Source organism: Pecten maximus, chromosome 17 (assembly GCF_902652985.1).
Source record: "Pecten maximus chromosome 17, xPecMax1.1, whole genome shotgun sequence".
Classification (NCBI taxonomy): domain Eukaryota; kingdom Metazoa; phylum Mollusca; class Bivalvia; order Pectinida; family Pectinidae; genus Pecten; species Pecten maximus.
The window spans coordinates 1,587,224-1,708,349 of NC_047031.1; the positions used below are offsets into that span (position 1 = coordinate 1,587,224).

Genomic DNA, 121,126 nt, shown 5'->3' on the forward strand with positions numbered 1-121,126 from the left:
TTCACACATGAAACTACCAATAGAATTAATAAACTATTTATATAGCTTAAACCAAATAAACATACTTAATTAAAATAATGTTTTCTGAAAATTACTCAGGATACATTTGAAGTTGATCATATTAAATTTTTTGTTAATTTGTAGCTGTAATAATTCAGTATACATTTCCAAATATTTACATTTTCACTTCGCTCCGCCTCAATGAACATAGTAAACTCAGATCACTTCATTTCCCGTTGAAGATTTTGGGTCGCGTGCTCCTGTTCTGAGAGACGAATCACTTTCTTGCCGGCGTGTGAATACATTCACTGAGTTTACAATGGCGATCGAGTTCTGTACCGCCTCAGACTTGAATGCACTTTCACTTTGTGAATTGTGTAACATTGTTATAAACGTATATGAACACAAGTGGAATAGCCGCTTTATGTGCTAATAAAAATGGCAGTATAATGCAGACAGTTTAGAAAACAGGATCTGACAGAACACTGACACTCTCGATAGCACCGAGCTCATGACCTACGTAGCGCAGTAGGTATAACGTTAGCTGTATCTCGAATGCCATGCTTAATACCATTTCAGTGGTCACAGAAAGTAAACCTCAATTTAAACACTATTTAACAACACAAAACAGACTGGTAGCAGAAGTATGCTATATCGAGAACAGGGACACATTATTGTCGTAATTTGACTCAATCTAAACATATGGAGGACACAAGTTTCCGGCCGTCGAATACCGCCAATTTTCAAATCAATGTTTCTTCACTTACTTTTATCAGAATTTACATCCCAAAACGCCAGTGCGACAATGAAATCCAATATTTCAAGAACACCATGTACATCACCAGCTAACCTGCGACTAAAATCCACAGTGTTACACTTTTTCTCGAGCTCTGAATATCCCGGCCTCTGCATCCCATCATTATTTTTAACAGAGTCCCTGTGTCTCGAGTGACCAAATCACACACATACTATACTGTCAACACTGCACTTTACATTCGTATTTATATGGGTATTGCTAAGTTTTTATTATACAATATCATAAATATTTGTTAAAAATAAATATTTTACCTTGAAAATATCGTATTTATGTGTATCAACATCGGAATAATCAAAACGTGTATGGCACTATATTTTGTGTTGCCTTGGCGACGAGAATATTTTGACTGTCTGCTGTTCCACTACTGTGCACACATGTACGATAAGTATAACAATGTTACAAAGTGACGCACTTACGTCACACTGGTGCGACCGAATTTTTCAATCTGGTGGCGAAGTTTTAAATTTGGTTAACGTAAATATAAGGATTGATTGTCAATTTTGTTGCTTGCATGGACTGATGAAGGGAAGTGAACCTCGTGCAAATGGTACATGAACTGCTTCGCAGTTCACTTCATTTGCACGAGGTTCACTTCCCTTCATCAGTCCATGCAAGCAACAAAATTGACAATCAATCCTTAAGTGTTGTTCATATGAAGTATGATTCGGAAAGATAAGTAATTTTAGTCTTGAGTTTCAAAACATTAGCAGGCTTTAAATATTATATATTATAATGTATCTGCCTTTAATTAAATGTTTTATTACTGAAGTTTAACTTCGTTACTATATTAAAGGTGTGGTAGATAGATTGTACCAAAGTGAGATCAGACACATATAAAATATATAGAAGATGTGTCATCTGTTTTATCTACACCACATTATACATTACATATTCCACCTTATAAGCATGCCTACAGTGTTAAATCTACATGCCAGTTCCGAGCCCTGTGCCCATAGAAGTTTGATATAGATGGGACTCACAGAATTTCTGGAAATACTAAAATTTAATGTTGTGGTTCTCATTATTTTTAGCAATACATTAAAAAGGACTCATGAGAATAATTTGTAGATAAGCATATCCAAACATCTTCAGGAAAAAGAGGATGGGGTGTGCTAAAAGTCCCTTACAGGGGGGGGGGGGGGGGGGGGGGGGGGGGGGGGGGGGGGGGCTTACCTCACTGATCTTCCAATACAATGTTACAATCAATGTGTCTCTTAACCAATCGAAAATCTTCAGACTGTTTTCACAACATCAACTTCATGATATGTCAATTTATGAAAAAAGTTTATTTGTTCCCATCCAAATTTCACATCCATGCATATTTTACTCTGTAAACTTTAAAATGGTTTTATCAAACTCACCCCATTGCATATTCTGGGCCTAAGTTTTGGGGCCATTAATGGACCCCATTCCCATTGCATTGAAATTTATATAATTTAAGCCAATTAAAACAAATTCCAAAAATTTGCAGTTTACTCCAGAATTTCCCCTCCCCCATTTTTACGAAATTTCCTCCCAAAATGAGACAATAAGTTCCCATCTCAAATCAGTGAGAAAAAAACCCTGAGAGATTGTGTTTATCAGGTCAAATCCGGTATTGAACTTTATAATAAATCTCTGTATGTAAATATGAGTCATGTGTCCTAACAACAGATCTACGGTATTAGTACACAGTCTGTGACACTGTAGCTTCAGTCTAGAATATTTTCTAGTTTTTTTATAAACTATATAGTTTGGTCAAAGGGTTTATATATATATTACACTGTGAACAGACAGGTACAGTGTCAGTTAGATTCTACAGGACGTCCACTGATCCAGTAGACAAGTACAGTGAGATTATGTTTTTGATTCCCCAAAATGAGATAAGGTTTGAAGGGACAAGTCTACTTTACTATGTGTAGACCCTTCAGGTTTCTGAAATAATAGTCAATTGACTTCTGAAAATGCATAAAATCAAGGGTCAATTGGATGCTCCGATGTCGGTTGTGGGGTGAAGCTGGCGGATCTAAATTCCATGTTATAATAGCTGGTGACTTTCTCATTAAACATTAAGTATATATTACTCAGTTTACATACCGTATTTGACCTAATAAGGGCGCCTGCCCTAATAAGGGCGCCCCTACCTTTTTTCAAGGAAATACATCTTTGACTGAGTGTCAAAATGGTGTTCAAAAGTAATAATTCATGTGAAATATTTTGCTACTTTATGTGTTCAATTTTCTTCAGCAAATTAAGTAACTGGAACACATGTTTTCGCCACATTTTGTGTATTCCTACAGGCTACAGTACTCCTATAACATTGTTGGAGTACAGGCTACAGATGACATGTCAGTGCAAAGAGCACCCAAAACTAAACACACATACAAATAATAACTTACCATCTTTATTTGAAGATAAAGTAAAGACTTCATTCTTGTTGATAAATAACTTTTGTTCAGAACAGAAAGCTAGTAAAATACATTGTAAATCAATTATTAGGTCAAAGAAAACGATGTCTGATGTGATCTGGGAAATCACCTGTTTCTATAAATAGAACACAAAAGAGTTCCATTTGAACATAAATGGTGGAACACACGTTCTCTGGTCTAAAGATCAGCTGGCATGGTTTACAAGTTTACAGGAGTATTCAAGTCATGTTTAAGATAATATATGATTATGAATAGATATCTTCATCTGGAATATTTTTATGACTGAATATTTTACCGTTTCCACAACCTTGGGTATTCTGCTATAAGGTATAGTCTGTTTCATAAAACTTCAGAATAACTAATCTTAATAAGGGCGCCCCCACTGTCAATTACCCGCGCCCTGCGCCCTTATTAGGTCAAATACGGTACGTGAGGTCAGAGGTCGCTATATTAATCAGTTGGAGTAAAGTGTCTGTCAAATGATACTGTCATTTACCGTATTCAAAGACCAATATTTAGCCAGAATTTCAAAAATAAATAAGATATCTAAAATATTACACAATAGTAAAACTAAATACCGCCAAGGGCACGTGTCATAAAGTTGTCTTCCTTCGTCATTTGTGTTACTATGTTACAATGTGTAATTATTGATACTGCTACATTTAAATATGAAATCTTGCTTGTGTTCATTTAATCTCAGAACTTTTGGTATATTTTGTTTAACGTCCTATTAACAGCCAGGGTCATTTAAGGACGTGCCAGGTTTTGGAGGTGGAGGAAAGCCGGAGTACCCGGAGAAAAACCACCGGCCTACAGTAGTACCAGGCAACTGCCCCTCGTAGGTTTCAAGATCGCAACCCAGAGGTGAAGGGCTAGTGATAAAGTGTTGTGACACCTTAATCACTCGGCCACCACGGCCACATATCTCAGAACAATGCTTTTACATGCTGTATTATGTCGTGTTGTGAATTTTATCAATACCAGAACATCGTCCATCTTACATCAAACATACATGTAAATAGACACAGAACACATACATATACAACATCTGTGACATACATGTAAATAGACACAGAACACATACATATACAACATCTGTGACATACATGTAAATAGACACAGAACACATACATATACAACATCTGTGACATACATGTAAATAGACACAGAACACATACATATACAACATCTCTCCTTTTAAGAAGAATGAGACATTGAACTTATTATAAATCATTATGATTTTAATTCAACATACTGATATGGAGCCTAGTTCATATAAAAGTTTTAATCTATGATATGAGAGAATAACATCATAAATCACGAAATCATTCAGGAACCTGTACCCCTCCTTGATCAAGGTAATAAAAGCATCATATATTTATTTCCACTTTATAGACGGTGCTAGAATGATCGAAGATGTTGGGGAGGTAACTGAAATATATAGTTTGTTCTTGCACGACAAAAACATTTAACAGTACATAATTATGGATTTCTCTCCCTTTAGACAATTTCATGGTTAATATAGGCCTATAATAGAAAATGAAAATATATATCAAGTAGGGAGTGTTTTTAGTGGGAAAAACGATTTTAGACCTACGTAATACCAATGGATCATTACAATGAGAATGGCACCAACGTAGATGATGATAATGATATGATGATGATGAGTTGGAAGCCTTGAAAGATACCTTTGTTACAATTTTACAAATTGAAATAGATTATACTATTCAACTTTTTCCTCAACTGATCACTATTAATCATGTGCTTCCTTACAGAATATAGGTCACAAGAATAGAAACGTTGAAGGTGGTGAAACTTATGCCATATATATTATTGACAAACAACTTGTTTACACAGTTTTCATTTTTAATGCATTTCTGGATCTTCAGTAAAAATTGACAATAAAAAACGAAAACTGTTAAAACAAAAGCTGTTTATGTATCCTCACAAAATTGAAACAGTCCTGACATAATGAGGCGTTCTGACCACCGTTGACTAATATGCTACCTCACCTGTAGCTAGCTATATAGACGCTTAGTAAATTAAAAAGTCTGGATATCGGGTATACGGTAGCCGCGTCCTGTCCCAACATCTAGGTCAACCGTGGATATAACTCAAAATTATATGTGTCTCATAGTTAATAATTAATGAATTTATACAAAGAAGTCTCAACAAGGTTTCGACTGCCGAAATAAATAAAGAGAAAGGGTCCAGTTCTGGTGTTAGGGACAGGGAGACTTGGGGGTGCTAGCAACGTTAACGTTAACGCCCATCGTTGCTACGCGAGAGCGAGCGTGCAGTTGTTTCACAAGCTAGAACATGCAAACACCGAAGTTATATTACGAAATACGTCGAATCTTATTGACATATTGTGTAACAAGTCTTTTCAAACTCTGAGATACTTACGGTTCGGTTAAAAATGGACATGAATTGATGATATCTTGAACAAACTTCGATCCTTCCTTCCAGTACAATGTCGGGGCCGTTGGTAAACTGCTCCAATGTAGCAAGCGGAAAATGGAATATAGGAGTAATATTCCAAGGAATGACCATATTTCCATCATCTTGGAAGCTTTGTATGGATTCTCTCACACACCAACGAGCCAATTCCTACCCGGGGTAGCGAGAAACTCACATCTTAACATCAGGCAGCTGCCTCGAATACGAACCTATCTGATAGCATGACTAGCTATTAGTTCAGAGGTCAAACGTTACTAAAATAGACAAATCGGGAACGGGTTGGGCGGACTTTGGAATCTCGTTGTGTTAGAGTTATTTCCCTTTTGTAGTGGAAATCTTAAAAGGCAGTTAATTTCCACATTATTATTTTTTTTAAATAAACTGTCAATAGCCAGGGTAAATATTCACAGAATATAATCAAATTTTGCAACTTCCATTTACTTCGTTTTATTTATCGAATGACTGTCGGTGCATGTTGCAACAGCTATGTTCTAATTTTAGAAATGACAACCTGATGTGGACTTTGATCGCTATTAGTAATTGACTCGGGCTGAATGTATGGATGTTTATTAGCAACATAAATATTTAAATTTTAAAAAGACATGCTGATGGATAATTTAGAAGTTTGTAGGATTTTGAATAAAAACAGATCTTGTTCTGAAAAGCAATGTAGGTTATTTAACATATCAAAGAGGAATTCTCTGGTACAAAATAAGTATGAAAGCTCTCAATTTTTTCAAATTTGGATCAAGAAACAAAAATACATCTGGTTGATAAATAATGAAGATGGGGATATTTTAAAGTTGTTGTCCAATTTCATTATGTCAAATTTAAAATAATACAAACTATTACTATACCCATTGTGTAATGATTTTGTAATAGCTAATGTACGTGTGTAGGTGACTTCCAAGTCATAGGTTACAACATGAGCGTGTTACAAGCAATTTTGATTGTGTTTGTAATTTATATTAGTATAAATGTGTGTCCATTCATCTGTCTTTTGGCCACTCTACCTCTGTGTGATTGTATTTCCTATATTGCTCCATGTGGACGGGAATTCGTTAAATAAAGTATTGTATTGTATTGTATTGTATTGTATTGTTGGTATTTGCACTAAGCATCCATATAATCGGACTTATTACCTGTCACGGAAGACGATTATTATTTATGTCCGAACCTGTATTTCGACCACTTGGAAGAAGAGTCTTAAGTGCGACTTAAAGTGTCATCGGCCCTAAATAAAGTATTTTACTTTTATTATTATTATTTGTTTATATATATATATATGAATATAAAATATGTTAAAAACAAAAGCAGCCATGAGATTATTGTCGGGTGGATACCTCGAATATTGGGACGATGAAATACCTAACTCAAGTATATGTAGTCTATATGTCGGGGGGGGGGGGGGGGGGGGGGGGGGGGGGGGGGGGGGGGGGGTATAGTATTTGCAGGCCAAGATGTCATTTACCGTATTCAAAGACCAATATTTAGCCGGAATTTCAAAAATAAATAAGATATCGAAAATGTTACACAACAGTAGAATTAAATACCGTCCAGGGCACGAGTCATAAAGTTGTCTTCCTTCGTCATTTGTGTCACTATGTTACAATGTCTAATTATTGGCACAATGTATCATATGCACTTTGTGTTGTTGATCCGAAGGTAAATATTTATACTATGTGTACAAATATATAAATTTGCATTCATGTTCATATACATTAATCCGGGTATAAATATCAGGGCAAGAACCATAAATAGAGAATACATGGTCAGTGTCTTAAAATATAAGCTGTATTTTGGCGAGGGTAAAGAAAGACAAAAGTGGCGAGCCTTGGCGATCCACTTTTGTCTTTCTGTCCCGAGCCAAAAATACAGCTTATATTTTAAGACACTGACCATGTAATCTATTTATCCTACAACAGTCATCAAAATCATCACCAAAAGTAATCATTTTAAAGTGAAACGGTGTCAAAAATGACAGAAATATGTTCGCCTTTTAAACGTAGTTTCATTTTGAAGTAGGTCAGTCGAACTGACGCACGTGCTAAGATTCCAAAATACAGCTGTTTTCCGTCACTGCCGTATACAGCAAAAATATATATGGTGGGTGTATTCCGACAATGCGGTGGCATGTATGTAGATATGTGTATATTTGTGTATATTTGTATGTATGTAAATATGTATTTGTATAAATGTATATGTATATTTGTATGTATGTAGATATGTGTATATTTGTGTATTTTTGTATGTATGTAGATATGTATTTGTATATATGTATATGTATATTATGTATGTAGGCCCGGTCAGGGCACGAGTCAAAAAGTTGTCTTCCTTCGTCATTTGTGTTGCTAAGTTATATACTTGTATGTATGTAAATATGTATGTATGTATATTTGGAACATATCACAGTTTGGTATGAAAATTAATTCGCATCGTGCTGTATTGCTTTTAATTAGTATACCACGAGGTAGAATTAATATAATTAATTAATTTCTAACTGGGTCCTTTAGTTTACACTGGAACACTGTAGTAAGCGTATGTATCTTTTGATATTATAAGATGGTGCTGATTTCTGTAATCAATATCATGTGTTATCACGTGTACGGATAGACAGTTTGGGGAACTCCTATACCCACGAGGCCTGCTTGATTTATGTCACCACATCTCTATGGATAGTAATATCACTAATACTTACATTTAGAGCTGGGTATGAAATACACCTATGATGGTGTGAAGTCATAGTTTTGATTATTTTGAGCATTGAATAAAACATATTGTTTAAATCTAAGCCATAGCAGTGGGTTGGGCCGATCTCGCACTGATCTATCACAGTTACCCCCCTTTGTTCAATAGTCGGATAGTATTGCGGTAGTCGAGAATGGGCCAATCTAAACCGACCTATTGTCTATTACGTCACTAAAATCAAGATCAAGTTTTAATCGGGACATAGGGACCAGTAGAAGAAAGACTATTTGGATTGTCACATTGTCTACAGGTATCTCTCGGTGAGAGTAGCCAGATTGATTATAATTCACACCACTGCCTCCGCTAGGGATCGAACCCGGGACCTCTGGCTTACTAGTCATACGCTCAACCGATCGAGCTAAAGAGAAGATCTATCTAGCCGAGCGGTATATTGCGGTTAGTATTATTACCAGCATCAAACTATGATAAATGCATAAAAAAAAACTTTACTATTAAAAGTTTACACTATTGTATTAATAAACCATTCATTTGTGAACAATCCAATGTCAGGTAGATAGAGTCAACTTCATAGCCCGAGTTCCCTCTGGCCCTGACAGTATGTCCAGACATGGTTTCAGGGCCAGAGGAAACTCGGGCTAAAGTCCACTGTGTCTATGTCGCGCTTATACAATCGGTACCTCTGCCTCTACGGCAGGTAACATATACCTGTCAGGTCATTATCTGAGCGGGTCCTGACATCTTGGTTTTTTAACGACCTGCTGCCATCAAAGTCGCTGTCCATGGAAGTGTGACGTGACATTTGTAGCGGAACTGGACCGGGTCGATCGTCGGCGACCAGGTAGCTCAATCGGTAGAGCATCCGGCTAGTATTCGGAGGTCCCGGGTTCGAACCTCGGTCTGGCCGTGCATTTTCCCACTCCTACTACACATATACAGCTTCCCTAGCTATATCTCTCTCGTGAGATAGAAAGATTCCGGATACATATTGTACGTTTTAAGTCGAATGCCCAGATGATGGAAATGGAAAGTTAGTTTGATGAAGGTCTGGCTTTGGACAGATGGCTGGGTTTTGGTGCTGAAGTGATAAAGGTGCGGAAAGTTTCGGTTTGGCTTGCCCGGAAGTTGATACGGTGGTGGTGGTGTTGGTGGTGATGGTGGTGGCGGCGGACTCGGGTAAATTGGATCATTGTCTCGTATTCAGGGGCCTTCGATGAAATGAAGTTTAGGTCGTCAAAATTAAACTTACTGGAAAATATTATTTTTGTCGGGTAGGAAAAGTTATCTTTATATTAATACGGCAGTTTAACCCTCAAGATAAATCAACGTTCTTCGAGTATTAAGTCCTGAAAATTCTTAATTTGACACGAAGTATCACTAATTACCGCAAAGACATTGGATATTTGTCGACAATACGCCTTTTTCCTGTACATTACTTTTCGGTGTTAATCTCATTAATGGTAATTTCATTAATGGTAGACATAAACACTCATATAATCATCGTTCGGACATAGACTTCATCAATAGAAATTGTGCATGTTCTTGATGTCCGAACGACGGAAAGTCCCTTTAGAGAGATTTCCTTTATCAAAAAATGGCCTCGATACCAAAATAACAGTCACTGTCCCCCACCGGAGCTCGAACCCGCCTTCGCTCTCTTCCCCCACCCCCACCGGGACCCTATCCGCTCTACACCCCCACCCCCACATCCACGTGCGGTACGCTGAGCGATGTCGGAGCGTGTTATTGCTGTATCGATTAGTCAGTGGTCAAGAAAAATGGCCATATCGTCAATCAGCTGTCAGTATTTTATTGTCTCGTAAGTCACTGTCCTGACTTGACCATTCGACCTGTGTCCTGAACGTGATGGTCAACTTATGACCCGCAGTATAAGGTGAGGTCCGAGTAATCCGTGAGAAACGCGTGGATATGAGACATTATTGCTAAAGATGTATGCATCTTAAAAACAGGTCTAGATACAATCTTCTTCTTTTTCTTCTTCTAAATGGTTAGTTATTCTGTCATAAATTACATTAACTTTAGCGTTGTCCTGTTGGAGGAATTACAGAGGCGTGAGAAGGGATAACTACAGTGAGTTTTCATTATCATTTTTAAGTGCAGATAATATGAAAATGATAAAAAGATTTGGGTGATTTAAATAATAGTGTGCGAGGACTTTAAGGGCTACGTAGGGGATATGTGACTCGAAGTCCCCAATTGTAGTGCATTGTACTTTTCTTAGATGGGTTAAGCCGACATTCGGTAAAAATGACAACTAATATGAAGTACTGGAAGTTCTAACCCGGAACAGACTTGAATACGTGTCCTCGTGGGAGATTTTTGTAACCGATTTCTTGGCTTGTCGTAGGAGTTATGTCCCTTTGATCATGTAATATCGGTCACAAAACAAAGGCTACCGGGTCATCTTTCGAAACTTATCGGGCGTTTCCGTCACTCTAAGTACACAGGAAAAGTACAATGTTTTTTTTTATTTCTGATTGGAAGCTGTCATAGACACACCCAGAGAAATGTCATTATTAAAATCTCAGATAATGAAAACATAAATGAAATAAAATGAATTGATTAATTACATAATAAATAAATAAATACAACATGTAAACGAAATAAATAAATAGATAAATAAATAAATAGATAAATAAATAGATAAATAAATAAATAAATAAATAAATAAATAAATAGATAAATAAATAGCTAAATAAATAAATAGATACATAAATAAATAAATATTTATTAACATATTTAGAAATGGGTCCTTGAAGTTTGTCTGGGTTCCGTGAAGTGACGCGTTGACTAACACGGAAGGCTTACCGGTGAAGCGGTAAAATTTGCCGCTCTTTCCACCCAAGTTCAAGTTCAAGTTCTTAATTTCCTTGAGCCTTACGGCTCATCGGTTCAACAAATATATACATGTACAGAAATGATACAATACAAAACCACACACTCGCATACACACACACAACCGGACTAACACATACATTGTACAACAGGTAGAGTGTAGAAGGACATTTTTTTTTTTTTATACTAATACAAAATCTGTTCTTTGTTTATTACTGTATTTAATATATTTTGCTAAATTTGAAAGATCTTTTTTGTTAACTGTTTCTAGAACAACCACAGCCATGTGATGACGTAGATTTAGGTTTCCCTATATGTACCCGACTGTAAGGCCTGGAATGAGAGCTATTTAACTCGCTGACCTGGTCGGATTTAGGATAATCCGTAAACTCTACCAAATGTCGATGACCATTTTAGAAGCTTAGTTTAAATCGGAATTATTTTGTGACGTCATTGGACCGAGACCACAATTAGCTTCGCTATATGTTTCATTGTAACATTAAAATTCATAATAAATTCCCAAAATCTCATATGCAACTTTCCATCTCACCTTTTGAACCATTTTGAAAGATACATGTATACTTTTTTTTCGAATTATCGTTTCATTTAAAATGTAAAATGAATTTATGAAATTACATGTCATTGCACCATAATATGATATTATGTTGGTCACTCTCCTTTTTACTTGTATAATTTATTAATTGATATGTTATCACATGTTGTCATTTTCACCTATGGGCCGAAAGGCCTACGGAATAAAATAAACTGAACTGAACTGAACTTTCCATCTCACCTGCCCAAGACCAACATCTGAGAAGCAAAATATAAAAGTTTCAACCCAGCATGTTGGGCATTTTCTGGAGATAGCTGTCAAAATGTGTCACCAACGTGGATTATATACATCCGGGTCAGGGGTAGAGGTCAAATCAGGACTCATCACACAGGGTCCTGGAGCACATAATAAATGATCAATATTATTATTTTACATAAGAAAACAGAAATCAAGTTCAAAGAGGCATTTGATTTGTTTTCCTGGGCCGCGGTGGCCGAGTGTCCCGACACTTTACCACTAGCCCTCCACCTCTGGGTTGCGAGTTCGAAACCTACGTGGGGCAGTTGCCAGGTACTGACTGTAGGCCGGTGGTTTTTCTCCGGGTACTCCGGCTTTCCTCCACCTCCAAAACCTGACACGTCCTTAAATGACCCTGGCTGTTAATAGGACGTTAAACAAAAACAAACCAATTCCTGAAATACATACATTTTTGAGGGGACTTCATTCGTGGGGCCTGAACCCGGAAGTACTTAATTGTGGTCTCAGTCCATTAACGCTCTAATTGATTTAGCCTGGAGTACTCATATCTGATGTGGAAACTTTTGAAGTTTTATTTGTCTCTCCTTACACTTGTGGTCTTAATCTAATCATAAATTCTCTCTCTCTCTCTCTCTCTCTCTCTCTCTCTCTCTCTCTCTCTCTCTCTCTCTCTCTCTCTCTCTCTCTCTCTCTCTCTCTCTTGTCATATTAAAAGCGCGCCTTAGTATCTAACATGAATATCTGATGTGAAAACTTTAGAATGTTTATATTATATTTTTCTCTAAATCAGTTACAGTTATAGAAAGCTGACTTGAACGAAAGTGTCTGAACGATGATCGCCGGTCTCTCCTACAACTTGTGGTCAATATCAAGTCCTTTATTCTTCAATCTTTCTTTCTGTGTTTAATTTTCATCCTTGATTGGCTTCGAAAATATAACAATATCAAGACTGCCCAAGACAAGGACGAAAACGGACGTTTATAACACTGTGCCGACTAAAAGGGGCGATCAACTCCAGTAAATAACCAGTTTGAGAGACCGAAACATCCTTCAGATTTAAACTTGGCGAGTTTATCCAACATACCATCACAAAACGGAGTCAGTATTCAACAAGTGTAGAATGTTATACGGCATTTTAATTTTTGAAATTTGTTCGATCGTGCAGGCTTCCGAATTTTAGAAGAAAGAAACATTTTTTTTTAATTATCTGTTCAGATTCAGTTATGATATTCGATTTGGGGTAATCCATTCATCTTCAACTTGGTCTATTGCAGTGATTTTGTGAATGAATATTTCCGAATTTAACTAGGGGACTGACAACATGGTCGAGCGAAAATATCCAACAAATTTGATCTGTTGATACAGTAAATCCTTGATTTTCTCTCAGATATGTATATAATTAACGATGAGATTGTAAACATATATACAAAGTTCAGGGTTATTGTTTAAATCTAGCATTTAAGATGAAATAATAGATTAAATAAATAAATCTTAATTGATTAGGGTTAAACAGCCTTATTAAGAACATTCCTCTTTGACTTTAAAGATATTTTATTTACACATATTTGCAAATAGGATTTGGCACAAGTTATTACAACTTATGAAGCCATTTCCTTACAATAGTTACATAGACAACAGATGATATTACAGACTGATCAACTGCAGTACGAAAGAGATATAGGCCTACATAACATTAGGCACTCACACAAAATAATATAACAAAGTCAATAAAATTTTCAAACATGTTAAATATTGTTAAAATCTTGTTAAAAAAAGAACATTCCTCAAAAACAAATACAAACAAAAAACAAACAAACCAAAAAAAATAAACAAGATAATTCCAACAAATGAAAATGACAAGAAAAAAAAATCATCAACAACATCCAGATAAATACGTAAGTAATCCCTTTTTGAGAAGATTTGGTAAGGGATATTATATATAAGCCGTCTTGTCTACTATAGCCTTGGCGATGTATTAACTATAGAACATGACGGTCAGATTTAGTGCGGTCATGCCACCGTAAACTGTACCTAACCCGACCATGGGCTGCCTCTGTACACACCTGGCAGGTCAAGTCCGTCATGGCCGGACATTCACTTTAACGACAAGGTCACCCCGGGAAAGGTCAGCGGTAGTGAATGTATAACAGGAAAACATGACATATCGAGATACGCTAAACTGATGTTGGTTCGAATGGAAGCGCGTGAGGAACTGGAGAACTCGGACAAAATCCGAGTGGTCTGACAGATGACCCCAATATACATACATGTAGCATGTTTCCGCCTAGGTTCGACTGTAAGCGCACCGCCGGGAATCGAACCCGTGACTCCGGCGTGACATACCCGCAGTTCTGAACGTTGATTTCAACATATTTTATTGTTTAGACACAATTGGATTGGGCATAAGATTTTAACAACTTTTAAAAGTCCTCTCCATAAATATATATCACAAAGATTGTGATAGCGTCACAGTATACTTATAATGATTATAGAGAAAGAAAGGCAAAGACAACGACAGGAAGAAAGACAGATCTAGAGAGTAAGAGTAAGATGAATGTTGCTACATTAGGATATACTACAAATGAGGGTTCATAAACGATGTACACAATATATATCTTTAGATACACTTAATTAAAACTAATTAAAAACTAATACGTGGCACATTCTAGCTACACATCCTATACACATCACTCTTATCCATTGTCCACAAAAACACATTCCTTAAATCCTTCATCGGGTCACTCCAGGACTTTATAGGTTCCTAATACACATATCATGTATTAGAGGTTTATTATACACTGTAAATGATATACGTAATATATGAACCAACCACAATATTTATATCAACAAATTGTAGTCTTTAAAAGTGACATAGATAGAATAGGGCAAACACATATAGATGTACACAAACATGGTGTCAGAGGGCTGACCGAGTGACTTTTATGTTTGCGCATTTCCGAAAGTCTTGTGACATCTTGAATATTGCATATTATCGTGTACTTAAATGTTTTAATTTGAGATGTCATAATATAAACTATTACGCGGATAATTACATGAATATATACATTATTGAACCAACACGACCTATTTCTAGGTCGTTGACTTTATAATCACCTGTTATCGACACTTTGTAAGCTGAATACGTAATGACACACACGTATTTATGTTAATTTTACTCCCATGTCTTAACTTTGCTTAGATTTTCAAGAGACCTGTGGTCCAATATCGAGAAATCACATCGGAAATCCATTCGAAACTTTCTGTCGTATGTTCGGGAAAACGCCGAAGGTATTTCCCGAAGATATGGCGGAAATACCCGAATGCTTTTCCGATTGGGTTTCGAGAAATACAGGTTTCTGTAGATTATTGTGCAGTTTTACGGTCGACACCTGATCTCATCGTGATGTTTTGTTTTCATTTCCTGATTCAACAGGAATTTTGCCTCAGATACAATCTGCGCATGTCATTGCATGATTAGTCACGTGATTACTGTGGTCGGCAGTCTGATGCTAACAAAATGGCCGCGGATACCGTCGGAGAGGACGTTATTCTTCGCTATCAAGGTCGTCATTGGTAGCATTTTCTGTATCACAAACCTCAGATAAAACGAGTTCTTTAGTCATGCTTTGTCACGTCTCGTGAAAGCAACACAATGGTACTATCTTTCCAGCGTCGGAGACGGCGTCACATTTCTTTTCTCGAGTCAAGCATAAATAGTGAACATCTCAAAACACCTTTTATTCACGGGTGACTTGAAATACGCCAAGGGTTACGATCAAAACGACGTCTTCGTATATAGTTGGAAAGCGAGGTGTGTATCTGATCGCGAAAAGTTAGAGTTCCGGGGAAATTGCTGCGCCACTAGGTGTGTCCGGAAAGTTTATCCGGATCCAGATTCTTTTGTAAACGTTTTGTTATTCTCCTCGTGTTTCCGGTTTAGCCATAGTAAAGTTTTTTGCGTTACAACATAACGTGTTTTGTGGTTCTGTCACTCACTGGCGTGGTGGCAGCGTTTGTGAACTCGCGTTTGGACAACAATAACGTAAGTGGCAGTAACAGTTACACGTTGTGAAGTATACATATTTGATCATGGCGCACAGGGCCCCGAAGCAATGGAGCCTCACAAAAACTGAAACTGTCAATTCATTCGAGAACTGGAAACAAAACCTCGTATATACACTTTCACTTGACCCTAATTTTGCTCCATTTCTAATTGATGGCGCACATTGGGAAAGGAAAACGAGAGCCGCACCACATAGGGGCTTTGTAAACGACGGCGAAGATGTTGCCGAGGCTATACGTAAGACACGCGAACAAAAGGTAACCATCTTAGAACTTATGTTAGGACAAATAGCAAATTATGCCCCCATAATTGCCAGAAACACCATCGTTAAAAACTCTACCTCAATTGCATTTATCTGGCAACAAATCAGATTACATTATGGATTTCAGTCGACAGGGGCTCACTTCATTGACTTTTGTTCTATCAAACTTGAACCCACTGAAAGACCTGAAGATCTGTATCAAAGATTGATGGCATTTACAGAGGACAACCTGTTACGCACTGATTCCGGTATCAAGCATCACGGTGAACAAATAGTTGAAGATGAGGAAATGACTTCCTCTTTAGAGAATTTTGTGGTTTTAACGTGGTTAAGGCTCAATTATAGTGATCTCCCTAAATTAGTGAAGCAAAGGTATGGGACAGAGCTACGATCAAGAACTCTCGCATCCATCAAGCCTGAAATTTCTCAAGCCCTCGACTCATTACGCGAGGAGCTCTAAACTACTGAAGACACTAGAGCGATGCGTACCGCAGCATCATATCCATCAAAACGATCCTCCGCACCTCCAAAAACAGTACAGTTTAGAAAACCATGGAAATCATGCCCACTGTGCAAAGCAGAAGGAAGGGACAGTAACCATTTTTTAAGTAAATCTAGCTTCCTTCCAACACAAGACCAGAAATTTTTCGCACGTGCACGACAAATCATTGGCACTTGTGAGGATGATAGTTCAGACCATAATTCTGAGAGTGAAGAGGCTCTGCCTCCAGTCATAAACAGGGTCAGAGTTCAACAGTCTCCATATTTGGATATGTTTTGTTCCCATACTGTAGTACGACTAACAATTGATAGCGGTGCGACTGCAAACATGATGCGCGCGTCGTGTGCATCCAGTTTAGGCTTACGAGTGACTAGCACATCGCAGTCTGCGAACCAAGCCGACGGATCGTCTCCATTGAAAATACTTGGCGAAACACGAGCAACATTCTCTCTTGATGGACTCCACTTGTATTTCGAGGGACTTATTGTTGAAAACCTTGATTCGGATGTCCTTGCTGGAATCCCGTTTATGGAAGCCAATGATATTCTTGTCCGACCTGCAAAACGACTAATCATGGTTGGTGGTAGCTCAAGGTATTCCTATAACTCACCCCCATCATCGATGGATAGACATGCAGTTCGACGTGTACTGCGCGCACCATCGCGATCAACTATCTTGCCTGGTGAGTACATAGAAATTGATCTCACTGACCAGTTTCATCCCAGTAATGAGACAATTGCACTTGAGCCCCCTGAGGCGGGCAAGGATAATGACACTGTCTGGCCCCAACCGACCATAGTGTCAATCGTATCTGGCAAAATCCGTATTCTGAATCTCACAAAGTTGCCTCAACAAGTGAAGAAAAATGAGCATTTCTGCATTGCGAGAACCACAACCTCTCCTGACCTCGCCCAAGAGCTTGATGTAAGTGCAACACCTACATGTAAGCACAGAATTTCGACTATGACTCAACACTCGGAGCTAGTCAAACTAGATCCAGATAACATCTTACCGCACAATATGAAGGCCAAATTTAACAAGGTGCTTTTGGAGTTCGATGATGTGTTTAATCCGACATTCAAAGGCTACAATGGTGCTGTTGGACCGTTCCAGGCACATGTCAACATGGGGCCCGTCCAACCACCCCATCGGAAAGGCAGAGTTCCTCAATATTCGCGAAACCAACTCGTAGAACTGCAAGACAAATTTGACGAGCTTGAGGGTATGGGTGTTTTCAGACGACCCGAGGACATAAACATTGCCGTTAAATATGTTAACCCATCCTTTCTGATTAAGGAAACCACAAGGAGGTTATCGTTTAGTCACTGCGTTCGCCGATGTTGGTCGCTACGCCAAACCGCAACCATCTCTCATGTCCGACGTGGATTCGACACTACGACAGATCGCGCAATGGAAGTACGTTATTACCACTGATCTTACAAAGGCATTTTACCAGATACCCATGTCCCGAGACTCTATGAAATACTGTGGCGTAGTAACACCATTTAAGGGTGTCCGTGTGTATGCAAGGTGTGCTATGGGCATGCCAGGCTCGGAAACAGCTTTGGAGGAACTTACATGCCGTGTACTGGGTGACTTGGTGGAGAAAGGTTGTGTTGCCAAAGTCGCTGACGACCTGTACTGCGGTGGTAACACATTGGAAGAATTGTTGACCAACTGGATAGATGTTCTTGTAGAACTCAGACAGAGCGGATTGAATCTTTCCGCGTCAAAAACTGTCATTGCCCCAAAGCAAACTTCAATTTTAGGATGGTGCCTAGGGACTATTCGCGCAAGTCCTCACCGCATATCCACTTTATCCACATGCTCTAGGCCTTCTAGGGTATCAGGTCTCAGATCTTTCATCGGGGCTTACAAAGTTATGGCAAGAGTGCTGAAGGATTGTTCCAAACTGATGTCTCCTATGGATGATGCTGTTGCGGGCCGCGAATCCAAAGACAATATCTCTTGGTCCGATGAACTTATCAATGCTTTCACAGCTGCACAGAAAGCGCTTTCATCAAACCGCACAATCACCTTACCTCGTTCTAACGACCAGCTATGGATTGTAACCGATGGTGCCGTTCGGAATCCCGGTCTAGGTGCCACACATTATGTCACACGCGATGGAAAAACCGAACTTAGCGGTTTCTTCAGTGCCAAACTGAGAAAGAATCAGGCACGATGGCTTCCATGTGAGATTGAAGCACTCTCCATAGCAGCCGCCATTAAACACTTTTCGCCATATATCATTCAATCTGCACACAACACTTGTGTTCTCACAGACAGCAAACCTTGTGTGCAAGCATTCGAAAAGCTCTGCCGTGGCGAGTTTTCTGCTAGCTCACGTGTAACCACATTTCTGTCAACTGCAAGCCGATTCAAGGTCACCATCCGACATGTAGCTGGCTCTGCTAATCTACCTGCAGATTTCTCAAGTCGTAATGCTCTTCCATGTGAGAAACCCACATGTCAGATCTGCACCTTCGTGAATATTTCAACAGACTCCGTTGTGCGCAGTGTTTCGACCAACGACATCATTGAAGGGTCTGCGTCCATGCCATTTATCAGTCGGTCAGCATGGCACAACCTCCAGTCAGACTGTAGTGACTTGCACCGCACGTGTGCCCACCTCAAGCAAGGCACACGTCCCTCAAAAAAGCTAACGAACGTGCGAGATGTCAAACGTTACTTGAATGTTGCTTCAGTTTCACGAGACGGGCTTCTTGTCGTCAAACGAAATATTCCGTTTTCAAGGGCTAGTGAGAATATCATCGTACCACGACAAGTTCTTGATGGGTTACTTATGGCACTGCACATACGACTTGGCCACCCTACAGGTCACCAACTTAAGTCTGTCGTGAGCAGATACTTTTACGCACTTGACATGGATGCCGCTATCTATCGTACAAGTGACAGTTGCCATCAATGCATATCACTAAAAAAATCGCCAAAGTTCGTAGCAACACAAACTTCATCAGATGCCCCAGCATCAGTCGGCAGTCAATTTGCAGCCGACATTATCAAACGTGAACGCCAACTCATCCTTCTCGTACGCGAATGTGTTACATCATACACTTCAACCATGCTCATTGAAGACGAACGTCGAGACACTCTACGGGATGGTATTCTGTGTTTGTGTGTTCCGCTGTGCCCATTGGATGGCCCTTTCGCAGTTATACGCACCGATGCTGCACCTGGACTCAAGTCCCTTGTTGGGGACGAGCTTCTAAAGAATCATCGCATCAGTATCGAGATCGGTAACGCGAAAAACATCAACAAAAACCCAGTGGCCGAAAGAGCGATACAGGAACTAGAGGACCCTTCTTGCCGTATGGTGTCTCCTTTGCAGCTCTCTCTAGCTACTGCGCGTGTCAACACGCGCATCCGAAGTCGTGGCCTTTCATCCAGAGAAATGTGGTTTCATCGCGATCAATTCCTAAACCAACAAATTCCCTTGGACGATGAAGCTCTTGCATTGAATCAGAAATTAGCCAGAGAGTCAAATCACACGTTTAGTGAGAGATGTAAAGCCCCTTCTGGCTTACGTCCGAAGTGTCCAACAATCTGCGTCGGCGACCTCGTCTACCTTCACTTCGACAAAAACAAACACAGAGCACGCGACAGGTATCTTGTCGTTAAAGTTGAAGGAGATTGGTGCAACATTCAGAAGTTCGTTGGCAACCAACTAAAAGCCTCCTCTTATCGTGTAAAACTCACTGAATGTTACAAAGTGCCCGATACTTACCCTAAGGACTCTATCCACGCTTGTCCAGGTGATGCCAGATTCACTGATGACGAAGAAGGAGAATCGCAACTCCTGTGCCCCCACCAAAAGTGCCTGATATTCCTACAGCTATATCAGTACCACTTGATAATACTCCACCCGAACATGAACTTGATCCCAATATTGACAGTAATGACTTACATACTACCAGTGCACCTGACTCTCCTGTTGATAACACGGACTCATCCGCTACCCATAGTACCACAGAAAATTTACCCGTCGCTCATCAGCCTACATTGAGCTCTCGACCACTGCGCGAACACAAACTCCCGACACGTTTCGAGGACTATGTTATGGATTCATAAAAATGATTCTTTATTTAATATGCTGGGTCAAGTAACCCTTTCTAGTCTTAATTCCATCACCGTGTAAAAACTCAAGTATTTCTTGTTTTAATTCAGTCATGATTATGCTTTTAAGTTAAGTTATAATTGTCTTTACTCCAGTTCTAGTCAATTGTTTTCCAAACACCTCAACATTGTGACACTTCTGCTACCTCAGTGACTTTTCATATGTGACAATATATATTACAAAAAGAGGAAAAGTGGTAACGCCACTAGGTGTGTCCGGAAAGTTTATCCGGATCCGGATTCTTTTGTAAACGTTTTGTTATTCTCCTCGTGTTTCCGGTTTAGCCATAGTAAAGTTTTGTGCGTTACAACATAACGTGTTTTGTGGTTCTGTCATTCACTGGCGCTGGACTTGAAAGGCGCGATTCGTACAAAAACGCCGGATTAACGCGCTGTTCCCGTATTGCTGGTGTCGGGAGTGTAGACAGAATGGAAGCATTAGAGGACGACTCTATTTCTGTAATTTTGATGAACTGTGAATAATTCTGGAAGTTTTAGAAAATATTTAAGTACTTGATTAGTTAAGTGGATTTCCTATGGTTGAAAAAGGAATATTTCTTATTTTATCTCAGCTTTGCTCGGAGATTTTCGTAAGATCAACTTCACCGGGTTCAATCGTACTGACCGGGCGCCAGTGCTTACACCTGGGCGTCGATGAATTTTATACCCGGGCAACGATAATTGCTATAGAAAATGAACGCCGAAGACGGGATCGGAAGAACGGTTGAGATATTTTTTCTCTTTTTTTTAAGTGATAATGCAGTCCTTCAACGAAAATGACCCGACCACGGAACATTATGATAAATGGGCTGTAACTTGCAACAATAACGGACTGGAAAAAACACTTCTCATTTTTTGCTAATTCGCCCACAGTGTAGGCGGGTATGACCAAATTATGCCCCAATCCACGATTTATGCAACATATACAGCAAAATCCGCGATCGAAATGGCTGTAAATCTCACAGTTTATCGGAATTATGTATTTTGACATTATCAAGTCTTATTGGATTGATTGGTAATAGTTTAATAGGAAAATTAAATATTTCGTATTTTACACCTGTGGCAACGAAGACGCTCTGGAGCTTTACACCCGGGCGCCGCAATTTGCTGAGGTGGTGGTGATGTAAAAATTACCAGAGTTTGTATATACAAATCAATCAATCAATATTTCATTATTGTGTCACGCATCATTAAGTTCACAAACAATCAGTCAAATATCCTATAAACGATACAATAATCTGTATGTAACATCGACACCATGTGTCAGGTTAAAGTGGAGAGCAATATTCCGATCATCTCATGACATCGTGAATATTGCATACATTGTGTACTTAAAATTTTTAATTTAATAATTCATAATCACCTGTTATTGTTACTTTGTAAGCTGAATACGTTATGACACACACGTATTTATGTTAATTTTACTCCCATGTCTAAATTTTCTGTCGTATGTTCGGAAAACGCATTTGGTTAATTTTCATGTTAATTTTCATTTTAATTTTTCCGTAGATATGGCGGAAAAGCCTGAATGCTTTTCCGTTTGGGTTTCGAGAAATGCAGATTTATGTAGATAATTCCTAAGTTTAACGGTCTACATCGTATTTTTTTTTACGATCACAACTTTCTCTACAGATACTCCAGGGGTTACGATCACAACTCTCTACAGATACTCCAGGGGTTACGATCACAACTCTCTACAGATACTCCAGGGGTTACGATCACAACTCTCTACAGATACTCCAGGGGTTACGATCACAACTCTCTCTACAGATACTCCAGGGGTTACGGTCACAACTCTCTCTACAGATACTCCCAGGGGTTACGATCACAACTCTCTCTACAGATACTCCAGGGGTTACGGTCACAACTCTCTACAGATACTCCAGGGGTTACGGTCACAACTCTCTCTACAGATACTCCAGGGGTTACGATCACAACTCTCTACAGATACTCCAGGGGTTACGATCACAACTCTCTACAGATACTCCAGGGGTTACGATCACAACTCTCTACAGATACTCCAGGGGTTACGATCACAACTCTCTACAGATACTCCAGGGGTTACGATCACAACTCTCTACAGATACTCCAGGGGTTACGATCACAACTCTCTATAGATACTCCAGGGGTTACGGTCACAACTCTCTACAGATACTCCAGGGGTTACGATCACAACTCTCTACAGATACTCCAGGGGTTACGGTCACAACTCTCTCTACAGATACTCCAGGGGTTACGATCACAACTCTCTCTACAGATACTCCAGGGGTTACGGTCACAACTCTCTACATATACTCCAGGGGTTACGGTCACAACTCTCTCTACAGATACTCCAGGGGTTACGATCACAACTCTCTACAGATACTCCAGGGGTTACGATCACAACTCTCTCTACAGATACTCCAGGGGTTACGGCCACAACTCTCTACAGATACTCCAGGGGTTACGGTCACAACTCTCTATACAGATACTCCAGGGGTTACGGTCACAACTCTCTCTACAGATACTCCAGGGGTTACGATCACAACTCTCTACAGATACTCCAGGGGTTACGATCACAACTCTCTACAGATACTCCAGGGGTTACGATCACAACTCTCTACAGATACTCCAGGGGTTACGGTCACAACTCTCTACAGATACTCCAGGGGTTACGGTCACAACTCTCTACAGATACTCCAGGGGTTACGGTCACAACTCTCTACAGATACTCCAGGGGTTACGGTCACAACTCTCTACAGATACTCCAGGGGTTACGATCACAACTCTCTACAGATACTCCAGGGGTTACGATCACAACTCTCTACAGATACTCCAGGGGTTACGGTCACAACTCTCTACAGATACTCCAGGGGTTACGGTCACAACTCTCTCTACAGATACTCCAGGGGTTACGATCACAACTCTCTACAGATACTCCAGGGGTTACGATCACAACTCTCTACAGATACTCCAGGGGTTACGATCACAACTCTCTACAGATACTCCAGGGGTTACGATCACAACTCTCTACAGATACTCCAGGGGTTACGGTCACAACTCTCTACAGATACTCCAGGGGTTACGATCACAACTCTCTATACAGATACTCCAGGGGTTACGGTCACAACTCTCTCTACAGATACTCCAGGGGTTACGGTCACAACTCTCTCTACAGATACTCCAGGGGTTACGATCACAACTCTCTCTACAGATACTCCAGGGGTTACGGTCACAACTCTCTACAGATACTCCAGGGGTTACGGTCACAACTCTCTATACAGATACTCCAGGGGTTACGATCACAACTCTCTACAGATACTCCAGGGGTTACGGTCACAACTCTCTACAGATACTCCAGGGGTTACGATCACAACTCTCTCTACAGATACTCCAGGGGTTACGGTCACAACTCTCTCTACAGATACTCCAGGGGTTACGATCACAACTCTCTACAGATACTCCAGGGGTTACGGTCACAACTCTCTCTACAGATACTCCAGGGGTTACGATCACAACTCTCTACAGATACTCCAGGGGTTACGGTCACAACTCTCTCTACAGATACTCCAGGGGTTACGGTCACAACTCTCTACAGATACTCCAGGGGTTACGATCACAACTCTCTACAGATACTCCAGGGGTTACGGTCACAACTCTCTCTACAGATACTCCAGGGGTTACGGTCACAACTCTCTCTACAGATACTCCAGGGGTTACGATCACAACTCTCTATACAGATACTCCAGGGGTTACGGTCACAACTCTCTATACAGATACTCCAGGGGTTACGATCACAACTCTCTACAGATACTCCAGGGGTTACGGTCACAACTCTCTCTACAGATACTCCAGGGGTTACGATCACAACTCTCTACAGATACTCCAGGGGTTACGATCACAACTCTCTACAGATACTCCAGGGGTTACGGTCACAACTCTCTCTACAGATACTCCAGGGGTTACGGTCACAACTCTCTACAGATACTCCAGGGGTTACGATCACAACTCTCTATACAGATACTCCAGGGGTTACGATCACAACTCTCTACAGATACTCCAGGGGTTACGGTCACAACTCTCTACAGATACTCCAGGGGTTACGATCACAACTCTCTACAGATACTCCAGGGGTTACGATCACAACTCTCTACAGATACTCCAGGGGTTACGATCACAACTCTCTCTACAGATACTCCAGGGGTTACGGTCACAACTCTCTACAGATACTCCAGGGGTTACGGTCACAACTCTCTCTACAGATACTCCAGGGGTTACGGTCACAACTCTCTACAGATACTCCAGGGGTTACGGTCACAACTCTCTACAGATACTCCAGGGGTTACGATCACAACTCTCTCTACAGATACTCCAGGGGTTACGGTCACAACTCTCTACAGATACTCCAGGGGTTACGGTCACAACTCTCTCTACAGATACTCCAGGGGTTACGATCACAACTCTCTACAGATACTCCAGGGGTTACGGTCACAACTCTCTACAGATACTCCAGGGGTTACGGTCACAACTCTCTACAGATACTCCAGGGGTTACGATCACAACTCTCTACAGATACTCCAGGGGTTACGGTCACAACTCTCTACAGATACTCCAGGGGTTACGATCACAACTCTCTCTACAGATACTCCAGGGGTTACGGTCACAACTCTCTCTACAGATACTCCAGGGGTTACGGTCACAACTCTCTCTACAGATACTCCAGGGGTTACGATCACAACTCTCTACAGATACTCCAGGGGTTACGGTCACAACTCTCTCTACAGATACTCCAGGGGTTACGATCACAACTCTCTCTACAGATACTCCAGGGGTTACGATCACAACTCTCTCTACAGATACTCCAGGGGTTACGATCACAACTCTCTCTACAGATACTCCAGGGGTTACGGTCACAACTCTCTCTACAGATACTCCAGGGGTTACGATCACAACTCTCTACAGATACTCCAGGGTTACGATCACAACTCTCTACAGATACTCCAGGGGTTACGATCACAACTCTCTACAGATACTCCAGGGGTTACGATCACAACTCTCTCTACAGATACTCCAGGGGTTACGGTCACAACTCTCTACAGATACTCCAGGGGTTACGGTCACAACTCTCTACAGATACTCCAGGGGTTACGATCACAACTCTCTACAGATACTCCAGGGGTTACGATCACAACTCTCTACAGATACTCCAGGGGTTACGATCACAACTCTCTACAGATACTCCAGGGGTTACGGTCACAACTCTCTCTACAGATACTCCAGGGGTTACGGTCACAACTCTCTCTACAGATACTCCAGGGGTTACGGTCACAACTCTCTCTACAGATACTCCAGGGGTTACGATCACAACTCTCTACAGATACTCCAGGGGTTACGGTCACAACTCTCTACAGATACTCCAGGGGTTACGGTCACAACTCTCTACAGATACTCCAGGGGTTACGGTCACAACTCTCTACAGATACTCCAGGGGTTACGGTCACAACTCTCTCTACAGATACTCCAGGGGTTACGATCACAACTCTCTACAGATACTCCAGGGGTTACGGTCACAACTCTCTACAGATACTCCAGGGGTTACGATCACAACTCTCTACAGATACTCCAGGGGTTACGATCACAACTCTCTACAGATACTCCAGGGGTTACGGTCACAACTCTCTACAGATACTCCAGGGGTTACGGTCACAACTCTCTACAGATACTCCAGGGGTTACGATCACAACTCTCTACAGATACTCCAGGGGTTACGGTCACAACTCTCTCTACAGATACTCCAGGGGTTACGGTCACAACTCTCTCTACAGATACTCCAGGGGTTACGATCACAACTCTCTATACAGATACTCCAGGGGTTACGGTCACAACTCTCTATACAGATACTCCAGGGGTTACGATCACAACTCTCTATACAGATACTCCAGGGGTTACGGTCACAACTCTCTCTACAGATACTCCAGGGGTTACGATCACAACTCTCTACAGATACTCCAGGGGTTACGATCACAACTCTCTACAGATACTCCAGGGGTTACGGTCACAACTCTCTCTACAGATACTCCAGGGGTTACGGTCACAACTCTCTATACAGATACTCCAGGGGTTACGGTCACAACTCTCTACAGATACTCCAGGGGTTACGGTCACAACTCTCTACAGATACTCCAGGGGTTACGATCACAACTCTCTACAGATACTCCAGGGGTTACGGTCACAACTCTCTACAGATACTCCAGGGGTTACGATCACAACTCTCTCTACAGATACTCCAGGGGTTACGATCACAACTCTCTACAGATACTCCAGGGGTTACGGTCACAACTCTCTACAGATACTCCAGGGGTTACGGTCACAACTCTCTCTACAGATACTCCAGGGGTTACGGTCACAACTCTCTACAGATACTCCAGGGGTTACGGTCACAACTCTCTACAGATACTCCAGGGGTTACGATCACAACTCTCTCTACAGATACTCCAGGGGTTACGATCACAACTCTCTACAGATACTCCAGGGGTTACGGTCACAACTCTCTCTACAGATACTCCAGGGGTTACGATCACAACTCTCTACAGATACTCCAGGGGTTACGATCACAACTCTCTACAGATACTCCAGGGGTTACGGTCACAACTCTCTCTACAGATACTCCAGGGGTTACGGTCACAACTCTCTACAGATACTCCAGGGGTTACGGTCACAACTCTCTACAGATACTCCAGGGGTTACGATCACAACTCTCTACAGATACTCCAGGGGTTACGATCACAACTCTCTCTACAGATACTCCAGGGGTTACGGTCACAACTCTCTCTACAGATACTCCAGGGGTTACGATCACAACTCTCTCTACAGATACTCCAGGGGTTACGATCACAACTCTCTACAGATACTCCAGGGGTTACGGTCACAACTCTCTACAGATACTCCAGGGGTTACGATCACAACTCTCTCTACAGATACTCCAGGGGTTACGATCACAACTCTCTCTACAGATACTCCAGGGGTTACGATCACAACTCTCTACAGATACTCCAGGGGTTACGATCACAACTCTCTACAGATACTCCAGGGGTTACGATCACAACTCCTCTACAGATACTCCAGGGGTTACGATCACAACTCTCTACAGATACTCCAGGGGTTACGATCACAACTCTCTACAGATACTCCAGGGGTTACGATCACAACTCTCTCTACAGATACTCCAGGGGTTACGGTCACAACTCTCTCTACAGATACTCCAGGGGTTACGATCACAACTCTCTACAGATACTCCAGGGGTTACGGTCACAACTCTCTACAGATACTCCAGGGGTTACGATCACAACTCTCTCTACAGATACTCCAGGGGTTACGATCACAACTCTCTACAGATACTCCAGGGGTTACGGTCACAACTCTCTCTACAGATACTCCAGGGGTTACGGTCACAACTCTCTCTACAGATACTCCAGGGGTTACGGTCACAACTCTCTACAGATACTCCAGGGGTTACGATCACAACTCTCTACAGATACTCCAGGGGTTACGGTCACAACTCTCTCTACAGATACTCCAGGGGTTACGGTCACAACTCTCTACAGATACTCCAGGGGTTACGGTCACAACTCTCTCTACAGATACTCCAGGGGTTACGGTCACAACTCTCTACAGATACTCCAGGGGTTACGGTCACAACTCTCTCTACAGATACTCCAGGGGTTACGATCACAACTCTCTACAGATACTCCAGGGGTTACGGTCACAACTCTCTACAGATACTCCAGGGGTTACGGTCACAACTCTCTACAGATACTCCAGGGGTTACGATCACAACTCTCTACAGATACTCCAGGGGTTACGGTCACAACTCTCTACAGATACTCCAGGGGTTACGGTCACAACTCTCTACAGATACTCCAGGGGTTACGGTCACAACTCTCTCTACAGATACTCCAGGGGTTACGGTCACAACTCTCTACAGATACTCCAGGGGTTACGGTCACAACTCTCTCTACAGATACTCCAGGGGTTACGATCACAACTCTCTACAGATACTCCAGGGGTTACGATCACAACTCTCTCTACAGATACTCCAGGGGTTACGATCACAACTCTCTACAGATACTCCAGGGGTTACGGTCACAACTCTCTACAGATACTCCAGGGGTTACGATCACAACTCTCTACAGATACTCCAGGGGTTACGGTCACAACTCTCTCTACAGATACTCCAGGGGTTACGATCACAACTCTCTACAGATACTCCAGGGGTTACGATCACAACTCTCTCTACAGATACTCCAGGGGTTACGATCACAACTCTCTACAGATACTCCAGGGGTTACGGTCACAACTCTCTACAGATACTCCAGGGGTTACGGTCACAACTCTCTCTACAGATACTCCAGGGGTTACGATCACAACTCTCTACAGATACTCCAGGGGTTACGGTCACAACTCTCTACAGATACTCCAGGGGTTACGGTCACAACTCTCTCTACAGATACTCCAGGGGTTACGGTCACAACTCTCTCTACAGATACTCCAGGGGTTACGATCACAACTCTCTACAGATACTCCAGGGGTTACGATCACAACTCTCTCTACAGATACTCCAGGGGTTACGATCACAACTCTCTACAGATACTCCAGGGGTTACGATCACAACTCTCTACAGATACTCCAGGGGTTACGATCACAACTCTCTACAGATACTCCAGGGGTTACGATCACAACTCTCTACAGATACTCCAGGGGTTACGGTCACAACTCTCTACAGATACTCCAGGGGTTACGATCACAACTCTCTACAGATACTCCAGGGGTTACGGATCACAACTCTCTCTACAGATACTCCAGGGGTTACGATCACAACTCTCTACAGATACTCCAGGGGTTACGATCACAACTCTCTACAGATACTCCAGGGGTTACGGTCACAACTCTCTACAGATACTCCAGGGGTTACGGTCACAACTCTCTACAGATACTCCAGGGGTTACGATCACAACTCTCTACAGATACTCCAGGGGTTACGGTCACAACTCTCTCTACAGATACTCCAGGGGTTACGGTCACAACTCTCTACAGATACTCCAGGGGTTACGATCACAACTCTCTACAGATACTCCAGGGGTTACGGTCACAACTCTCTACAGATACTCCAGGGGTTACGGTCACAACTCTCTCTACAGATACTCCAGGGGTTACGATCACAACTCTCTCTACAGATACTCCAGGGGTTACGATCACAACTCTCTACAGATACTCCAGGGGTTACGATCACAACTCTCTCTACAGATACTCCAGGGGTTACGGTCACAACTCTCTACAGATACTCCAGGGGTTACGATCACAACTCTCTCTACAGATACTCCAGGGGTTACGATCACAACTCTCTACAGATACTCCAGGGGTTACGATCACAACTCTCTACAGATACTCCAGGGGTTACGGTCACAACTCTCTACAGATACTCCAGGGGTTACGATCACAACTCTCTACAGATACTCCAGGGGTTACGATCACAACTCTCTACAGATACTCCAGGGGTTACGATCACAACTCTCTACAGATACTCCAGGGGTTACGATCACAACTCTCTACAGATACTCCAGGGGTTACGGTCACAACTCTCTACAGATACTCCAGGGGTTACGATCACAACTCTCTACAGATACTCCAGGGGTTACGATCACAACTCTCTACAGATACTCCAGGGGTTACGATCACAACTCTCTACAGATACTCCAGGGGTTACGATCACAACTCTCTACAGATACTCCAGGGGTTACGATCACAACTCTCTACAGATACTCCAGGGGTTACGGTCACAACTCTCTACAGATACTCCAGGGGTTACGGTCACAACTCTCTCTACAGATACTCCAGGGGTTACGGTCACAACTCTCTCTACAGATACTCCAGGGGTTACGGTCACAACTCTCTCTACAGATACTCCAGGGGTTACGATCACAACTCTCTACAGATACTCCAGGGGTTACGGTCACAACTCTCTCTACAGATACTCCAGGGGTTACGATCACAACTCTCTCTACAGATACTCCAGGGGTTACGGTCACAACTCTCTACAGATACTCCAGGGGTTACGGTCACAACTCTCTACAGATACTCCAGGGGTTACGGTCACAACTCTCTACAGATACTCCAGGGGTTACGATCACAACTCTCTCTACAGATACTCCAGGGGTTACGGTCACAACTCTCTCTACAGATACTCCAGGGGTTACGATCACAACTCTCTCTACAGATACTCCAGGGGTTACGATCACAACTCTCTACAGATACTCCAGGGGTTACGGATCACAACTCTCTACAGATACTCCAGGGGTTACGGTCACAACTCTCTACAGATACTCCAGGGGTTACGATCACAACTCTCTACAGATACTCCAGGGGTTACGATCACAACTCTCTACAGATACTCCAGGGGTTACGGTCACAACTCTCTACAGATACTCCAGGGGTTACGATCACAACTCTCTACAGATACTCCAGGGGTTACGATCACAACTCTCTCTACAGATACTCCAGGGGTTACGGTCACAACTCTCTACAGATACTCCAGGGGTTACGGTCACAACTCTCTACAGATACTCCAGGGGTTACGGTCACAACTCTCTCTACAGATACTCCAGGGGTTACGATCACAACTCTCTACAGATACTCCAGGGGTTACGATCACAACTCTCTACAGATACTCCAGGGGTTACGATCACAACTCTCTACAGATACTCCAGGGGTTACGATCACAACTCTCTACAGATACTCCAGGGGTTACGGTCACAACTCTCTCTACAGATACTCCAGGGGTTACGGTCACAACTCTCTACAGATACTCCAGGGGTTACGGTCACAACTCTCTACAGATACTCCAGGGGTTACGGTCACAACTCTCTCTACAGATACTCCAGGGGTTACGGTCACAACTCTCTACAGATACTCCAGGGGTTACGATCACAACTCTCTACAGATACTCCAGGGGTTACGGTCACAACTCTCTACAGATACTCCAGGGGTTACGATCACAACTCTCTACAGATACTCCAGGGGTTACGATCACAACTCTCTACAGATACTCCAGGGGTTACGATCACAACTCTCTACAGATACTCCAGGGGTTACGATCACAACTCTCTCTACAGATACTCCAGGGGTTACGATCACAACTCTCTACAGATACTCCAGGGGTTACGATCACAACTCTCTCTACAGATACTCCAGGGGTTACGATCACAACTCTCTACAGATACTCCAGGGGTTACGATCACAACTCTCTCTACAGATACTCCAGGGGTTACGGTCACAACTCTCTACAGATACTCCAGGGGTTACGATCACAACTCTCTACAGATACTCCAGGGGTTACGATCACAACTCTCTACAGATACTCCAGGGGTTACGATCACAACTCTCTCTACAGATACTCCAGGGGTTACGATCACAACTCTCTCTACAGATACTCCAGGGGTTACGATCACAACTCTCTAACAGATACTCCAGGGGTTACGATCACAACTCTCTACAGATACTCCAGGGGTTACGGTCACAACTCTCTACAGATACTCCAGGGGTTACGGTCACAACTCTCTCTACAGATACTCCAGGGGTTACGGTCACAACTCTCTCTACAGATACTCCAGGGGTTACGGTCACAACTCTCTACAGATACTCCAGGGGTTACGATCACAACTCTCTACAGATACTCCAGGGGTTACGGTCACAACTCTCTACAGATACTCCAGGGGTTACGGTCACAACTCTCTCTACAGATACTCCAGGGGTTACGATCACAACTCTCTACAGATACTCCAGGGGTTACGATCACAACTCTCTACAGATACTCCAGGGGTTACGGTCACAACTCTCTCTACAGATACTCCAGGGGTTACGGTCACAACTCTCTCTACAGATACTCCAGGGGTTACGATCACAACTCTCTACAGATACTCCAGGGGTTACGATCACAACTCTCTACAGATACTCCAGGGGTTACGGTCACAACTCTCTCTACAGATACTCCAGGGGTTACGATCACAACTCTCTCTACAGATACTCCAGGGGTTACGATCACAACTCTCTCTACAGATACTCCAGGGGTTACGGTCACAACTCTCTACAGATACTCCAGGGGTTACGATCACAACTCTCTCTACAGATACTCCAGGGGTTACGGTCACAACTCTCTACAGATACTCCAGGGGTTACGGTCACAACTCTCTCTACAGATACTCCAGGGGTTATAATCATAACATTTGGAATGTCCTATTAGGAAGAATAGACGGATTTTTCTCGGTTATGTGAATAAAACCCGTAGTTTTGAGTTATTGATAGCAGATCGTAATTACTCTTCCAATTCAAAAGAAAATCTGATACTAGATCGTACGTGTATCCTCAATTCTCGATGAGAGTGGTATTTTGGTTGAAAAAAACAAAGCAGAACAGACGAAATGTATATTTCCGATTATTTCTCAATACACGATATATTACTCACAGTTTTTAAAGTTCGGGTTGTTTAATGTAGATAATAGTAGATATATCATTGTGTTTTAAAGAATCACGTACAAGTAAAGAAAACTTTACTTCTCTTTTATAAAAATCGCTCATATATTGTAAATGATATGTAGCATGAGAAAAGAAATGCAGCGACCAGACCGGAACTCTAGTCCGGAACCTCCGAAATCTGGACGGACGCTCTACCTTTTGAACTTCCTGGTTCCTGTCCAGTTCCGCTACATATGTCTTTATTCGGCCCAAGAGATTAAAGGTTGCAGATCAGAGGTCGGTTGTTCGATCTGAAGCTGCGAGCACAGAATAGCATACGATGTCAAAATGCAATACACCCAAAAGTGTTGAAAGACCTTCAAGTCTAATGCAAACCTGTAAGTATTATTTTCAACAAATCACTGGAATCTGGTAAAGTACCATTAGTGTGGAAAGAAGCTAACATCCCGGCAATATTTAAAAATGGATCGAAAACAGAACCTGGAAACTACCGACCTGTAAGTCTCACAAGCATCGTAGGTAAAACAATGGAAAGGATAATATGACATGAAACTGTTAAGCATATGGATATAAATGTCATGCATAGTTATAGGCAATTTGGGTTCATGTCAAAACGGTCAACGGCGCTCCAACTTGTTAAGGTTCTAGAGGATTGACGTGATCTACATGGACGTCATGAAGGCCTTCGACAAGGTCCCACATGGACGTCATGAAGGCCTTCGACAAGGTCCCACATGGACGTCATGAAGGCCTTCGACAAGGTCCCACATGGACGTCATGAAGGCCTTCGACAAGGTCCCACATGGACGTCATGAAGGCCTTCGATAAGGTCCCACATGGACGACTAATAGGAAAAGTTGGAAGCTACGGTATTAGCGAACGGGTCAAATCATGGATAGAAAGCTTTTTAATTAACAGAAAACAACGGGTAGTGGTTAATGAAGCAGTATCAGATGAACACCAAGTAACCAGTGGAATACCACAAGGAAGTGTTTTAGTCCCAGTAGTGTTTGTTATTTATATAAATGGTTTACCAGAACACACAACATCCACAACATTCTTATTTACGGACGATATTAAGATAAACAGGAATATCAAATGTGAAAATGAAAACGTCACAATAAATGTCAAAGTCCAAAATTTCTGTTATCAAGATAAACATAAACAGAAGTGTCTTCAGTATTAACAAATATATTTCTCGAGCGTGGTAAATATTTAAATATTTTTCACGAGTGCGCAGCATTAAGTAAATTACATTGAGTCAGCCTTTTATTCTCTCTATTGCCGTTTGCAATATATTGGCCAAATCAGAAGAACCTAGTAGAATCTAAGATATTAACCGTGGGCTTTGCCCTCGGTTAATATTTGATTCTAACAGGTCGTGGTTGATATAACTCCATACTGACCTCACCAAAAGTCCATATTACGTTATACTGTGTATCGTAATAAAATATTTGAGAAAATGCATTACTTGGGTCAGTGACGTAAGATAGGTTAGATGGTGTATGAACACGATTTGTATATTTAAATGTGTGTTATTTACATTAAACTTACTTCCTTTGAATGTGGCATTCTCCTTTAATTCTCACACGACTGCAGACATAACACGAAAAATACACTCAATGTAGTGACGTCAGGCAAAACGACGTCATTTATTATATTAGTATATTATCGAAGTTGGTCATAAAAAACTGAGGTATGTCTTACTGAGAAAGGTAGACGTTACTACTATATATATACATTTATCGGTTAACTGATAGTCCAATAGTTTTACTATGGTTATTGTAATGTCGGTCACAGAATCATAGTCTTTGTGTTGCTGAAAGCTTTAGCTTGTTTGGTGACACTTGATTTTCATTTTTTGTCGAGAAATGGTTACAACGATCTAAGAACCTCGTTAAGCACCTTTACCAAGTGGAATTGTTAACTTTCAATTTTGTTCGGTAAGGTTCTATAAGCAATGAACAGTGGTTTTAATGTTGTTATAGGCGATATGGCAGCAAGATGTATGGTGGGCAAATGGCATGGGAACCCGTTAGTTCAATACTTTTATTTACATTGCCTAACTATTTTCGTCAACTTTGAAAAAAAAACACCACAAAAAAATCCCGCCTTTTTTAATGTCACATGACCCACTTGGTGTTATCGGCGTATGGTGGCAACTGCCTCTTAGCATTGTGTCAATGGGGAAATGTGGAGCAAATGTAAATATATAGTGGTAATACAGGGTCCCAATGAATATACATTATATGATTGTATTATATTTACAAGTACACGTAAGTCATTCAATATTTCATTAAGGCGTCACGTATCATTAGTTCAGTCAAATGACCTATAAACGGTACAATTATCTGTTTGTAACATCTACAACATGTGTTAGGTGAAACTGGAGACCTATATATGCATATCAACATACCATAAAGGAGTATTTCATGTACAAATGGTAAAATGGCAGAATGTTTCATTCGACGTTAGAGATCAATATTGCGATACCGCATCTGTCTCATCATTAATGAAGCACATTATCTCGCAATAGATAAAACGTTTAATGATGATGATGATTGGACGAGTTTACGATGATTGGACGAGTTTACGATGATTGGACGAGTTTACTATAATTGGACGAGTTTATGATGATTGGACGAGTTTACTATAATTGGACGAGTTTATGATGATTGGACGAGTATACGATGATTGGACGAGTTTAAAATGATTGGACGAGTTTACGATGATTGGACGAGTTTACGATTTTACGATGATTGGACGAGTTTACGATGATTGGACGAGTTTACGATGATTGGACGAGATTAAGATGATTGGACGAGTTAACGATGATTGGACGAGATTAAGATGATTGGACGAGTTAACGATGATTGGGCGAGTTTATGATGATTGGACGAGTATATGATGATCGAACGAGTTTATGATGATTGGACGAGTTGACGATGAATGGAAAAATTGATCTATGATGACGACGACGACGACGACGACGACGATCTAAAAATCCGAAATATTGTTTCAGTTGAAGTAAGTTCAGGTAATCAAAATAAATAAAAATGTTCACATATTTCGTTCTTTTAACCGATAAGGCTTATGACGTTTGGACGAGTTTATGGTAATTGGACGAGTTTACAATGATTGGACGAGTTTATGGTGATTAGACGAGTTTCGATTATTGGAAGAGAGTTTACAATGATTTGACGAATTGATGATGATTGGGTGAGTTTATGATGATCGGACGAGTTTACGACGATTGGACGAGGTTTCGATGATTGAACGAGTTTACGATGATTGGACGAGTTTGCGATGATTGGACGAGTTGATGATGATTGGGTGAGTTTATGATGATCGGACGAGTTTACGATGATTGGACGAGTTTACGATGATTGGACGAGTTTATCATGATTGGACGAGTTTACGATGATTGGACGAGTTTACGATGATTGGACGAGTTTACGATGATTGGACGAGTTTACGATGATTGGACGAGTTTACGATGATTGGACGAGAGTTTACAATGAGTGGACGAGTTTATGATGATTGGACGAGTTTACGATGATTGGACGAGTTAACGATGATTGGACGAGTGTACGATGATTGGACGAGTTTACGATTATTGGAAGAGTTTATGTGATCGGACGAGTTTACGATGATTGGACGAGTTGACGATGAATGGAAAAAATGATCTATGATGACGACGACGACGACGCCGAAGACGATCTAAAAATCCGAAATATTGTTTCAGTTGAAGTAAGTTCAGGTTATCAAAATGAATAAAAATGTTTACATATTTCGTTCTTTTAACCGATAAGGCTTATGACGTTTGGACGAGTTTATGGTATTTGGACGAGTTTACAATGATTGGACGAGTTTACAATGATTGGACGAGTTTATGATGATTGAACGAGTTGATGGTAATTGGATGAGTGTACGATGATTGGACCAGTTTATAGTGATCGGACGAGTTCATGGTGATTGGAAGAGTTGATGCTGATTGGACGAGTTAACGATTATTGGACGAGTTTACAATGATTGGACGAGTTAACGATGATTGGACGAGTTTATGGTGATTAGACGAGTTTCGATTATTGGACGAGTTTACAATGATTTGACGAATTGATGATGATTGGGTGAGTTTACAATGATAGGACGAGTTTATGATGATTGTACGAGTTTATGATGATTGGACGAGTTTACGATGATTGGACGAGTTTACGATGATTGGAAGAATTTACGATGATTGGACGAGTTTAAGATGATTGGACGAGTTTATGGTGATTGGACGAGTTAACGATGATTGGACAAGTTCACGATTATTGAACGAGTTGATGATGATTGGACGAGTTTATGTGATCGGACGAGTTTACGATGATTGGACGAGTTGACGATGATTGCACGAGTTGACGATGAATGGAAAAAATGATCTATGAAGACGACGACGACGACGACGATCTAAAAATCCGAAATATTGTTTCAGTTGAAGTAAGTTCAGGTAATCAAAATAAATAAAAATGTTCACATATTTCGTTCTTTTAACCGATAAGGCTTATGACGTTTGGACGAGTTTATGGTAATTGGACGAGTTTACAATGATTGGACGAGTTTATGGTGATTAGACGAGTTTCGATTATTGGACGAGAGTTTACAATGATTTGACGAATTGATGATGATTGGGTGAGTTTATGATGATCGGACGAGTTTACGACGATTGGACGAGTTTTCGATGATTGGACGAGTTTACGATGATTGGACGAGTTGATGATGATTGGGTGAGTTAATGATGATCGGACGAGTTTACGATGATTGGACGAGTTTACGATGATTGGACGAGTTTATGATGATTGGACGAGTTTACGATGATTGGACGAGTTAACGATGATTGGACGAGAGTTTACAATGAGTGGACGAGTTTATGATGATTGGACGAGTTTACGATGATTGGACGAGTTAACGATGATTGGAAGAGTTTATGTGATCGGACGAGTTTACAATGATTGGACGAGTTTACAATGATTGGACGAGTTTATGATGATTGAACGAGTTGATGGTAATTGGATGAGTGTACGATGATTGGACCAGTTTATAGTGATCGGACGAGTTCATGGTGATTGGAAGAGTTGATGCTGATTGGACGAGTTTACGATTATTGGACGGGAGTTTACAATGATTGGACGAGTATATGATGATCAAACGAGTTTATAATGATTGGACGAGTTTATAATGATTGGACGAGTTTACGATGATTGGACGAGTTAACGATGATTGGACGAGTTGATGATGATTGGACGAGTTAACGAAGATTGGACGAGTTTACGATGATTGGACGAGTTGATGATGATTGGACGAGTTTACGAAGATTGGACGAGTTTTGATTATTGGACAAGAGTTTACGATGATTGGACGAGTTTATGATGATTGGACGAGTTTATGATGATTGAACGAGTTGATGGTAATTGGATGAGTGTACGATGATTGGACCAGTTTATAGTGATCAGACGAGTTCATGGTGATTGGAAGAGTTGATGCTGATTGGACGAGTTTACGATTATTGGACGGGAGTTTACAATGATTGGACGAGTATATGATGATCAAACGAGTTTATAATGATTGGACGAGTTTATAATGATTGGACGAGTTTACGATGATTGGACGAGTTAACGATGATTGGACGAGTTGATGATGATTGGACGAGTTTATGATGATTAGACGAGTTTACGATGATTGGACGAGTTTACGATGATTGGACGTGCTTATGACGTTTGGACGAGTTTATGATGATTGGACGAGTTTATGATGATTGGACGAGTTTATGATGATTGGACGAGTATATGATGATCGGACGAGTTTACGATGATTGGTCGAGTTGACGATGAATGGAAAAAATGATCTATGAAGACGACGACGACGACGACGATCTAAAAATCCGAAATATTGTTTCAGTTGAAGTAAGTTCAGGTTATCAAAATAAATAAAAATGTTCACATATTTCGTTCTTTTAACCGATAAGGCTTATGACGTTTGGACGAGTTTATGGTAATTGGACGAGTTTACAATGATTGGACGAGTTTATGGTGATTAGACGAGTTTCGATTATTGGACGAGAGTTTACAATGATTTGACGAATTGATGATGATTGGGTGAGTTTATGATGATCGGACGAGTTTACGACGATTGGACGAGTTTTCGATGATTGGACGAGTTTACGATGATTGGACGAGTTTGCGATGATTGGACGAGTTGATGATGATTGGGTGAGTTAATGATGATCGGACGAGTTTACGATGATTGGACGAGTTTACGATGATTGGACGAGTTTACGATGATTGGACGAGTTTACGATGATTGGACGAGAGTTTACAATGAGTGGACGAGTTTATGATGATTGGACGAGTTTACGATGATTGGACGAGTTAACGATGATTGGACGAGTGTACGATGATTGGACGAGTTCACGATTATTGGAAGAGTTGACGATGAATGGAAAAAATGATCTATGATGACGACGACGACGAAGACGATCTAAAAATCCGAAATATTGTTTCAGTTGAAGTAAGTTCAGGTTATCAAAATAAATAAAAATGTTTACATATTTCGTTCTTTTAACCGATAAGGCTTATGACGTTTGGACGAGTTTATGGTAATTGGACGAGTTTACAATGATTGGACGAGTTTACAATGATTGGACGAGTTAACGATGATTGGACGAGTTTATGGTGATTAGACGAGTTTCGATTATTGGACGAGTTTACAATGATTGGACGAGTTCACGATGATTGGACGAGTTCACGATGATTGGACGAGTTTATGATGATTAGACGAGTTTACGATGATTGGACGTGCTTATGACGTTTGGACGAGTTTATGATGATTGGACGAGTTTATGATGATTGGACGAGTTTATGATGATTGGACGAGTTTATGATGATTGAACGAGTTGATGGTAATTGGATGAGTTTACGATGATTGGACCAGTTTATAGTGATCAGACGAGTTCATGGTGATTGGAAGAGTTGATGCTGATTGGACGAGTTTACGATGATTGGACGAGTATATGATGATCAAACGAGTTTATAATGATTGGACGAGTTTATAATGATTGGACGAGTTTACGATGATTGGACGAGTTAACGATGATTGGACGGGAGTTTACAATGATTGGACGAGTATATGATGATCAAACGAGTTTATAATGATTGGACGAGTTTACGATGATTGGACGAGTTAACGATGATTGGACGAGTTGATGATGATTGGACGAGTTTACGAAGATTGGACGAGTCTACGATGATTGGACGAGTTGATGATGATTGGACGAGTTTACGAAGATTGGACGAGTTTTGATTATTGGACGAGAGTTTACGATGATTGGACGAGTTTACGATGATTGGACGAGTTAACGATGATTGGACAAGTTGATGGTGATTGGACGAGTTTATGATGATTGGACGAGTTTACGATGATTGGACGAGTTTACAATGATTGGACGAGTTAACGATGATTGGACGAGTTTATGGTGATTAGACGAGTTTCGATTATTGGACGAGTTTACAATGATTGGACGAGTTCACGATGATTGGACGAGTTCACGATGATTGGACGAGTTTATGATGATTGGACGAGTTAATGATGTTTGAACGAGTTGATGGTAATTGGATGAGTGTACGATGATTGGACCAGTTTATAGTGATCAGACGAGTTCATGGTGATTGGAAGAGTTGATGCTGATTGGACGAGTTTACGATTATTGGACGGGAGTTTACAATGATTGGACGAGTATATGATGATCAAACGAGTTTATAATGATTGGACGAGTTTATAATGATTGGACGAGTTTACGATGATTGGACGAGTTAACGATGATTGGACGAGTTGATGATGATTGGACGAGTTTTCGAAGATTGGACGAGTTTACGATGATTGGACGAGTTGATGATGATTGGACGAGTTTACGAAGATTGGACGAGTTTTGATTATTGGACGAGAGTTTACGATGATTGGACGAGTTTACGATGATTGGACGAGTTAACGATGATTGGACGAGTTGATGGTGATTGGACGAGTTTATGATGATTGGACGAGTTTACGATGATTGGACGAGTTGATGATGATTGGACGAGTTCATGATGATTGGACGAGTTTATGATGATTTGGTTTGTTTGGTTTGTTTTTGTTTAACGTCCTATTAACAACCCGGGTCTTTTAAGGACGTGCCAGATTTTGGAGGTAGAGGAAAGCCAGAGTACCCGGAGAAAAACCATCGGCCTACGGTCAGTACCTGGCAACTGCCCTACGTAGGTTTCGACCTCGCAACCTAGTGATGGAGGGCTAGTGTTAAAGTGTAGGGAAACCTTAACCACTCGGCCACCGCGGCCCCTTATGATGTTTGGACGAGTTCATGGTGATTGGACGAGTTGATGATGATTGGACGAGTTTACGATTATTGGACGAGTTTAAGATGATTGGACGAGTTTATGGTGATTGGATGAGTTGATGGTGATTGGACGAGTTTACGAAGATTGGACGAGTTTACGGTGATTGGACGAGTTAACGATGATTGGACGAGTTTATAGTGATTGGACGAGTTTACGATTATTGGACGAGTTTACGATGATTGGACGAGTTTATTGTGATTGGATGAAAGTTTACAATGATTGGACGAGTTGATGGTGATTGGACGAGTTTACGATGATTGGACGAGTTGATGATGATTGGACGAGTTTACGATTATTGAACGAGTTTACGATGATTGGACGAGAGTTTACAATGAGTGGACGAGTTTATGATGATTGGACGAGTTAATGGTGATTGGACGAGTTGATGATGATTGGACGAGTTTACGATTATTGGACGAGTTTACGATGATTGGACGAGTTTACGATGATTGGACGAGTTAACGATGATTGGACGAGTGTACGATGATTGGACGAGTTTACGATTATTGGAAGAGTTTATGTGATTGGACGAGTTTACGATGATTGGACGAGTTGACGATGAATGGAAAAAATGATCTATGATGACGACGACGACGACGACGAAGACGATCTAAAAATCCGAAATATTGTTTCAGTTGAAGTAAGTTCAGGTTATCAAAATAAATAAAAATGTTTACATATTTCGTTCTTTTAACCGATAAGGCTTATGACGTTTGGACGAGTTTATGGTAATTGGACGAGTTTACAATGATTGGACGAGTTTACAATGATTGGACGAGTTAACGATGATTGGACGAGTTTATGGTGATTAGACGAGTTTCGATTATTGGACGAGTTTACAATGATTGGACGAGTTCACGATGATTGGACGAGTTCACGATGATTGGACGAGTTTATGATGATTAGACGAGTTTACGATGATTGGACGTGCTTATGACGTTTGGACGAGTTTATGATGATTGGACGAGTTTATGATGATTGGACGAGTTTATGATGATTGGACGAGTTTATGATGATTGAACGAGTTGATGGTAATTGGATGAGTGTACGATGATTGGACCAGTTTATAGTGATCGGACGAGTTCATGGTGATTGGAAGAGTTGATGCTGATTGGACGAGTTTACGATTATTGGACGGGAGTTTACAATGATTGGACGAGTATATGATGATCAAACGAGTTTATAATGATTGGACGAGTTTATAATGATTGGACGAGTTTACGATGATTGGACGAGTTAACGATGATTGGACGAGTTGATGATGATTGGACGAGTTTACGAAGATTGGACGAGTTTACGATGATTGGACGAGTTGATGATGATTGGACGAGTTTACGAAGATTGGACGAGTTTTGATTATTGGACGAGAGTTTACGATGATTGGACGAGTTTACGATGATTGGACGAGTTTACGATGATTGGACGAGTTGATGGTGATTGGACGAGTTTATGATGATTGGACGAGTTTATGATGATTGGACGAGTTAACGATGATTGGACGAGTTGATGATGATTGGACGAGTTTATGATGATTTGGTTTGTTTGGGTTTTTTTTTTTAACGTCCTATTAACAACCCGGGTCTTTTAAGGACGTGCCAAATTTTGGAGGTAGAGGAAAGCCAGAGTACCCGGAGAAAAACCACCGGCCTACGGTCAGTACCTGGCAACTGCCCCACGTAGGTTTCGACCTCGCAACCTAGTGATGGAGGGCTAGTGTTAAAGTGTAGGGAAACCTTAACCACTCGGCCACCGCGGCCCCTTATGATGTTTGGACGAGTTCATGGTGATTGGACGAGTTGATGATGATTGGACGAGTTTACGATTATTGGACGAGTTTAAGATGATTGGACGAGTTTATGGTGATTGGATGAGTTTATGGTGATTGGACGAGTTTACGAAGATTGGACGAGTTTACGGTGATTGGACGAGTTAACGATGATTGGACGAGTTTATAGTGATTGGACGAGTTTACGATTATTGGACGAGTTTACGATGATTGGACGAGTTTATGGTGATTGGATGAGAGTTTACGATGATTGGACGAGTTGATGATGATTGGACGAGTTAATGGTGATTGGACGAGTTGATGATGATTGGACGAGTTTACGATTATTGGACGAGTTTACGATGATAGGACGAGAGTTTACAATGAGTGGACGAGTTTATGATGATTGGACGAGTTTATGGACATTGGACGAGTTTACGATGATTGTACAAGTTCACGATTATTGAACGAGTTGATGATGATGGACGAGTTTATGTGATCGGACGAGTTTACGATAATTGGACGAGTTGAAGATGAATGGAAAAATTGATCTATGATGACGACGACGACGACGACGACGACGATCTAAAAATCCGAAATATTGTTTCAGTTGAAGTAAGTTCAGGTTATCAAAATAACTAAAAATGTTCACATATTTCGTTCTTTTAACCGATAAGGTCTGAGGCTCATTGCATATTGAACCACACTTTTAACTACAAATGTTTTGAGACATAAATATGTCCTCAGGTCCGTGGCGTGAGCACTTGCTCTGATTATGCCCATAGCCATTTGCATATTTCAATTAGAGACTGTCATACTAATGAACTGGCTTCCATTTTATTTTTACAAAACGTGGGGTGTCAGTTTTACAGTACATAACGTACATGTGGTGGGGGTGGGGTTTCAGTTTTACAGTACAGAACGTACATGTGGTGGGGGTGGGGTGTGTCAGTTTTACAGTACATAACGTACATGTGGTGGGGAGGGGTGTGTCAGTTTTACAGTACATAACGTACATGTGGTGGGGAGGGGTGTGTCAGTTTTACAGTACAGAACGTACATGTGGTGGGGGTGGGGTGTGTCAGTTTTACAGTACATAACGTACATGTGGTGGGGTGGGGTGGGGTGTGTCAGTTTTACAGTACATAACGTACATGTGGTGGGGGTGGGGTGTGTCAGTTTTACAGTACATAGCGTACATGTGGTGGTGTGGGGTGTGTCAGTTTTACAGTACAGAACGTACATGTGGTGGGGGTGGGGTGTGTCAGTTTTACAGTACATAACGTACATGTGGTGGGGGTGGGGTGTGTCAGTTTTACAGTACATAACCTACATGTGGTGGGGTGGGGTGTATCAGTTTTACAGTACATAACGTACATGTGGTGGGGGTGGGGTGTGTCAGTTTTACAGTACATAACGTACATGTGGTGGGGGTGGGGTGGGGTGTGTCAGTTTTACAGTACATAACGTACATGTGGTGGGGTTGGGGTGTATCAGTTTTACAGTACATAGCGTACATGTGGTGGGGGTGGGGTGTGTCAGTTTTACAGTACATAGCGTACATGTGGTGGTGTGGGGTGTGTCAGTTTTACGGTACATAACGTACATGTGGTGGGGTGGGGTGGGGTGTATCAGTTTTACAGTACATAACGTACATGTGGTGGGGGTGGGGTGTGTCAGTTTTTCAGTACATAACGTACATGTGGTGGGGGTGTGGTGTATCAGTTTTACAGTACATAACGTACATGTGGTGGTGGTGGGATGTGTCAGTTATACAGTACATAACGTACATGTGGTGGGGGTGGGGTGTGTCAGTTTTACAGTACATAACGTACATGTGGTGGGGTGGGGTGGGGTGTATCAGTTTTACAGTACATAACGTACATGTGGTGGGGGTGGGGTGTATCAGTTTTACAGTACATAACGTACATGTGGTGGGGGTGGGGTGTGTCAGTTTTACAGTACATAACGTACATGTGGTGGGGTGGGGTGGGGTGTATCAGTTTTACGGTACATAACGTACATGTGGTGGGGGTGGGGTGTATCAGTTTTACAGTACATAACGTACATGTGGTGGGGTGGGGTGTATCAGTTTTACGGTACATAACTTACCAAACGTTTTAACAAATCCCATTTCGCCCTAGTGATTTGTCTTCTGTTACCTGATTTTCATAATGCATGAAAACGCCTACACAGGTAAAAATTGATCGTTAAATAGATGTTTTATCCGGACTAAATATACACATTTCTGACTTAATTTGTCCTGATATTCACATTTGGTTTATTTCGGGCAAATAGTACTGCGATAAAATATGAGGTTGTCATCACACAAGTTATATATAGAACAGGCAGCTGATACAATATCAGCTGTGGCCTACATATATTTTACTGCATATATATGACGATATATAAACTCTGTGGCCTATATATATGTTATCGTATATAAACTCTGTGGCCTATATATATGTTATCGTATATAAACTCTGTGGCCCATATATATGTTATCGTATATAAACTCTGTGGCCTACATATATGTTATCGTATATAAACTCTGTGGCCTACATATATGTTATCGCATATAAACTCTGTGGCCCATATATATGTTATCGTATATAAACTCTGTGGCCTATATATATGTTATCGTATATAAACTCTGTGGCCCATATATATGTTATCGTATATAAACTCTGTGGCCTATATATATGTTATCGTATATAAACTCTGTGGCCTATATATATAATATCGTATATAAACTCTGTGGCCCATATATATGTTATCGTATATAAACTCTGTGGCCTATATATATGTTATCGTATATAAACTCTGTGGCCTATATATATGTTATCGTATATAAACTCTGTGGCCTACATATATGTTATCGTATATAAACTCTGTGGCCCATATATATGTTATCGTATATAAACTCTGTGGCCTATATATATGTTATCGTATATAAACTCTGTGGCCTATATATATGTTATCGTATATAAACTCTGTGGCCTACATAATTTTACTGTATATAAACTCTGTGGCCTATATATATAATATCGTATATAAACTCTGTGGCCTATATATATGTTATCGTATATAAACTCTGTGGCCTACATATATATTATCGTATATAAACCACGTGACCTATATATATATTATCGTATATAAACTATGTGGCCTACATATATATTATAACATATAATTCTGTGGTCTACATATATATTATCGTATATAAACCACGTGACCTATATATATATTATCGTATATAAACTATATGGCCTACATATATATTATAACATATAATTATGTGGTCTACATATATATTATCGTATATAAACCACGTGACCTACATATAAATATTATCGTATATAATCTTTTTGGCTTATATATATATTATCGTATATAAACTATATGGCCTACATATATATTATAACATATAATTATGTGGTCTACATATATATTATCGTATATAAACCACGTGACCTATATATATATATTATCGTATATAAACCACGTGACCTACATATAAATATTATCGCATATAAACTTTTTGGCTTATATATATATTATCGTATATAAACTATATGGCCTACATATATATTATAACATATAATTCTGTGGTCTACATATATATTATCGTATATAAACCACGTGACCTATATATATATTATCGTATATAAACCACGTGACCTACATATAAATATTATCGCATATAAACTTTTTGGCTTATATATATATTATCGTATATAAACTATATGGCCTACATATATATTATAACATATAATTCTGTGGTCTACATATATACTATCGTATATAAACCACGTGACCTATATATATATTATCATATATAAACTATGTGGCCTATATATATATATATTATCGTATATAAACCACGTGACCTATATATATATTATCGTAATTAAACTATGTGGCCTATATATATATATATATATATATTATCGTTTATCAGGGGATTGGAGTAAGTTGTGGTATGATGGTGAGGGGGAGTGGAGTAAGTTGTGGTATGATGGTGAGGGGGAGTGGAGTAAGTTGTGGTATGATGGTGAGGGGGAGTGGAGTAAGTTGTGGTATGATGGTGAGGGGGAGTGGAGTAAGTTGTGGTATGATGGTGAGGGGGAGTGGAGTAAGTTGTGGTATGATGGTGAGGGGGAGTGGAGTAAGTTGTGGTATGATGGTGAGGGGGAGTGGAGTAAGTTGTGGTATGATGGTGAGGGGGAGTGGAGTAAGTTGTGGTATGATGGTGACGGGGAGTGGAGTAAGTTGTGGTATGATGGTGACGGGGAGTGGAGTAAGTTGTGGTATGATGTTGAGGGGGAGTGGAGTAAGTTGTGGTATGATGGTGAGGGGGGAGTGGAGTAAGTTGTGGTATGATGGGAGGGGAGTGGAGTAAGTTGTGGTATGATGGTGAGGGGGAGTGGAGTAAGTTGTGGTATGATGGTGAGGGGGATTGGAGTAAGTTAGGTATGATGGTGAGGGGGAGTGGAGTAAGTTGTGGTATGATGGTGAGGGGGAGTGGAGTAAGTTGTGGTATGATGGTGAGGGGGAGTGGAGTAAGTTGTGGTATGATGGTGAGGGGGATTGGAGTAAGTTGTGGTATGATGGTGAGGGGGAGTGGAGTAAGTTGTGGTATGATGGTGAGGGGGAGTGGAGTAAGTTGTGGTATGATGGTGAGGGGGAGTGGAGTAAGTTGTGGTATGATGGTGAGGGGGAGTGGAGTAAGTTGTGGTATGATGGGGAGGGGGATTGGAGTAAGTTGTGGTATGATGGAGAGGGGGAGTGGAGTAAGTTGTGGTATGATGGTGAGGGGGAGTGGAGTAAGTTGTGGTATGATGGTGAGGGGGAGTGGAGTAAGTTGTGGTATGATGGTGAGGGGGAGTGGAGTAAGTTGTGGTATGATGGTGAGGGGGATTGGAGTAAGTTGTGGATATGATGGTGAGGGGGAGTGGAGTAAGTTGTGGTATGATGGTGAGGGGGAGTGGAGTAAGTTGTGGTATGATGGTGAGGGGGAGTGGAGTAAGTTGTGGTATGATGGTGAGGGGGAGTGGAGTAAGTTGTGGTATGATGGTGAGGGGGAGTGGAGTAAGTTAGGTATTTTCTCCTGTCTTAATGTTGTGTTGCTTATTGTTCTGAAATTTCGATTTATCAGAATTGCGAATGTTTCAATTAATTTTGTTTTTGTTTGTTTGTTTATTTTTTAAAGTTCACCACAGGGTGTTGACACGTTCCTATGAATGAAAAATTAACTCTCGAACCCCGAGATGATCATTTTTTTTTTTAATTTTCTGTCATAGGTCACAGGAACGTGTCAAGATCCTGTGAATATTACCTATATACACCTCTAGGTATACAAGTGTCTAAGTAACACGTGTATTGCTTTTTGTTGTTGTGGTTGTTTATTTGTTTACTGTACTGTTGCACCTAATGCACAACTGATATTGTTTTGCTTGAAGCAAAGAATGGACTAGTTGAACTTGCTGTAGGGGTAAACAAAGTAACTGTATATGGTACTGTTAAAATACACATCACTAAGTTAACTTCAGAAAAGTAATATCTACATATCACAGGGGCTTGTCAGAATTCCCAGTCAATGGTCCATATATATAATGGAGTAAGAAAAAGGTTTGCGTCCACGTGGAGTTGGCAAATAAAGGTGGAAAATCCAACTCACAACTAGTTTTCGCCTTTTCCCGGGCTCCTCAGGTAAGGTTTATTTTCAAATGTTTATTTTGTTTAACGTCCTATTAACAGCCAGGGTCATTTAAGGACGTGCCAGGTTTTGGAGGTGGAGGAAAGCCGGAGTACCCGGAGAAAAACCACCGGCCTACGGTCAGTACCTGGCAACTGCCCCACGTAGGTTTCGAACTCGCAACCCAGATGTGGAGGGCTAGATCCAGTGATAAAGTGTCGGGACTTTTTAACCACTCGGTCACCGCGGCCCCACCAAGGACAACACAATCACGTCATAAATAATAATGCACATACATAAATGGGATGTGGGTTGGAAATTCGTTTCGAGTCCCTGTGATACATCGATAAAAAGCTAACATGGTATAACCCACATTATCTGTACCGCTTCATAAAGTGTTAGTTACACTTTCGAAGATTGGAAGGAAGTTATAAAATGAAAAACAAAACAAAACAACAACAACAACAACAACAAAAACACAAAAAAACCCAAAAAAACAAAAACAAAAAAAAACCCAACAAAATTGTACGCGTCCAAATATTTGATAATATGAGTTTTTAGAGCTAATGAATAATTACAATATCGATATGTATATTAGTTTATGAATAGTTGTTTGAGCGACACTATAATAACATAATGATTGATTTAATTGATTAGATTGATTGATTGATTTAATTGGTTGACTAGATTGATATATTGACTAATTGATTTAACTACATTTGAACACATTTATGTTGAGAGCTACATACATATATACAAGTAGCTTTTGATTTACATATTATTTATCGATATGAAGTATAATTATCCAAAACTCTTAAAGAGGGAGACAATAAATCATGTGTAACGTATGTGTGTAAATGCTGTGTCACCAATAAGAAAACCTTGATAAAAATAGACGACACGTTTACTAAGAATAAAGAACGAAAACAAACAATGAAAAGGAAAATTGAGTATCAACAAATACATAACAACACATTTTCAGTATCAATAATTTGGCACACACAAAAATCGACAATTTTTTTTTTTTTTTTTTGTAAAATCAAAACGTTTGATGTGTTGGTACGTAGAGAGATCCACATTCCTAGTCCAAATTGTACAGAATAAATTAAAATCTTAAGGGCATTCTAATAATGTCAATGCTTCACAGAATAAAAGTACACGCTAACTTAGGCGAATACAGTTATATATACACTGTCATATCTACATGAAAACCACACACTAACCTCACAACACAAAGACAAAAATGGACAACACCAAACAAATACCGGAACACACTGTATTATATTGGATTGTACCGTATTGTATTGTATTGTATCATATTGTATTGTATTTATGACGTATTGTATCATATTGTGTTGTATTGTATCATATTGTATTTTATTGGACTGTACCGTATTGCATTGTGTTGTATTGTATTGTATTTTATTTATTGTGTTGTATTGTATTGTATTTATGACGTATTTTATCATATTGTGTTGTATTGTATCATATTGTATTGTATTGGATTGTACCGTATTGTATCGTATTGATGACGTATTGTATCATATTGTATTTTATTGTATTGTGTTGTATTGCCGATTATTAGTTATGTATCATTATGTCAGAACCATTTAAAATATGTTCCACTTTATCTATCGATTGGTTGACCTACTTGTTAGAGGATAGACCTTGGACTTGTTATCTGTCACGCTAATTACATTGTTAATTACCAGGTATTTCCAGTATGACGTCACTACGTCTTATCAGCACGCGCCACCCTGGGTAGTTAACGGTATGGTCACAGCAGGTGCTCAACAACGGGGGTCGGCCTCCAAGTACACAACTCACAGAAGTGCCCGGGGTGGGGGGTCGCGGTTGAATGGATGGATGGATTTTTTTCCTCCCCCCCCCCCCTTTTTTTTTTGATGGATGGATGGATCACGGGGCACGTTACAATAATAATGTATACATGAAATGATTAAAAATGTGTGTGGGTCAGTTTAAACATACATTTTTAATCATTTCATGTATACATTATTATTGTAACGTGCCCCTGTGGATGGATGGATGGATGGATGGATGGATGGATGGACGAACAGACGAACGAATGAATTAATGGATGGATGAATTATAGATAGTTCGAGAATACAATTAAAACAAAGACGTCGTTGATAACTAGTTATTTTACCGAGACCTTTAAACATTGTTATAAAGTTTTATTACAATGTTTATAAACACTCATTCTCACCAAAAAAGTGTTCCCCCGTAACGCTGTCCACCTTAGTTACTTTATACAACTAAAACATACATTGTTTAAATTAAATTCTACAATGTTTAGGAAAACACTCATTCTCTGATAAAGGTATTTATTTCATACCATAAATAATTAGTATTCTCATATATTTAAATTTCATGTTTACGGGTGGTATGTTCAATCGGTCGACAACCATTCACAAAAAAAAAACAAACAAATAAGCATATTAAAAGAACTCACAATCATGAATGTGTGTTTGTCTATCACACCGAATCTTATCATTATCTAATCAGTGCAGGAAAATCCAATTATCGACTGTAAGGGTGGTCTTAAGCTACCCGAGATAGATAACCCGTCCGTCGTCAGCCGAGATAATTGTACTTAGTCAACATGTTATCTGATCGTGGTATATACGATAAATTATAATCTATATATGCAAGCTATAAATTATGCTTAACAGTTTCGCTCATTTATACACATACGCGTTTAAGCATTCCTGTTGACACCGTCCGCTAGCTTTATCAAAGTCACTAGAACACTGCAGAAATATTTCTGTTAAAAAATGTGTGAATGAATGGATTGTATTTACACACAAGTTCACGATCCACTGTCAACATAGAGTCGAATATAATGTCTGTTATGATATGGATATCTCCTTCCTGTTTGTAAACAAATTTATCTGTCGATATGACCTGTGGTCAAGTAAATATCACCTTATCAATATTAGAGTCCGGGTTTTTTGCTGACATTTTCGCGGGAATAAGCACCCCACTTTGACCTCGTGTTTGCCAGAGCCATTCCATTTATTGTACAACCGCCCTAGAAAACCCCGACCTCCATCTTGCGATAATTTAACAGTGGCGCATGCTCAATACAAAAGAAGTCGACAATGATAACAAAAAAATATTCTCTTTCTTCTGGTTCCGTTTTTACTCGTGTTGACACCGTGATTATTTAGAGGGATGACCATTCTGTTTCTGGAGATATTCGTTGGACCGCCATGCTAACCCGCTCGAATGATCAGCTCTAGTTTACGAGAATGTATCACGGTTCAACGACCACATTCATTCTACGAGAAACATTAATACATTAGGATTTGGAACAGTTTACCGTGGATATTTCCTCATGTTTCTTTATATATGGCGGCCCTACTTTTATATTTTGTCGCTGTGTGTACGATAATTGTGCTGGATTTGCCCGTTCAAGGTAAGTGCCCATATTTCTTTTCTGGAGAGTAGGTTTGCTGTGGACGTGACCTATGTTACAAAAACAACATGTCGGTCGAGGATTCCAAGTAGGATAACCTTTTGTGCTGGTCCCGTTGACCACCGCCTTCTACTCCCGATCTGACAACCTTTTTACCATTCTGATATCAATATTATGTCTTTTGACGTTTCAATATAGTATTGTAGGCTGTATAACCGACCGGGCGGCGTTTGTTTTGATTTTTTTACCCTGCTCATAAGACCTGTGTATTGTACTCGGCAGGCGAAAAAAATGAGAGCAATTTTGTAGGTTACGTACCGATACTATCAGCATTGTCTTGATTGAGTTTATAATTCTTTGATGATTTGGTGTTTGTCGTATCGAATGGTAACATTTTGATCAAATGTAAACAATCCCTTGTGTTTATTTTAGCATGAGAAATCTAGCGATCGACACGTGTGTTTAGGCCCGACCGTGTGTCATTAGAAGTAGACCACGGGAAATGACCAACCAACATGTTAAACTACTTGATCTTCAATTTATATAAGATCAGAAAGGTTAAATAAAACAAATACAGAGTATTTAGATACTGTCGAATTTAATCAGGAAGGGATAAAGACTGTTGTAAGACGCTAGTTCTATTGTGTTTTGTTGAGGAAGATTTTTCTGGGTCAGATCTTCACGGGCAAGGTTAGAAGCAGTACCCTCGAATGACCCGCTTAGCACGGGAAGCCATTTTGGAAAAAAAACTGAAAATCGCCAGTAGTTATGCTTACATATGATCAGTAAGATGTCGTATTATAGGACAACATGGTGGTTATGTATTTAGGTAGTAGAACGAATTTCAACGTTTGTGTGTATTTTTTTTGAGTGAAGAGGTTCATAATGTGTCTTGTAAGGATACCGATAATACATTTGTTGTCGAGGTGAACCGAATACCAGGTCAAGTCTATATGTCTAAACACATACTTTAAACCACTTTGTAGCAGATGTTTTGGGGAAGCAGATTTTGGTGGTAATTAAGGAATTTGTAGGAACATAGTGTAAATATATTGATTTTTTCTGGATGATGTCTATTTTTAGCTTAGAAAATTCTACAAACTCTGGGAGTGTGCAAAAAAATCAATTTTATCCCTTATATTCACGGTTACAAGCAAAGATGAACATTGCTGCTTGTTTCGACAATGTTGAATGCTCGTTCTTCAGCCGAGGACACAAAGACATTGCTGTTTTGTGTTCGCGAGGAAGAATTACGTCGAAATTATAAATATAACGCAAGTGTACTCCAATAACAACACAAGTGAAATAGCTTTGTGTCAATGTATGGGGCCAATATGGATAATTTATAATCATATAAAATGTTCACGAATTTCAATATTAAAACCTCACCTGATTTATTTACCAAATACATGTATATATATATATATGTTTTTATGCTATTTCTCCTTGATGATAAGTAAAGTATTTGTTTCAGTATGAAATATTAAGATATTCTTAAAGCGACTATGACTGTAAAATTCACTGCTGGAAAATGTTATTAGGTGTAATATTCAAAATAGATATTTCCTATAATTAAAACTTTCCCTAACTTACGAAATTTAAATGTGCCCACAACAACGTTTTGTTAGTACCTAATTAACCGGACCAAAACAATAACATTACTATTCATTGTCATACAAGAATTCATCTGTTACCGTTGATGGTAAGCAGAACAGTGTAGCAGTCATTGATCACAAATGTCAATCAAAGTAAACAATGTCTTTAAAAGTTTGTTTATTGCTGTTTAAAGCTCAGATATTGTATTTCTCTGACATATTTCACTTTTATAAGAAATCAATGTTTGATAAGTACAAAATCTACAGATGAAGTCGCTTTATTCATTAATATAGCTGATACAGAAACATGAATAAATGTGGTTATTTCAGGAGATGATGAAATATGTGGTTTCTTCCTGTAACGCACTGTTATCTATATTGAATTGGTACTAATGCTATTTTAGCTTCTTGGAATCACATGAAATTGCTGCATATATATATATATATCTGTTTTCGTAAAGCTGTCGGCTATTATTTCGATACATTTCAAGTTCACATACATGCTTTCCCCTTTTGCCCCAATTAGCCCCAACTTCTTTCCAACTACTACCACTTTACCTGTAAGCCCCATCCCCTCTCTCCTCCCCCTAATTACCAGTATCTTACAACATCCTTCACCTTCCTCTCAGCTCCGACCTCTTACCAACCCCGACCTCTTACCGACCCCGACCTCTTACCAACCCCGACCTCTTACCAACACCGACCTCATACCAACCCCGACCTCATACCAACCCCGACCTCTTACCAACCCCGACTTCTTACCAACCCCGACCTCATACCAACCCCGACCTCTTACCAACCCCGACCTCATACCAACCCCGACCTCATACCAACCCCGACCTCTTACCAACCCCTCCGACCTTTTACCAACCCCGACCCTCTTACCAACCCCTCCGACCTCTTACCAACCCCGACCCGGAACAGACCCACACCCGAGAGGAGGTCCCCACCCCCCGCCCCCCGAACCAGACCCCAACCCGGAGCGAGGACCTAACCCCCGCCCACGACCAGACCTCCAATCCCGAAAGAGGACCAATACCCCCGCCCCCGAACCAGACCCCAACCACGAGTAGATGACCAACCCCCGGCCCCTACCAGACCCCAACCCGAGATAGGACCCACCCCCGCCCCGACCGGAACCCCAACCCACGAGAGAGGACCAACCCCCGCCCCCGACCAGACCCAACGCCGAGAGAGCGACCAACCCCCGCCCCGACCTAGACCTCCAACCCGTCAGCGAGGACCAACCCCCGTCCCCGACCAGACCCCCAGCCGAGATATGATCCAACCCCCGCCCCGACCAGACCCAAGCCCCGATGAGATGGAACCCAACCCCCCGCCCCGACCAGACTCTCCCAACCCGTAGAGAGGACAACCCCGCCACGACCAGACCGCAACCCGAGAGAGGACCAACCCCCGCCCCCGACCCAACCCGAGAGAGGACCAACCCCCGCCCCCGACCCCAACCCGAGAGAGGACCAACCCACGCCCCGACCATACCCCAACCCGAGAGAGGACCAACCCCCGCCCCGACCAGACCCCAACCCGAGAGAGGACCAACCCCGCCCGACCAGACCCCAACCCGAGAGAGGACCAACCCCCGCCCGACCAGACCCAACCCGAGAGAGGACCAACCCCCGCCCGACCAGACCCCAACCCGAGAGAGGACCAACCCCCGCCCCCGACCAGACCCCAACCGAGAGAGGACCAAACCCCCGCCCCAGACCAGACCCCAACCCGAGAGAGGACCAACCCCCCCCCGACCAGACCCAACCCGATAGAGATGACAACCCCCGCCCCGACCAGACCCCAACCCGAAGAGGACCAACCCCGCCCGACCAGACGCAACCCGATAGAGGACCAACCCCCCCGACCAGACCCCAACCAGAGAGAGGACCAACCCCCGCCCCCGACCAGACCCCAACCCGAGAGAGGACCAACCCCCGGCCCGACCAGACCCCAACCCGAGAGAGGACCAACCCCCGCCCCGACCAGACCGCAACCCGAGAGAGACCAACCCCCCGCCCGACCAGACCCCAACCCGAGAGAGGACCAACCCCCGCCCGACCAGACCGCAACCCGAGAGAGCACCAACCCCCGCCCCGACCAGACCCCAACCCGAGAGAGGACCAACCCCCGGCCCGACCAGACCCCAACCCGAGAGAGGACAACCCCCTCCCCTACCATACCCCAACCCTATATATTACCAACCCCCTCCCCTACCATACCCCAACCCTATATATTACCAACCCCCTCCCCCTACCATACCCCCCCCTACCATACCCCCCCTACCATACCTCCCTACCATACCCCCAACCTTGTTATAATGAACCCTCTTAAGCTTCTGCTACATTATCATCGACCAAATTAATAATAATGAAACAAATACCATGAATTTGATAATTTCTTGAGCTGAGACAAATGCCATGAATTTCATTCAGACAAATGTCATGTGGATTTGATGAATTTCTAGAGATGGGAAGAATGCAATGAATTTGTTGAATTTCTCAAGCCGACACAAAAACTAAGAATTTGTTAGATTTCTGGAGTGATACAAATACCATGAATGTGGTGAATTTTTTGAGTGGAGACAAATGTCATGTTGATTTAATGAATCTCTAGAAATGAGACAATTATATAATTAACATACTTTTAATTTGATTAATCAGGAATTTCATCTTCTCAACACTGGTTGAATACAATCATTGACAATTCATCGAGATACACAGTGACAAATAAATCATTTGAATTTGGAAAACAGATTGCTAAGAATACAACATGCTATGTCTGAATTAATATTGCTAGGGAAATATATATACCAGATGCGTTTTGAGAGTGTTGATAAATACCGGATATCGATCAACACCTGACTTCCATATTTAGTTGTATAAGTATGTCAGCAAGAATAAAAAAAAAAAAAAATTGAATAAATGAATAATGATCAAAAAAGGTATTTGACCTAAATAGATCAAATAATTTGAATATCAATAAAAATGAATTCAAATTGATATTTTCGAGGAGAGTATGTGAAATGTTCTATATATATGTAGATGATCATTTGCTATATCAGATAAGTGAAACATGTTTATAAATTTTATATGTATATAAATGTTGATTAATATGAATATTGTGAAGATTGTACAGCACCTGTCAACACAGATCCTGTTGGTGATTGATAGATTGAACTTGATTTATTTTATTTTAATGGTATATCAGTTCTAGATTTATGAAAAGGCTCGATTGAAAATAATTATTGATGTACTGAGAAAGCATGTGTGTTGTGTGTGTGGGGAGGTACAGAGAGAGGATGTGTGTGGGGAGGTACAGAGAGAGGATGTGTGTGGAGAGGTACAGAGAGAGGATGTGTGTGGGGAGGTACAGAGAGAGGATGTGTGTCGTGTGTGTGGGGAGGTACAGAGAGAGGATGTGTGTCGTGTGTGTGGGGAGGTACAGAGAGAGGATGTGTGTCGTGTGTGTGGGAGGTACAGAGAGAGGATGTGTGTCGTGTGTGTGGGGAGGTACAGAGAGAGGATGTGTGTTGTGTGTGTGGGGAGGTACAGAGAGGATGTGTGTTGTGTGTGTGGGGAGGTACAGAGAGAGGATGTGTGTTGTGTGTGTGGGGAGGTACAGAGAGAGGATGTGTGTTGTGTGTGTGGGGAGGTACAGAGAGAGGATGTGTGTTGTGTGTGTGGGGAGGTACAGAGAGGATGTGTGTGTGTGGAGGTACAGAGAGAGGATGTGTGTTGTGTGTGGGGAGGTACAGAGAGAGGATGTGTGTTGTGTGTGGGGAGGTACAGAGGGAGGATGTGTGTTGTGTGTGTGGGGAGGTACAGAGAGAGGATGTGTGTTGTGTGTGTGTGGAGGTACAGAGAGAGGATGTGTGTCGTGTGTGTGGGGAGGTACAGAGAGAGGATGTGTGTCGTGTGTGTGGGAGGTACAGAGAGAGGATGTGTGTTGTGTGTGTGGGGAGGTACAGAGAGGATGTGTGTTGTGTGTGGGGAGGTACAGAGAGAGGATGTGTGTTGTGTGTGGGGAGGTACAGAGAGAGGATGTGTGTTGTGTGTGTGGGGAGGTACAGAGAGAGGATGTGTGTTGGTGTGTGGGGGGGGGGGGGGGGGGGGGGGGGGTACAGAGAGAGGATGTGTGTTGTGTGTGGGGAGGTACAGAGAGAGGATGTGTGTCGGGAGGTACAGAGAGAGGATGTGTGTTGTGTGTGTGGGGAGGTACAGAGAGAGGATGTGTGTTGTGTGTGTGGGGAGGTTCAGAGAGAGGATGTGTGTTGTGTGTGGGGAGGTACAGAGAGAGGATGTGTGTTGTGTGTGTGTGGAGGTACAGAGAGAGGATGTGTGTTGTGTGTGTGTGGAGGTACAGAGAGAGGATGTGTGTTGTGTGTGTGGGGAGGTACAGAGAGAGGATGTGTGTCGTGTGTGTGGGGAGGTACAGAGAGAGGATGTGTGTTGTGTGTGTGGGGAGGTACAGAGAGAGGATGTATGTCATGTTGGGAGGTACAGAGAGAGGATGTGTGTGGGGAGGTACAGAGAGAGGATGTGTGTTGTGTGTGTGGGGAGGTACAGAGAGAGGATGTGTGTCGTGTGTGTGGGGAGGTACAGAGAGAGGATGTGTGTCGTGTGTGTGGGGAGGTACAGAGAGAGGATGTGTGTTGTGTGTGTGGGGAGGTACAGAGAGAGGATGTATGTCATGTTGGGAGGTACAGAGAGAGGATGTATTTAAGTCCTATATTTTGGATGATCTGTGAAAACCGGGTCAGTATAAATTACAGGAATTTGCGAGTGTCTTGTGCAGACATTTTTCTTTTGGTACTGCTCTGTCCAAAATGTAAACAGTGATGCCTTGGGCTTTGATGTTAAATTCCTGCTAACATTTGTGAGTAAACATGGCTGATATAACTAGGGGAGTGTAGGAAATCTGGCCTACTTTTAATTGATATTAATGGTGAAGGTCAATCTACCTATCATAGATATTGTTTATAAGGGTTCTAAAGCTGTATCAGGTACCTTCTATATAACTGAAAACCGATGATGTTTCATTTTTGTCTTTGAGTCTGTTTCCAGCAACAGGCTGCAGATTGGTTTGTAAAATTATTTTTATTTATAGAAAAAATAATCAAATAAATGTTTATTAATGTCACTTTAACGTGGATTCACTCATTTGATCATATCACAAAATTTGTTTATTCAGCCTTTAAAATAGCACATCTACATAATGTATGACAGGGACTTGGGACAAATTTAAACAGTAATTAGTGATATAGATGTAATCCACATACTTATAATCTCTTTGTTTAAATATTATATATAATTATCTAAAATAAACTTATATTATCAATTAACTGGGATATATTCAAGATAGAAAAATATATTTTGCATAATTTCTTCTGTCTAAGAATGAGGATATATTTAAGATATACTAATCTTTGTCATATTTCGTTATAAATTCAAGACTACACTTTCAAGGAAAAAAGGAAGTAAACATAAGAAAAAAATAAGGATTACATTTATGTGTAAAATTTTCAGTAATTAAACTGATTCAGTATTTTTTAAATATTTCTTTCCATTTCTTTGCCAAATCTGTAAAATCAACTGTTGAAGGATTTCAAGAATTGAACACTGGCTTCTTTGTTGGATTGCCCATTGAACAGCCAGTGTTATTTTAGGCAGGGTATCCTTGTAGTAGCCGGTGGATACCTCACCAAAACAACGTATGGGAGGCCTGTCCCATGTCTTGCCCAAGGACACAATCAGGACTGGTTGGCTCCTCGGCTTTCAGAGAAACACAACCATCACAGGTTAGGGAAATGCTGAGGTTACAAAGGCCAACACTAACCAACTGAACTAGCATTCTAGTTATCCAGGCCCTGAATAGCCTGAACTGTCCAGGCTCCGAATCTAACTAATACTCTTATGCAGGCCCTCAAATTGGACACTTTAATTTCTAGGGCTTTTTCTGGGGGCTTTTGGGGGCCATTAATGGGCCCCCATTCCCAATTGAAATTATTTCATATATAAGCCAAAGTCCCAAAATTTGCTGTATATGACTGAACAAATCTTTCCCAATTCACCAATTTTCTTCCCAAATTGAGACAGAAAGGCCCTTTCCCAAACCAGTGAGAAAAAGGCCAACTTTCACCTGTGTAAATTGTTGAGCTATTTATTTGGACACCGAAGGACCACCATGACCTAAGATACCAGGTATTGTGGGATTTTATAGAGCTGTATACTGAGGTATTACACAAGTCTAAAGGTCAGTGTTCTGGTAGGTCATTCTGAGATAGTTAAATACACTGATAGGTGGTCAACAGGGGTCATATAAACTATGGCAAGGGAAAGGGAGAAATCTGGACTTATCATGGGGAGAGGGAGAAATCTGGACTGGTCACAGAGTGAGGAAGAGGGAAATTTGGACTGGTCACAGAGTGAGGAAGAAGGAAATTTGGATTGGTCATGGAGTGAGGAGGAGGAGGGAAATCTGGAATGGTCACAGAGTGAGGGAGAGGGAAATTTGGACTGGTCATAGAGTGAGGGAGAGGGAAATCTGGATTGGTCATGGAGTGAGGAAGAGGAGGGAAATCTGGAATGGTCACAGAGTGAGGGAGAGGGAAATTTGGACTGGTCATAGAGTGAGGGAGAGGGAAATCTGGATTGGTCATGGAGTGAGGAGGGAAATCTGGACTGGTCACAGAGTGAGGAAGAGGGAAATTTGGACTGGTCATAGAGTGAGGGAGAGGGAAATCTGGATTGGTCATGGAGTGAGGAGGAGGGAAATCTGGACTGGTCACAGAGTGAGGAAGAGTTTGTTTGTTTTTGTTTAACATCCTATTAACAGCCAGGGTCATTTAGGCCGTGCCAGGTTTTGGTGGTGGAGGAAAGCCGGAGTACCCGGAGAAAAACCACCGGCCTACGGTCAGTACCTGGCAACTGCCCCACGTAGGTTTCGAACTCGTGATCAGGTAGAGAGAGGGAGAAATCTGGACTGGTCATGGTCTCAGTCTGAATATTAAAGGGAGAAAGAAAGTCCGGACTGCTTCGTTGCCGAGTTCTGAGACATTGGGATTAAATATTTCAGTTGAAAAAACTGTGCTCATGCTATCCAGTGCGTTTTGCCAATTGCAATCACTAAATGCGAAATATAATTAGGCATTTTTGCAACTTCGCAAATATTTCTCTAACAATCTGGACAGTTGTTGCCAACCCCTATATATATAAGGTAATCACATTTAAAAAATATCTTTCTCCTTTGAATTTTGTGAAAATTTTTCTTAAACAATTAACACTTCTAATGCCTAACTATAATAATAAAAATACTTTAATCAATCAATAAAATGTGCATCATTGATAACGTCTAAACAATAAATTTGTCTTTCTGAAACCATTTCTTATTTGCCATATAAAAAGAAGAAAACCACTTTTTATCAATCTTTGTTAAAGGATTTTTTCACCTAGAGTGAGCGGAGTATTGTAAATTGATGATGGACTATATATATAGCTAGTGCCGATCATGAAGGTAAATATCTTATCTAAAGATGTCTATAGCTTGTAGTAAAATAGGGTATGTGAATGTTAAACTTCATTAAACTAGCATAGAGAAACAGTTATCGGTGCCCATAGAGTGAATTAAAAATGTTGGTGAACTGCCCATAGAGTGAATTAAAAATGTTGGTGAACTGCCCATAGAAACTTAAAATTGTTGGTGAACACAATGCTTATTGAACTGGCACTTCACATCGCTAAACAGTCGATAGCAGTGCCCATAGAAAATTAAAATTGTTGGTGAACACAATGCTTATTGAACTGGCACTTCACATAGCTAAACAGTCGATATCAGTGCCCATAGAGCTAAACAGTCGATAGCAGTGCCCATAGAGTGAACTGTCCATAGAGTGAATTATTGAACTAGCACTTAACATTGAGATACAGTGGTTAGCAGTGCCCATAGAGTGAACTGTCCATAGAGTGAACTGTCCATAGAGTGAATTATTGAACTAGCACTAAACATTGAGATACAGTGGTTAGCAGTGCCCATAGAGTGAACTGTCCATAGAGTGAACTGTCCATAGAGTGAATTATTGAACTAGCACTTAACATTGAGATACAGTGGTTAGCAGTGCCCATAGAGTGAACTGTCCATAGAGTGAACTGTCCATAGAGTGAATTATTGAACTAGCACTAAACATAGAGATACATTGGTTAGCAGTGCCCATGAGGTGGATATCACTGGTAAACAAATCTGTGCTCCACTGAATGTGATCCTCACAGTGGCAGTGCCTACAGAGTGGTGAGTAGGTAAACAACCAGCCAGGCCTTTGTGAGTCTGTTTGGTGTTATCTAGAAATTCAATTCCAACAAGCCAGGTCATGATGACCATGTGACCTAACTCAGGACAGGTGAAGATTTACTGAGCACAAACTTAGGTACACTTCCACAGGTGTTGGCTGGTTAGCTTAGCACTGAATTATAAAAACAAGAATATCAGTATTTTGACATAAAACTTTTTATGTTCGTGTTTAAAACCTGTTTGTTGACGTCCATAATGACTATTTTCTGATTTTTTTGAATACATTTTATAGAGTTTTATATCTGTAGGAAGTTTGTTGTAACAGAGTAGGCTTGCTTGTATAAATCATTTATTGATCCTTGACATAAAAGTTTTCTATCCAGCCCCACAAATATAATGTACACATATCATTTTGGAATTCCAAAATATTGATTTTAGATTATATGCGTTCTGTTCAGTTTGTTTTCTAAAAGTACACAGAGCCAGATATTATAATTTATGATTAGTAAGTCCCAAACTGATCATGTGTATAAATAAATTTCATTTGTTTATGAATTTATTCTATTTACAACTGATATTTTAAATGAACACTAATGTTCGTTTATTAATCTGAAGTTGGGCAGTGATAAAAAGAGCAGGAATTTATGGTAAAAAACACATTGTTTAACTTAACGCACGGTATATATACATGTAAACGTAAAACATTTTACCCCGATATTTAATTCCACCCCACAAGATTGTTGTATTTTACCTGATATCTAATCCCACCCCACAAGATTGTTGTATTTTACCTGATATCTAATTCCACTCCACAAGATTGTTGTATTTTACCCCCGATATCTAATTCCACACCACAAGATTGTTGTATTTTACCCGATATCTAATTCCACTCCACAATATTGTTGTATTTTACCCTGATATCTAATTCCACACCACAAGATTGTTGTATTTTACCCTGATATCTAATTCCACACCACAAGGTTGTTGTATTTTACCCTGATATCTAATTCCACTCCACAATATTGTTGTATTTTACCCTGATATCTAATTCCCACACCACAAGATTGTTGTATTTTACCCCTGATATCTAATTCCACACCACAAGGTTGTTGTATTTTACCCTGATATCTAATTTTACCCGATATCTAATGCCAAGCCACAAGATTGTTGTATTTTACCCTGATATCTAATTTTACCCGATATCTAATTCCACACCACAAGATTGTTGTATTTTACCCTGATATCTAATTTTACCCGATATCTAATTCCACACCACAAGGTTGTTGTATTTTACCCTGATATCTAATTTTACCCGATATCTAATGCCAAGCCACAAGATTGTTGTATTTTACCCTGATATCTAATTTTACCCGATATCTAATTCCACACCACAAGATTGTTGTATTTTACCCTGATATCTAATTTTACCCTGATATCTAATTCCACACCACAAGATTGTTGTATTTTTACCCGATATCTAATTCCACACCACAAGATTGTTGTATTTTACCCTGATATCTAATTTTACCCGATATCTAATGCCAAGCCACAAGATTGTTTTGTTTTTATCTGATATCTGCTGCATTACACCTCAAAATCAACCCAGAAATTCTCTGCTACCCGAGGTGATATATAGAGTTTCCAGCTTCATCAGGTCAGTTTATCGATCAACACCCCATATACCATGAGTACTGGCATGGTTGTATAGGAATTAATCTGTCAAATTGATCAATATATTCCTCGATTGGTCATCGTCCGTCTATTTATAGCCTGCTGACCATGATTGTGCCAGTTTGTTCATTGGCTGAATCGTTAACACATGACCTACACTGATGTCAGTGGGGAATTCACTTTTGTGGTGTAGTTGAATCACCCTAACCCCAAAAATCTGTGGATAAAAAAAAATATCGGGATCAATCCTGAGTGTAATAAAAATATCTGTTAATGTGGATAATTCTGATATAAAAATATCTGTTAATGTGGATAATTCTGATATAAAAAAGTCTGTTAATGTGGATAATTCTGATATAAAAAAGTCTGTTAATGTGGATTGTTCATGTGGATAATTCTGATATAAAAAAGTCTGTTGATGTGGATAATTCTGATATAAAAATATCTGTTAATGTGGATAAATTCTGATATAAAATATCTGTTAATGTGGATAATTCTGATATAAAAATATCTGTTAATGTGGATAATTCTGATATAAAAATAGTCTGTTAATGTGGATTGTTCATGTGGAAAATTCTGATATAAAAAAGTCTGTTAATGTGGATTGTTCATGTGGATAATTCTGATATAAAAAAGTCTGTTGATGTGGATAATTCTGATATAAAAATATCTGTTAATGTGGATAATTCTGATATAAAAATATCTGTTAATGTGGATAATTCTGATATAAAAAAGTCTGTTAATGTGGATAATTCTGATATAAAAATATCTGTTCATGTGGATAATTCTGATATAAAAATATCTGTCAATGTGGATAAATTCTGAGAGAGAAAAATAAAAAAAACATGAGATAATTATTTCTTTGTGAAAAACCCCCAACATAAACAGAATTGTTCATTCAAGGTGAACCAATAAAATATAAATTAAAGTGATATTTTCACAAAAAAAACCACCCAACAACATCAAAAAGAAAGAGACAAGGAAAAAAATAAAAAAAAACCCCAAAAAACCCGAAAAAACTCTGAATCAATTTCCCTTTCTTGTTGTAGCACCAATGATATATTAAACAAAATCAAAGAAAATTGATATTTAATTAGAACAGACATCAGATAACTATGCATAAATTTAACAAGATTTGAAATTGGTTAGGTGTCATGGATGGTGCTGACTTCCCTATGATTGATTTGGATTGTTCTAAATGAAAGCATGGTGTAGTCCATTAAGGAAATTTAGGGTGGGAAAAGTTAATGACTTGGACACATTTCAACAAAGTATGGTTAAGTGGAATTAAAAAAAATAAAGTTAACTGTTTTTTAAAAGATTAGAAAAAAGTCTTAGTGAGAAAAAAACAATCAATGGAAAATACTACAAAATCAAGCTAGAAAAATGCTGGCTTTATAAATGTGAGTTGATTGGTTATCAATTTAAATCAGTAAAAATGTTTGAAAATAATTCATGAAATTATTAAAAGATTTTTTTTACTATTTCAGATGTATAAAGGAGTAGAAATTGCCTCAAATTCAGATTCTAAAGATGACAAAACCATATTTAAATCTGGGTAAAACTATAAATAATTTAAAAAAAAACCTTCTTGGGGCCCCTTGACTTTCTTTGGTGGGTTTTAGAAGAACATGAAGGTAAATGGCTAATGTGAGGATAGTGGGATTACTTTTGGCTGGCAATGAGGCCCCTCAAGGGGTATTCATCCTTCTACCTTGACAGCACTGGAAAGATTTCAGCAGTTCCGATGAGTCATCGCCAATATCCCTGGCCTAATTGCTTCAGAGATGATACTGTCATCATCGGTGGTTGTATTGAGTACTGGGTAAGGAAGCCACAAAGGTCAGGTCGGAATAAACATAGCTCTCATGCTATTGATAAAACGGCTGTAAACAGTGGGAGGAGAGGCCAGAGACCTACATCCAGTTTTGAAAAGATTCCCTAATTCAGATCATTATCTAACGGGTAATTACACAAAAAGACAGGATTTTATTTTGTTTGCTAAAAAAAAAAAAAAAAAACGGGAAAAGTTTAAAAAAAATTTTTTTTTCAATAACAGAAAAAGAATATTAATGATTTAATTTTCTTCATCAACTTAAATTGGAAAGATAGGAATTTATTTAGTTTTCAGAACTGTTCTATTTTTAGCTCACTTGGCCTTCAGTTGTTAACATTATTGACTATATATAGTGTAATGCTACATGACCCTCTAGCTAAAAATAAGATAAAATCACCATTAAATAAGTAACTCACTTTAACTAGCTATTTCTTAAATATTTCTTTGTGCATGTTTCATTTATGAGGTTAAAATAGAATTTTCTATTACCTAAATTTTCTGTTCCTACCTGAAACCTCCTTTTGTTATGTTCATAGAAGCACCTGTTTATTTCAGTATCATAGTTATATTCTAGATATATACAGAAAACAAATCTATCATATTGATCGTTTTGGTCCAAACAGTCGCAACAAAATGGAATTAAAAACAAATTCAAGCTTCTTTCCCTGTCTGAGATTTACTGCTCCTTCTTTAATACTCAGCTACCTACACACACCTCAGTATTATTGATACTCAGCTACCTACACACACCTCAGTATTATTGAGATATCCAGCTACCTACACACACCTCAGTATTATTGATACTCAGCTACCTACACACACCTCAGTAGTATTGATACTCAGCTACCTACACATACCTCAGTATTATTGAGATATCCAGCTACCTACACACACCTCAGTATTATTGAGATATCCAGCTACCTACACACACCTCAGTATTATTGAGATATCCAGCTACCTACACACACCTCAGTATTATTGAGATATCCAGCTATCTACACATACCTCAGTAGTATTGAGATATCCAGCTACCTACACATACCTCAGTAGTATTGAGATATCCAGCTACCTACACATACCTCAGTATTATTGAGATATCCAGCTACCTACACATACCTCAGTATTATTGATACTCAGCTACCTACACACACCTCAGTATTATTGATACTCAGCTACCTACACACACCTCAGTATTATTGATACTCAGCTACCTACACATACCTCAGTAGTATTGAGATATCCAGCTACCTACACATACCTCAGTATTATTGATACTCAGCTACCTACACATACCTCAGTATTATTGATACTCAGCTACCTACACATACCTCAGTATTATTGAGATATCCAGCTACCTACACATACCTCAGTATTATTGATACTCAGCTACCTACACACACCTCAGTATTATTGAGATATCCAGCTACCTACACACACCTCAGTATTATTGATACTCAGCTACCTACACATACCTCAGTATTATTGAGATATCCAGCTACCTACACACACCTCAGTATTATTGAGATATCCAGCTACCTACACATACCTCAGTATTATTGATACTCAGCTACCTACACATACCTCAGTATTATTGAGATATCCAGCTACCTACACATACCTCAGTATTATTGATACTCAGCTACCTACACACACCTCAGTATTATTGATACTCAGCTACCTACACATACCTCAGTATTATTGAGATATCCAGCTACCTACACACACCTCAGTAGTATTGAGATATCCAGCTACCTACACATACCTCAGTATTATTGATACTCAGCTACCTACACACACCTCAGTATTATTGATACTCAGCTACCTACACACACCTCAGTATTATTGAGATATCCAGCTACCTACACATACCTCAGTATTATTGATACTCAACTACCTACACACACCTCAGTATTATTGATACTCAGCTACCTACACATACCTCAGTATTATTGAGATATCCAGCTACCTACACATACCTCAGTATTATTGAGATATCCAGCTACCTACACATACCTCAGTATTATTGAGATATCCAGCTACCTACACACACCTCAGTATTATTGAGATATCCAGCTACCTACACACACCTCAGTATTATTGAGATATCCAGCTACCTACACACACCTCAGTATTATTGATACTCAGCTACCTACACATACCTCAGTATTATTGAGATATCCAGCTACCTACACACACCTCAGTATTATTGATACTCAGCTACCTACACATACCTCAGTATTATTGATACTCAGCTACCTACACACACCTCAGTATTATTGATACTCAGCTACCTACACATACCTCAGTATTATTGAGATATCCAGCTACCTACACACACCTCAGTATTATTGATACTCAGCTACCTACACATACCTCAGTATTATTGATACTCAGCTACCTACACATACCTCAGTATTATTGATACTCAGCTACCTACACACACCTCAGTATTATTGATACTCAGCTACCTACACACACCTCAGTATTATTGATACTCAGCTACCTACACACACCTCAGTATTATTGATACTCAGCTACCTACACATACCTCAGTATTATTGATACTCAGCTACCTACACATACCTCAGTATTATTGATACTCAGCTACCTACACATACCTCAGTAGTATTGATACTCAGCTACCTACACATACCTCAGTATTATTGATACTCAGCTACCTACACATACCTCAGTATTATTGATACTCAGCTACCTACACATACCTCAGTATTATTGATACTCAGCTACCTACACATACCTCAGTATTATTGATACTCAGCTACCTACACACACCTCAGTAGTATTGATACTCAGCTACCTACACATACCTCAGTATTATTGATACTCAGCTACCTACACATACCTCAGTATTATTGATACTCAGCTACCTACACATACCTCAGTATTATTGATACTCAGCTACCTACACATACCTCAGTATTATTGATACTCAGCTACCTACACACACCTCAGTATTATTGATACTCAGCTACCTACACATACCTCAGTATTATTGATACTCAGCTACCTACACATACCTCAGTATTATTGATACTCAGCTACCTACACATACCTCAGTATTATTGATACTCAGCTACCTACACATACCTCAGTATTATTGAGATATCCAGCTACCTACACACACCTCAGTATTATTGATACTCAGCTACCTACACATACCTCAGTATTATTGATACTCAGCTACCTACACACACCTCAGTAGTATTGATACTCAGCTACCTACACATACCTCAGTATTATTGATACTCAGCTACCTACACATACCTCAGTATTATTGAGATATCCAGCTACCTACACATACCTCAGTATTATTGATACTCAGCTACCTACACATACCTCAGTATTATTGATACTCAGCTACCTACACACACCTCAGTATTATTGAGATATCCAGCTACCTACACATACCTCAGTATTATTGATACTCAGCTACCTACACATACCTCAGTATTATTGATACTCAGCTACCTACACACACCTCAGTATTATTGAGATATCCAGCTACCTACACATACCTCAGTAGTATTGATACTCAGCTACCTACACACACCTCAGTATTATTGATACTCAGCTACCTACACATACCTCAGTATTATTGAGATATCCAGCTACCTACACATACCTCAGTATTATTGATACTCAGCTACCTACACATACCTCAGTAGTATTGATACTCAGCTACCTACACACACCTCAGTATTATTGAGATATCCAGCTACCTACACATACCTCAGTATTATTGAGATATCCAGCTACCTACACACACCTCAGTATTATTGAGATATCCAGCTACCTACACATACCTCAGTAGTATTGAGATATCCAGCTACCTACACACACCTCAGTATTATTGAGATATCCAGCTACCTACACACACCTCAGTATTATTGATACTCAGCTACCTACACATACCTCAGTATTATTGAGATATCCAGCTACCTACACATACCTCAGTATTATTGATACTCAGCTACCTACACACACCTCAGTAGTATTGATACTCAGCTACCTACACATACCTCAGTAGTATTGAGATATCCAGCTACCTACACACACCTCAGTATTATTGAGATATCCAGCTACCTACACATACAGTAAAACTCACTTGTGTCGAACACGGTTGAATCGAATACATCGGATGAGTCGAACGTTTCGTTCGGTCCCGATTTTTTCCCTTCTTTATCTTAGTAAATTAAGCACGGATGACTCGAACACTGTTGAATCGAATACTGCGGTTGTGTCGAATATATTTTGTGGTCCCTCCCTTCTAAACTATACCAAAATTTCCATTTTTGTGTCGAACATCGAGGCGTCATGCTGTCTCAGGTAAAATTTGCTGGCCTCGTCTGATTGACCGAGTGTGACCGATCACCCGTAACGGTCTAAACAGAGCCTATTATTAGTTTCCGGCTGTCGGTTACGCATCATCCAATTGTTTATACAGGTGCTCAGGTGAAGTAAAACGTTCAGGTATACATAACTAAGAATAAAATGTGCACGTTTTAGTCTACAAACCAATGTGTTCTGTTTACTGTTTTGATGCACAAGGCCGCCGAAAAAATAAGGAAAAAGTAAACGATAAATTACATATCTTCCATCGAAAAATGCAAAGAAAAATACCTGTCTGTCATTGATTTATCTATATATGCCTAAATTCTGAATACGACGATGCAATAGTAACAATGATATGCGGAATGTTTTTACTCTGTTCAAAAGATTGTGGCAATGCATGATTATGCAGCCGATAAAACACTGACCGCGGCCTTCACCTTTGATACAAAATCAGCACGCGTACGATCGATCAATTTTCCCGGACTGTTTATTGTTTAATATTGTTAAATTGGAGAACAATATAAACGGATTTAAAGATAGATAATATGAGTACAATATATGCATTTATATTCTTATAATATATGTAACGTTTTCATAGAATATTATGCTGTCATTTGCGACTCCCGTGTGTAAATCGTGTGTCTATGTCAAAGACTATTTTACGCATGAACTTTGTTTTTATCTGTAACTGTGCACAATATTGTTTATTAGATAAAGGAATAATTGTTATCATGTACAATTAATTAATTTCTTTGTTATTATGTATTGCTTATTTTCGACTATCTTATCATGCAAGCACTTGTTCTGCATACAACCGATGATAGTTGGGTTTTGTCTCCGTATACAAACACGGATAAGTCGAACCATCGGATAAGTCGAATATTTTGCTTGGTCCCGTCGACTTCGACTTATCCGAGTTTTACTGTACCTCAGTATTATTGAGATATCCAGCTACCTACACATACCTCAGTATTATTGAGATATCCAGCTACCTACACACACCTCAGTATTATTGAGATATCCAGCTACCTACACACACCTCAGTATTATTGAGATATCCAGCTACCTACACATACCTCAGTATTATTGAGATATCCAGCTACCTACACACACCTCAGTATTATTGATACTCAGCTACCTACACACACCTCAGTATTATTGATACTCAGCTACCTACACACACCTCAGTATTATTGATACTCAGCTACCTACACACACCTCAGTATTATTGATACTCAGCTACCTACACACACCTCAGTATTATTGATACTCAGCTACCTACACATACCTCAGTATTATTGATACTCAGCTACCTACACATACCTCAGTATTATTGATACTCAGCTACCTACACACACCTCAGTATTATTGAGATATCCAGCTACCTACACACACCTCAGTATTATTGAGATATCCAGCTACCTACACATACCTCAGTATTATTGATACTCAGCTACCTACACACACCTCAGTATTATTTAGATATCCTACTCCTTGTCAGTACCTCAGTATTTATATTGAGATATCCTACTCTTTGTCAGTACCTCAGTATTTATTAGCTCACCTGGTCCGAAGGACCAAGGTGAGCTTATGCCATACCGTGGCGTCCGTCGTCTGTCCGTCCGTCCGTCCGTCCGTCCGTCCGTCCGTCGTCTGTCGTCCGTCGTCCGTCCGTCCGTCAACAATTGACTTTTTCTTCATAACCGCAGATCAGAATTTGATCAAATTTGGTCAGAAGCATCCCTATGGGTAGGGGACTCAAAATTGTACAAATGATGGGGCTGGCCCCCAGGGGCCTGAGGGGCGGGGCCAAAAGGGGTCAATTTTGCTATATTAATATAAACGACTTCTTCTCTGAAAGTGAGCAATGGATAGCGCTCATATTTGCCTGGTAGCATCACTATGGGGTGAGGATTCAAAATTGTACAAATGATGGGGTTGGCCCCCCAGGGGCCTGAGGGGCGGGGCCAAAAGGGGTCAATTGGGCTATATTGATATAAACGACTTCTTCTCTGAAAGTGAGCAATGGATAGCGCTCATATTTGCCTGGTAGCATCACTATGGGGTGAGGATTCAAAATTGTACAAATGATGGGGCTGGCCCCCAAGGGGCCTGAGGGGCGGGGCCAAATGCGGTCAATTTGGCTATATTGATATAAACGACTTCTTCTCTGAAACCAAGCAATGGATATCGCTCATATTTGCCTGGTATCATCACTACGGGGTGGGGATTCCAAATTGTACAAATGAGAGGGCTGTTCCCCCAAGGGGCCTGAGGGGCGGGGCCAAATATGGTCAATTTAGCTAAATTGATATAAACGACTTCTTCTCTGAAACCGAGCAATGGATATCACTCATATTTGCCTGGTAGCATCACTATTGAGTGAGGATTCAAAATTGTACAAATGATGGGGCTGGCCCCCAGGGGCCGGAGGGGCGGGGCCAAAAGGGGTCAATTTGGCTATATTGATATGAACGACTTCTTCTCTGAAACCGTGCATTGGATATCGCTCATATTTGCCTGGTAGCATCACTATGGGGTGAGGATTCAAAATTGTACAAATGATGGGGCTGGCCCCCAAGGGGCTTGAGGGGCGGGGCCAAATGTGGTCAATTTGGCTATATTGATATAAACGACTTCTTCTCTGAAACCAAGCAATGGATATCGCTCATATTTGCCTGGTATCATCACTGCGGGGTGGGGATTCCAAATTGTACAAATGAGAGGGCTGTTCCCCCAAGGGGCCTGAGGGGCGGGGCCAAATATGGTCAATTTAGCTAAATTGATATAAACGACTTCTTCTCTGAAACCGAGCAATGGATATCGCTCATATTTGCCTGGTAGCATCACTATGGGGTGAGGATTCAAAATTGTCCAAATGATGGGGCTGGCCCCCAGGGGCCTGAGGGGCGGGGCCAAAAGGGGTCAATTTGGCTATATTGATATGAACGACTTCTTCTCTGAAACCGTGCATTAGATATCGCTCATATTTGCCTGGTAGCATCACTATGGGGTGAGGATTCAAAATTGTACAAATGATGGGGCTGGCCCCCCAGGGGCCTGAGGGGCGGGGCCAAAAGGGGTCAATTGGGCTATATTGATATAAACGACTTCTTCTCTGAAAGTGAGCAATGGATAGCGCTCATATTTGCCTGGTAGCATCCCTATGGGGTGGGGATTCAAAATTGTACAAATGGTGGGACTGACCCCCAAAGGGCCTGAGAGGCGGGGCCAAAATTGGTCAATTTGTTTTAAACCACTTCTCTGAAACTAAGCAATGGATATTACTCACATTTGTATGGTAGCATGGTTATTGGGTGGGGATTCAAAATTTTACACTTTTTGGCATTTTTAGCATTAAAATAAAACCAATGTAAATGTACCCATATAAAATGCTTATTGACATAGCAATACCAGCGACAATATACTGAAGCATCATTCTTGTTTCATATCTCATGAAACCAGGTGAGCGATACAGGCCCTCTGGGCCTCTTGTATTGAGATATCCTACTCCTTGTCAGTACCTCAGTATTTATATTGAGATATCCTACTCCCCGTTAGTACCTCAGTATTTATATTGAGATATCCTACTCCCCGTTAGTACCTCAGTATTTATATTGAGATATCCTACTCCTTGTCAGTACCTCAGTATGTATATTGAGATATCTAACTCCCCATTAGTACCTCTGTATTTATATTGAGATATCTAACTCCCCGTTGGTGCCTCAGTATTTGTTTTGAGATATCCAACTCACCGTTTGTGCCTCTGTATTTGTATTAATTGAATTCTGGTCCGTACCCCCGTTTGTGCCTCTGTATTTGTATTAATTGAATTCTGGTCTGTACCCCCGTGTATTTGTATTAATTGAATTCTGGTCCGTACCCCCGTTGGTGCCTCAGTATTGGTATTAATTGAATTCTGGTCTGTCCCCGTTGGTGCCTCAGTATTTGTATTATTTGAATTCTGATCTGACTGGCCTGCTCCCTGTGGGTGCCTCAGTATTTATTTGTATTGACATGTTGAGAGGGGAATGACTGGTCAAGCTCTCAAGGCCAGGCCAGGCTTATTGAGGTCAAGACCTGTTTTGTTTGATTACCATTGGCAGGACATGCACAGTTACAGCTAGCTATATATAGCTGGTCACTTACACTTTTACCTGTCCAGAAACTGGTCAAGGTATGCCTAAGGTGATAGTAGTGAAGTAGTATAGCTTTGTTGTCCTGGTCAAGAAATTAAAATTGTGGTCAACTTGTGTCAAATTGCTGCCCATTTACCACTACCATTTATGTCTAGTTTCACCTCATGATTTTAGCAATACCAGACCTGTTTGTTTATTAAAGCAATACCAGACCTGTTTGTTTATTAAAGGAATTTTAACCCACAATAATTGGGAACTTTCAGTCAACATGAAAAGGGATCGATACATGAGGGGGAAAGCCATGAAAATTCAACAAGATTTTCCTTTAAAAAAAAATGTATATAAATTAGCACCTGATGGAATCCTAAGAAACAGAGGAAAAATGAAAATTATTCAAAGTTTTCTTTTGATTGATAGAAAAAATTAGCAACTGATATCACTCTTAAAATTGGCCAGAGGAAAAATGAAAATTAGTCAGTTTTCTTCTGATAGATACAATTTAGCACCTAAAAAAATTCTTTGTTATATATATTACATATAATTTAATACATTGTAATAACATGGCCAGAGGAAAACAATTATGAAAGTTACCTGTAGACCATGTTTGATAACAGTGAAAGTAGATAAGGTATAGAAGAAAAAACTCTCATTAATCTATGAAAAAAGTCATTAAAAGGGCATGGAAACTAGGTCTCATTATACTACTTACTGATTAAGTTGTACCTGCCTGCATAATTATACAGGTAAACATAGGTGTGTTGTGAGTGTATATACAGGTAAACATAGGTGTGTTGTGTGTGTATATACAGGTAAACATAGGTGTGTTGTGTGTGTATATAGGTAAACATAGGTGTGTTGTGTGTGTATATATAGGTAAACATAGGTGTGTTGTGTGTGTATATACAGGTAAACATAGGTGTGTTGTGTGTGTATATAGGTAAACATAGGTGTGTTGTGTGTGTATATAGGTAAACATAGGTGTGTTGTGTGTGTATATACAGGTAAACATAGGTGTGTTGTGTGTGTATATAGGTAAACATAGGTGTGTTGTGTGTGTATATATAGGTAAACATAGGTGTGTTGTGAGTGTATATACAGGTAAACATAGGTGTGTTGTGAGTGTATATATAGGTAAACATAGGTGTGTTGTGTGTGTATATATAGGTAAACATAGGTGTGTTGTGTGTGTATATACAGGTAAACATAGGTGTGTTGTGTGTGTATATACAGGTAAACATAGGTGTGTTGTGAGTGTATATACAGGTAAACATAGGTGTGTTGTGTGTGTATATACAGGTAAACATAGGTGTGTTGTGTGTGTATATACAGGTAAACATAGGTGTGTTGTGTGTGTATATACAGGTAAACATAGGTGTGTTGTGTGTGTATATAGGTAAACATAGGTGTGTTGTGTGTGTATATATAGGTAAACATAGGTGTGTTGTGTGTGTATATACAGGTAAACATAGGTGTGTTGTGTGTGTATATAGGTAAACATAGGTGTGTTGTGTGTGTATATATAGGTAAACATAGGTGTGTTGTGAGTGTATATACAGGTAAACATAGGTGTGTTGTGAGTGTATATATAGGTAAACATAGGTGTGTTGTGTGTGTATATATAGGTAAACATAGGTGTGTTGTGTGTGTATATACAGGTAAACATAGGTGTGTTGTGTGTGTATATACAGGTAAACATAGGTGTGTTGTGAGTGTATATACAGGTAAACATAGGTGTGTTGTGTGTGTATATACAGGTAAACATAGGTGTGTTGTGTGTGTATATACAGGTAAACATAGGTGTGTTGTGTGTGTATATACAGGTAAACATAGGTGTGTTGTGTGTGTATATATATTGTGAATCGTTTGTGTATATTAAGTTACAGGAGTTTAACACTAGTGTGGTATGTATACACACATTTGTGTTATGTGTATCAAAATTCTATTATTCCCGAAATGAAATATCAGGAAAAAAATAAGACCTCCCAGAGAACAAAAAATGAACTTGAACTGTTGTAGGATTACTGGTTGAAGCGAGGCTACAGCCTTTTGACCTTTAGAGGTCAAAGGTTGGTGTGTTGATCGGGAGGTTTTGGCTCGAGGAATACTAGAAGGTATTTGTGGTATGTCGTAGGTAAAACTTTGTGAATGACAGTGGTGGAGTGTTTGCCTGTTCGCTTAAATACCCCTTTTGGGGAAGGTTGTCGATTGACTAGTATTGCTCAACTAACAGTCTTTCGTCAGGTAAAAGACAATTTACTGGAAACAACGATTGTTCTAAAGGCATATTGATCCCTTGGCGACAATACTAAACTCTTTTTTCCGTTTATTCCGCTATTTCGCTATTTATAGCTTACAAGTCCTGAGCACTATACTATTTGAATAGAATCAGGTCATGTCATTCGACAGCCCTTGTTCCTATAGGAGACATTAAATACTTCACTTCAAATCGAGGAGATGTGATACTGGGGTGTGTTTCACACCGTTCTATCAAATGTTAATGTTTCGTTTCAAACCAGCTGACATTAGAGGAACAATTGGAATTGTTTTATTTGCAAAATCAGCTTCTCACTATATATATATGTATTCAAGGGACTGTAACTATAAAAATCACTGTTGGAAAATATTTAAAATATAAATTATGACATTATAATATATAATTATAATCCGAATTATGTAATAATTATATAAATTATAATAAATTAAAATATATAAAAATATAATATCAGGACAGGGTTTTTTCTGGAGGCTTTTTGGGGCCGATAATCAGGGCCCTATTCCCAATCGGAATTATTTCATTTTAAAACCAAATTGCCAAAATTTGCAGTTCACTCCAGAAAACTTTTCCCAAATTCACCAATTTTCTTCCCAAAATGAGGCAAAAAGGCCCCAATCTCAAACTAGTGAGAAAAATCCTTGCAGGCATATTAATGTATATTAAAAAAAAAATACTAGATAGCTAAGACAGCTTCCTTTATTTACAAAAATTAAAATTGTCCATACCCTTGTTTTGTAAATACATAAATCGATGCGAAACAAAAACATTATCGTAGGTCCTACGAGAATGAATAATGTTACTGCTCGTAAGCAGAATGCCGTGTGGATTGGTCACATCCACATGACTCCGTTCGGCTTTCTCCGTTTAGCATTATTAACAAACATCTGTCGAGGAAAACAGTGTTTAATAACTTGTAAACATATGTTTATAAAGCATTTTTTATGGTGTGGGGTTGTGCATCTCTATATAGGGACCGCGGTGGCCGAGTGGTTAAGGTGTCCCGAAACTTTATCACTAGCCCTCCACCTCTGGGTTGCGAGTTCGAAACCTACTTGGGGCAGTTGCCAGGTACTGACCGTAGGCCGGTGGTTTTTCTCCTGGTACTCCGGCTTTCCTCCACCTCCAAAACCTGGCACGTCCTCAAATGACCCTGGCTGTTAATTGGATGTTAAATCAACCAAACTAAAGCAAAGCGTGTCTGTATCTAAATTCATTTCACTACTTATGTAAAGAAATCACTGTTAATAGTTATGAAATCTGTTAAATATTATGACTTGAATATCACAGAGTAAAATCTATGGTTATTAGTCACAAGATTATAACTAAATATCACAGCATCCAATTTGAAAAATAAAAAATCAGCCAAAACTACTGTTGCAGTTTCATGGGGGACACTGTAAAGCCATGTTTTAGGGGACAGATCGGTCTTTAAGATAAGAAATTGGACCCTTTAGATCTATGTAGTCCTGTTATAGGGGACAGATCAGTTTTCTTCTACTAGAAGAAATTATAAAAATTACTTATAATCTTTTATTCTAGATATGATAGGTCATATTTATTACAGGACAAGTCACGATAAGATTTTTGGTCATATTTATTACAGGACAAGTCACGATAAGATTTTCAGTCATATTTATTACAGGACAAGTCACGATAAGATTTTCGGTCATATTTATTACAGGACAAGTCACAATAAGATTTTCGGTCATATTTATTACAGGACATTAGTCACGATAAGATTTTCGGTCATATTTATTACAGGACATTAGTCACGATAAGATTTTCGGTCATATTTATTACAGGACAAGTCACGATAAGATTTTTTTCGGTCATATTTATTACAGGACATTAGTCACGATAAGATTTTCGGTCATATTTATAACAGGACAAGTCACGATAAGATTTTCCTTAATCCTTTATCTCTGAATCCAGCTTCGGACAGCAAGTTTCATCTTACTGTTGATGTAGTTTGAGGCAAGGATCTTTAATGTTGAGGACTTGGTGTGATTTTCATGGATAGACTATAAAGTGCTGTGTATGTTATAGTTGGCTGAAACCCTAAACATTTTTATTGACATTTATTTTCATATCATAACTAAATGTTTGTTTTGATGTCAGACTGACAAAGTTCTACATAAAGGATGAATTAAGTCTTTTATTTACAAATGTATTATCAAAAGAAATAAAATTGGAATTTTTTTAAAAATTTGTAGATTTTCCGATAAACAAACATAGATATTATGAGTGAGTGTAGATTGAAGGATTAATTTAAGAGTTGGATTTAAATTTGTGGTGAGAAAATCGGGCTTGATATAGATGTACTGTGTAGGAAGTGTAGCCTTGAGGTAAAAAAACATTGGGTATATTATTCTGCTAATGACAGCGATATGTGGTCGACCAATCGCTAATGACGGTGATATGTGGTCGACCAATCAGCTGTTGATCAGTCCTATGTTGATTAATCGTGACCGAGGTGACCTGATTCGGGCTCCTGGGCTGTACCTACACTATATAGCTGTGTATCTTTGGGTCGTAGCATTCCGGATTGTAAACATAGAAATAGTATTGATCTGATTCTGATGCTCTACACAAAGCCGGTGAATATGTTGTACATTGTAGGGCCATAGTCGGCCAGGATTAGTGTGCCTTCATTGTAATAAACTTGATGGTTTATTGTGAGTGTTGCCTTCAGGGCTAAAATGGAGTAGTATTTACATTCTGATATTTAGAGTTATATTTAAATTTGAATCGCAATGTTTCTTCTAAGGGAATCTAATTAGTTTTATTACATGTTATGTAGAAGGAAAAAGAAAATATGTAAGCAAAAAATTATTAAAATAATGACTTATTAAAAAATAAATATTATTTAGAAGGAAAAAGAAAATACATATGTATGTAAACAAAAAATAAAATTTCTAAAATAATTACTTGATAAAAAATACATATAATGTAGAAGGGAAAATAAAATAAATTAACAAAAATAAAAACCCACCTGAAATAATGACTTAATAAATTTTTTAAAAAGAAGATAATTAGAAAAAACCTATAAAAAACATTAGAATTACAAAAAAGGAAAAATAATAAAAATTGTAACAAAGCCCCCAAAAAACCCCAGAAAAGGAATAATGAGAGAATAAAGAGACAAATATTAACACATGAAGCTGTGAACTTGATATAACTGATTTCTGATTAAATCTTTAAACAGCAAAATATCTTCCCAATTTCTTCTGAAATTCACAGTGAAGATTTCTTTATTTTTGTCCACATTTTGGCTGAATCATTACAGATGTATATGCCACGTACATAATTTGTACCCTGAAGAGTTCCACTAAAACCTGTGAAGTTTCATGGACTGGTTGTCACGATTTAATGGTTTGATAAAATGAAGGATGTCATTAAATGCTTGTCAACAAGCTGTGACACCGATGACATTCTGTAGTAATATTAATATTTTATGATAGTTTCTTGTATACAATTCACCCCTGTTTGTCACTGAACATGAAAATACCTGCTTCACTCCGCTGTATGATGGTTAAGAGGCAACTCATGCAGGGGTAGAATTTAACTTTTTAGGTCACCTGAGACAAAGTCTCAAGTGACCTATTCTAATCCCCTTTTGTCCGTCGTCGTGCGTCGTGCGTCGTCCGTCGTGCGTCGTCCGTCGTCCGTCGTGCGTCCGTAAACAATTTACATTTTCGACTTCTTCTCCAAAACCCACAAACCAAATTCTATGAAATTTGGCAGGAAGCTTCTATGGCTAAAAGTCAACCAAAATTGTAAATTATATGGTCCCCACCCCCCAGGGGCCTGAGGGGCGGGGCCAAAAAGGGTCAAATTGACTAAAACTTCAAAAATCTTCTTCTCTACTCTCAGATATGCTGGAATCAAACACTCTTCATAGATGGAAGGGTCTTAAGGTGTTTTACCATAATTGTAAATTTCATGACCCAGGGGTTTCACGTTTGCCCCTGGGGAGGGGCTAAACTTTACTATAGTTTATATAGGGAAATCACATTTTTGACTTTAATTTGTTTTATTTCTATTGGAATTCATTCTAATTTTGTAAACATTGTCAGCATGGGATGACAGTTTGATGGCATGCACATGTTGGCCCTGACTGACCCCCAGGGGCTGATGGGCGGGGCTAAAAAGGGCCAAATTGACTGAAATTTCACAAATCTTCTTCTCTACTCTCAGATATGATAGAATCAAAAACACTTCATAGATGGCTGGGTTTGAAAGTTCTTTACCAAAATTGTGAATTTCATGACCCTGGGGTCTCAAGTTTGCCCCTGGGGCGGGGCTAAACTTTACTATAGTTTATATAGGGAAATAACATTTTTGATTTTAATTTGTTTTATTTCTATTGGAATTCATTCTAATTTTGTAAACATTGTCAGCATGGGATGACAGTTTGATGGCATGCACATGTTGGCCCTGACTGACCCCCAGGGGCTGATGGGCGGGGCTAAAAAGGGCCAAATTGACTGAAATTTCACAAATCTTCTTCTCTACTCTCAGATATGATAGAATCAAATACACTTCATAGATGGCTGGGTTTGAAGGTTCTTTACCAAAATTGTGAATTTCATGACCCTGGGGTCTCAAGTTTGCCCCTGGGGCGGGGCTAAGCTTTACTATAGTTTATATAGGGAAATAACATTTTTGACTTTTATTGGTTTTGGAATTCATTCTAATTTTGTAAACATTGTCAGCGTGGGATGACAGTTTGATGGCATGCACATGTTGGCCCTGACTGACCCCCCCGGGGCTGATGGACGGGGCTAAAAAGGTTCAAATTGACTGAAATTTCAAAAATCTTCTTCTCAAGACTGAAATAAGGTGGAATCAAATACTCTTTATAGTTTGAAGGGTCTTGTGGTGCTTTATTGAAATTTTAAATTTCATGACCCTGGGGTCACAAGTTTGCCCCTGGGGAGGGGGTAAATTTTACTATAGTTTATATAGGGAAATCACATTTTTGACTGATTTGTTTTGATTTCTATTGGAATTCATTCTGGTTAACATTTTCAGCATGGAATGAAAGTTTGATAATATGCATATGTTGGCCCTGACTGACCCCTAGGGGCTGATGGGGGGGGGGGGGGGGGGGGGGGGGGCAAAAAGGGTCAATTAAATAAACTGAAATATTTCAAATCTCAGGTGACCGTTAAGGCCCATGGGCCTCTTGTTTAGTAACTCGCACGTTGTTGCGAGTGGATAAAATTTTAACTCGCAAAATTACAAACTTACTCGCAATTTTGAAATTATGTGTTAACATTAAATATAACAGATGTTTTATGATGAATAATCTTTACTTTTCAGAACCACAAACAAAAGAACAGTTGCTTCAAATAAAGTTTTTATTTGAGCCAAAATACAATTAATTTTTGTTTTGTTTTTTGTTTTATTTAACTCACTGTTCATATAAGCCAGGGTATACTCCCTTCAAATATCATCAACTTCAAGATCAATGAATATTGAAGGATTTTGATCCTATATATTACTTACATGTTATAATTTATTTTCAAGAGAACAAAAAATCAAAAAAAATCAGTCATTTCATTTGATTTAATCACGTATGATTTCTCATAAAATCTTTGACTAATAATGAAATAAGTATTAATTCTATCTAATTAAAATGCTATTCCCTGTCCATCATGATTTTACAACATATTCGTGATTTGGAAAAAAAACCCGAATTTTTTTTGTTTAAAAATTTCATTTTGTTTTTGTCATATCTGAAGTTGACTTGTTAAATTAGAAAATGGACAATACAGTAAGTGCTGATAGAATTTTAATTAAGAACAAAATATTTACTGATGATGACTTGTCGGGACTATATTCTTTGCAAGTTTTGCAATAAATTTCAATAACGTGCACATGATCATCGTCAATTTTTTTTTCCAGGTCAATATGCAGTTCCCATTTCTCGACAGTTTGTTTTGTTGGTTTTGGGATGATGTCACTTTTTTCTTAGAAGTTGGGCTACTTTCTCTACATGTGTCCTTGCTCTCATTATTTTCGCCGATCTTTTCATTTGATGTTCCGGCAGCGGCTGACTTAAAAAAAATTGATTATGTCAGCCATGCTAGCGAGACATCACGTTTTGTTTCTCGGAAACTCTCGTTTCTTTTCCATTACAATATATTCATGTATATCGTAGTCTTTGAGACGCTTGAAACTAGCGAGTGCTGTGTACAAGCGTCACCAATAATGCATTGTCTGTGTGTCGGTTTTTGTTTAAAGTTTTCGTCGATGTTTTACTATGTGTGTCTGTTTTACCAGGATTTATATGCACTCGCAGAAAAATGCGAGTACCACAATTTTCTACTCGCAAAATGAAAAATCAGCTCTCATTTAGCGAGTGTGCGAGCGTTAAATTCGAACGCTGCTCATGTGAGAACTCGGAAGAATCAGAAATTTGTTTCTTTCTGCTGGCTAAATTGAGCACAAAACAAAACATCCAATTATATACATGTTCCATTCATGGCAATATTTGGTATCTTTATTTTCTTGTTTATTAAACAAGTCTTCGAAATTTCTATATTTGCAAACTTCAGCTAGCAACTATTAGAATTTCAAGATGATTGAGTTTCATAAAATCTCTTATGAATTGGAAACCTTTTTGCCAGAAAAGACATTTTGTTTTAACGTAAAAATGTGGGGACAAAATCATTTTGCAGCACTTGTTTTCATATCATGATGTGATGTCATATTGTCCATATTAAACTAGGGGCCACGGTGGCCAGGTGTTCCGACACTTTATCACTAGCCCTCCACCTCTGGGTTGTGAGTTCGAAACCCACGTGGGGCAGTTTGCCAGGTACTGACTGTAGTCCGGTGGTTTTTCTCTGGGTACTCCGGCTTTCCTCCAGCTCCAAATCCTGGCATGTCCTTAAATAACCCTTGCTGTTTATAGGACGTTTAAACAAAAACAAACAAACCATATTAAAATAATTATTACTTCACAATGCAGGTAAAGCCGACAGAAATGCTTCAGACTACAGACAAAAGTATCGTACATAAGAATTCATTGCATCACAATCTGATTACATGATAAATATTGTGTATTAATGATGTCTATATTTTTGCCTTTACTGGGTTGGCCAATATAATGTGATATTTATTAATGTCTATATTTTTGCCTTTGCAGGGATAGAGGTTGGGTTGGCCATAGACACTGGGATCGGGGTGCTAAACCGCCAAGACAGCCAGCATGTGATCGCACAGAAGAATTGGAAGTTACTTCTTAACTGTTCAGTGACGTCCAGTCCCAGATATGGTCTACCTACAATAACCTGGTTGAAAAACGGGGTTCCCCTCAACCTCGACAACCGGATATCCAAAACCACCAATGGCTCACTTTTCTTTCGGAAAGTGGTCAACAAACGGAAGAGAAACATTACGGACGAAGGTCTGTACGACTGTCTCGCCTCTAACTCCAAAGGAACGGTGCTGGCTCGTCGCGTCAAACTGGAAATCAGTGGTAAGTATGACGCTGAATTCAGAAAATACCTTGATAGAAATATCCTACTTGTCCTGTTTTGATGTTTTATAAAAAGTTCTGTTGTTAATCCTGGTTGTAAATGTAAAAAGAAGGATGTTGATTTCATATCTGAGAAATCGGTAAAATAAAAAAATAAAAAATCTGACATGAAACGGTGAAAAATCTGAGATTTGACAAAATGTGTTGTTTGTTTTACACGCTTTGAAAAGCGAAGATTTCTCAAGTGTGCTATGTACTAAATTTCTTTAGATTTGTTTGTACATAAAAAGGATACATTTTTTTCATGGTTCCATAAAAATTTTCAAAGAAAACAAGAAAAAATGCATAGCCTATATCATTAATCCTGATCAAATTTTTTTTTTTTTAAATCATACATTTAAAGTACGAAAAATAAAATAAAAAATAAAATAAGAAATGGGTATTCGGGAAATGTTTGTAAAATTATAATTATAATAATGTTTTCAGAGGATTTGTTTCATTTGAGTCAGTGTATTAGATCTGAGTTCTGAATTTTAAAGAAATTTTAATTTTGAATATAGTTTTAATGCACTCTATACTGTTAGATTGCCTTTGTTGTTTGTTAAGCTATGCACCAACTTGACCCAGGAAACAAACTGAATATGAAAGGAAGGGAAAGAAACAGAAAATAACCGGAAACGGTCTGATAACATATGTAGATAAACGTAATTAAAATATGTAAAATGTACAAGTATGGGTAGAAGTCGGATGGTGTTACTGATGAAATCATAAAGTTAAATAGATCAGCTTTAATTCGACCTTGTGGTAATTAAAGGTTGAATTAAGTAATATATAGGAGTCAATTAACACAGGTTTATATAGGGAGAAGTGGGGTAGTGTTATAGTGAGATAGTCCTACTGGAGGTTTCCAGGCCAGCATCAGTACCTAAAGTTAGCTGGAGGCTGTGTGTATACACAACCAGTAGCCATATTGTCAAAGTGCTTGACCTTAACTTTGTAGGTCAAACACCACAGGCTGTTATGGGGAGTGGAGAAGTAATGGTTTTATCACTCAGGGGCACCATGAGGGGTTTTTATGGTCGATGGACAGTGGGGAATAAAAGGGGTACCAGAAGGGGCTCTAGGAAGTGATATCTATTGGACAGTAGAAGTTGATAAAAGGGGTTCCAGAAGGGGTCTAAAATATAAGAGGCAACAAAGTTAAAGGGTGTGTATATATATCTACAGTTGGAAGCCAATAAAAGGGGTACCAGAAGGGGGCTCTAGGAGGCAACAAAAGTGATATCTAATGGACAGTTAGAAGTTGATTAAAGGGGTACCAGAAGGGGTCTAAAATATAAGAGGCAACAAAGTTAAAGGGGGTGTATATATATCTACAGTTAGAAGCTAATAAAAGGGGTACCATAAGGGGGATCTGGGAGAAAAAAAAGGGGTTGTCTACATGTACACTATCAAATCGGCAATATTAAGGAGTTTTTAAAGGACCAAAAGTGAGATATTGGATCACACAAGTTAGTTCAGTGGACATGTTGGAGAGCATTGCTTTATGTTCACTGGGCAGTGGAAGTTTAAGAGGCGCCAGAAAGGGAATTTATACAGAATGTTTAAAAGGAGATTCACTAAATTGCTGTAGGGAATGTAACATTGTTTGCCAAACCATGCTCTACATGAGAAAATATTGTTTGGCTAGTTGAGGGTAACAAAGGAAAACGTTTTAGAAAAGTTTCTGTAACACCAGAAAGAGAAAATAAACCTTTGATTCAGATAAGATGATATATATAAATCCATTTCACTGCTACTTTGATTTGCCACATTGCTGGTAGTTTTGTTTTACGAAAAATTGTTTGTTTAATCCCAGATAAAAAGTACTGGATATTTTCCCACTTGTTTTAGTCACAAAATCTCAATTGTTTTGAACGTTATTATTGATCGGCCTATTTTTCTCAGAACTTTAAAGAATTCCGAGTTAATAAATCAATGGTTTGTTAAAATGTGACAGCTCTGTTATTGAAATCTGAACCATGTCAGGGGTTTTAACAATATGATTGTGACCCAATCAGCTGTTCGATTGATTTTTAAAAACGGCAGGGTGACCCAATCAGCTGTTCGATTGATTTTTAACAACGGCAGGGTGACCCAATCAGCTGTTCGATTGATTGGTCTTTGATTGGTTATCCGCCCCTGTAACCAAAGGCTCCGTAATCGACAAACAGGACTATAAACCACCCTGTCACAATGCGTACAAATAATCATAAAAAAGCCTGTGACACCTCTTAAATTGCTGCATAGATAGTGATAACAAAAAGGCAGTAATTCTGATCCCAAGAACCATTGTGTGGTCCACAATTATAAAGGGCGGCCACTTTGGTGTCTTTGTATCGGATACCTGTAAAGTGGACGGACATTTAACCGACATCTCTCTACCTTGTTATATTGTCCTCTGTTCTACCTGTAACGAGTTAATTAGTTATGCATACTGAGCCAGGTAAAACAATATTCATGCTTGTATGAACTCATTGTGAAATCCGCACCCATTCTTTGAACCACAATATGTAAACAACCAAAATTTCAAGTTGAAAAAAATATTTTTAATTTTCTTATATTGCCAGTTTGATTGTATGGCTAGTTATTTTAATGTGACCGAATGAAGTGCCTACTGTTGTGCTTTAGTATGGTAGTACTTAAAAGTTAACATCAGTTTTGCATTTCAAAAGGAGACAAACACGAACAAACGCAGCCTCCTTAAAACACATATATACACACATGCATCTCACGTGGGGGGGGGGGGGGGGGGGGGGGGGGGGGGGGGCGTCCTTAAATGACCTCAGCTGTTGATAGGACCTTAAACAATACACAGGGGAGGCTGTCCTTAAATGACCTCAGCTGTTGATAGGACCTTAAACAATACACAGGGGAGGCTGTCCTTAAATGACCTCAGCTGTTGATAGGACCTTAAACAATACACAGGGGAGGCTGTCCTTAATTGACCTCAGCTGTTGATAGGACGTTAAACAATACACAGGGGAGGCCGTCCTTAAATGACCATAGCTGTTGATAAGACGTTAAATAATATAAAACTAAACCAAACCATGGGGTGCTCAAATGAATATTTGTTTAATGCTGTAAATTTTGAAATCTTAAGTTTTAAAGGTGATCACCATAACCACATTTGCCAACTAAAGGGGATCATTTTGAAGTAGTATTCCTTCTCTTTGGACATTGCAGGTCTCATTTATCATCCTTGATATAAATTCAGAATTTCTTGTTCGCAATGTATTTTTCTTTAAATAAAAAATTAGTCCTTAACCTTGTATTTGTCAAGATTAAACAGGAAAGTTTGAAGGGCACATACTGTTTTATCTCATAAAATCATATTGTTTTGAAGATTCAGTAGAATTATCGATTGTTCTGGAAGATAATGACATTTTCATCGGCCTGGAAGTTTTATGTTAGCAGATTCTCAGAGTTTTCTACTTATGATTTAATCACTAAATTTTTTATTTGTGCTTGAAAGAAAATTTTAAATCTGTGGTTAAAGTTTTTTTATTTTCTGAAATATATCATTGGACAATATTTTGTCCAAAACTAAAGTCCAGCAAAAATGTATGTCATTGATATCCAATTATACACCAATCCGGGGATGAAATCTTTCCTTTGTCAAATGTATTGAATCAGATAAATATGTGCAGCCCTTGGGGCCTCTTGCTGTTTTAGATGATCTAGTGTAGATATTTCTGTATGAACTGGTTGACACAATAATACAGATCCGTTAGTATCCTAGTTACTTTTAACGGGTGTGTAGGGACTTTTTGATCCGCCTTTGATCCTTAATCTGAGATCTAAGTTTGATTCCGCTTTTCGTGTTTGATCAGCTTAGTGACAATTTGAATTTTTCACAACAAGACTTTTAAATTTCTTGGTGTTGTATATAGTTTTATGTGAAAAAAACCATTAAATAAACAAAATTTCATTCTTGTAAGCGAAGAGATTTTGTTCAAACTTTTGGACTCGAGTTAATGCAGCTATAGGATTTATAACATTCCGATGCCTGACTTTAGGATTAGCTAGGATTAGAGAGTTCAGAGTGTAATTCTGGGATTAGCAACGATTAACGTAGGTATGCATCTCTGTGGTCAGTCAACAACTTGTAAAGTGTTCATCAGGTTTCGGCCATAAGTCGTAATCTGTCAATTTCCCGCCATTTTATTTTGCTTCAGTATTTTGCAATTTCCTTAGTGATGCTTCAAGGAATGTTGGTGAAAGTTGGTATTTGACTTAAATATGAGTAGCTACAGATAGAGTTGAAGATTCTGGGGTTTGGGGTGAAGGTCAAGGTCACTCTTGCTAGTTTTAGCTTGGGCTGTTAGGGGACTTGTATTGCTTGTTACAGCTGTTGATTCTAATTTTTCAGGAATAATGTAACATGAAGAATATTGTCAGAGAAAGTGAAATATAAAGGATATAAGAGTTAATCAATTTTCCACTAATTCACAATCCAGTTAATTATTAGAATAATTAACAATATATCAGCATATATATATTTAAAAAAAATAAGAAAAAAAAATATTTAAAAATCAAAACATATATACCAAGTCAATGATGATCTGATTAAATCATTATAAGCCTTCCTCTGAGAAATACTGATTAAATCATTATTAGCCTTCCTCTGAGAAATACCGCTCATCTAGTATAATAGGATTGGTACATTGTATACCGCTCATCTAGTACTTCATCTGATTAAATCATTATTAGCCTTCCTCTGAGAAATACCGCTCATCTAGTACTTCATCTGATTAAATCATTATTAGCCTTCCTCTGAGAAATACTGCTCATCTAGTACTTCATAGGATTGGTACATTGTAAAGACAAATACCGCTCATCTAGTACTTAATATGATTGGTAGATTGTAAAGACAAATACCGCTCATCTAGTACTTCATAGGATTGGTACATTGTAAAGACAAATACCGCTCATCTAGTACTTCATATGATCGGTACATTGTAAAGACAAATACCGCTCATCTAGTATAATAGGATTGGTACATTGTAAAGACAAATACCGCTCATCTAGTATAATAGGATTGGTACATTGTAAAGACAAATACCGCTCATCTAGTACTTCATAGGATTGGTACATTGTAAAGATAAATACCGCTCATCTAGTACTTCATAGGATTGGTACATTGTAAAGACAAATACCGCTCATCTAGTATAATAGGATTGGTACATTGTAAAGACAAATACCGCTCATCTAGTATAATAGGATTGGTACATTGTAAAGACAAATACTGCTCATCTAGTATAATAGGATTGGTACATTGTAAAGACAAATACTGCTCATCTAGTATAATAGGATTGGTACATTGTAAAGACAAATACCGCTCATCTAGTATAATAGGATTGGTACATTGTAAAGACAAATACTGCTCATCTAGTACTTCATAGGATTGGTACATTGTAAAGACAAATACCGCTCATCTAGTACTTCATAGGATTGGTACATTGTAAAGACAAATACTGCTCATCTAGTACTTCAAAGGATTGGTACATTGTAAAGACAAATACCGCTCATCTAGTACTTCATATGATTGGTACATTGTAAAGACAAATACCGCTCATCTAGTATAATAGGATTGGTACATTGTAAAGACAAATACCGCTCATCTAGTACTTAATAGGATTGGTACATTGTAAAGACAAATACCGCTCATCTAGTACTTAATAGGATTGGTACATTGTAAAGACAAATACCGCTCATCTAGTACTTAATAGGATTGGTACATTGTAAAGACAAATACCGCTCATCTAGTATAATAGGATTGGTACATTGTAAAGACAAATACCGCTCATCTAGTATAATAGGATTGGTACATTGTAAAGACAAATACTGCTCATCTAGTATAATAGGATTGGTACATTGTAAAGACAAATACCGCTCATCTAGTATAATAGGATTGGTACATTGTAAAGACAAATACCGCTCATCTAGTACTTCATAGGATTGGTACATTGTAAAGACAAATACCGCTCATCTAGTATAATAGGATTGGTACATTGTAAAGACAAATACCGCTCATCTAGTACTTCATAGGATTGGTACATTGTAAAGACAAATACTGCTCATCTAGTATAATAGGATTGGTACATTGTAAAGACAAATACCGCTCATCTAGTATAATAGGATTGGTACATTGTAAAGACAAATACCACTCATCTAGTATAATAGGATTGGTACATTGTAAAGACAAATACCGCTCATCTAGTACTTCATAGGATTGGTACATTGTAAAGACAAATACTGCTCATCTAGTATAATAGGATTGGTACATTGTAAAGACAAATACCGCTCATCTAGTATAATAGGATTGGTACATTGTAAAGACAAATACCGCTCATCTAGTACTTCATAGGATTGGTACATTGTAAAGACAAATACCGCTCATCTAGTACTTCATAGGATTGGTACATTGTAAAGACAAATACTGCTCATCTAGTATAATAGGATTGGTACATTGTAAAGACAAATACCGCTCATCTAGTACTTCATAGGATTGGTACATTGTAAAGACAAATACTGCTCATCTAGTATAATAGGATTGGTACATTGTAAAAACAAATACCGCTCATCTAGTACTTCATAGGATTGGTACATTGTAAAGACAAATACCGCTCATCTAGTACTTCATAGGATTGGTACATTGTAAAGACAAATACCGCTCATCTAGTACTTAATAGGATTGGTACATTGTAAAGACAAATACTGCTCATCTAGTATAATAGGATTGGTACATTGTAAAGACAAATACCGCTCATCTAGTACTTCATAGGATTGGTACATTGTAAAGACAAATACCGCTCATCTAGTACTTCATAGGATTGGTACATTGTAAAGACAAATACCGCTCATCTAGTACTTCATAGGATTGGTACATTGTAAAGACAAATACCGCTCATCTAGTATAATAGGATTGGTACATTGTAAAGACAAATACTGCTCATCTAGTACTTAATAGGATTGGTACATTGTAAAGACAAATACCGCTCATCTAGTATAATAGGATTGGTTCATTGTAAAGATAAATACTGCTCATCTAGTACTTCATAGGATTGGTACATTGTAAAGACAAATACCGCTCATCTAGTACTTCATAGGATTGGTACATTGTAAAGACAAATACTGCTCATCTAGTATAATAGGATTGGTACATTGTAAAGACAAATACCGCTCATCTAGTATAATAGGATTGGTACATTGTAAAGACAAATACTGCTCATCTAGTACTTCATAGGATTGGTACATTGTAAAGACAAATACCGCTCATCTAGTATAATAGGATTGGTACATTGTAAAGACAAATACCGCTCATCTAGTACTTCATAGGATTGGTACATTGTAAAGACAAATACCGCTCATCTAGTACTTCATAGGATTGGTACATCGTAAAGACAAATACTGCTCATCTAGTATAATAGGATTGGTACATTGTAAAGACAAATACTGCTCATCTAGTACTTCATAGGATTGGTACATTGTAAAGACAAATACCGCTCATCTAGTATAATAGGATTCGTACATTGTAAAGACAAATACTGCTCATCTAGTATAATAGGATTGGTACATTGTAAAGACAAATACCGCTCATCTAGTATAATAGGATTGGTACATTGTAAAGATAAATACCGCTCATCTAGTATAATAGGATTGGTACATTGTAAAGACAAATACCGCTCATCTAGTACTTCATAGGATTGGTACATTGTAAAGACAAATACCACTCATCTAGTATAATAGGATTGGTACATTGTAAAGATAAATACCGCTCATCTAGTACTTCATAGGATTGGTACATTGTAAAGACAAATACCGCTCATCTAGTACTTCATAGGATTGGTACATCGTAAAGACAAATACTGCTCATCTAGTATAATAGGATTGGTACATTGTAAAGACAAATACTGCTCATCTAGTACTTCATAGGATTGGTACATTGTAAAGACAAATACCGCTCATCTAGTATAATAGGATTGGTACATTGTAAAGACAAATACTGCTCATCTAGTATAATAGGATTGGTACATTGTAAAGACAAATACCGCTCATCTAGTATAATAGGATTGGTACATTGTAAAGATAAATACCGCTCATCTAGTATAATAGGATTGGTACATTGTAAAGACAAATACCGCTCATCTAGTACTTCATAGGATTGGTACATTGTAAAGACAAATACCACTCATCTAGTATAATAGGATTGGTACATTGTAAAGATAAATACCGCTCATCTAGTACTTAATAGGATTGGTACATTGTAAAGACAAATACCGCTCATCTAGTATAATAGGATTGGTACATTGTAAAGACAAATGCCACTCATCTAGTATAATAGGATTGGTACATTGTAAAGACAAATACCGCTCATCTAGTATAATAGGATTGGTACATTGTAAAGACAAATACCGCTCATCTAGTATAATAGGATTGGTACATTGTAAAGATAAATACCGCTCATCTAGTATAATAGGATCGGTACATTGTAAAGATAAATACCGCTCATCTAGTACTTAATAGGATTGGTACATTGTAAAGACAAATACCGCTCATCTAGTATAATAGGATTGGTACATTGTAAAGACAAATACCGCTCATCTAGTATAATAGGATTGGTACATTGTAAAGATAAATACCGCTCATCTAGTACTTCATAGGATTGGTACATTGTAAAGACAAATACCACTCATCTAGTATAATAGGATTGGTACATTGTAAAGATAAATACCGCTCATCTAGTACTTCATAGGATTGGTACATTGTAAAGATAAATACCGCTCATCTAGTACTTCATAGGATTGGTACATTGTAAAGACAAATACCGCTCATCTAGTACTTCATAGGATTGGTACATTGTAAAGACAAATACCGCTCATCTAGTACTTCATAGGATTGGTACATTGTAAAGACAAATACCGCTCATCTAGTACTTAATAGGATTGGTACATTGTAAAGACAAATACCGCTCATCTAGTACTTCATAGGATTGGTACATTGTAAAGACAAATACCGCTCATCTAGTATAATAGGATTGGTACATTGTAAAGACAAATACCGCTATCTAGTACTTCATAGGATTGGTACATTGTAAAGACAAATACCGCTCATCTAGTATAATAGGATTGGTACATTGTAAAGACAAATACCGCTCATCTAGTATAATAGGATTGGTACATTGTAAAGACAAATACCGCTCATCTAGTATAATAGGATTGGTACATTGTAAAGACAAATACCGCTCATCTAGTACTTCATAGGATTGGTACATTGTAAAGACAAATACCGCTATCTAGTACTTCATAGGATTGGTACATTGTAAAGACAAATACCGCTCATCTAGTACTTAATAGGATTGGTACATTGTAAAGACAAATACCGCTCATCTAGTACTTAATAGGATTGGTACATTGTAAAGACAAATACCGCTCATCTAGTATAATAGGATTGGTACATTGTAAAGACAAATGGCATGTGGATGTCTTTACAAATGAGAATAATTTATTAAAATCAGTACCAAGTACTGTGTCACCCCGAATAAGGTCATATTGAAATGGTGCCGTACTGATGTTACATTTTCCTTAAAAAGTCGAAATGACATTTGTTGTTGTCATTGCGATTAGATTAGTTTAGTACAAAAAAGTCTACATGACATTTGTTGTTGTCAATCACAATCAGTCACATGTAGTTATAGCACAAATAAGTCTAATGAATTTCGTTGTTGTCGTTAGTTTAAGTTGGTACAAAAACGTCTGTGTGGTCGAGAGTTAGATAAGGAAGGCGGATAAACTGATGTATTGATTGTGAGTGGAGCCTGTGTGTTAGTCGTATGTGTAGCGTGGATCTTCCATTCTCGGATCATTTCAGGAAATCTCCTATCAAATATAAGACACATCGATGGGGGCTGAGGTTATGCAAGATGTAGCAATGACAAGTGACAAATTCATATCCAATTTATATCTAGATTGAAAATAAAAAAGGTGAAAATAATTTAAAAAATAAAATAAAAATTAATTAAAAAAAAACAAAAAAAACAATTAACAAAAAGTTTGATTATTAAACAAATTTGACTTTTAATTGCAATATGTAAATAAATGATAAATAATTAAAAAAAAAGTTGAAGAGAGAAATCTAGTGTCTAATGTGGAACTCCTGAAAACCAAGGATTATCTGTGTTTTTTATGGCCTATTTGATGGTACTGAGGCTGATTGTGATTTGTAAGCCCTCCCAATTTGTCGCTGAAGAATTCGTATTTGCTAAACCTGTCAAATGAGGGCGAGCATGTTTTTTGAACATCAATATCTGTAATTTCATCCGGGTCAGAACAACCAAATTGGGAACTAGGTGAATTCTACTGCTTAACTGTGTGTAAACAGTCTGATCAATAATCCTACATGGCTGTTATCTAGGCCAGACCAATAAATATGATTCTCTACACCAGTACGGTGTGTTGTATCTAGGCCAGACCAATAAATATGATTCTCTACACACCGGTTTGTTGTATCTAGGCCAGACCAATAAATATGATTCTCTACACCAGTACGGTGTGTTGTATCTAGGCCAGACCAATAAATATGATTCTCTACACTGTACATACGGTGTTGTATCTAGGCCAGACCAATAAATATGTGGATTTCCTACACCAGTACAGTGTGTTGTATCTAGGCCAGACCAATAAATACGATTCTCTACACTGTACATACGGTGTTGTATCTAGGCCAGACCAATAAATATGTGGATTTCCTACACCAGTATGGTGTGTTGTATCTAGGCCAGACCAATAAATACGATTCCCAACGCCAGTACGGTGTGTTGTATCTAGGCCAGACCAATCAATATGTTGATTGCCAACACCAGTACGGTGTGTTGTATCTAGGCCAGACCAATAAATATGATTCTCTACACCAGTACGGTGTGTTGTATCTAGGCCAGACCTATAAATATGATTCTCTACACATGGGTTTGTTGTATCTAGGCCAGACCAATAAATATGATTCTCTACACACGGGTTTGTTGTATCTAGGCCAGACCTATAAATATGTTGATTCCCTACACCAGTACGTGTGTTGTATCTAGGCCAGACCAATCAATACGATTCTCTACACCAGTTGTCTGTGGTTTGGGTAACATCATCAACATACGTCGGCGGTTAGAATACTTCTTGTCTCTGGTCTGGGACAGTTTTAAGTCTTGTCTCTGGTCCGGGACAGTTTTAAGTCAAGAACGTCAACAAACACAAGCGAGACGACATAACTTGTTTTCCGAAGGATGAATAGCGAGACAATTGTTCTCCGAAGGATGAATAGCGAGACGATTGTTCTCTGAAGGATAAATAGGGAGATGATGTACTTGTTCTCCGAAAGATGAATAGCGAGATGCCGTACTTGTTCTCCAAAGGATAAATATGATTCCTTTATTACAGAAGATTTTGTTATTTTAATGACATGTCCTTCTGTAAACATGCGGTCTGTTCGTTATGGTTCTCGTGTGTTGTGGTAGCTATAGAGATTGGATCACTTTTCTCCCAATCAGTTCTCCCAATCAGTGTTATTATTCAGTTATTGGAATTTTTGCCAGCGATTCTAATCTGATACAGTTACTGGTGTAGCAGCTCTGTGTGAAGAAAATCTGTAATTGATTTTAATTTTATTAGTTGATCAAATATTTTTTTGCTATTTTTTGATGATCCAATAATTGTATTGCCCCTCAAATTAAAAAAAAAACACTTTCCGATTTGAGTTAATGAATTCCTGTTGGTATGTATACTGGAACCTCGTATCTGGTTGTGGGATGAATTCCTGTTGGTATGTATACTGGAACCTCGTATCTGGTAGTGGGATGAAAATACTAAGAGAATGGTTCGTCACTCATATCTTTAAGCATTATTGAATTTAGAGATGATCCTTCTTGTAAAAAGCATTTTGTTAACTTTGGTGATTATCCTCTACATACCAAAGCATAATGTTTAATTTGGAGTGATGGGACAAAGGAAACTGTAGTTGGAACTAAAGATTGTCCCAGACATGCAAAAGCATATGATGTATTTGGAGATTGTGACAGCCCTATCGCTCCAATATAGGGGACACCGTGGCACCCCTATCCTCCAATATAGGGGACACCGGGGTACCCCTATCCTCCAATATAGGGGACACCGGGGTACCCCTATCCTCCAATATAGGGGACACCGGGGTACCCCTATCCTCCAATATAGGGGACACCGGGGTACCCCTATCCTCCAATATAGGGGACACCGGGGTACCCCTATCCTCCAATATAGGGGACCCCCCCCCCCCCCATACAGATGCTCCCCCTTTACCTCTACAGATAACCATTGCAAGATAAATATAAATACAGTCATATCTAAAAATTAATACACTGGTCAGTTTGGTAAGAAAAACAGAAATTAATTCACTTGAATTTTAAAGCGGAAAATTAAAGATATTTTTGAACTGGTACTTGCAGAAAGGATACAAGGAAATGCTAATTCACAGACATAAATTTTATTCAGTGTGTAAAAAAAGTGCATTTTCTGTCTTGTTTGTAAAATGAATAAAGCCATTTAAAAAGCTGGGAAGTTTTATAATTCATTCTTTAAAGGTTTTTAATCGGTATACACATCATCAAGTACGATATATTAAAAAAAAACTTTGTTTATTTTCAATACTAGGAGTATTTGGACTAAAACTTTATGAGGAAAATGCATATATATAGGTCTGAAAGATTTAAAATTCTAAGCTATAGAATATGCAGTATTTAATTTTTTTAGGATCACATATATGTCGGCCATAAAAAATCTTTAAAAAAAGAAAATCAATTGTAAAGAAGAAATTAGCATTTTAGATTTATTGGTGGTTCTTCCTTCGTTGATAGCTTGACTTTAATTACACACATGTTTAAATCATGCGCTTTGTGACAGGTTTTCACCTGTAATGGCCGGTGTTCATTTGCAGTTCAAGCTGTAAATGTGGCCTGTAAAATAGAACTCTTTATGTAAAAGTAATAAACGACAAATTGTTTTTAATATCAACATGACTTTTCTTTATTGAAATTGATTCTAAGGTTCAGATAAACATAACTTTGTGCTTGTCCTTGCTGAAATTTTTAGAATTTAAATATAAAAAATTACAAGTTTCAGTTTCTACTGACTTTAATGACAAAGTAGTGATTCTTTTGTTTGACTCCAAATTTTTGTTTTGTTAATATAATATATACAATAAAGATTTCGCCAGTTGGAAGGGAGTATAACTTCTGTAGATAATGTCAGATTAGATGTTGTTTGCATTGATTTAGTAAGATTAAATGTTCTTGACATGAAGTTTAGAAGGTGTCGAGGGTCAGACCAGAACGGGGTTCATTTCTGTACATAAGGTTTAATGTTAGATTGAACCGTTCTGTTGGTATCGGAGCGACTTATATTTTCACACAACTAAACTTTATAGAATTTTCGTCATATGTTACTGCAGTATGCTACCTTCTTTACAATAAATTAAGGATAAAGCTTACCACAAAAAATACCCCACTAAAATTAACCAAAACCTACCTACAAAAAAAAAACACCACAAAAATTATGCAAAACCTACAACAACAAAATAAACTCACCAAAATTGTCCAAAACCTACAAAAAAAAACAAAAAACTTCACCATAATTATCCAAAACCTACCACAAAAAATGACAGATGGAGACCCACCTGAAATACTACAAACTAATCACGAAAAAAATGAATTAAAGCTGTTGACACCCACCAAAATTATCCCAAGCCTATCACATCGGATAACAAATCTAACACACACAAAATTAAAAATGTAAATCTACCAAAATTATCCCAAGCCTATCACATCGGATAACAAATCTAGCACACACAAAATTAAAAATGTAAATCTACCAAAATTATCCCAAGCCTATCACATCGGATAACAAATCTAGCACACACAAAATTAAAAATGTAAATCTACCAAAATTATCCCAAGCCTATCACATCGGATAACAAATCTAGCACACACAAAATTAAAAATGTAAATCTACCAAAAATATCACAACTATCACATTAAATAAAGAAACTACCACAAAAGATTAAAAAAGTAAATCTACCAAAATTACCCCAAACCTATCAGAATAAAAAAATCCCCGATTGTCCTGAACATGTCTCGACAAAGTATTGGGGAGATATTGGTTGTGTAGGGAAATACTGGTGTTATAACAAGATACAGCAGGAACTTATCCAGAAAAAGGTCTCTATATCCCAAAAGGCTCGGAAACGGCTTCTAGAATGAGGCAGATTTATAGATAGCGACACTGGAAATGTTCCGAGTCATGAATGGCAGCGAATTCCATCATGTGGTTATGTTTATGAAGTGTCGTCCGTTCGATTAGCCGAGGTCCCTTGTTGTTTGTTCTGATTATGTAAAGGGATTCGGTTCTTGATTTAGTTCTTAAAAGTCCCAAATTACTTTTTACTTTTTGCGAAAACTTATTTAAATTTGTTTTTATCTGTCCTGTGGAGGAAAAATGAGGTTCTTTTTGCCAGAATCAACTCTTACCAGTACTGTCTCTTATTCCGAGTGTTGTGGACTCAACATTTAATATGAAAAAATCTTAATCATTGAAATGTTTGTTACCAGATCTAGAGGATGATTTTACTTACATAAGCATTTGCAGCTGTATTGTATCTTGCAGAAATTTGTTTTTGTTCGTTTCAGAAATTTTCTGGACTTTGGACATATATATTTGAGCAAATAGAATAATTGTGTTCCCCAAACAAGGACCCAAGTATTTCCCAGGAATTTTCAGTATATTATGATACTGCCAGTCCAATGCTGAATTACTGAAATATACATTGGTGTATGCACATTGAATTAATATTCGACACTTTTTTTTGATTTTCCAGGAATTTCTGGGAAATTTTCCAGGCAGCCTGAGGATGAGACGGTAGAAGAAGGGGCAGTCGCACGATTTCAATGTAACATCCGGGCCTCTCCCCCGCCACTGTATACCTGGCTTAAAGATGACGAACATCTCAACAATGATGACAGGTGAGACAATCTCGGAAATTACAGTTTAAAATCCAGACCTTAGAAATTACAGTGTAAAATCCAGACCTTAGAAATTACAGTGTAAAATCCAGACCTTACAAATTACAGTGTAAAATCCAGACCTTACAAATTACAGTGTAAAATCCAGACCTCGAAAATTACTGTATTTGTTTTTGATAGATAGATAAGCATTCCAGTAAACATATCTTAAAAATTATATTATGTTTTCAGACATATTATCATATCTACGGGTATTCTACAAATCTTGGACGTAAATGCGGTCGATGCTGGTCAGTACTGGTGTAAGGCCACACCAGGGAAACTCCACGATCTCCCTGACCAAGTGGACAGCATCAAGTGGAAAAAGAGCAGTCCAGCCACGCTCACTGTCAACCCAGGTAGTTATCTCCCTTTAAATGCTAGTTATCCCCCCTTTGAAAAATTGTTTGTTCTGTTACAGAAGTGAAATTATCTCCCCTTTTTCAAAAAAATTGTCTATTAAAAAACTACTGTTACAGAAATGTAATTATCTCCCCTGTTAGAATAAAACCTGAATTATCTCCCCTTTGTCCAAAAATTGTCTGTATTAAAACTACTGTTACATAAGTGAAATTATCTCCCCAGATAAGTAAATCCTTAATTATCTCCCCTGTTCGAGTAAAACCTTAATCATCTCCCCTGTTAGAATAAAATCTTAATTATCTCCCCTGTTCGAGTAAAATCTTAATAGTCTCCCCCTGTTAAAGAGAAATCTTAATTGTTTCATCTGTTAGAGCAAATCTTAATTATCTCCCCTAGTTTTTTTTTTTTTGCGCCCTGTAAATTCTGACTTCTATTCTGTTTCAGGAACAGGCAGACGACGTCTTGCAATAAAATCTGGACCTGTCAACACTACTGTACAGGAGGGTCAGTCTGTGGTACTAGAATGCCTGGTGGACGGTTATCCTAAACCTCAAGTCACATGGGAGAGAGATGGTAAGTGTTGATAGCCTTGGGGATAGGGAGGTGGTTGGATATGTGTCATGAACGATTTGTGCAGCTTCGGATTATTTGGGAGAATAATAGTGTCTGTGGTACAGATGGAAAGACAGGTGGTTTGATATGTATCGTGTAGACGGGTGGTTTGATATGTATCGTGTAGACGGGTGGTTTGATATGTATCGTGTAGACGGGTGGTTTGATATGTATCGTGTAGACGGGTGGTTTGATATGTATCGTGTAGACGGGTGGTTTGATATGTATCGTGTAGACGGGTGGTTTGATATGTATCGTGTAGACGGGTGGTTTGATATGTATCGTGTAGACGGGTGGTTTGATATGTATCGTGTAGACGGGTGGTTTGATATGTATCGTGTAGACGGGTGGTTTGATATGTATCGTGTAGACGGGTGGTTTGATATGTATCGTGTAGACGGGTGGTTTGATATGTATCGTGTAGACGGGTGGTTTGATATGTATCGTGTAGACGGGTGGTTTGATATGTATCGTGTAGACGGGTGGTTTGATATGTATCGTGTAGACGGGTGGTTTGATATGTATCGTGTAGACGGGTGGTTTGATATGTATCGTGTAGACGGGTGGTTTGATATGTATCGTGTAGACGGGTGGTTTGATATGTATCGTGTAGACGGGTGGTTTGATATGTATCGTGTAGACGGGTGGTTTGATATGTATCGTGTAGACGGGTGGTTTGATATGTATCGTGTAGACGGGTGGTTTGATATGTATCGTGTAGACGGGTGGTTTGATATGTATCGTGTAGACGGGTGGTTTGATATGTATCGTGTAGACGGGTGGTTTGATATGTATCGTGTAGACGGGTGGTTTGATATGTATCGTGTAGACGGGTGGTTTGATATGTATCGTGTAGACGGGTGGTTTGATATGTATCGTGTAGACGGGTGGTTTGATATGTATCGTGTAGACGGGTGGTTTGATATGTATCGTGTAGACGGGTGGTTTGATATGTATCGTGTAGACGGGTGGTTTGATATGTATCGTGAACGATTTTTGCTGCTTTGGGTTAAATCCACCAATTATATAATTACGAATTATCAAACGCATCACCAAAGGAAATACACCAAGAACCTGATGGTGAGTAGTTTTAGGGTTATAGGGTCAAGGTCACCACAACTATTTTTAGAAAAGCTTAATCAGGGCTCTAGGCTTCATTTCTAGGAGTGTGGTGATGCTTCACATATCATTAAAATCTTTTTTGGGAATCTGTCATGGTTGAGAGGGAATTTATATCACTTACGACGACATTTTAAAGGTTGTTTTTGTGTTTTTTCCCAGACGGTTCAGACGTAACCATGGCAGCTGTAAAGTATGGTTTCTCTAACCTGAAGATTCTCCAGGCGACGTCAGCACATTCTGGTATCTACATTTGTAGAGCTAGAAGTGGAGGGAAAGACTGTGTCCGCCCGAGCGACACTCTCTGTACACAGTAAGTTACGTGTCTCCGAGATACTCGTCATGTAATGTTATTTCACCTCTCTGATCCTCTTTTTACAGTAATACTGCTATCATTTGTCCAGAGAATTTTGTATGTTTATAACAGCGGTTGCAATAGCTCATTTGGTTAAGAGTTCCGGCCACATATCCTCTGGTGAAGATCTGAGGTGTGTGGTGCGACGGTCCCTTCCATTGTCGGTTTGTGTTTCTCTGAAAGCTGAGAAATTTACTGGTTCATGTTGTCATGGTTGTGTCCTTGGGCAAGACTTTTTACCCTAATCACTCTGGATGACATGTGATAGGTCTGTCATATGTTTTTCAGTGAGGTAGCCACCAGCTACTACAATAATGCCCCACCTCAAAATAACACTGAGTGTTCATGATAAAACCAAACAAATAAGTAAACTATGTATTACAAGAATGGCCAGGAAAAAGGGAAGGTTGTATGGATGCAATTCAATTTTCATCCTTTTTAGTTTTGATGCATCACAGGTTGGCCTGAATAAAGAGGTCAGGCGTAGGAAGAAACTCGATTATCACTTGTTCACCGGTATTGGTGGTGTCCTGCTGGGTATCATCTACAGCACGCTTCATTGAGATAGCACTATAAAGTTGGCATCAGTTTCGTGGCATCCCAAGGAGCCCAATTCCCAATTGAAATTATTTCATTTTTAAGGCAAATTCCCAAAATTTGCAGTTTACTCCTTAAGAAATCTTCCCCATTCACCAGTTTTCTTTCCAAAATGAGACCGAAAAGGCCCTTTCCCAAACTAGTTAGAGAAAGCCCTGACCTCTGTTCATGGTAGCTTTTTTGTAAAATCTACATTAATATTTGCCGATGTTTGATGAAGTCCATATTTGTGTTTCAGCTCGCCCGGTGATCACCCAACCTCCCCAAAGTGTGCAGTATGTGCCAGCCCATAGTACGAGGTTTGAGTGTGCTGTCGAGGGTAATCCACGCCCACAGGTTCAGTGGCTGAGAAACGGAACAAAAATCATGGCAGCTGCTAACCACCAGGTTTGTATACAAGAAACAAAATTAAAAGTTTTAATTTAATTTAAATTAAATAAAGGAAAAGGGAAAAAAAGGGGAAACAAGGGGGGGAAAAATAAAGAAAAAGAAGAGAAAAAAAAATACGGAACGACAGAAAAAAAAATGGAATGGCAGAAATAAAAATACGGAATGGCAAGAATGCAATTCCAGAAAAAACACGTCATATGTCACATTAGCAAGTTATTTGAAGTCAAAAATTGAAAAAAAAGTAAATAAATAATTAAATAAATGGTTCCAAGCATAAATCTATCTTGAATTGCATATTGGTTAGAAGCTGTTTTTCTGGATAATTTACTATCAGTTTTAATAATTTTAGTCAGTTCACAGTTGCATAAATTGAAGCGAGGGAAACAAATGCTCTTTATTATGGAAAAAAGCCTCACTAGATTTAGCATAAATAAATACTGTCAAAGGGAGATAACAATATATGTTGATAGGAAATTCAACAACAACAAAAAAAAAATTCACAGAAAGAATACAAAATTTTGTGAAAATGAGATGAAAATGATATAAAACTCATCAAGCTGAAGAGTTTATAGTTAGGACAGGCGGAGGTAAGTTAGGACAGGCGGAGGTAAAGTTAATGTTGATATATACAAGTTGAAGAGTTAATAGTTAGGACAAAAATGTTGAAGGCATTATTGTCAGGACAAAGGGAGATAAATGTGTCGATATATATGAATTAACCAATCATGTCTTTGTAGATCAAAGAAAACAACGATCTGGTAATCACGGGGACGGTGCCACAGGATTCTGGGTACTATCAGTGTGTCGTTGAGAATGTTGTCGACTATGACATGAGGATCGCCAGACTGGAGATTAAACCAATAAGTAAGTCAAAGGGAAAAACAAGTTTTTTATTTAATCCATTAATTTTACAATCAGTATTTAGAAATTTGGGATTCTGCAAAAAGTGCTTGTTTGCTTATAAATATAATAGGTAGAAAAAAATTCTCTTTAGAAAAATTGATCCTCCAGAATGGATCGAATTCTGGATTAAAGATAGAAAAATTTAACTCCAGAATGGAGCAAATTCTGGATTAAGGAGAGGCCACTTTCAAAAAATTCATTGTGAAATTTATTTTTTTTCAGAAACGGCACCACTACCACCACAAGGATTACATGTCCAGGTGCTGTCAGCCACGTCCATGGTTATCGCCTGGGAGTCCAACAGTCAGCGACCAGTGTTAGCCTACTCCCTCAACATCGTCAATCGTGACAGTAAGTTCTCCGGGGGCTTGTTGTTGATAGTTATAAGTTGTTTATCAAAAACATTGAAATTGATACCAGTAAGCTGTACACGGCTTTGTTGTTGATAGTTATAAGTTGTTTATCAAAAACATTGAAATTGATACCAGTAAGCTCTGCTGAACTTTGTTGTTGAAAGAGTTTTGAATGATGCTATCACAAGTTTTACTCTCATTCCAAGGAGCACTGCAGATGGCGCGATGAAAAACTTTCATAAAAACTTACATTTGCTTGCAAGTATGTGAGAAAAATAATCAAACTTGGGTCTGTTCCGCGAACAAGGATATCCCAACCCTCGTGTAAGAGTTTGGCTGGCCAGCACTCGACAAGCCTCGTGCTGACTGGCCAAACTCTTAAACTTGGGTTGAGATATCCCTGTCCACGGAACAGGCCCATGATAGATTCTATTACTCAATAATACCCGTCACAATTATCCCAGTTTTTCTCCGCATTATAATCAGTGGGACCGTAGGTGTAGAGGCTGTTAAACATTATGTCTGTCTGAGGTAATCATGAACACATGTGACCTTTATTTTTACAGCTGGCGAGAAGCTGAACACCAATGTTATCCAGGGCATACACAATGAAAGAGTAGACCACTTGTCACCTGCCACCACTTACGAGATCTCCGTGCGTGCCTACAATAAAAATGGTGCAAGTGCATTTTCGGATGTGGAAGTCGTCACTACCTTCGAAAAGGGTAAGTTTTCACTTCTTCCTCCCCAGCTTGAACAGGGGGTGAGGAGGCCATTGTTCTGCATGATGTGTTTTTGCCTTCCATCAGTCCCAAAACTCTCCTGTCCTACTTGGTGAGGCTTGTATCAAAAGTAGGTCAGAGGGAAGGAGGCCAATGACCTTACATATCATCAAGGATCCCAATTCACTACTTGTCTGTGGAATTTTACTCAAGGGCAAGGGTCAATCTATATAAGTGAGGAAGTGTGTATCAAACCAGGTAACTCCGACCTAAATTTTGACCTTTGACCTGCAACAAAGAAAACAGTTTGTCCATTCTTGGAATTGTAATTTCACATTCAGTGGGGCCTGGAATTGAATTAACATTAGGTTAACATGTTGTTGTACTGAAATTAGGAATTCCTTGAAGTAAGATCTTCTCCATCTGCTTTCAAGAAACTGTTGTGATCTTGGGTATGTCTTCAATTGGGCTAGTTTTCAAGAGCTGGTAATCTGAAGATTTTGACATATGGCAAACATTTGTAGCTTTTCAGCTTGCTTTGGTCAAAGTATACAGACTAAAAAAATAGTTTGAAATTTTGACCAAAAGTTTATGATTCTGTTTCTCACAGAACCGTCGGTTGCACCAATGATTCGTATCACCAAGACAACATCTACCAGCATTACACTGGAGTGGGACGAGTTGCCACGGAAACAGAGAAACGGAGTGATCGTCGGCTACAAAGTGTTTTACCAGAAGGATGGGGAGACTGCTATCAGGACGGATGAAGATAATAACGGAGACAGTCGTTCTTTTATCATCAAAGGTACGGAATTCTGATATCTTGTAGACGGAAATTATCTCATCTGCCTTCCTACCTGATAAGGATATTACCTGTTGAGCATGCTTATTTGAGTTGGACTAATTGACCTTTTGACCTTTATATCTCTCCCATTCATTTTGCACGGAACTTTCACCAGAAGAATTATATGATTAATATGTTTAGCAAAGTATACGGACAGGTCTGAGGAGTATTTTTGAGTGCCAACGGGAGTTGGACATCCATTATAGTTAAAGCATCGAGCTGTTTAACATTGAGGCAAATTTGCATGTTAATGGGGGACTAAGAGTAAATAAAGATTAACACATTACTTAAAGTAAAACGAATGACTACGCCATGCAATAAACGTACCGATCAGTTCATTTGTTTATGTTTTAGACTTAAAAGAACAATGATTATACTGTTTTAAAAAAAGTTGACCATCATTGACAAAGATTTGCATGTGAGTTGGTGTGTCCGGACATTTCCTAGGTGTGATAAAGGGACAATTTTGCCAGTTTTACAAAGTTAGTAATTAATTTGACGTAAGTTTTTCTATCGTTGCTGACTCGTTACATGTCCTGTTGATAGGACTGGAGCCAAACACAGAGTACAACGTCCGCATGTTGGCGCGGACAAGTATAGGGTATCCGAATCTAAAGGAGGACCGCTGGCCCTGGGTTCATGACAAGACACAGCCTCAGTGTAAGTATACCCATTAACAGGTTTAGGATTCACAGCTGTAAACCTACATAATTTAGAGGTTATCTTATTTTAGCTTTTTTTTGCGCTGGATCTATTCCTGTAAATCATGGTTGCACTAATTGCAGGTTTCGTGCATTGTTCTCTATGGCAGGGATAGTGGGGATGGTAATTCATCATTACGCCAATCTGTTTTGGTTTGGTTATGAGCTAAAATTTGAGTGTGTCAAAATAAGTACATTCACAAACTTTTCCTTATGGCAGCTGGAAATGCGATCCATGCCAATCTTATCGTCCACCACTGTTGGCGGAATGTAGTTTCATTTTCCAAATTTATGTGCATTACATAACTTACCATAGTGTTGTCCACGTCGGTCCCCTTCCATCTTGTCCTGTCCAAATGGAATGTAACTAGCTAATCTAGGGAGCTGCCAAGGTTTCGGGGTGTCAACTGGCAGCAGGGGAATTTATTATATGTTGACATTTTTCAGCCCGCCAGAATGATTCTGTACCTGACCCGCCTACCCTGACGGTGATATCACTTAACGCCTCGTCTGTAAATATAACGTGGCATCAGGACGTGCCACGAGTCCCCTGTCACCATGTATAAAGTCATCCTCAAACGCCTCAAAGACTCTGATCAGTCTCAATACCAGTACGAAGTCCAGCCCACCAAACAGAACCTCATTCTTACTGACCTGTGTAAGTTTAAATTGTAGTAGTTTGAATAAAACTTCACTCATGATGGAAATTGGTTGCAAGACAGTAATTTTAATCTCTATCCTGTTTGTGAATTTTAACATTCTATTTAATATTGCTATTTTTTTACACACAAAGAGAAAAAAAATCTTCTGCTGATGGAATCAATAGAGTTATGTCCCTTTGTTTCTATTTGACATGGAAGTTTGGCTGGTGATGGTGAACATTACTCTGTTATCAATATTTTTTTCTTGCAAAAAACATTTTTATTACAGACATTTTATGTTCTTGGATGAAATTAGAATTATTTATTTTTCACCTTGAATATTTTGTATAGAAAGCTAGAGATGGTATATTCAACACCCCAGTGTGTTCACTGTTATATCATTCAATCACAAGTTGACCGAGAAATGTTTTTTCTTTGCTAATAATGTACTCGGATAATATTAGATAAAATAGATATTATAATTGTATTGAGAAACAAAACCTACTGTGATCACTTATAAGTTATCTAATCTGCTAGTGACATCTATTACACCTATAAGTTATCAATCTGCTAGTGACATCTATTACACCTATAAGTTATCTAATCTGCTAGTGACATCTATTACACCTATAAGTTATCTAATCTGCTAGTGACATCTATTACACCTATAAGTTATCTAATCTGCTAGTGACATCTATTACACCTATAAGTTATCTAATCTGCTAGTGACATCTATTACACCTATAAGTTATCTAATCTGCTAGTGACATCTATTACACCTATAAGTTATCAATCTGCTAGTGACATCTATTACACCTATAAGTTATCTAATCTGCTAGTGACATCCATTACACCTATAAGTTATCTAATCTGCTAGTGACATCTATTACACATATAAGTTATCTAATCTGCTAGTGACATCTATTACACCTATAAGTTATCTAATCTGCTAGTGACATCTATTATGTGACGTCATAATACTGTTGCTTTAAGGGATAAATATCAACGTATTTTCGTCCTGATAAAGACTGAGACAAGCAGCATATGATAAAAAGAAGAAACCATTCTCTGTAGCTATTGTGGCTGTTTACCCCGATTAAAAAATTTGTTATTTTCAATATTTTCAAGACGATAATAATTTCATTGTTTCAGTGAATGAGACTTTCTACCAAGTTTCACTTACGGCTTCTAACCAATTTGGGGAATCTGGCGCGGTGATCGAGGAGTTTCTTACGTCTGAGAATCCTCCCCCACCTGCTCCGGTGAACCTCCACGCGACTTTTCTGGCCTCGCGCGAAATCAGTGTGGAATGGTCACAACCAGAATTCTCCCTGGACATCCTGTCGTACCGTGTCCAGTATCGGCCGGACAGAGGGAGTTCAGCCAGAGAATCATTTATCATCACGTAAGTATCGGTACTGTCCCGATAATGAAGGTGTGTTTATCATCACGTAATTATACCAGTACTATAATATTCTGGGTGTGAAAGAAAATGTGTTGATCTTTATGTAATGTAAACAACTTGGAAAATTAAAAAAAAAGTCTTAAGTTTGAAAACCTGATTTGTTGTATTGAAAGTGACATGACCCAGGGATCTTTATGTAATGTTAACAACTTGGACATTTTTCATTTTTTAAAAGTCTTAAGTTTGAATACGTGATTTGTTGTGTTGACAGTGACACGACCCGGGCAGCCATAGTGGACTTGATGCCGTATACCTACTATTACATAGAGGTTCAAGCTTCGGCCAGATCAAGGAAAAGCAAATTCAGCAAGTCCATCTTGTTACGTACACAAGAAGATGGTATGTATGATATCCCAGTAAAATTAATTTTCATCTAGGTAATTTAAAAGATGTCAAATCCTATTTAGCTCCCTTGGTAGTGCTCTCCTGGAAATGAAAACCATGTTTGTCCTTCACCAATACAATCAATATTAATCTTAATAGGTAAATGTTAATATAGACTTTGTTCCTGAAAAGAAATTCATCTCCCACTCAACTCCCTAGGGAGTGATCTCCTGGAAACTTATCTCCCACTCAACTCCCTAGGGAGTGATCTCCTGGAAATTCATCTCCCACTCAACTCCCTAGGGAGTGATCTCCTGGAAATTCATCTCCCACTCAACTCCATAGGGAGTGATCTCCTGGAAACTCATCTCCCACTCAACTCCCTAGGGAGTGATCTCCTGGAAATTCATCTCCCACTCAACTCCCTAGGGAGTGATCTCCTGGAAATTCATCTCCCACTCAACTCCCTAGGGAGTGATCTCCTGGAAATTCATCTCCCACTCAACTCCCTAGGGAGTGATCTCCTGGAAATGAAAGACCCAGGGACAAAGCATGGTTGTCCTTCATGAATAAAATCTATATTTATCTTAACCCTTTCAACCCTAAGAAGCTTTAGTGGACTCAGCCGTTCATTCATGTTTTTGAAGTCCAAAATGGTCAATAGGGGTGAAAGGGTTAATAACTGAATGTTAATAAAGACTGTTTCCTTTTGTTGCTGAAGATAATTTCAGCCCCCACTAACCTCCCTTATGCAATGGAAGATCAATTAATCACCATTTTAGAAGTTGAATGATTTGGAAGAGTTCAAATCACATGCATATATTCTATAGTTTTGAGGAGACAGAAAGGCGAATGACTACATTGATAAAAGATGGGGCTTATAACTTAGAGACTATTTTCGATCTTAATGATTTCCAAAGTTGGAAACATAGTAACGTATTCTCAAGGAGCGAACATTTTGAGAAATGTACCTAGATTTATAATATTATGTGTGTCTTGATTTGGTAAAGAATTATAGAAGGTTCTAACCTTGGCGACCTTGACCTTGTATTCACAGTGCCGTCCGTACCAAGGAACATTGAGGTCAGCTTGAAACGTGGGCTCGGCTCTTGTCCATTGGGATATTCCCAAGTTTCCGAATGGGAATATCACCACCTACATCGTTCGGTACAGGAGTCAGACGGAAAATAATTGGAAATTGATCAGGGTCAACGGTAAGTTACAGACTGGTGGATGTGTGTTGTGTTGGATTGATTTCAACTACAAAATTTTTTTGAGGTCTTCAATTGAAAGATCATAAACTATTATAATCAGTTTCAAGGTTGATCAGTTTTAAAGGTTGAAAATTTCAAGATGAATATGTATGTGTTCTGGTTACATTTTTCCGTCGGAGTACAAGGTGATATTTTACTTCATAGGTTGTTATTGTAGACAATATAGCAGTTTGTTATATTTTCACTGTAGATATCGGTGTCTAGGACATTGCGTGGGCAATCTGACATCTAATTTAACTTAATACCATACAGTGATAACACCAACCTTTTGTGTTTCTATCTGAAACACCAGAGATGTACCTGTAGTCTGCCATTTTGTTTATTATGGGGCCGTGGTGGCCGAGTGGTTAAGGTGTCCCGACACTTTAACACTAGCCCTCCACCTCTGGGTTGCGAGTTCGAAACCTACGTGGGGCAGTTGCCAGGTACTGACCGTAGGCCGGTGGTTTTTCTCTGGTTACTCCGGCTTTCCTCCACCTCCAAAACCTGATACGTCCTTAAATGACCCTGGCTGTTAAAAGGACGTTAAACAAAAAACAAACAAACAAACAAATTATTATGTACACCTTGAGTGTGGCTAGCTCATACTCACAGAAGTTTAGCTTAAAATTAAAACTTACTGCAGTCAGTTCAAGAATTAAACTTAATGACGATTTCCTCTTTTGTATAAACTAGTGTCTTATCACAGACCTCTAATTGATAAAAATGACTAAATCATTTATCATGACTTATTTTAACAGGTTCTCAGAATGTGGCTCATATTGACAACCTCAAACCTGGACTCTACAACGTCGAGGTTACAGCATGTACGAGTGCCGGACAGGGCCCGAGGTCTAAAAATAGCATCCACATCATAGGTGTTGGGGAACAAAGCACAGGTAAGGGGAGGTCACTCTAAAAGTGGACAGTGTTGTGTAGGTAAGGGGAGGTCACTCTAAAAGTGGACAGTGTTGTGTAGGTAAGGGGAGGTCACTCTAAAAGAGGACAGTGTTGTGTAGGTAAGGGGAGGTCACTCTAAAAGAGGACAGTGTTGTGTAGGTAAGGGGAGGTCACTCTAAAAGAGGACAGTGTTGTGTAGGTAAGGGGAGGTCACTCTAAAAGAGGACAGCGTTGTGTAGGTAAGATTAGGGCTTACTTTGGGCGTCAGCCATTTACTATAGTTAGGCTGTTCCTTCTAATGTGATTACATATGTGTATAAACAACAACCAATCACTGCCATGCTTCCAAATGATGACGCATGCGCAAACGAAGTCTAGTTGCTAAAGTCGGACCCATTCGGCTCAAGTGGTTAATCAAAGTCGACTAGACATGCGTATTGTAACTTGTTTCTCTACACATGCGCATTATATGTAACCAAAGTGAGTTCGCTTCTACAATAGTTAGATTATAGTCACTCTAGTCAGCGCCCGAAGTGGCCCGAGGACAGTGTTGTGTAGGTAAGGGGAGGTCACTCTAAAAGAAGACAGTGTTGTGTAGATAAGGGGAGGTCACTCCCAAAGGAGGACAGTGTTGTGTAGGTAAGGGGAGGTCACTCTAAAAGAGGACAGTGTTGTGTAGGTAAGGGGAGGTCACTCCCAAAGGAGGACAGTGTTGGTGAGGCTAAATATGTTTCACCTCTATATTCAGGTGAAAGATGTAGATGTAGATGTAGATAGGAGGATCAGTTCCAACATATATTTTCAAGTTATAATCCTGGGCAAGACACTTAAACATAATTGCTCTGGAAGGAATGTAATGGGCCTTCTGTATATTGTTCAGTGAGGTTGTCACCAACTACTACAAGGAGACATCGACTAAAAATAACCCATTTTGTTCAAAGGACAATAAACCCAGCTAACAAACTAATAATCTGAAGTGTTATTTTCACAAAGAAGACTTTATGAAGAATAGAAGTTAAGCTTAACACATTATCCTTTTGTATTTTCAATGAAATTTGAAATAAAAATTGGGATCCTTTCCCTTCCTCCGAATGATTTCTTTTCTCATGTTATTTAGTAATGTCAGAGTCTAGCGGAATATCTTCGTAACTTAAGTGAAAGTGTAACATGTTGATACTGGACTACAATGTATACCATTTTCACATTTTTGTGATTTTTAGCGAAACCAGTGAAGGGAAGCCCTCATTCACAGCAACTCGGCATCATTCTGGGGATCACGATTGGAGTCGTGTGTATCATCATCTGTATTCTTATCATACTGCTCCGCAACAAGTAAGTTCTCCTTAAATCAAATCTTATGATTTATAACATCTGAAAGTCTTTAATTAAAGAGACTGAACATTCATATCGGTATAGAGCAGGTAGAATCAGATGTTCAATGCTATACATGGATTTGAACAATATATTGATTTAATTAATTAAAACAATATATTCTTTTTCACTTTTTCAGATGCTTCAATAATCCACCACCTGGGCATCCACATGTACAGGCAGTCCGTTTCCATGGCAACGGTCATGTACCAGGTCAGCGTAACGGGCACGCTGTTCCGGTGTCGGACAGGGAGATGGACCCCTACACCCCAATGCTTGATGGACACTATGAAAATCACTTGCTAGATTCAAAGGTGAGACTGCCTGTTTCTCCTGAGTTTATTATGCTACAGTATTTCCTGTATAAAAGCAGTGACTATTTTGCTGTGGTTTACTTGTGGTCCACAGAGTTTATCAGATGCTTTGTTAACCTTTTACAGAATTGAAATAAAATAGAAACATTTGATTAGCCTCATGGAACTAATTGGAGAAAGTTTCGATCATTTTACATTTGAATCAAATTTTTGTTTCTGGTCGATGATTGACCATTGAGTTTATATGATCTGTTCATAACTCCTTGTCCTTGTTTTATCTCATTCAAAAAATGATGGAGGTAACTGGACACTAGTGAATTTAATGTAAAAATGATGAAAGGGAGGTAACTATTTACTATTAAAATTAAAGTAAGCAATGATTAAAGTTAGGTAACTGGACACAAGTGAAATTATAGAAAAAAATGATAAAAGGGAGGTAACCATCTTAAATCTAAGACAAGTTATCTTCGTAACTTCCAACTTGGTGACCTTCAAGTTCCTCTGGAGTTAAAAACCTTGCACGTCCTTAAATGACCCTGGCTGTTAATAGGACGTTAAACAAAAACAAACCAAACTGGAGTTATTAATGATAACAGAGAAGTAGCGGTCTGATTTTGTTGATGACAGCGTTCTCTCTATTACAGGGATGTGGCAGTGGCAACATAATCGTGACTCCCAATGGAACCAGAGTGAACGGATATGTGCCATTCTCAAACGGATTACGTAACGGTCATCTTCATAATGGTCATGTGACCACGGTCATCGGTTACCAGAATCAGCAGGAGGTACACATAGCTATCGTAGAAAATCATGTATTTTTCTCCAGTCTCAATTTTACAGTTAAGAAAATCTTGAGGAAAGTCCTTTTTGATATAGATGGAAATTCCATGGCTTCAAAATCGGTACAATTGATTTAACTCTTTACGTACTCATTCAAATTTCGCGGTCGCTACCGGAAGTGAATGCTGGGTAGGTCCTTTGTGTATTGGAGCATATGGCTATCACATCAGACGTCGATAAAACGATCTTTTACTGATCTTTTACTGTTGTATAATGCTTAATATTAAATGAAGTTTATCATATGGAACAAGTACTGAGTACTGAAACTCTTTTACCCAATTTTTCCTTTAAAATACGGCGAAATCACCAGGCAGAATCGCGGGAAATGACATGTGAATCGGCACATGTGTCACACATGTGCAAGAAATCACGCAGCCAAAACATCGTTTTTTCGGTGTGTAAAAATATTTTACGTATTTCTTACTTATTTTGATGATAAACGTTACTCAATTATATATATATTATCGTTTTTAATTGTTTTATTGTGTTTAACACCTCAACAATCTCGCAGAAAACGAAAGTAAATTTGAGGCCGCCATTTTGTAGCTATGTAAACAGCTCGGCATGAACCGGCGGAATTCTTTGAAATAGACAATCTTAACGAATGAATTATGCTTCTGGTACGTAAAATATACCATCAATACAATGTTTACATTGCTTTTTATTTCTTAAAAACATCATTTCCATGTCAATTCCTTCGTATGACTATGCTAAACCAGCAAGTAATATCAACATCTTTCGCGATGTTTTACGACGATTTGAGTCGTCACAAAGGATGGAAGGCATGTTAATTGTGACGTGTGTAGTCGTCATGAAGGATACAAGAGCACATTTTTGTGACGTCTGTAGTCGTCGTGAGTATGGAAAGAGTTAATGTTCAAGTAGTCAAATGAGGAAAACTCTTCTTGTTTAAAAATGTTTTTTTTTTTATTTGGTAAATTTGCTATGTTTTCTTGTTTTAATTGATGTCACAAAAATGCTAATGTTGATTTATTGTCGTTGCCTAGGAAACGCGCGGATTGATCGCTGCCATGCTAGCAAACGATGGAAATGCTGTGACAGAGGATCTGAGTCATCTGTACAAACTGAGTAGTCCTGACAAGACATCACTTGATGACATTGATAAAAGTATCAGTGGAACTGACTCGGACCAGAACACTTCCACTGGATCGGCTGACCTACCTCCGATTGCTTGTTGTCTTGACGATGGGACCACAGCGTGTTGCCATGACGACGACAGTGGTTGCCATGGGGACAACAGTAGTTGTCCACTGGTCGGGACTTATCCTCATGAGGAGGAGGAAGAGAATGTGGCACAAGTGCGACCTCCGCTGGAGGTCGACACACAACAGGGAGTGCGTCCCCCTGACCCATCCTGTCACCACCAGAGGGCAGCATCAAGTCCTGATCATCACATGGAAGAAGAGGGGCAGGCTTACAGCTACACCCCTCGCGCGCAGCTACCTCCACGGGCCATGCCCACAACCTCTGCTTTCTCCGATGGAGAACATTACAGGAATCAATCTTCTACCTCAGTGAGCCCCCAGCATCTTGCGAATTCTACCTCAACTAGAACGGGCGCAGGGGATACGGACATTACAAGTGCCCCGGTGACCGGGATGGGGTCCTCCGAAATGGCTCCTCAGGGGACACCTACCTCAGGGAAAGGCAGTCCTAATGTGACACCTACCCATGAGAATACCTCTTCTTTTCAACCTAACAACCTCGCACCGTCGGTGGCGGTGACCGTCGTACGGGGAAACGACAATCAGTCACGTCCGTTGCGCGTCCAGGGCAGTTCATCCTCGAGCCCTCGTGTCCCTGGGGTCAGGGGGTCGTATCAGCAGCCTCCCCCTCCCCCTTACCCTGGTCCCCGGGACCTAGCAATGCATCGTTTACCTCAGGATTCACTCAGGCGAGACCACAACTCGGTGGCAGCAGGGCGACAGGATGTTGCCGTCTAAGTGTTTAACTCCGCATACTAGAAAGTGAAATATGTTTGTGATTTTTTTTCTTAGTGTTCAGACAAACTTTATGGAAATATGGGTTTTACGATACTAACTTACAAAATGTTGTTTTCGTACGGAGAGCTGCTGTGTTGTGATTAGATGGAGAAGACAATGATCTGTAGGGGCCTGGAGTGTTGAGCAGGTTGAATACTTGATGGAGGGATCAAATATTCAAAGTGAGATAATTAGTGTTGGGATTTTCCCGACTACGTGGCGATGTCTCCAGGCTCACTGAATCTATTGAACCATCTGTATAAAAGAGTTACAGCTCGAGTGTGGATATCATCACGACTATCAGAGACTTACAAATCCACGAATGCGAGATCACCAATCTGCAGCTTATTGTAATGAAAACAAAACAAATTTGATATTCGGAAAAATGCGGGTACTTCTGTTTCCTCCAAATATGTTTATGATCTTATTTACACTGTTGTTGCTATGGTTACGGTAGAATGTGGACGGCATTACCAAAACCAAATTTTTATTCAAGATTACCTCTTTTTAAAGTGAATGGCGTTGTTTATATATATCTATATATATATGTGTATCATCTCGGTGACATGTTTTTTGTACATAACTTAGAGACAGACAGGGACTGCAGTGACATTATCAGGAGTTTCCATGGTAATGCCATTTAAAAAAAATACTATATTATGAATTGATTGTATGTGTACATACGTGAACCTCAGGGTACGAGGGAGGGAAGTGGTGCTCTGGAGAATGCTGTGACCTTGAGGCGGGGGTCAAGGTCACTGTTTCCGCCTCCCGAGGTTAGTGAGTGAAAGGCGGGAACAATCAATATTGTTTTCAATGCTGAACTGGAAAGCAAAATGGTGTTGTACACACCATAGGGAAAAGTGAGCAGACATTTCGGAAGACCAAATGGCAGCAAAACTGTGTCTGAGTTTTTTAAACAAGCCCGTCTGATGGATTCAAAAAGGCAGGATGTGTTTGATTAGCCCACAAAGGAAGTGTTAAAATAGGTGTTATTTCGGCCCCTCTTCATGTTATGCTGCCAGTAGGGAAAGAAATGGTTGCTTTTTTTCGTGCTACAAGATGTTAAAATTTACTGTCTGCTGAATGCAGCATTCTCCAGGGAATGGTTGCCAAAATAATGGAATGTTCAGAGTTAAGGAAAGCAACAGGGAGATAGTGCTGCTATCATTGTGGATTATAAATATAAACAGCGGAGGCTTTACGGCCGGAGGCTGTACGATCGTTGGCTGTACACCCGGTAAAACAAGTATGACCGACAACATAAACAGGGATGGCTTATATTAGTGAGATTACAACAAGGAAGATTTGAAACAGAATCTGGTGGGGGAAAAAAAAAGAATTCAGAAAGAAGGGGGACAACTCTACATCTACTGACAACCCCTAGGTTATTTATTGTCTTTTTTTTATGTCATTGTATAGATAACGCGAGACATATGTGGAATGTTCTAAACATTGGCTCTCTCTCAACTTGATATCTCAGACCAGGTATTTAACTGTGACAGTATTAAATCTCCAGATCCTGCAGGTTTTGAATTTTTAAAGACATTTTAATGTTTACACAATGATTTTAATGCTTCTGAAAATTTTGAGATTCCATTTTTTCTAGAAAAATTTGAAATAATTTTATGCAACTTGTTTTAATAATGTTTCTGAAAAGTGTTCGTTTTAGTTTCTAGAAAATTTTAAAGCTATATATTATAACTTAAAATTTGAAACTGCAGAAATGCGTACTTTTTATGATGCAGTGTGTACCTGGTCTGAATCAGTACTCCCCACTTCAAACTACTACAGAGTAGTCCAAGGGAGGAAACCCCAGAGGAAAAAAAGCATAGATTATACAAAGATGTTTTTCAAATCTTTATTTAGATGTTTAGTCTATACCTAAATAGTGCTATTTATTTCATTGTTCCTCCCAGCTTAAAAAAGTTGAGATATGTTATATGTACCAGCCTTGGACCCCTTTAAAATGTAATGGACTTGCCTGACCATTAATGGTTAATTAGCCCATTTCATTTTATTAGGAACAACAATGTTGATATGTAAACTCCAACAATGTTTTAATTATTATTTGATTAGAAAAGGGAGATAATATGAATAAAAGGGAGATAATTATATTAAAGGGAGATAATGCTGTTAGTTAATTTAGGTTTGTAACATGAACTGTTAAGTGCTATTAGACCGATTTTGTTGTTTTATACATTATTCAATGTTTTGTTTAAAGTATGCTATAGTGAAATAACTAATGAATAAGTGATATTCTTTTCACCAAAAGATAATCCATAAATTGAGGATTTTTTTTTTAATTAAATCTCTGAATTGAAAACAAAAATGTGAGAACTCTATGCATGTAGTGCATAGTGATGTATATGAATTTTAAGTGTGTGAATAATGTTACTTTAAAGTTTTGATCAGTGATCATGAATATTCTGATTGTTCGTATTGTGATTGACTTACAATATACAGCTATGATCAGAATGTATTTCTAATGCTGAATAATTTGGGTGATTATTTTGGTAATGTCACATTTTCCCCAGCTCCTAAAGAGGAAATAATTTAAGAGCCAAGTTGCCATGGTAACCATGGATATTATCAGGTGATGTAACTCACATTCTACATTGTTATATTTCACAATTAGAAAATTCTTTGTATTTTACAATTTGATACTCACACAATTTGAAAATCATGCTGAAAACCAGGAAATGCTAGTTAAGTAAGATATTGAAGACAACTTGCTCACCATGTTGTGTTTTTTTTCCTTGTGAAAATAAATTTTTTTATTCATTTGCTCTAGATATTTGACGTCAGGAATGAGCTAATCCCGGTGAAGTTATGCTCATGCTCAGTTCAACCTGTTAAACATTTATAATGTGACTTGTTAGCCAACGATATTTTACAAATGTGTAGAATGTACACTGTATTTTATGTATATATATATTTAGATGCTGGGGGTAAAACCTTATTGGGTTTCGTGTTGGCTTCAAATATTGTTTGGATAAGCATTTCCTGTTTTTCATCAAATCGGAATTGAACACAAGAGAGCTTTGTGTGGGTATTGTGCTTTGTTATTTAGTTTTTGTATCTGTAGGATGGGGATAACCTTTTCCCCAGTAACTTGCGGATATTAGCTCATTATTGTAAGTTAAAGTTAAAAGTTTGGACATTTTCCCCAGTAACTTGCTGATATTGGCTCATTATTGTAAGTTAAAGATAAAAGTTCAGACCTTTTTATCAGCAACATGCTGATATTAGGTCATTATTGTAAGTTAAAGATAAAAGTTTAGGCCTTTTTATCAGCAACATGCTGATATTAGGTCATTATTGTAAGTTAAAGATAAAAGTTTAGGCCTTTTATCAGTAACTTGCTGATGTTAGCTCATTATTCTGAGTTAAATATTAAAGGTCAGACTATTTGCATAGGGAATTTTTCTTGGATATATTCCCATGGTAACTTAATTTCTGATCAGTTTTTGCATTTTGGGAAATGAAAATACAAATATGGATATCGAAATAACCTATTTCGAAATATAACGATGTTTAATGTGGGGAACAAGTCCTCCATTCTACACATAATCCCAGGGCAGCTTACTGGTATATAACAAATTATAAGATTTTACCATAGCATTGGGCTCCATATGATTAGAAATTTATCAATGTTGGCATTATATAATTTGATTTGTTGTGTAGGAGTTTTAGACAATTCTCTGACCCACTATAGCTCCCATATCCTCAAGCCCATCTATTTCCCCATAACTCTTTAAAGATAAACCTGAACTTCCTCCTTTCTTAGATAATGGATATATATATAAATCTGTCTTCAAAATTATGGTTTTTAGATTGAGATACATTGCTTTCTGTTAAGTGAGAAGTTATCATAATAAATTAAAATTAAATCTGATTAAATTGAAATGTTAAAAAGAAAGTGGGGAAATTTCGAAAATCATTGCTAAAGATTGTAGGATTTTTTTATCATGATGAAAGCAACAATGTTTGCCTTTTGTCTAAAGTCGTATTTGATTTTGTTCGGAGTGAAGCGGGATACTCATTACACAGTATCTGTCGGCGGTATTATTCATTTGGTGATCAGAAAAACAGCCAGTCATTATATGTAGGACAACCCCATAGATTTCCTTTAGTAGTATATATATATGTGTGTTGGTCTGTGTAACTTTTAGATCTGTGCGTGATATTTTTGCTGCAATATTTACGATAGTTTTATGTCGCGTCTCCTTCGTGTTCACAACGTCATGATCAGGTGAAATTGATATTTATTTCAAAACAAAACCATACTACCTTCAATCGGTTTTAAAATACCTGTTTGTTAAAAAAAAAATCGGAACGGGTTTCCTTGAATTGCTGATACTTGATGGTAATTTATCAGGAAAAAACTCTAATTTTATTGTGAGCATTTTGGTGAAATTTATTAAACCAACTGATTTTCTTTAATCCCAAACTTGTCAAAAAGTAGAAAAAAGTAGTGAACTGTTTACTGTTGATATCCATATACCGCATGTGGAACTAAATCTTGTTTTGTGTCCTCGGCAAATGACCCAAATTTCTTCCTACCGAAATGTCAATTATCAATACGAAGAAGCTTTGTGGAGATATTGTGCAGATCAAACATGTGTTAAAGGCTTTTTAAAGTTTCATGTGGGATTTTTTTTGTTTACTACCGTTGCCACAGGGACTTGTGGGATTTTTTTTTACTACCGTTGCCACAGGGACTTGCCGAAATGAGGTAGAAGATTTTAACGAAGATGCATATTTTCTCCGAGTGTTATTGTAAAAAAAATTACAAAACCATTTGATGATAATTTAAGATTTTAGCTTTAATTTGGACCTTTTATCTGATGACCTTGTTTACAAGGAAACAGACATATGTAGATTTTAATTTAGTATGCATACAACTTTTTATCTATTATTAAAATTTGATTTTAATTAACAATTTTAGTGCCTGTTCAGATATGATAATTGATAGTAATATATTGATTACAAACGCCTAGGATTCATCCTTCAGTTTATTTAGTTTTATCCCAGTGGATTTATTTTCATTTTTAAATATCAAAAGCATTAAAAAAGAAAAAAAAATCTGTTCAACTTAACATGTGAATTGCTTATCATTTATAATGATAAAAAGTTGAAAAAGAAAAAGAAACTAAAACAAACTATTATTTCCAGAACAATTGTTTTATTCGACCACACGGCTGTCTGTTATTGCAGACAAATCATTAAATTTTGTTAATATGTAAAGTATTTTTAAACTGAAATTTCTCGAATTTTGTCGGAACATGAACATGTATCTCCGTTTTATATACATTGACTATAAAGAATTTCTCTTTAAGACTTTCTCTGTTTAATCATGCGCTTAAATATTTTGGGTGTTGGTACCAAATTTTAAAAAATGTTGAGGTGAATTGACTCGTGGGG

General features: G+C 38.9%; 1 protein-coding gene and 2 long non-coding RNA genes across 3 annotated transcripts; 1 reads left to right on the forward strand and 2 right to left on the reverse strand.

The window, feature by feature from the left end:
- Positions 1-52,485: 52,485 nt before the first annotated feature.
- Positions 52,486-117,025, forward strand: LOC117315827 (protogenin-like). The gene is made up of 23 exons (XM_033870228.1): positions 52,486-52,863; positions 84,182-84,514; positions 99,446-99,590; positions 99,822-99,988; positions 100,437-100,565; positions 101,886-102,036; positions 102,521-102,615; positions 102,914-103,062; positions 103,803-103,929; positions 104,191-104,319; positions 104,888-105,046; positions 105,654-105,848; positions 106,434-106,547; positions 107,036-107,152; positions 108,382-108,634; positions 108,906-109,033; positions 109,211-109,573; positions 110,110-110,232; positions 111,033-111,170; positions 112,392-112,503; positions 112,682-112,856; positions 113,501-113,641; positions 114,704-117,025. The coding sequence occupies exons 1-23, from the start codon at positions 52,797-52,799 to the stop codon at positions 115,658-115,660; spliced, it is 4,467 nt and encodes a 1,488-aa protein (XP_033726119.1). The 5' UTR covers positions 52,486-52,796; the 3' UTR covers positions 115,661-117,025.
- On the reverse strand, positions 67,725-68,154 carry LOC117314955. Its single transcript, XR_004529647.1, has 3 exons — positions 68,021-68,154; positions 67,840-67,946; positions 67,725-67,804 (listed from the first exon to the last, which is right to left on the reverse strand). It is a non-coding gene; the product is annotated as an uncharacterized LOC117314955 (long non-coding RNA).
- On the reverse strand, positions 69,763-70,143 carry LOC117314956. Its single transcript, XR_004529648.1, has 3 exons — positions 70,120-70,143; positions 69,820-69,901; positions 69,763-69,784 (listed from the first exon to the last, which is right to left on the reverse strand). It is a non-coding gene; the product is annotated as an uncharacterized LOC117314956 (long non-coding RNA).
- Positions 117,026-121,126: the final 4,101 nt, after the last annotated feature.

What these genes read in the sequence shown, in the direction of transcription:
- LOC117315827 (XM_033870228.1), top strand. Translation starts at nt 52,797, where the DNA reads ATGGCGGCCCTACTTTTATATTTTGTCGCTGTGTGTACGATAATTGTG. An exon ending in CGTCACTACCTTCGAAAAGG is followed by an intron (nt 105,047 to 105,653) that starts GTAAGTTTTCAC and finishes TGTTTCTCACAG; the next exon opens with AACCGTCGGTTGCACCAATG. An exon ending in GAAATTGATCAGGGTCAACG is followed by an intron (nt 110,233 to 111,032) that starts GTAAGTTACAGA and finishes TTATTTTAACAG; the next exon opens with GTTCTCAGAATGTGGCTCAT.